Source organism: Pangasianodon hypophthalmus, chromosome 30, assembly GCF_027358585.1.
Source record: "Pangasianodon hypophthalmus isolate fPanHyp1 chromosome 30, fPanHyp1.pri, whole genome shotgun sequence".
NCBI classification, from domain to species: Eukaryota; Metazoa; Chordata; class Actinopteri; order Siluriformes; family Pangasiidae; genus Pangasianodon; species Pangasianodon hypophthalmus.
The window spans coordinates 6,025,670-6,147,565 of NC_069739.1; the positions used below are offsets into that span (position 1 = coordinate 6,025,670).

Here is a 121,896-nt window from a genome sequence, read left to right on the forward strand (position 1 = left end):
ATACTCTATGATTTCAGCATGTGTGTGTGTTTATGTGTGTTTGTGGTTTTTGGCACACTGTGCCGCCTTCCATCTCTGTCTGTACTTGTATTAAATTTCAGTTTCCTGTCTGCAATGTGATCTTTGGCCTGTTGTGATGAACAGCCATTCCTGATAACACTACAAACCAATGCATCTGCAAAGTATTGTAAATATTATTAAAATAGTATTAATTATGCCAGCAGATTGATGGCCAATAAAAATATCTGAAGGAAATAACACTGCTTGTGTGTGTGCGTGTGTGTGTGTGTGTGTGTGTGTGTGTGTGTGTGTTGTTGTCGGGTCACCTGTGGTGCTTTAGTCAGCAGCAGAGCTACTTCAGGGTTGTTGTTCTCTCTGGCCTGTTCCAATGCAGTTTGTCCCATCTATAATACAAAATAACACACACACACACACAGATATGATAGGTAAGCCTGTATATGTCATCCTAGCAGGTGTTTTTTTTTTTGGCTCACTGCATATTTCACAAAATCATTTGCATCATGAGCCGCAAACACACCACAGCCACTTATTATAAAATAAATATCAAGAATGTAAGGAACAGTTAAGTGAAAGTTGAATTAAAATCAACTTTTAAAGGGAAACAGTCCTTTTTAATGAGTAAGTACAGCATAAAGTGCTGTACTTATAAAGTGCAACACTTTCTGCCATTAAAGCTAATGACCAAGAATGTGTCTTATTATGTGCTGAATGCTATCTGGTAGCTTATCTCATTTAATGCAGTATTTATCCAAATCTCTGTCTGGTGCATGTGTAGGTTATGGCTGATTGCTAAGGATAAAGTTTAGAAACGACCAAAAATCAGTCAACAGAAACTTTATAACCTTAGAATAGAAGCTTAAGTGCAGTTGTTGAACTCCGTAAGAAATATGACATAACTTTTTTTTAGGTTTTGCTTATATTCATGAACTAATTTTAGAATGGAATGGTTAAAAAATAGCAATGTACATCAGTACATACCTCACCTGAGCAAAATGTAGGGAAAAAAATGGTTTATGCCCAAAACACTATATTACCCTTACTTTAAATTTGAATAATAACAACAATCTAACAATAATTGTCTGATATTTTATCATAGTTTACACTGTTATTATCATGACTACATCTAATAAATGCAACATACTGTATTTACTTGTATGTAGCCAAATGAACCTCAGTAGCATGACATTTGGGATTTAGCTTTGTCATATGTCATCATTTATAGTGTGATTTATATAGTTGTTTACTTGCAATAGGTCCATAGCACCCATAGTGTAACAATACTGTAACAATATTACTGATAATTATCAACTGTTATAATCTGCTGTGTGCCTGATTTTAACACAAATGCATAGCAATCAACCAAACTATGACCCAAATCAGCAAGGTTGTGAGTCGAGTCACACAAAGCAGCGAGCTGCGTAAGAGAGGAGTGAGCGAGTGTGTGTATATTTGAGATAGAAGAGAGCTCACATTGTTCTGGGTGTTGCTATCAGCTCCCGCTTCGAGCAGCAGACGCGCCGTCTTCTTATGATTGAGCATGGCTGCTACGTGCAGGGCCGTATCTCCTGCCTTCTCCGCCAGGAAAACACACACGTTTATTTAACATTTATGGAAGGAGTCTCCAGTGTCGGCATTTTGTAACAGAGAGAAGTAAAGCTGTTCCTTTAAGTTTTCCAAAATGGTAAATTCTTCAGTGAGCGCTTTGTGAGCGCTTATTAACATCAAGAGATAGTTAGGGAATGAATTTATACCTGTTATAACTATTATATAGTGTGCTAACCACAATATACAGCGTGATAAGCATAACATTACATGTAACTGTAAACGGATAAGAAGTATTGACACATTGCTGTGGTATATGAGGAATAAAACACTTATGACAGACATGCTGTTATAGGAAAATGACCCACTTCATGTCAGGTCACATCACACCACCCCGTCACTGATTATTTTCCTATAACAGCATGTTTTATTCCTTACTTAATGACTAACACCTGATATTCACAAAAGTATTATGGTTATCTGTGAGTTGTGTGTTACCAAGAATGCTGTTTTAAGTCGACAGGAACACATTCTTCTGATTAATATCCATATTAAATTACATAGTTAAGGAAATGTTAAGTTCAGAATAACGTTCTGCATTACAATTCAAACCTTTGTTTAAAAAACATAAAAGGACACCATAAAGGACACAGTGTTACATATTACATTTCATTATTACATTTTTTCCCCCTTTTCTATTCCCACCCACAGTCTTTAAAAGACCTACAGGGCTCTTCGGTTCGTACCTCTCTGAAACCCTTTAGGGCTCTATGTAGAAACCTACAACAGAGTGTTTCAGTATTTCAGGAACTTCTTTAGGAAGCTAAAAAAATAAAAAATAAAAAAGTTAAGGAAACTTACCTGATTCCTCTCAGCCACTGAACAGAAAGCGCCTAGTAGAATGCGGATAACACCCACGTGGTTGTAGCGGGCGGAGACATGCAGGCACGTGTCACCTACCTGAGGAAAACAAACACACACACACACACATAAGTACCATACCATACCCTTCAACCAGCACAGACAGGACCTGGCGCATCATGTCTCATTCAACACGACTATATGTGCAACCACAGGCACTTAAACTCACTGAATGAAGGAAAAGCCTATTACTGTGCACTCATTGTGCCACTCACACACAGTTTATGGTATTTTCCACTCTAGTACGCCTAAGCAACGCATCAAGTTAGTGCTTGAGTATGTTGTTAGGTTGTTACACTTTCTGTGAATGCGCTCAGGACAGTGAAAAGAGAGAGAAAGGGAAAGCGACGGGTAAAATGAGAGGCACTCACATTGTTTTTGCTGTCGGGACGAGCTCCGCCCAGTAGCAGAACTTTAGTGCTCTGAGCATGACCGTTCTGGCAGGCCAAGTGTAGAGCCGTGTTCCCTGCCTGAAAAACACACACACACACACACACAGAGAGAGAGAGAGAGAGGGAGAGAGAGACAGAAAATATAAGTATTATTACTATGGAACTATGTCCCAATGAATTTTTTTTTGGCAGTACATCAATAACTGGTATTCATAAAGAACATAAATAATACACTAGCTCAATAAACAATATTAATGGAAAGAGAAAGACAAATATCCTTCACGTGTTTAGTGAAAATGAGACCGTTTCATATTCACTTTTCAGAAGCTCTATCAAAATTTGAATCCATAATATAATATTTTTGGGGAAAAAAAATCCTTAATGGGTTCTTAAAGTATTCTTCGGATAGTTTTGGGTGCTTAGCTTTCTAATGTGGTTCTACACTCAACCATTTCTAAGAGAAAAAACTTATTGCAAAGAATGATTGCAAAGAAAATTGGTGAACCGATGTATATAGTGGGTAAACTTTACTAACGATTCTCTGAGTTTGACAACACAAGCACAGTAATGTGAGTTAAATATCTCACTACAACATTTATACTTTTATAGTATTTGGTATTAAGGCAAACATGGCATCTACATTTTTAAAAAATATGATAATACACCACTTCAATTACACAAACAGTACACCATTAAAGAAAAACTATAATTCAGTAATTGCATTTATAAGAATTACATTAGTGAAACCTGCGTGTTATGTAATTAAAACTTGTATAACCTGGGCATTTGGGTGTGTGTGTGTGTTGTGCTAAATGACTCTTATTAAATGCACATGGTTTATCACTTGCTTTAACATCCTTTCGCTGAGCTGTTGGTAAAGAAACAATAACATGTTAACATTAAACCTGTGAATTAATTAACAGCTTCTGACCAATCAGATTTGAGAATTCAACGGCACTGTGGTATAAATTATTATTTGTATAGACACCGCCCTGTATTCTGCACTTTTATTTAGAAACAATGTGTATGCTTAAGGAATATGTCAGTATGAAAGTCACGGCCCTTTATAGACTGTATTAGTAAATCACCTTGTATGTGTTTTTGTGGGTGATTTAACACACAAATTTTTAGTAAATCATGGCCCTAGTGTATTAATAACTATTAATTAATTCTGATATTTATATATTGTTCAGCAGAACTGGATGAAAGTAAAAGTACCTTGTTTTTAGCGTGGATGTTGGCCCCGGCTTTAACCAGCAGTTTGACAGACTGACTGAAGCCATGCCACGCAACCTCGTGCAGCGCCGTGTTTCCGTCCTGTCCATTCAAACGGAAGATAAGTGCTGTAAGAATTCTGTGTAATCATGTGTCTCAGGTAGAAAAAAAAGTGTAACATATCAATACAAATCCATGTCTCCACATTTGCTTATTAAACTTTGGTAATTTTTAAAAATTCATGTTATTTATTATGTAGTGTTTAATTTAAAGGAATTCTCTGTGTGTGTGTGTGTGTGTGTGTGTGTGTGTGTAGATAAGTGTACATGTGCGCATTTGTCGTCTATGGTTGTGGATCAATGCAGGCAAGTACCGTGCAGTTAGAAAGTATTCAGATGCCTGCACTGTATCCTGAATTTATGTCACAGCCTTTCTATACAATTTATTCAAGTTTTTTTCCTCATCAGTCTGCAAAATGTAGTCAACAATGTTAAATTAATCCAATGAAAAATTGAAATGTGTGTGTACGTGTGTGTTTCACCTTGTCTTGCCTGTCCAGTGCACACCCTTCCTGAGTGAGCGCTGTGATGACATCACTGTTTCCCACCACAGCTGCTCTGTGTAATGCTGTCTGATCGCCCTGGCAACAACAAGTCAATATTTCCATCAATTCAACTTAACTTGTTGAATAATGACACCAATCCAGCAACTTGTTACACGTCTTCGCTCTGTTCTTTAGCCAAATCTGTGCTTGTTTTTGGGGAATCTGTTCAGGCAATGAACTCAGAAAACAGCAGGGAGAGGTGAGGTATAGACCGTCCCATGGCTGATAAAACATTTGCTGCAGTAAAAAGACCAAAAATAGACAAAGCAGCATGGGGGTATGGCAGAAAGCTGAGACTTCTAGAGCTCTGATAGCATTGAATAATTAGTATTAACTGAAAATCTTCATCAGCATACTCCTGCTTCCTCTTTCATCCTTTCTCCTCTTTCTCCCAGCTGAGTGTGAGTGAGTGATGAGTGCCTGAGTGTGATTTCGTAGCTCCACAGCAATGTGGAGCTCATGGACTGGGTGGAATATGGATAAGGTGGGATATGCCTGAGCCAGGGGTTAAGTTATAGACAGTGCCCACTGGTTGTGGTTCTAGCTTTGACACTGGAAGTAGCTGAGAATCATGGGCAATTCTTTCACTGCCTACAGCGGTGTTACTCATACTGAGCTATGCATGCTTTAAGGCATGCTTCCAGAACTATTAAATCACCAGCGCTAAATTAACCCCTACCTGCAGGCATTAATTTAGCGTGTCACTGTTACCACCAAGCTTTCACCAAATAACATGTATAAACCAGCCAAGAAGACCACAGCCAGCCACATTTGCTATGGGCCAATGCAAAGCACAAAATGCAAAACCAGGTCATGCTTTCTGAATACAACAAAAACAAGCAAGGTTCGAGCCAGACTCTACAAGTGCAGGACAGTTTTTGAATCATAAACGATACAACAATTAAAAAAAAGCTATTACAGCAGATATAAGAAAATAGGAGACATGTAGAAACCAAAGCATTCATGTCATCGGTCTGTTTTATCTTTACATGGAACAAGTAATATAAATGAGAGTTGGAAGCCAATTTGTTACAAAAAATGGTTTTAAATCCAGAGTAATGAATTGCACCAAACGTAGTTTAGCTAACAGAGAGGAAAAACGATGTAAGACTTTAATTCAGTGGTGATAATTTCTCAAACATATTGAGTACTCACATCATCCTGAATGTCCAGATCGCAGCCGGCCTTCAACAGGATCCTCACCACCTCGATATGGTTTTTATAAGCGGCCAAATGCAGCGGAGTCCGGCCATACTGCAGACACACACACACACACACAGTCTTATTAATATATGTGTGGGGTGATTCCCATGAAATGTCTACACCTAACCCTAACCCTAAAAACTGTAATATCAGTGGTGGACAAATCAGTTAAGACAAGAAGTTAGTTAATAAATTTATAATTTGTCCACCTGATAATAAATAGGCTTCCAAACACCACAAATGTCTAAGTGTTCAGAAGCATCATTTACCCTCACAAAATGAGGCCATTATGTGATAGCAGGTGAGAACGCATTACGACTAAATTGAAAGAAAACTGGGTAAAATGTATTTCTATAATCAAGAGAATGAGTTCATGATAAAGTGGAGGAAAGCAGTCAGAAAGAATCAAGATGGTATTAGAAAGATGTGTGAAGCCTGTTACCATTATTATCCATCTTATGACAAAATCAAACCCTTCTCTGAAGTAAGATTAAGATTCATAGTTACATTTAGCAGCACACAAACAGCTCTGTGCTGTAATAATGTTGAGGTTGTTTTAAAAAACCCTTAGCATTAGGGATTTAAGGTATCAGTTTCAGTGTTATTTAATGTTTTAAAGAGCTTAAACAGGAGCTCTTAGCTATCTTCTCTCATGCTAACTGCTGAAGGCGATGTTTTAGCAGCATGTAGGCTACTGGACACTGTTTTTAGACTATTTAGGACAAACAACCTTCATTATTACTGCCCTTTCTTACTGTAAAATATGTTTTACACATTTCTTTACATTTTTTAAAATACACCTTTCTAAAAATGCTAACATTCTTGTGACATAATGAAAGCTAACAGGAGCAAGTTAGCATGGTATTGTTTACGGAATGCTAGTCAGTGCAACAAGAGGTACTTTGTTATTGTACTAAAGTTTGATTGTACTTGAGTTTTTTTGTTCTAATACTTTTGGCTTTTACGAACTACCTTACATTTCAAAAGAGGAATTTCTACTTTCTACTCAGATAGTTATAAACACTACTTCTACTCATATAGTTTCAAACACAACATCACTACATGTCTCTATAACCATAAATTTGTATTCATAAAGTGACTTTTTAGCGTCAGATAGCTTCAAGGCATCAATCCTAAAAAATTCCTAACAAATTGAACAGATGTGACAATGTGAATGGTACATAACACCTATCACTGTAATCGATCTGCTGCTATGTACACTACAGACAGCTAGCTAGCTATTGTCACAGTAGCTATGTTTAACAACAAATTTCCGATTAAAACAGGCATATTCCAGGGGTGGGAATCAGAATTTGGGGAATCAGAATAGTGTCTTAATCTGAATCAGGCACTCGGATTGCAGCGTTTACATGAATCGTGTTAATACTAATTAGAATATTGTCAAATTCTGATTAATATCGGAATATTGATATGCATGTATACATATAGCCGGTGTTATTATCATTCTAGCCAACAGTGCGATTAAGAATAAAGCTGTTGTTAGTCATCCTTAGTGTTGATTTCTTCGTGAAAGGGGGACTAGCTTACCATTCAATAATTCAAATCAGTATGTGATTTGAAGTGAGGTAAACTTTTTTTTTTGTTGAAATTTTCTTGTGATTTTACTGTAAAATTTACAGTGAGTTTATAATTTCCTACTTTAAATTGATTGCAGAGTTTGAAGCTGTACTTCAGCTTTTACAAGAGTATTTATTTTTACCTCAATATATTAAATTGCACTTTTACCTGCAGAATTTCAGAACTTTTGGCACCTCTGCTAGTCAATACCTATTAACTAGGATTTCCTATTAGAGAAACGCTGGTGAAATACACATCCTAGGTTTGCATTTGAATAGAAAAGCTATTTTTTTCACATTATAGGTCATACTGTGTGGAGTTTCAAGGTGTGGCAGGAGCAGTTTGGTCTCCTGGGTTTGGTTTTCCTTGACCTGGCTTTGGAGGGCTGCCATTTTCACCTGTCGTATTTCAGGTGGAGGCCCCGGCGGGTTCCAAGGACAATGGCACCATAGCTACAGCAATGTGACCTGACATGACCCCTAACACTGAGACACTGAACATTATCTCAGTCCATCCTGTATTCGCCCTGCAGCCACACACAGAGAGAGAGAGAGAGAGAGAGAGAGAAACCCTCAGCTTACAGTTTAGCTCTAGTTTTTCCTCACTTCACCTGCTTAGAGCAGGTGTATAATAAGTTTACCTGGAGTGCCTGGTGCTGAATAGATGAGCAGCAGTTCTTTGATGAACCGCTTTGCTTTATGCCTCATTGTTCATAACCCATAAAGACTAAAGCTGTTTAAGGTTATGGCTCTGATCTGATTCTGTCTTGTGCCTGCCTTTAGTCAGAGCTGTGAAATCTCCTGACCCATTTTCATTTTCTTTCTCTCTCATGTCTAACTTCACTCCTACTCACTACAGCAGGTTTGCTATATTATCACTCACACATTAAACCATTCTTTCTTAGCAGGATACAACTGAGATCTAAGACCCAGAAAAAAGCACTGAATAATACCGTTTCTCAGATGATGCTCCAGTGGTAAGCTACTGATAAAAGGAATCCAACAGCTTTTTTAAAGAGTGACATTTACTGTGTGAGGAAATCACACTTAGCTACAGCGTGTTGGTGAAATATATTTATGGTTTCTTAAAGTCGAGGTGTCAAAGTAGGCAGAAAAAAAACTAGAATAAAGGCAGAAAAGCAATTTTGGCCAAAAACTTGATTATTCATTTTTGGCTGTTACCAGACTTGAGCTATAGCAACATCCAATAGGTTTTTCCATGCTCTTGAAGATAGCAAAATCTGTTCCAGGAATCTACAAAATCCACTCAGCGTGCACACTGAGCAATGCCTGTTATAAAACCCATCTTTCAGAACAAAGTCCCCACTGAGCAAAGCTCTTTGTGGAAGCATACCAGAGCCCAGCTAGTCGACTCACCTTGGTGACGGCAACCTTGGCACCCTTGTTGATCAGCTGCACCACATTGTCGGCCTGGCCCTTGTGCGACGCTACCAGGAGACGCTCGGAGAGTGCACGCACCGATGCCGCATCCTGCTGGCTCATGAAGCAGAGGTGAGCCGCGACCAATCTAACTCATCTTCAAAGAGTCGAGATAGAACAGAGAGGCACTATAGACGTTAGAGCAATGGAAGCAGCATGTCCTCAACTGGGGCCTGCGGATGGACAGGAAACACATGGGGTGAAAATGTGAGAGTGTGTGAAACGAGGTGGAAAACAGGAAGAATGTATGAAGAGTGTGAGTGTAGCTCATGTGACGGAATACAGTGGTCGCCATGAGGTCAATATGTGGACTCCGTATCTTATAGTACGCATATACACATATACATATCTTAATAATATTCATAATAATCTTTTATTTGTTTGACCATAGTCTCAAAAATGGATAAATTCGCCTATATTCAATATAATTTCATTTGCCATGAAATAATTTTTTGCATTGTGTTCTTAACCCTTTAAACACAACAACATTTACACTAAAGCATCTTAAACACTGACGCTGAGCAGCCAGGGGCTAAATTCCTAAAGAGCAAAATAACACAGTGACATAATTTTAACCTGCTGAAACACAATATACCTGACCACAGACAACAGCTTGGAGCCACATAACTCTGTGTTCAAGGTGAAGGAGATTTGTTAGGATTCTAATGACAGGAGCTGTTTCTACACATCACCCACCTCCATTCATCTCTCAACACTGTCGCTCCAGATAGGAAACAAGAAAACAACCACTAACATATCTCACTAACCTAGTAATACCTAAAGCAAACACAATAACACCAAGCTGTATCTCCACCAGTTTAGTAGCTAGAAGCAGATTTCAAGTCGGTTTGATGAGTTACTCATCAACATTTCTAAAGATAAACGACACAGAACCAAGAAGAACATTCGAAGTATTAACATCTACCGTAACAACGCATGTAGCTTTCGACACTCCATGAGCTTCTCTAATGAGATGGTCAGAGCAGGGTGAATAAAGACACTAGGCATGATGAATTTAAGGAACCTTAGGAGATGGTATTCTGATCCATCAGGAGATCAGATCACGATTCAGACAGAAAAATAAGATTAAGGATATGTTGAACTTTTAGCTTCAGAGTTTGGTGTTACTATTACCAATGTGTCAGCAAAATTATCAGTGCAGAGAATATTGCTGTTTTGCTCACTGTTTTACAACTGACCTGTCACTAGCACTTACTGTACATATACACGCAAAGCACTTCGACTGTACATATTATTCCTGTAATATATCTGACATCATTTCACGTACTAGGGAATTTGCCCTCGTAGCACATAGCAAACTATTAGCACAAGGAGGAGTTACGGTCACCACCCCAAGGTTGATTATTTTCCTGCAACTGCTGTCCCAATGTGTTTTATTCATCTTATACCACAGCAATTGGTATAACGCTGTGGTATAACGTGGATCAAGACTACTTTGTAACCGTGATAAATAATTTGTAAGCAAAATAGCTGTAATTATCATTTTATAACATAGCTGTTAATACCACCCAGCTACATGGTGTTTTATGAGCATTTTAAAGAAATAAACGTACAAAGAAATTGCCAGAAGTCTTTACTGTCTTTCATGTGTAATTCATAACAGGCACCTCCCAAACCCCGGTGTGCTTAATCCCATAATTTTCTGTTTATGGAGTCTGAGCCAGCATGTAAAGAGCTGTAATTATGGCATATACTTTAGGCCTTAATATACTGCTGTTGATGTTGTATGGCTTCACTCGTAATTCGTAGTTTCTTGAACATTTCCATGCCAAGAGGAGGCACTAGTGCTACAAGTGAGCTGTGTTTTAGAGGCTCACCTACATATCTGATTTTGTCTCCCTTCCGTCATGCATGGAAGTAAATCACCTCTATGATGATAAGGCTTCCGAAGTGTTTAGAGCTTCACATACCTCCTTAATCTCCAGGCATAAATGTACTGCTATTGCTTGCTCTAAGGACGCCTGAACATTTATCTCTGATGAAAATTCTTCACATACTCCTACATAGTATAGCGTTTAACCCCAGAGGCCATGTTGCTCAGTCCCGCATTTTGCTCACAGTTTGGTGTTTCTTCCGCGCTAAACTCTCTGAAGTGTGAAAAGAAAGAGAAACACAGAAACGTGCAGTACCAAAGACAAAGTTCAGGATTTAGAAGAGGCCAATGCTCTTTAGTTAGTCTGTTGATCACTAGTGAATAGATCGTCATTCAAAGCTTTTACCTCATTGTTCTGAAAGAATCAGAAGAAAGAATCACACAATTCTGGCCCCATTTTAATGGAGCTTTGCTTAGATCAAGAGACCTGAGCAATAAACACCATAAATGGTAAGTCACGGCCATTTAGGGTTTCACCCCTGACCCTTGGAAAATCTATGTACGGTTGATTCTAGGTTTGTTTGGGACAGGCATCATTGAGGCCACTTTGTTTTCCCTGCAAACTGCTGTTGCATTTCTATATGTCACGTCCACTTTTTTGCCAACTGAAAGACACTGATGTTCATTTAGTCCTGTTGGGGCATTCTTGCATGAGATTTTTGCAGGATTTCACAATACGTGTGCTTATCTAATGCTCTCAGTGTGAACGCTCGCCAGGAAGGTGTACTGATTGCAATAACCCTGTGACAAGATGAACCAATCAGGTTATCTGACACCCAGTCCTGAAAGTGAATATCTTTCATATGTGGTGCATGGTGTTACCCCTGAGTTCACCTGAAGTGATCTGCAGATAAGATCCAAGTCACTGGCTGTCTTTGAACAAAGACTATATCTTCATCAAGCACTTGAATCAGCACTTATTTAACTATTTTGAAAAAAAAAAAAAATTATGAAAACTTGTGAGAAAGTGAGTGTGGGAGTGAGTAAGGGAGTGCATTGTGGTTTCTTTTCATGCTGTACTAACTTCCCCCAACAAGGTTTTAGGTTGATGGTATTCTTAGGCCCTGATCTAGTGAACTAGCATAAGGATATGGTTTTGATAAAGACTACAAAGCACTTCTGTAAGACACTCTGGATAAGGGCGTCTTCTTTTGCTGTAAATGTAAAAGCCTGGCTTTTCCTGGTGGATCTGGGATTTATTTCTGGCTTTCATACTTGACCACACATATCAAATTCTTGAGGCACACAATCTCAGGTCTGGGTAAAAGTTCAGGCGTGAAATTTTGAGTAACATATCAATGAGTTTCATGCAACTCTACACTCGGTCCTCAGTGGTTCTCTGGATGGTTCTCACTCTTTAAAGTAGAACCCTTTCAACATAGAACGTTGCCGTGGTGCAACAGAAAAGCATTCGCTCTATCATCCGGAGATTGTTGGATAGTTAGAATCCAGACGATGCTACAGTCATCTGTGATCATGAAAGTATCCCAGCAGCATACTTTTTTGTTTTTTTTTAAAATGACGGTTTCTGAAAGCTATTGAAAATACAGTACTGTGCAAAAGTCTTAGGCACAAGCAAACAAATGCTGTAGAGCAAAGATGCCTTCAAAAATAATGTTTCTACATTAAAAAAAACACTATAAGAGCAGTAATAAACAGTAAACAGTAATAAATGAAACAAAGTCAATATTTGGTATGACGACCCTTTGCTTTAAAAATAAAAATGCGTAGTTTTAGGTACAATTTGTTCAGTTTTATAAGGAAATGAGCTGGAAGTGTTACTGAGAATCTTGCAGAAGCAGCCACAGTTCTTCTGGAGACTTTGACTGTCGACTCGCTTCTTATTTTTGCAGCGAAATCCAGCAGCCTTCATTATGTTTTTTTTTATCTGAAAAGTGTCTCTTATGTAATCTGCTGCTTTCTTTATTGACCTACAAACATTTTTCTGTAATTTTTAATTTTGTGCTGGAAAACTAATGTTTGGAATTTAAAATGTTTTTGTACTGAATCAATAATATAGAAGTCATCAAATAAAAATCTATAACAAAGTTTGTACTAAAAAAATAGGATGCCTAAGACTTTTGCATAGTACTGTGTATTCTTTGAGTTTTCATGGTTTCCCTGCTCTAAAATGCAAGTAGCTTAACTAATTTATCAGGTCGTTTATTAGCTTATTTGAGTGTATTCCACTAGGAAAGACACTAGAGTCAGAGTTAGAGAACCAATCTTTAAGAAAGCGTTAAACTTTCTTGCCACCTTGACTTGCTCATTAAGGATCTAAATTTACATCCAGATTTCCGTAAAGCTGTTTACTGAACATATCTATTGTTAAAAGCACTAAACAAATAAAACTGAATTGAGATTTATTCCTAATAGCTTACTAGATCACCTACTGAATCCCTGTATAGTGTCAAAGCTTCCCTGAACATTTTCAGCAGCTTTGGACTTTGAACCTGTTTTGAGTGAAATCCCAGAAGAGGGCTCTCGTCTGTGCCAAGCAAGATTGCACAAGACACTCTCAGATTCCTAAACGTCCTGATAAAACAAAGACTAGCTGAGATGTTCGTTTCTGGGCAGGGATAAAATCTCTAAAACAAAACTGAGCCATCGGTTTACTCATCTAGACCACCCCAGCATTCAAAGAAGCTCAGAGACTCCTCTCTTTTATCACATCTGAGAAAGCATTTATATCAGACCAGAAAGCATTGCGCTAATACACTGAAAAGACCCCCTCCTGACCAGAAGAAAAATGAATAAGACTTAAGGAGGAGATGTTGTCCCTCCCTTGTCCCTCTGAACACAGATTCATACAATAGCAAACAGGCTCTTGGGTGCAGCTAGGCAACCAGGCTTTTCTCTAAAACTGCAAAAACTCCAGACAGCTCGAAAGCACAGAAATGCTGGTGTGTTGAGCCAGCTGTAGAGTCGGGCTGCACAATATAGCATTTGTTAATTGCAACATTGAAAGCTTTCTACAGTTACAGTTAACATGGGAACCTTCACGGCGAATGCGCTACATAAATGGATTAGGAAAAAAAAATGACGAATTTCTGATACGATGAAGTTCACTGGGAGCAGATGTTTATTTTCGCCTTTTTGGAAAAGTCTTCAACGTCAACAATAGTAACAATCAGAGCTAAAGCTGTAACTTTAAGTATTTCAACAATAGCAAGACTTTGCGGTTTCTCTGTAACATGACAAACTGCAATTTTTTTGGTGTTAACGCCAAAGACAGAGATAACAAAGAGAGCTGTGTTGGTGGTAATGTAAACAGGAACTAGCTTGATTTGCAATAAAAAAAACCCAAAAAAATTAACAAATAAAAGGGCACTAGACTTCACAAACACTGGAATTCCAGCATGCGAAATTTCTTCAGAGACCTCTGTGAATATGGGCGGCACCCGGATATGACATCACACACCAAGGCATTGGTTTTTTTTTTTAACCACACATCATGCATGCAGCGACACCACAATCCAGGCTGCTACTCTACTGCTAATTTTATATTCTTTTAAAGCTGTGTTGTATAATATAGGATGCTGCAACAACGCTATAATCAGTGCTTCCTCCATCTTGGATTTTCGGAAGAGGTCACGCTGTGACGTATGGATCTTCTATTGGTCACACGTCTTCACATGATACAAATTCGCAGGTCACCCAACTTGAACTGTGGAACGGAGCAAAATGCCAAACTTTCGCACTTTTGAAACATTCGCATGCATATGAATGGAAGTCAAGGGAACAAAAAGTGTAGTGTGACCGCCCCTTAAATTGTACAAGCTGGTGTACTTTTAGAAATTACAAAAAAATTTATGCAAATTGCTCCTATAACTACACATCGCTAATTTTTTTTTTTCTGCAAGTGTTTTATCACTTACTTAATTGTTGGTTGTTCTTTTCTGGAGAGTTTGTTTTAAGATAAACTAATTATTGGCTTAGTAAGTTTGCAAACAACCTGAACAACCACGTTATGTCAGAAGTTACACTTCAGAGTTGTTCTCTGAATGCAGGGAAGTAAACATGCCTTTCTGAACCCTCCTGTGAAGCAAAATGAGTGGCATGCCGTCCCTCCTCTAACAGATTTTGTGCTGCATCTCTGAAACAACTCTCGCCCTCCGGCAAGTAGAAGACACACCAATCAGCACAGTCATCTCGGTAACATGTACATGATGTGCTGTGGGACTGTAATGCGCCGTCTGCTCGTGTGTCCATTCCCACCCATCATGAAACCATTAGATGCCCTTTACACACCTGGTGCTCCTTGACCTCTAAACCTATTAATCAGGTCTCCAGTGAATAGAGCAAAGACTATAACACACAGACATGGACATAGTATATCCAGATGGATAAAGAGCATAGGCATATGGACACACACACACACACACACACACACAATGGCGAGAAAGGCTACATAAACAGCATTTTTACTCGATTATGGAAACTTGAGCGTGATGGAAACCAAAGCACAAATTGCACAAATTAGCGTTGATCTAATTCCCGTCTGTGTGACATCACCTCTTGAAAGCACAGGCCTGAAACAACTGAATCTGGTCCAAGAGCTCAAAAGAAAATGAAAATATGTGATCATTTACATTGTGGTATGCAGCTTGTGGCTTTAGATGTATATAAGATCAGATGTATATGCATGGAAAACTATAGCTATCTCATTCATTATCATTTGGGACAATAGAGTAAAAATACATACCAAGGCTGTCAGGACAGATTTCATTGTAGTTAAATATGTGAACGTTTATGCAAGCGCTACTTTTGTTTGTGTAGCACTTTTAACAATGGACATTGTCACAAAGCAGCTTTACAGAAATAAATGGATTCAAAAAATATATTGTAAATATGTGAATTTATCCCTAATAAGCAAGCCAGAGGCGACGGTGGCAAGGAAAAACTCCCTGAGACTTCATGAGGAAGAAACCTTGAGCGGTACCAGGCTCAAAAGGGAAGTGCGATTATAAATAAATCCCTTCTTATTATTGTGTACTATATGGACAAATAGTGCAAATGTGCAACCAGTAAATTCTTCACAAATTTTTTGCCTAATGGAAATCTACTGAAACCTTTTTTGGCCAAATGATGCAGGAAAATGACTGGAAAGAAATTCTGTATTTTATTTTCACCTAAAAAAATTGTATCACTTTTCATACTGAATAAAAAAAAAAAACGCATTCTAAAAGGGAAGAAGTCGCTGAATCAGAATGGCATTGTTTTGGTTATATAGTTCTACAATGCAGTTTTCTAAAGCATGTATATAATGAGGGGAAATCCTTTTTTTTTAAATTTAATATAGTTTATGTAGTAGTTTATGTGATACGAATGCATAGTGTAGCACTACTGCTAATGTTTGCTCTGTCTGTGAGAATATAAAAAATAGAAGATTGACTATAAATGGAATGCGTGCATATACTAAATACATAAGCAATGATGGTAATTTTTAATTAACTTAAAATACACTCTTTCTTTGCTTCACAGCTGTTGTCTCAGTCTCTCTCTCTCTGTCTCTGTCTCTCTCGCTGTCTCTCTCAGGGTCAAAATAAGCAATCAAACTGTGGCTTCAAGAATCCTCAAGGGATTTTCAGCCCACTGCCAGCTCTTACAGCGTCAATTAACCCTGAGCAGCTGACTTCTTCTCTTATACTCTTTCTCTCCTGTGGCAGAAGAAGGGATTCCCACAATCTGGTGCTTAACATCATGCACCATTAACACCTGTGCCGCTTTTTTGGGAAATGGAGACTCATGGACACTACCTTTTCAGTCATTCCTAGCAAGTTAGGTTAAGCAGAGGCTAGACAGACAGGAATGATACTTTCCTACCTGAAAAAACAGCTGGAGCTTAGCCAATGACTGAAGCCCAATCTTTCACAAGCGTATTCCTACTTCAAAAATGTAGTCCAATAAATCCAGCTCCGATTTAGGCTTGCTCACGGATCCACCAAATGTCTCTAAATCAGATCTGATGTGAGAAACGGAGTGTGTGTCCTCTCTGGTTGTGATGTGGTAATGAGGAGGGTGTGAGTGTTAGCCGGTTCCTCTCGTTCGTTCCCTGCCACGCAGCATTAGCATATCTACAGGCTGACTGGCAGCTCCTTACGGCCCAATGAATTAATGAGCCGTCTGTCAGCTCCCCCGCCTAGTCCCGACTTTACCATGGGGTCCCGGGGTCTCTTTCTCTGCTAGGGACACATAAATTCTGGCCCTCTCTTTTGATGCACTGACACACACACACACACAGACACACACATGCATGTACAGGCACAAATAAAACACATAGTAACATAAATTCCTATATTAAATACTGACATTTTACGCATCATCCACCACAGATCTCTCAGCGTGCATTTATAATAATTCTTCTATAGAAATTAAAAAAAAAAAACAATAACAAAACCTAAAAACGTAACTGAACGTTAATCACAATTACACGACCATGCTAAGATGTTCACAGGCCTTCTTTTAACACCTTTTCCCTGGTTGTACATCAGCTGCTCTAAAAGATGCCGCGATGCTGGAGGGCAGGGTGGAGGGAGTCTGTGTATAGTCATTAAGGGGGGTCAGATAGAGGTTAGGCCCTTAAGCAAGGCTCTCCTGAGAGTGCGTAAATGTTCTGGTAGGCTGAAAGGTTGAAAAAATTCCGCCACTCCAGCTCCGACCCTCTTCGTCTCCGGTGAGGCGGCTGCAGAATTTGCTGCTTAATCCCTATTCAGTTCAGGGCTTGGGGGTTTGTAGACTTTGCGAAGGGGCCTATCGATTCGAGAATAACAACACAACAACAACGTAGCTCTGAGTGGAATATATTTTTTTCATTAGAAAACAAATTCAATTTTGTAAACTGTACCAATTCAATTCAATTTTATTGGCCCAGTGCATTTAACAATAGATAAGATCACAAAGCAGCTTTACAGAAATGTGGCTGCAGATTTAGATGAATCTCTTGACTACATGGGGAAGAAGCCTTAAGTAAAAACAGACTCAAAAGGGAGAGTGGAATTATAAATCATTACAGGTGTAGAAAAGTAAAGGCAAACTTGGATACAAGTGTAAAGTCTCCATGTGAGAGTATCAGATTATGAAATAAGGGTGAGACTTGGGCATAAACTGGTTTTTGGGAAGTGAAAATTTTCGTCCATGTTGGACCATCGACAGTTGCAGAAGGTGAGTCGCAAGTGCAGAAGTAAATTATCAGGATGAATCAGGTGGATTGAGATTGATTGCATGATTGCTGAATATCTACATTATTATTATATCTTGATTATTATATATGATTGCTGAATATCTACATTATTATATCATTTTTTTAAATGATGCTTCTCAGGACTAATAAAAAGATTCTGGCTTTCTGCCACAAGCTGAGGGTGACCTCTTGAGTTCCCAGGTACATGGCAGAAAGTAGATAAAATGATACGTTTTTACAAGCAAACCTCAGAGATGCACATGAATCACTGCTGGAGCACTGACATACTTCTGCTGGTTTAGTAGCGGATTTTTTTCATACAGGAATATACTGGATCTCAGTAACAGCAACAGGACAGAAAAGATTTCAGTGACAGTTGCATAGCCAGGCTTCTTCACTATATAATACTTCATATCAACTAGCTATAGTATGGATGTAGCTATTTGATAGCTGTAATGGATAAATCACCCTTTAGGCATCCTAATTTTTTTAGTACAAACATTATTATAGATTTATATTTTATGACTTCTACATTATCGAATCAGTACAAAAACATTTTAGATTCCAAACATTAGTTTTCCAGCATAAAATTAAATGTTACAGAAAAATGTTTGTATGGCAGTAAAGAAAGCAGCAGATTACGTAAGAAAACGCTTTTCAGACAAAAAAAACATAACGAAGGCTGCTGGGTTTTGATGCAAAAATAAGAAGCAAGTGCGACAGTCAAAGTCTCCAGAAGAACTGTGGCTGGTTCTGCAAGATGCTCAGTAACACTACCAGCTCGTTTCCGTATAAAACTGAACAAATTTTTTTAAAAAAAGCGAAGGATTGTCACACCAAATATTGACTTTGTTTCATTTATTACTGTTTACTGCTCTTTATAGTATTTTTTTAAATGTAGAAACATTTAATTTCATTATTTTTGAAGGCATCTCTGCTCTACAGCATTTCTTTGCATATGTCTATGACGTTTAGAAGCTTTAATGTAAGTGATAACAGGAGCTAACTTGTTTCATGGATGTTGCACAACATGTACTATAAATAAGCATACTATAAAATGATATAATTATATAATTACACTTCCCGCAAGACCTGTTCCATGCATTTTAGAGTATTATGTATGTTTTGTAATATATTATAAATGCATGTTTAATCTGATTTAGTAGTGTAGAAACACAAAAATCTGATGCTTCCAAATCTGATTTGAACCACTTGCAAATATGGGCCTAGATGCATATCCGAAAGAAAGTTGCACAACCTTGATGACAGCAATCAAAATGGAATTTATGTGTTTTTTTTGTTTTTTTTTACCCATAATTTCGAGTAATTTTCTCATATCACTTCTGGAACATGTCAGGTCAGGGCAGAGGTGCGTTCACGGTAAGGACAAAAAAAAAAAAAGATCAAATTTAAGAAATAAAAAAAAAATAATCTAATGTTGAGCAATAAGGTAATATTTAAAAATACTATAAATTTCATGGTAATAAATTGCTGTAAATTTTACAGGAATTTACTGGTAATTTTGGTTGCCAAAAGTAAATTTTACAGAAAACAACTGTAAAATATATTTACAGTAAAGTACTGTAAATTTTACAGAAAACAACTGTAAAATATATTTACAGTAAAGTACTGTAAATTTTACAGAAAACAACTGTAAAATATATTTACAGTAAAGTACTGTATTATCATAATGTTGTATAAAATGATAATCTTTTGGCTGATGCAGGATACTAAGTCAAAGGTTACAGGTTTTGCCCAACCATGGCAGCTTGGCAGTACTGGGATTTGAACACTCAACCTTCTGAGGTGTGACGCAAAGCCTTAACCACTGAGCCACCACAACTACACCACAACACCACCACAACTAGCTTGCACTGATTCAACTACATCTAGCACTGAATTAACACCACAAAAAGATTGCAATGAATCAGTGCAAGCTCGTTGTGCTAGCTCTAGTAGCTCAGAGGCTTCGAGTTGTGGATAAGAAGGTCATGTGTTCAAATCCCAGCACCACCAAACTGCCTTGACTGGATCCTTGAGCAAGACCCTTCAGCTCAGCTGTATCCTGCATCACCATACTGGGTTATATGTTATTTTATACTATGTATGATACTGCAGTACTTTACTGTAACTATGTTTTACAGTTGTTTACTGTAAATTTTACAACACTACCCATTCTGCCAGTAAATTACTGTAAAATTTACAGTATTTTTTTTTTTTTTACAGTGTTTCCTTAATCGTATCACAGCACAGCAGTGATTGCTTGATATAAAAAGTGAAGTCAGAGAAGATCTTCAGCTTTTGGTTGGTTTTGACAGATCTTGATTCTGAACGTTCATGCGGCGTTGTGATTTGTGTTACACCTGATGACAAAAGCCATGTGATTGCGTCTCCATCTTTATAGACTGCATTGTGTAATTCTGTGGTTTGCTTTCATGCTTCAGGGCAGCTGATCTACACCTGAATTCAGTGTTTGAGGGGCTTAAGTTACATCCTGCTATGAGTCAGTAGTATGGTGCACTGTGGTTAGTACAGATAATGCAGCTAATGTAAGCACAGGTAGTCATATTTCCCGTAAGTGTACGATCAGTGATGTCAAACACAATTTGTGGATATGGGCTTGCTTTGTTCTGTAACACAGAACAACAAAAAAAACAGATAGTACAGAAATCCAGGGCAAACATTGCTGAGTTTAGCCATATTTCTACTTGTTGATATTGTTAGAAGTAAAAATTGATGAACCTTTATGAATACGGCTTAAAATCCTTTCAGAAACACTTTAGCTCAAGTTTGCTTGTTGGCTAGCATCAGCAGCGATTACGATATGAATACGATATGCTACGTTCAACTAAAGCTCGTAACTCAAATTTGACTACCTTCCACTATGAAAAAAAGAAAACATCCGCTCAACTTGGTATTCCTACACGAAAAGTTGGGAAGGTCTCCTCAACCCAGAGTTCAGCAATTAATGGCAAGTCAACATGGCTACTCATACCAACAATGTTAAATATCACTTTTTTACTCTAAATCAGTTTACAGTAGTATTTACTTTACATCAGTCGACATAGACAGATGGTTAAATCTATAACACTGGCCATAGTTCATATGTTTTGAGAAAGTAAATACATTATGAACTCACGATCGCTAATGTTAGCTAGCTAGCTCACTGCAAACAAAGCACACACTTTCATGGAGGCGTAAATTTTTTTCCTACTTTGTAGCTTGAATGCGCCAAACTCGAAAATGATCCGAGTCCGAATTCCCATTTCCAAGTTAAGTCAAATGTGGCATTATTAACGTTTATGAATATAGTTTAAAATTCCTCTCAGAAATCCTGACAGCGTCTATGTTTTTCCTGCTTTGTAGCCCGAATGTGCCAAATTACGTAAGTCCGAGTTCAGAATTATGTAAGTCAGAGTTCAGAATTATGTAAGTCCGAGTTCAGAATTCCCACTTTCAAGTTAGATCAAATGCCGCAGGGAGTTTTTCCTTGCCACCGTCGCCTCTGGCTTGCTCATTAGGGATAAATTCACAGGGATAAATTCACATATTTACAATATATCTTTTTTTTTTTTTTGTGTGTGAATCCATTTATTTCTGTAAAGCTGCTTTGTGACAATGTCCATTGTTAAAAGCGCTATACAAATAAAATTGAATTGAGTTGAATTGAATTAACATTTATTATTAATATTTATGTATATAATTTAAATTTCCTGTCAGTTGAGCTCAAGTTTGCCTGTTGATATGGTTAAAAGCGAAGATTCTATCCATGTATGCACATGATTTAAGGTTAGCTCAACTTATTAAATTATATTATTATATATTATAAAACATTAACATTTTTGCTTCTGAAGTGCTGCTCATTTACAAAAACTTATACTGTAAACTCATCTTCTGGTATTTGACTCTGCGGCCCGGGTCTTTGTATCTCTGCACACACACGCACACACACGCACACACACACACACACACACACACACACACCAGTCCTCTGCCCTTCCCGTCAGGAGATGTCACTTGATCCCACATTAAAGCCTGGAGTTACATCCACTGTTTGCCTGTTCTCTGGAACTGGCAGACTTGGTGACGTGGGTACACACACACACACACACACACACACACACACACACAGAACCATGAAGGAACAGTGAGGTCTCTGCTCTGCCCAGCTTTTCCTACAGCAGGTGAAAATCACTTGTGTACCACATCGCACTCATTTTTACTTCTGTAGCAACCAGGTTTGTCATCTGAACTTAGCAAAGGTTTGTGACGGATTCTTGGGGTCGTTCCTGCTTACAGCTTCACCTGCGTGTGAAAAAAGATATCTGTCTCATCTGCCTTCCTGGTGTACTTGGCATTCCAGATTTCAATGGAGAGAAAATAATAATAATAAAAAAAGGTGGACTGACCGGGTTAGTGGCAGGAAGGAAGCTCTGACGTGAGAGAGGGTGGAAAAGAGGAATATTACAGCGAAGTGATAAACAGCCTGGAGGCCCATGGATTAAAGACCAGATAGAAGGAGAGAAGAAGCGAAAGAAAAACAATACTAGCACCCATTATGAGTATAAAGCCTGTATTTATTGCTCTTTATAGCAGTGCTTATTTCTTTGTAATGTGGTAGCAATGCTTCATAAGTATATTATAAGCCATAATAATACTTCATAACGTTCCAACCAAAAATACTATAATTAATTCATTGATGACTTATAAACATGCTGTAACACATAGCTGAATTACGTTACTTTTTTTTTTTTAGGTGCGCAGGTTACATTAAAAAAGTGCTATTTGAATAGCTAGAGCAGTGTTATCATTAAAACATTATTAAAACAGACACATCTGTAAATACTTTAATACTTCAATAAAGAAACAAACAAACGAATATGGCGATAACGTTAATCTAGATAAATTTGAAAACGTATCTTGGTCTGTACGGTTGGTGTTCCGTCCACGCTGAGATGGTGTTTTTCGTCCAGCGAAAACGGAGCTTTTTAAAACGTTCTCCCAAGTGGACAAATTTGAAATCGCTGTTTTTGTGAACTGCGAAAACGGAGATATTCAAAAACAATGATGTATTTGTAGTCATGTGACACAATCCCAATCAGTGACCCATTCATCTCAAACTTTATAGTCTTGGGTCATCCGCAGCAACAACTCCACCTCTTCGTCTGTCCATTTAAAAACCTTGCTGCTTTTCCTCGACACGTTAATCTGGATAAATTTGAAAATGTATCATTGGTGCATCAATTCAAAGCGACGGAAAGTAAATATATGCCTGACGGAAATGACGCAGGCCAAAGCATCTTATGTTTTTGCGCATGTGCAGTATAGGGAAGTGAGCGTTTTCAGATGTTTCAGTGTTGAAGAGCAATTTTTGGAAAACGTTTGAAATCGCCAGTGTAGATGAAAAGCGTTTTTAAAACAAAAATGCAGTTTTCTGATCTATATGGATTAATGTGGATGTAGCCTAAATAACTGCTGCAGAACCTGCATGCTAAGTGATAGACAAGATGTTGTTTCCAAATTCCAATTTCCAAAAATTGCAAATTCAAATTAGCTGTAACTTGTCACAATTTTAATACTTTAATACAAGGTTTAATTTTTTTCAGTATATATTTCGTACGCTACTTGACTGACTCAGTGATAGCATTTTATTAGTTAACCCTTATGAACAAGTAACTGCTCAAGCGTTAACATGATTTCTTTTGATACAGGCTGATCAGATTTAGCTTTTTTTTTCATGTGTGTGTATGTGTGTGTGTGTGTGTCCTTATAGAAATCTCAGTTGCTCTTTACCCTACAGAGATCCGTAACATGAACCAGCTACCTCACATCTAATACAAACCGAAACACTTGAGCTTGTTGTGTTTCCTTTCACACATACACTCACACACACACACACACACACACACACACACACACACCAGGTGCTATTTGCATTGTTTTGACTGTGGTCAAAAGCCTTCTTGAACAGGAAAACCCCAATCATCCCACACATAAAAGCCACCTAAAAGCCATCACACACTAAACACTTCCACTAAACACTTTGTGAAGTGGGTTAACACTCGTCTCATCCATCACATCCTTTCTTCTGAATTAAAGACCAGCGTTATACAATGTCATGTAAGTAATTTCCCACTGAAGGTCTCCTTACAAGTGCAAAAGCTCAAGTTAAGGCTCAGATTAACATTTATAATGTTAAACTGGTCTCTATTATGCTCCTGACTGTTAAGTATTCCACACATTGGTGTTGCAGTATTTTTGTATGACATCACATCTGTTGTGTGTTGTTCCTCAAACAACAGCAGTCCTTCCAGCTGCAAGACAATTCACAAGTTTATATTAATTAGTATCACATTAATATTCATTACTTATTCTATAGTAACAATTGTTTCTTCCTCTTGGCATCGGGTCGCATCACACCACAACGCTGGAGATGATTTTCCTATAACAGCATGCCTTCTTCAAGAAGGGTCTGTCTGCGTCCTGCAAGACTACAAACCACGCCCATTGCAAACCACGCCCATTACAAGGAACGCCTACTAGCAAATCACACTAAACAACATTTCCACACACACTAGAAGACAAGCGTGAAAATTTCCCTAATCAATTTCCCTAACCCTAACCCTAAACTTAACCGTATTTGTTGTGGGCGTAACTTGCAATAGTGGGCGTGCTTTGTTCATGTAAAAGCTATGATGAATTTTCTGGTTACACAATTGCACTTTTTGACCACATAGTACACAGTTATAGAAAGAGAAATTATTTATAATCGCACTATCCCGTGTCAGCCAGATGATTTGAGTTCCCTTTTGAGGTCTCAGGGAGTTTTTCCTTGCCACCGTCACCTCTGGCTCGCTCATTAGGGATAAATTTAAAATGTATATCCTGAATTTATGTATTTCTTTAAAGCTGCTTTCTGACAATGTCTATTGTTAAAAGCACTATACAAATAAAATTGAATTGAATTAAATCCAGTGTTTAACATATTCATTGTGGGTGGAGATTGTAATAGTGTGCGCACCTTGAAAGGGGGGTGGTTTGTAATCCCGACAAACATTTAACGTATTTGCTGTGGGTGGAACTTGTAACAGTGGGCGTGCTTTGTAAAGGGCGTGGTTTGTAATCGTGCAATACACAGACGGATATAGCTTCTTCTGCAAGATGATCATGATCATGACGAAATATGAATATGCACAGTGTTCAGTGACGTCATCTGGCGACTTCTAGTGGCTTCTTGAGCATGCATTAGCTACTTTCCCCTGAAAATAGTTGCCAACACTTGTTGTGAAATAGATAACTTGCCTAACGTTTACAGTAGACCACACACACACACACACACACACACACACCATTTGCAACTCAAGCTGTCACAGCTCCTTTTGTGTGTCAAGCTAATTTTCTATTTTCTATCAACACATTTAAGAACTAAAACAATAAAAACAAATGTTGATTAATAGCTATAGGCATTGACCTGTTACTGGATCACGTGCGCTCATGTTCATGTCCCAAATGTGGCGCGTGATCTATCTGTTGCTTCTTTATCCCTTGCATAATATGTCAGAATAATACAAAATCATCAGTTATCAGTGTTTCCAGCTGTAAACTTTGATAGACCCATATACGCGTTGCCATGACAACAAAGCTGCACACCAAAAAATGTAAAAGAAAAGCAAATCCCTGCCTTGCACGCGCGCCTGCACAGATAACTAAATGCGCAATACGCAACTTGGACTAAAAGTCTTTGGAAAATGACATAAATGAGACTTTACTCCTGACTGGAAAGCTGGTACAAGTAAAAATGCATCCTACCTTAGAAGAGAAATTGAAAATGGTGTGTTTGTATCCAAGTAAATAATGTCCAGAGCTTGGATCTTCAAGCAGCTCGCGCCGACTCTGAGGATTTCTCCTGCTTCCTAATGTTGTGAAGTGGGAAGGGTGAAGAGAAGCCACTGCGCCATCAAGTGTCCAATATGCATAAAACAGGCCACCTCCATGCTATTCATCTGCAAGATAATTTGATCCAAACATCCAAAGAGAAAATATACTAATCTAATCCCAGAGCTGAGCATTTTAAAGGTTTAAAGGAAAGATCCACCCTGAGCATTGACCATTAACACATGAGCTTTTCTATCCTCCAAGATGCATTTTGTAAATAAAAAATTCTGTGTTGACTTTTTTTAAGGTTTAAACCTCTTTCACAGATCTCCACAGATTTCCACTTTGGCTAAGTGTTTCCTACATTACCCACAATGCCATTCGACAACCTGCTGATCGTGGTGCCAGTGAGATCAATGCTGCGTTCGAATGACCTCGTTGCAGGTTGGAATGACGTCTTTTTTGACCTCTGTGAATTCAATAAACATGGACGCCTCCAGGTTCGTCTTTTGTTACAAGCGAGCCAGCTAACTGTGATGATTTTTTTTTTTTTCTGGTTGGAGGTTGTGAATTGCAAGTTGTGACTGAGTCGATGCAGCGGCGCTTTAGTCTTTTATTCTGTCCAGCTCTCTCACCTCCTTATCTGTACACTCAGCTACCAAAGCATCGCTCTTATCATCTCGTAGATGATAACCAGCTGAACCAACACTCTCTCTTTCTCTTTCTCTCTCTCTCCCTCTATCTCTCTCTCTCTCTCAGCATATCATATATATCATATCTTAGAGCTGTACTGCATTCTGCATCTTTGAGTCCAACATTTGTTGTCTAAACTACTTCTACTTTAGATTCCTCACTAATATGATGTTGGACATCGCTGGAAAATGAGTGAAAAATGAAGCTCTTGCGCTTTTGTTTTTAAGGAGCTAAAAGTGAACTTGATAGTCATCCCTTAATGCTTGAGATTATGAAATTTGAACTTAGCACCAGGGTGAAGAAGAAGAAACCTTTATTTGTCACATATACCTTATAGCATAGTAAAATTCTCTTCTTCGCATATCCCAGCTTGTTAGGAAGCTGGGGTCAGCCATGATACAGTGCCCCTGGAGCCGAGAGAGTTAAGGGCCTTGCTCAAGGGACCAACAGTGCCAACCCCTGACCTTCTGATCAGTAACCCAGAGCCTTAACCATTGAGCCACCATTGAGGCACCACTGCCCACTAGGTGTTTCAGGTTGGAGTTTTCCTTTAACTACCTTAGACATGAAAAAAAAAATCACATACATTTCACGCATGATCATATGTTCATCCCATTGACTATGTGAGTAATATGATCAGTGGTATAGGCTTTGATCAGAAGGCTTTAAGGCTTTGACCATCAAACTGCTGCCACTGTTGAGCCTGCAAGCGCTCAGTTATATCCTGTCTCAGAAGTAAGTTGCTTTGGATAAAAGCATCATCCAAATGATGTACATGTCAGCAGTGGCACGTGGGTAAGATAACAGCCTTGGTCAAAATGAAGTTGAGCGTCTATCACGCTGACTTTTGCAATAGGCTACTATCTAGTGATTTTTTTTTTTTTTAGAGGAACCCATTAATAGGCAGATGAGAGCTAACACCATACAGTCATCCAGCATACAGACAAGCAGCTCGTTCAGAGTGGTTTTAGACATTCCTTTGTTTCGATGCTGCAGGTGTGTTTGCCAAGTTTCAGCAAAATTTTCCAGCCTATCTACACCTCAGAACCATATTGAAAGACTTTAAACTATCCCCTATCCCAGGAACACTGGGAGAATTCACCCTGGATGGGACACCAGGACTCATCGCAAGGCAATAAGCACACACACACACACACACACACACACACACATGCTCCTTGGGGCAGTTTAGCATAGCCAATCCATCTACCAAAGGAAACCCACATAGATGCAGAGAGAACATGCACAGACAGTAACAGAAGCTTAGGATCCAACCCTGGAGCTGTGAGGCAGCAAAGTTAAACGCTGCACCGTCCTACACATATGCGTAAAAAACATCACGTGGAAGTAAATGAATCATTGGAAAAATCACATATGCAAGACATAATATGTGAAGGGTCTGAAAACCACATATAAAATGAATGTGAGCATAAAAAATACACACTACACACCTGGATTAGGAAACACAGCACCCATAGTGCGTCTGCACGATCATATTTCACTATATATTCTGAATGTAATTCAAATATCAGTAAAAATACAGTAGTTTTCATGGTGTACAGTTATTAGGTAGCTGATGCTGGTGTAGTAGCTGACCTCAGACCAAATCAGTTGGATTCTTGAGTTGAGTTGATGTTGAAAAATTGAAACATATGACCTGGTGGTGGCGTTGTAGTTTAAGAAACCATTTCCATCTCTCTCTCTCTCTCTCTCTCTCTCTCTCTCTCTTTCTCCAGTTATAGAAACAGGGCCACTTGCACACACGTTATTTGCGATTTCCTTTTTGCTTACTGTTAATACTATGTTATTGCAATGAAAGCCTAACCACACATGACACTACTAATGATATATTTTATTTGATTGCGTCAGCACGCTCATCTAAATTTGGTTGATGATTCCAAATGCAAAATCCAAGGCTGTAATATCATGACGCAGCATTGTGCACAAAGAACCTGGCAGTTATCCTGTAATTACTCGAGCAGAAAATAAGTATGCAGAGCCCTCGAGAGGTTCACACTACCTGTGGAAGATGACGCAGATAACGGTTCAGTTTCCTCGCTCAGATCATCCCTAGAAAAAAAGATCATCAAACTAATCAATCTGAACATCTAATTGTTGTAGGACACTGATACACTAATACAGGACACTGTATAACCTGCGAGACCTTCTCGGTTCTTTCTGATGATTGAGGCTAGACCATAATTCCTGTTTGAGTATTAATGAACTGGTGTGAGGTTTATTCTAAGCAAAATCTGCAGGAAAAAATAAAGTGCTGCTCCATCAAGAAACTCACTAACTACTTAGTGAGTTTTCAGCAATCCCTGAAACATCACTCCAGACATTTGTAATCAATGAGAAAGTGCATCATTCCTTATCATCTTTGGGAAGTTTGACCAAATTAGGCCACAGGAGAAGGTAAACATCTGGAAATTAGGCTTTATCGTTGGTTGTCTAAAGCCCTTGCATGGTGAAATGGAACTTTTCTTCTGTATCGAAATGTATTTCCAAGTGAAAGAGACAAAAACAAAGAGAAAATTTTGTTTAGCTTAGCGGTTAACACATTTACCTTGCACCTCTAGGGTTGCGGGTTCAAATCCCGCCTCCGCCCCGTGTGGGCGGAGTTCGCACGCTATCCCTGTGCTTGGAGGGGGGGTTTCCTCCGGGTACTCCAGTTTCCTCCCCAGTCCAAAGACATTTGTTGTAGGCTGATTGGCATTTCCAAATCGTGTGTCCAGAGTTTCCCCTGCCTTGTGCCCCAAGTCCCCTGGGATAGGCTCCAGACTACCCCATGACCCTGTCTAGGATTAGCATTATGGATGATTTCCGTGATATAAATATCACCAGGGATATAAACTGACGAGGTAAATAATAAATTTTATTGGAATTATCACAAAACTTGTTCAGAAAAATTCAAATATATCTTTAGATTCCTAATGAGCAAGCCAGAGTTGACAGTGGTAAGGAAAATCTTCCTGAGATGACACGGGGAAGTACAAGATGCACTTCTGTAAGGAAGAAACCATGAGAGGAACCAGACTCATAAAGGAAACCATCCTCTTCTGGATGATGCTGTTCACTTGTAAATAGTATGAAGTACTTGATAGGATGTTTAGTTTAAGCCGTGAATGACAGTCTAGAGCTGAGCACAAGACAGTCTTTATGATTACAGCAGCAGTTCTTAAGAAATCTGTGATATTCGGATGAATTGATAGGCATAAACAGATTGTACTTTCCATTTTTAATGGAAGGTATATTCTGATGGCTGGTATATAGGGATTTGATAATTCCAACTGAAAAATGAAATAATTACAACTGAAAAATGGAAAGAATAGGGAAAAAAGGTCTAGGGATGAAAGGGTTTAGTGGATTCATTTTTCTGATATGACCTTTTTGATAGAATCTTTAATATTTTGTGAATGTTCCAGCAGTATCTGGTTGTTTATATGTGTTTGTTGAGGTGTCTGAAAGGTTGTGTTTTCACTGACATATTTCTGTAAGCTGCTCAAAAATGAATGTTGCATCAAAACCCGAACAATGAACTTCTGATGGTCAGGCAGTAAGCTGGAAATCCAGTGTGATAGCCCATTGAAGTTTTAGAGGGTATATGTGGAGGTTAATTTGTCAAGATAACATAAAATCCATTCTTGCTGCTTGCTTAAATCTGCCTCTGCTGAGCAGTATACCAGTGTCACTCTTTTCACTTCCAGAACTACGCTGCTTTGATCAAATACTCACTCTTTCACCTTCTCTGTCTCTCGGTCTCGGCCTGATTAATAAGTTGTGCATTTCATTTGCTTGAAACTTTCAAACACCAACATTAATACCTGCTTTCTTTTCATCTTAATACCGTAGCTCAGGGGACAAGACATCAGCTTGAATATACTGCCAGTGAAGCTAAAGTTCTTAAATCACAGCAGGGGGCGGCATGGTGACGCCTTACAGCTCCAGGGTTCCTGGTTTGATCCTGAACTCGGGGTTACTGTCTGCGTGGAGTTACTGCGCACGTTCTCCCTGTGTCCATGTGGGTTTCCTCAGGGTTCTCTGGTTTCCTCCCAGCTCCCAAAAACATGCAAGTAGGTGGATTGGCTAAGATAAATTACGCCTAGATGTCCATGGTTTATGAAATTTATGAATGATTAAAGCATAAAAATAGGACTGCAGTTATAAAGCTTATTAGTTTATTAAAGCAGCACTTGACTTTTGCCTTAGAATGTAACTCCATATAACTCAGCATACAGTTGTACAATGTGTATATCAGGCAATATAATAGTATAGCTCTTACACGTAATATAACATAACGTAATTTAACGTAACATAACGTAATGTAACGTAACATAATATAACATAATGTAATATAACATAATATAATGTTACCTAACGTAACAATATAATGTAATGTTACGTAACATAATGTAATATAACATAACATAATGTAATGCAACGTAATGTAACATGACATAACGTAACATAATATAACATAACGTATCATAATGTAACATAACATAATGTGATGTGATGTTACCTCCCTCACCCCAAATATGATTATTTTCCTATAACAGCATATTTACAGCATATTTACATTTACAATCATTTATGCGGTTGTCACCAGTCATCAGTCCCAAAGAATAATAAAGAAGCTTAGAATTAGAGCTGGTATGCAGAAGTGCTACCAATAATCATCATAAAACAGTTACACAAACAATAAGGGATAGAATTGTACTACATACACTTGTACTAAATATAATAGCCTTCCAAGTAAGTAATGACAGAGGTAATGACATATTCCTCTTATACTACAGCAAGTTGCCAAAGATTACAAATTTTTGATTTATTGATGAATGACATGTCATAAATTATGGCACGGTGGCTTCGCGCGTTTGCCTCTCACCTTCGGCAATGGGGGTTTGAATCCTGCCTCCACCCTGTGTGGGCGGAGCTTGCATATTGTCCTCGTGCCTCAGGATTTCGTCAGGGTACCCCGGTTTCTTCCCCGAGTCCAAAGACATGCAGTGTAGGCTGATTGACATTTCCAAATTGTCCATAGTGTGTGAGTGTGTGTGTGTGATTGTGCCCTGTGATGGGTTGGCACCCGGTCCAGGGTGTCCCCTGCTTTGTGCCCTGAGTCCCCCCCCTGGATAGGCTCCAGGCTCCCTGTGACCCTGCGTAGGATAAGCAGGATGGAAAATGGATGGATTCTACTTTATTTACTTTACTTTATATCCATTCATAGTTAGGAATGTCTCACAATTAAAAATAGCTGAGAATAAAAGTGCGCAGGTACAGTAACAAGCTTTTTTCTTCATTAGAGAATGTGTACGTTCATGAATCTACTTTAGACAGTAAAAAATTTAAACACACACGTGTTCTCCCCATATGTGCATGGGCAAGTTCTCCAGTTTCCTCCAACCTTGCAAAAACATGTTGGGAGGTGAATTGGCTATGCTAAATTGCTCCTAGGTGTGGAAGAGAGTGGGAATTGTGTGCGTGTATGTGTGTGTGTGTGTGTGTGTGTGTGTGTGTAGTTCCCTGTGATGGTCTGGTGTCCCCTCCAGGGTGTATTCCTGCTCCACGCACAGGATAGGCTCCAGACTCACCATGACCCTGATGGATAAAGCAGTTAATAAAGATAGACAGATTACCCGACCCTTTCCATTTTCGAGGTGGTGTTGTCGGGCATTTTTGATGGTGAGAAATGTTAGAAGTGTTTGTAATTAAATTAGTGTGGAAAAAGCAGTAATAATGATAATTATAGTATAAATGATAGTAATAATGATAATAAAAACAAGTATACTCTATAACCAACGGCAGTGTCTTGAATCTTCTGGGAAATAACAGCGGGAAAGGAAAAGCGCATGTGTGGATCGGATACTTACAACAACTATACATGTATACAGGAATATTCCGATGCGTATAAACATCGTCTTCGGAATATGGCTGCAACCTGAATATAGACCTTAAAGGGAATTTGATGTGCATGTAAAACGTAGTCCATGTTGATTTGACGTCATGCAGTAAACAGAAGAAACTGGTGGTTGAAAAGGCGAGTTGAGGAGGTGTTTCCATTCACAGGTAACATGCTGCTATTGGAGAGCAAAACCCAGCCCCCAGGGGCGGGACATACACATCCTAGAAAGCATTTAATTGGATGAAAACAAGACAAGTACAGGATGAGTCATCTAAATGATCAAATTAAATGGACAATGTCTCCAAAGCTGATTTTTTAAATGTATTTATTATTTTTTTTCCTAGATATATTATCTTACTGATGTCCATAACACTAAGGAACATGTCCAAAAAGCTCTGAAACGCTAATGTTTATTTCTAGGGTGCTTTAAAAGTTGTTTAAATAAAGTTTTCGCCATTCAAAATGGCTAGGTTTGTTCCTGCTTTCGCTTTTTCAGTGCTTGTTGTAGGAGTAGGAAGCGTTTGAGTTTGTCAGCGCGGATGAACCTCTGCCACGTCAGATTGTTCACACCGCCGGGGCGAAGCCGCAGCTCGGCGTTCAGACTCACTGACAGCGCGGCTGTGGAGCTAACAGGCTAATCAGCGCAGAAACACAAGCCGTGGGGCGCAGGGAAGCAAAGCTAGCTGGCTAACAGGAAGAAGCTAGCTGCCTGGTCCGAGTGTTCTTGGAGAACCACGTCGGGTTTTTTTCTTTATTTTTTAAATTCATTTTTCTTTAATTTTGTGCTTTTTTTTGTGCGTGTCAGGATGGAGGGGAAATACAACCTGAAAAGCCCGGGTAAGATAACTCACTGAGCATTGTTTACAAAATGTTTCAGGTTAGCAAGCTAGCTAACGGGGCAATATGTTTACTTTAAACCCAGGATTTTACATTAGGTTTTAACTGAATCCTGAACATTTCACTTTGTTTATATGTTTATTTATTTATTTTTAGATAGATAGCTAGAATAAGGAAAGCATTAGCTTCTATCTGTGTTTAAACACCAGAGGTGAAGAGGAAGGATACTATAATGACAATAATGAGTTGATAAATGAGAGCTTGTCATTTTTAAACAGCAGTGTTAACTATCTGTGAGTTGGCTTTAAGATATTACTAGCCTTGATTTTGTCCCGGGACAGAATTTGGCACGAATTTCGTGTCATATCCGGGTTTAATATTTAGTTACAGGTGGAGCATTTAAAGGCCTAATGTAGAGTTTTCTTTTAGACTTCCTTTAAGCTGCAGAGTAAAGATTTCATTTTTATTACATGCTTTATTTCTACTTTTAGGAATTATTCAATATAATTATATTATGACATAATATAATGTAACATAATATAACATAACATAACATAACATAATGTAACAAAACACAACATAACATAATATAATGTAATATAACGTAATATAATATAACATAATATAATGTAATATAATGTAACGTAACATAATATAACGTAATATAATATAACGTAGTGTAATATAACGTAACATAACATAATGTAACATAATATAACGTAATATAACATAATGTAACGTAACACAATATAACATAATATAATGTAATATAATGTAACATAATATAACGTAATATAACATAACTTAATGTAATATAGCATAATATAATGTAACATAACGTAACAATATAATGTAACGTAATGTTACGTAACATAATATATCATAATATAACATAACGTAATTTAACGTAACATAATGTAATGTTACGTAACGTAATATAACATAGCGTAATGTAACGTAACATAATATAACATAACATAATGTAATATAACATAATATAATGTAATATAACATAATATAATGTTACCTAACGTAACAATATAATGTAATGTTACGTAACATAATGTAATATAACATAACATAATGTAATGCAACGTAATGTAACATGACATAACATAACGTAACATAATATAACATAACGTAACATAATGTAATGCAACGTAATGTAACATGACATAACGTATCATAATGTAACATAACATAATAGAATGTGATGTGATGTTACCTCCCTCACCCCAAATATGATTATTTTCCTATAACAGCATATCTCAAAATGTTTCGTTCCTCTTAAACAACAGTAATTTGTCAACCATTACATGCCTTATTGATTAAAGACCGACTCGTCATATTTTTATCCGTTTATAGTTACATTTCAAGTTATGGAACATTAATGCAGTTAACACTACTGTCTGAGCTGCTGTTATAGAAAATTAATCAACACATTGATCACCTGATCCAATCTGAATGGAGAATTCAGCCGTGCTGTAGAGTATGGTATGATAGAGTTTAACAAATAATTGAATTCAAATGTCAAAGAAAAAAAACATATACTATATGAACTATAGGATAATTTTATTTGCTTATTATTTGCTTTCTTTCCATTTTCTTATTGTTGTTTTGTTCCTTCGTGCATTTTGCATGAGCGTTAGAGTTAATCCTGAATCCAAACCAGTTACAGTGTTAAAATATAGATTTGAAATATTATTTTTCTCATAGATGGAATAAAAGCATTATTATTATTATGATTATTATTACTAGAGGAGGCTTCAAGGTCATACGAGTTATTCAGAAGAGAACCGAGCACCTGTTGAACGTGCGTTCCAGTACACAACAGCTGCGTCACTTCTCAGGCTGTTACATAAACCACGATAGACCTTACGTTTGTTCAAAACCATTTTCATTTAGAAAACCAAAACTAAACTAAAACTAAAAAGATCCTAAATGTCTTAAATATCTTTTTGTCCATTGGAATTCACACATCTCATATTCGCTAATAGCCTGAAAAGCGAAAGATGTACTCGTATAGGTTGTATATTTGTGTGTGTGCATATATACATACATACATACATACATATGTGTGTGTGTGTGTGTGTGTTTGTAATCTCACTCTGTAGGTCACGAAGTTTAACAGAGATGGTTTATATGTACTTAATCCTGCTGCATACACAGGCCGTCTGTTGACATGTTGACCTGGTTTTAGACATATTTTTTAAATATCCTGTTTAGTTTAGGAACTAGGCCTGCCTCATTATTATTATTATTATTATTATTATTGTTATTATTAAACAGATAATTGGTCTTAAGCTTGGTTTAATTTTGACCTAGACACTGTACTCCTCATTGTTATGCTGAATCTCTGTGATTCAACTTGATGTGCCGAATCACACAGTAGGAATGTCTGAGCTCAGCCAGCATGCACGCAGCACTCTCTAGCAGGAAGATCTGTGCTTTTCCAGAGAGCTCATTTGCTTAGCCATGTTGCTTTTAACTACCGAAACTCTTTCTATATCACGTTTCAGGATTGTAAAAGGGTATTTCCTTTCTGAATTTTGCAGGCAATAAATAAAAGCATCATCAGCGCAGTGCTACTGTTGCTGTAGTTTTTACAGTACGCGGCCACGCTGTTTATCGTAGAACTATATATTATTCCATTTTTGTCATATCGTCCACCCCTTGTATAGTTTCCCTTGTATAGTTCACACAGTGAAGTGCGTAACTCCTTTCTGAATCCCGTGACTTCTGTAGTCTGTATTTATACACATAATTTGTTTGTCATACTTCTGAGTTTTGTGTAAGGGGATGTTTATTTAACATTTATGGAAGGAGTCTCCAGTGTCAGTGCTTTGTAAAAGTCAGTAAATATGATGCCATGGTAAAGTCTTCTGGTTACTCGGTCAAGACAAGCTGTGGGTTTTTTCTTATAACTGTAAAAAGAGAGGATGATGAGGGGACGATGTTTATGACTGTAATAATGTACGTGAGAACAGGAGCTAGCTTGTTTCCTGGCCGTTGCATGTTGTTCGTTCTTTGAAGAGTCGAAGATGACCATGATTGGGATAGCGTGTGCGGAGGTGGCTGGAGAGGCCAGTCTCCAGGGGGGGTATTTATTTATTTATTTTTAACAACATAATTGCATCTCACAGCACTATGGGTAGCCTTTGTAGTCCATAGTGTTTGAAGGGCAGTCAGTTGCATGAGCTGTTTTTGTGCAGTTTCCCATGTTAGGGGTCCAAGCACCTCTGCCCTCTGCTGGACTTGTCAGCTGTGATTCTTATCAGTTAGCTGATAAAGAGATGTAGTGATTCTTATATAGTTTTATGCTGGCGTTCTTTGCATTTGGACATCTTGCAGAGCATTCCCTTAGTTCCCTTCAAATTGGGCTGGAGACGTACCTTCAGAGAGGGATGGAGGCAGCAGGTTAGGTTAGGCAACGACCTTGCTGTCATAGTATATCACAGCATTTGCAGGGACAGCATTGCGCCTCCAAGGAATGGGTCGAGAGTTCACACACTTCTCTTCATAACCCGCAGCGACTGCACTTGTCTCTTCCTGTCATCTCCTGCAACAGGCCAAGCGATGCCTGCTACATCCACCGCTTGGTTTTCTGTGTCTTTTATCGCCCGTTTATGAGTGATTACACCCAAAGATCACTTGGCACAGCAGGAACAAAACAAGCTTCAGATAAATTGTGAGTGACAAGAGGATTGGCTTCAACTAACCTAGCAGCTTTTAAGGCCTGGTGCAAGTGCTTAGGGATTTAGCGTGTATGATGGCCATAAAAACTAGCAAGCAAATGCTGTTTGTAATGTGCTGAGCTGCATTAACCCTGGGCCACTGGACCATTAGCAAGTGCTCAGGCTGAAACTAAGAGCAGGAGATGCTAATTTGGACCAGCTGCATAATGCAGAAGGACAGCTGTGCTGCTGTTTCATGTCCTGTTTTGAGCCTCGTGATCTGCAAACACACATGCATGGATGCATAATGTGGTGCTTTCATACGTATTAGTCCGCTCGCTGACTGAAATATGTAATCACTGGCAAGTTGTTGTGGTGTAAGAGTTGTTGTGGGTTATTTTTTATAACCGTGAAAAGAGAGGATGATGAGGGAACGACTGTTTATAACCGTAAAAAGAGAGGATGATGAGGGAACGACTGTTTATAACCGTGAAAAGAGAGGATGATGAGGGAACGACTGTTTATAACCGTAAAAAAGAGAGGATGATGAGGGAACGACTGTTTATAACCGTAAAAAGAGAGGATGATGAGGGAACGACTGTTTATAACAGTAAAAGTGAGGATGAGGGAACGACTGTTTATAACCGTAAAAAGAGAGGATGATGAGGGAACGACTGTTTATAACCGTAAAAAGAGAGGATGATGAGGGTACGACTGTTTATAACAGTAAAAAGAGAGGATGATGAGGGAACGACTGTTTATAACAGTAAAAAGAGAGGATGATGAGGGAACGACTGTTTATAACCGTGAAAAGAGAGGATGATGAGGGAACGACTGTTTATAACCGTAAAAAGAGAGGATGATGAGGGAACGACTGTTTATAACCGTAAAAAAGAGAGGATGATGAGGGTACGACTGTTTATAACCGTAAAAAGAGAGGATGATGAGGGTACGACTGTTTATAACAGTAAAAAGAGAGGATGATGAGGGAACGACTGTTTATAACCGTAAAAAAGAGAGGATGATGAGGGAACGACTGTTTATAACCGTAAAAAAGAGAGGATGATGAGGGAACGACTGTTTATAACAGTACTAATGTACGTGAGAACAGGAACTCACTTGTTCTTTGAAGAGTCGAAGATGATCATGACGGGGATGGCGTGTGCGGAGGTGGCTGGAGAGGCCAATCCAGGCTCTTCCACATGTAGGGCGCACGTGGGATTGTGACGTGTTAGTGTCACGTTGTCTCTGCTGCAGTGATGGGTCTGACTTTATGTGTATATAAACTGATAAAAGCTATGATGTATTATTCTTTAATGAGTAAAAAATGTAATCGTTGGCAAATTGCTGTGGTAAAAGAGGAATAAAGCATTGTTTTATTCTTTACTTAAAGTTTGTTTATCATGGTGTACTAGTATGTTGACACACCTGAATTCTGTGGAGTTGTTGTAGTGTAAGAGGAATAAAATAATATTGCTGTTAACCATTTTACAAAATTGCACAAACCTGATGATGGTGATGATGATGATGATGATGTAACATCTTCAGAACAATCCGCAGATCCTTCTGTTTGCGTGAAAACCCACGTTCCCTCTATATTTCCTCTGTATCTTTTGCTTTATTGTTAAGTTGTTGCTGTAACTTTCAGGACACGCGTATTACACTTCCCTTCAGCTTATTACACCTCCACGTGTCAGCTCTCAGTGGGAGGCCGAGTGGGATTCAGAGGTGACGTGAGCTCTTTATAGACACCTTTGTGTCAGTCCATCACCGCTTTCTTGACTCTTCTGCCGCTGCAGTGGCGTTTCAGTGGCAGTCAATCCCGCTCAATCTATTTCCAATCCTCTTGGTCCTTCTCTCTATCTCTCTCTCTCTTTTTTTCTTTTTTTTTTTTTTTTTTGTTCTCCCATTCTCTTTCTGTCTCACTTGTTGCCTGCTGATCAAAGCCTGTCAAACTTGTCTCTAGGCGCTCATTACCCAGCATGCCTCGCACATGTAGCGGCATCCATAATGGGTTCCTGCTGCGCGAGAACCCGAACAGGTTCAGTTTTTCTGTCTCTCTCCATCTTGCTGTCCCTTTTCATCAGCAGTGTAGGGAATGTATAAGATGTGTAGCTGGAGGAGGATGGTGTAGACCACAGCGCCAAGTGACCCACAGTGCTGGAGCAGGGAATGTTCTCTCTGTAATGAGGTACAGGGTTACACACACACACACACACACACGCACGCACACACACACACGCATACACACGCATACACTCTTAGTGTCCATGCATCACAGAGGTGCCTGAAAAGTTTTGGGACTAAGTTATTTACTTGGGGTAAAAATTTCTTTCTTTCCCTCACTTTCGTTATTCATTATTTGTTTTGTTTTTTCTTTCGTTCTTTTTTCTCCCTCATTTCTTTTCTTCCATCTTTCTTCGTCTTTCATTTCTTTCCTTCTGTCTCAGCTGTCTCTCTCTTCTTTCTCTTTTTCTTTTTCTTTCCTTCTGTCTTTCTCTCATTTTCTTCCTTCCTTCCTTCCTTCACTTTGTCTTTCTTTCTTTCTTTCTTTCTTTCTTTTTTCGTTCCTTCTGTCTTTCTCTCTCATTTCCTTCCTTCCTACATTCTTTCTTTCTCCCTTCCTTCCTTCCTTCCTTCCTTCACTTTGTCTTTCTTTGTTTCTTTCTTTTTTATTTCTTTATTTCTTTTTTCGTTCCTTCTGTCTTTCTCTCTCATTTCCTTCCTTCCTTCCTTGCTTCCTTCACTCTTTCTTTCTTTCTTTCTTTCTTTCGCATGTTATTCATTATTTCTTTTTTCCTTTTCTCATTTCCTTGCTTCCTTCTCTGTCTGTCTGTCTGTCTGTCTGTCTGTCTGTCTGTCTCTCTCTCTCTCTCTTTCCCTCTCTCCTCCATGTTTGTTGGATTAATGGAACAGACTGAAAGGCAGTGTTTGTTCAGGAGAGATCACTCTGTGTGTAAGTCTCATTCAGAAGTGTGTGTTATGAAGTAGCACTGCAGTGTGCAGTTATGTCACTTCTAATGGTGTGTATTTCACGCTGAAACTTTAATGAGTAGTTTGGAAAGCTTTTGCCTTAATCTGAAGAAGCTGAGGTCCTTCGCCCCCCTGACATCAGTCTAATCAGATACAGCATGTAAGACTGTCTCTGCGCACCCACTGCAGCAGCCCGAAACTGTGCTGTGAACGTGATTAAATTTGATTCCACTCTGCCGTGCTGCTCTCATTTCAGCTCATACGACCCACTGATAATGTCCTTCAGCCGCTGTGACTAAAGCTGAATAAATATGTTGCTCTGCTGAAGCTGAAGCTGGAGAAGGGCAGTTAAAGTCCATGAGCTCCTCTGAGCTACAGACTCGACAGCATGCAACTCAAAGCACACACACATCCATCTCCATCCTGCTTCTCTTCCACAGTAAACTGATGTGGCTGAAGAACAGGAAGACTTTTTTTTTTTTTTTTATCACTTTTATAGAGAAATGATTGCATCATCGTGGCAGGAAAAAGACATCTTTCCTAATCAGTTGTGACTGAAGTCAAGAAGCGGTACAGCAGCAGACTTCACTTCTTTGTGTTAGCAGTGTTTATGCAGCTTCAAACGCCACTCCGGCGTCTACGCGCCCTCGATCGCTGCTCCGGCGTCTCCGGCCGCGTCTGCGCAGCCTCCAACACCTCTCCGGTGTCTGCGTGCCCTCGAACGAACTTTCAGAACGATAGTCATCTGAGTCACACATCATCAAGGTATTTCTTTCCAATTCCTTTCCTTTCTCCCGTCCTCCCTCCTTCCCCTATGTGAATTTATCCCTAATGAGCGAGCCAGAGGCGACGGTGGCAAGGAAAAACTCCCTGAGACTTCATGAGGAAGAAACCTTGAGAGGAACCAGGCTCAAAAGGGAACTCATCCTCATCTGGGTGCAACGGATAGTGAAATAAATCCCTTCTATTATTGTGTACTATATGGACAAATAGTGCAATTGTGCAACCAGTAAATTCATCACAGTGTTCGCAAGAAGTCCGGTTGGTTAAAATCTATCCACTGTCCACTGATGGAGTCCTGAGTACGAAGCTGCTCGTGGCAACTGCAGCCCCAAAGCCACCACAGCAATCGCAGTCCTAAGCCATTACAGTACAGCTCCCCATATGTGATCCCCAAGCCATCTCCACGGCCCCCAGGTGGCACCATCCCCAGCAATCCAAACGGTTCTTCAGGCCATCCATATGGGGCCACCCCCAGCAGCAGCGAGCGAACTCAACCGACCAGAACTCCAGTTAGAAGTAGGGCATCAGGATTTGAACCCGCTTTGAATGCTTTTTATGAAATTTGGCACAGAGATAGAGGACAGTCGTTGCCACCTTTAGAGCAGTTTTGGTGTAACACTCAACCCCACTAACGCCACCAACAGGATTAATTTTGACATACATTTGCAATAATCACTCCACAACACAGTGACATAGAAATATGATTCCACTTTTGTCTGATCCTCCCATGCCGAGTTCTGGTGATGTTCCACCATTTTGGATTTTTTTTTTCAAAAGCAGTGTTTTCACTACTTCTCCTACAAATTGTGTACACTCATCACCCAATTTGGATTATAGCTGAGAATTGAGAGACCAACACAAACAAAAACTGTATCTTGGGTTTTTGATAGATGAGGCGGTTTGTCCATAACCTGGGAAGTTTAGTCTAAATGAGACCAGTCTGGACGAAACTTGTTTTAAGGTTTTAAAGTCTCCCAGTAGGAACGCTGTGACATTGACGCCAATCTTTTCCCCTCATATTTAGCAACACGGCCCATGCTTAAGAAATAAGACTAGACTTTCTTTGCAACTTGGCAGAGCCTCTGAGAGCAGGAAGTGAGGCAATATCACAGCAACAGCCTGATGGTTTGAAATTTAGTGTATCTCCTTGGTAACAAATGCTGATAGTATCAGTGGCTTCTGGTCTTCCTGTGTCACTAATGGGTGGAGCCAGAAAGTGCTTGGCCCCCTGAATTGCTGCTGCAAGCAGCAATTCAGGGGGCCAAGCACTTTCTGGCTCCACTAGACTAAAATCTCTCTTTTTCTTTTGTCCCACCTTTTCTTTCTTTCTTTCTTTCTTTCTTTCTTTCTTACATTATCATTTCTTTCTTTCTTTCTCTTTTTCTTTTTTCTTTTTTCTTTCTTTCTGTCTTTCTCTCTCATTTCCTTCCTTCTATTTCTTTCTTTCTTTCCCTCTTCTTCCTTCCTTCCATTTCTTTCTTTTTTCTTATATTATCATTTCTTTATGTCTTTTTCTGTCTTTACTTGTTTGTTTCTCTCTTTGCTGCTTTCTTGCTTTCTTACTCTTCTTTTCTTCACTCCTTTCTTTTTCTCTTTCTTTCATTCTCTCTGTCTCTCTCTCTCTCTCTCTCTCCCCCTCTCTCTCAGTCCCCTTTTTCTCTCAGAAACCACAACTTTGCAGGAGTTTGTACGGCTGGCAGCAGCTGGGTATCGCTTCTATTTTAAGTTCTTGTTTTTCATTACTGTTCTATAAGCACACGAATTAGGGCGCGATTTTCCTCCTTCATTAACACGTGCGTGCCTCGACTCGACTTTGGCAGAGCAATCAATCACGTTTCGCAATTTCACGATTAACATATGTGAAGCATAGTCCCTGGAGAACAAGATGTTGAGTGTGGTGTTCCCTTTAATTGCCGAGAAAAGCTCTCACTGTGAGAAGGATGAGAAGAGCAGAGTGAGAAAGCACTGCAACAGGGACGCAGCTGGGAATCATCTGGCCTGAGACGGAACCGGTGTAGCTGGGCTTCCCCGAATCTGATCTCAGCTTATGGTTAGTCCCGGCTTCAGTTTCCGCCTCACTCAGCGACTCGAGAGTCATTTTCAACATTCAAACCAAGAAAATATGGCCATTAGCCATTCAACAACATCTTTTACACTGACTTTAGCACAGTGAAGCGTCTATAGGAGGCACATTGGGCTTTAAATCCTCACCTCTATAGCAATAAACTCATTTTCACGAGTCAAACCTGCTCTTCATTATCAGTATGACTCCAGGATCTGTGATGGTGATTCTGTATTTAGAAAGGTTGCTCACTGAGTCTCTCTCTCTCTCTCTCTCTCTCTCTCTCTCTCTCTCTCTCTCTCTCTAATTTCCCTTTCATCTTTGGTTTCTGGCTAGTTCTCTCTGTGTGTGTTCTACATCCTCAGTTTACTGTCTCCATTTTCATTTTGGATTTTTGTTCTTATTCTGTTTGCTGTGAGACTTATCTTGGCATTCAATCTCTCTCTCTCTCTCTCTCTCTCTCTCTCTCTCGCACTTAATACTCACTCATTTCCCTTTTGTCTTTGGTTTCTGGCTAGTTCTCTCTGTGTGTCTTCCACATCCTCTGTTTACAGTCTCCATTTTCATTTAGTATTTTTATTCTTTTTTTTTTTTTTCTGGTTGCTGTGAGACTTTTACCTTGGCATTCCATTCAATGTCTCTCTCTCTCTCTCTCTCTCTCTCTCTCTCTCTCTCTCTCTTTTTCTCTCTCTCTTTCTGTCTTTCAAGTGTGGAGACACACATGTGCACTTGCTGTCTTATCTGTATTCTTTCTTTCTTTATTCTTTTTCTTTCTTGCTTTCTTTATATCTTGCCATCTTTCTCTCGTTCTGTTCCTTATCTCTTTCCTTCTCTCTCTCTCGCTCTCTTTCTTTTGCTCTCTTGCTCTCACTCTCTCTCTTACCCTTTCTTTCTTTCTATCTTGCCATCTTTCTCTCGTTCTGTTCCTTATCTCTTTCCTTCTCTCTCTCTCTCTCTCTCTCTCGCTCTCTTGCTCTCTCTCTTTTCCTTTCTTTCTTTTTGTCTTGCCATCATTCTTTCTCTTTTTTCTCTTTCTTTCTTTCTTTCTCTCAGTCCTTCTTTCCTTCTCTCAGTTCTTCTTTCTCTCAGTCTTTCTTTCCTTCTCTCAGACTTTCTTTCCTTCTCTCAGTCCTTCTTTCTCTCAGACTTTCTTTCGTTCTCTCTCTCTTTTTCTCTCTCGCTCTCTTGCTCTCTCATTCTCTATCTTTTCCTTTCTTTCTTTTTGTCTTGCCATCATTCTTTCTCTTTTTTCTCTCTTTCCTTCTCTCAGTCCTTCTTTCCTTCTCTCAGACTTTCTTTCCTTCTCTCAGTCCTTCTTTCTCTCAGTCTTTCTTTCCTTCTCTCAGACTTTCTTTCCTTCTCTCAGTCCTTCTTTCTCTCAGTCTTTCTTTCTTTCCTTCTCTCAGTTCTTCTTTCTCTCAGTCTTTCTTTCCTTCTCTCAGTCCTTCTTTCTCTCAGTCTTTCTTTCTTTCCTTCTCTCAGTCCTTCTTTCTCTCAGTCTTTCTTTCCTTCTTTCAGACTTTCTTTCCTTCTCTCAGTCCTTCTTTCTCTCAGTCTTTCTTTCTTTCCTTCTCTCAGTCCTTCTTTCTCTCAGTCTTTCTTTCCTTCTTTCAGACTTTCTTTCCTTCTCTCAGTCCTTCTTTCTTTCTTTCCTTCTCTCAGTCCTTCTTTCTCTCAGTCTTTCTTTCCTTCTCTCAGACTTTCTTTCCTTCTCTCAGTCTTTCTTTCTCTCTTTCTTTCTTTTGCAGTTTTTTTCCTCTTTTTCTCTTCCCTTTGTTCTGATCCGGTTTCAGCCCAGAAGCATGACCACGTTTGCTGCACTTGTTGAGTTATTTTTCGGTGTTGGACAGTAATGATTAGAGCAGCGGGGTGATGTGGACACGCTGCTGTGGGACTCCTCCTGCTCTGAGCCGCCGCAGGCGCTTTCCTGTGGAGAGCGAGAGCGAGGAGAACCCTGTAATGGATTCTGTGAGCAGGATCTGATGTTTATTAACTGCTGCTTCCTTCATGAGCGACCAGCAGAGAATGGAGTCTGGCGTGAGTGATTTCTGTGAATAGGCAACGTTCTGCTGCAGTTTTACAGAAATTACAGGAAAGGTGAATTATGAGTGAGGTGCAGTTTGTGGAAAATATAAAAGCCAGCTTTCATGCTCAGAAAAAAAAAAACAAACAGTCTTTAAACATCCTTTCCTTCACTAAATCTTCCATCTGCTGAGGCGTCTGCTTGTTTTACAGACTACGGCTATGTGCAGTCAGACAGACCGGCGCGTCCTCCGTTTACACGCTGCTGATCATGGCTTTGTGTTAATTCTTTAATTAATGCCAATAATATAAAACCAAAACCAACACCAGATGTTCTTGATGGTCGATCCTTAGTCCCTGACCTAGTGAGCTAGCATGAGGATGTGTATTTTTATTTTTTATTTTTTAATAGAGACTCCAAAGCTCTTCTGTAAGTCGCTCTGGATAAGGGCGTCTGCTGAATGCTGTAAACGTAATAAAATAAAAATAAAAAGCAATTTCAATCTGACAGTGTATTCCAGATATCAAAGTGCAGTATTCCATGCGAATTGTATCATGTGAAGTTGATCAAGTTGAGGTTTACATTCGTTAGTCTTTTTATGCTTGAATTCTCTCTCTCTCTCACACACACACACACACACACGCACACACACTCAGAAGCATGAGTAGGATACAAACATTTTTTCTGAAGTTAAAGGATTTTCATGACTACAAAATTTCTTGTGTAAAAGCTCGTACAAACAATTTACGAATGAATCAGTTCATATAGAGATTATAAATCTATATGTAAATGAGCCTGTGTGTGTGTGTGTGTGTGTGTGTGTGTGTGTGTGTGTGAGTATACTCCGTCAGTCTGGTGTTACTCTTGACTGAATGCAGCTCTTTGCCTCAGTAAATACTTTTGGCATGAACATATTGAAAATGGAACAGTTTACAAGCAGAAGAATCCAACTGTCAAAACTTTGAGCACGGACGTAAATCTGCGGATGTTTTTGAGAATAGATTTCGTTTTTTGAGTAAGCAGTCTGCCTCTGTGACTGAAGTGTTTTTGAGATAATAACCCTGTTTTGTCGTATCTTTTGCCAGCGGTGAAGAGGCTGATGAAGGAAGCGGCTGAACTCCGAGATCCCACTGAGCACTATCACGCCCAGCCTCTGGAGGTGAGCTTCGGGGGGAAACTCAATCAGGGCTTTTGTTAGCAGTAGCACTTCTGAGCTTCAGAGCATTGTGAACAAAATAAACAGCCTAACTGACAAACACTCCTTATTGTGAATAGATAATAATGCTTACGGCTTCGTAATCAAATCGTGCAGCGAGACAGATTTCCACATCGTATCTGTTCCGCCAATCTTGTCTCAGAAGTGGAATAGTGAAGGAATAGAGATCCTTTGTGTCGAAACGTCAAAAACGTGTCAAAACCGTTGTCGTTTTTGTAGACGTTTCTAGTGTACTGCCATTCGTGGCAACCGCAAAACACTCTGAGTGCGAAACTGTGCTTTGGCAAGGCACATGAGGTTTAAAAATCGTGGTATAAGAGGAATAATTCATGTTGGGATGCACTCTTATTGGAAATTAATCAACTTTGTGGTGGTAACATTTCTCTGTGTCGGTGTTGTGGATTACTTTCCTATAACAGCATGCCCCGTTGTGTTATATTCCTGACATATTGAGTACAGTCATGTTGTGATGTCTTTTGGTCGATGTCCCTCTCAGGATAACCTCTTTGAGTGGCACTTCTCAGTGCGCGGGCCTCCAGATTCGGACTTCGACGGAGGGATCTACCACGGCCGCATCGTCCTTCCTCCTGAGTATCCAATGAAGCCACCAAGCATCATCCTCCTCACCGTAAGTCATTTCACTCTCCTGAAATCACTTTCCCAAAGTCTCCAAATGGTAAGATTGCTAATAAAGTGGGCAGGCTAGTGGGCAGCGCTCTGTAGGCACCACTGAATACACCAGGTCTAGATTATATATATACTTTATAGCTCAAATATAATACACTATAGCAAAGTCTGTTCGATTTATAATGTTCTTGAAAAACATTCCATGGCTCGTCACGTCTTATCACAGCTGTGTTCACTCAGTTCTTCTTCTTTTCATGCCATTGTCAGTTCAGCACGATTCCCTCCAAACCAACAAGTCAGAAAATCAATATCATCCGATCCAGTTAGATGTTCATATTAGGAAACTACTAGTGCTGTTATATAACAGCTTTAAATAACTTAAGGCAAGTTTCTAAATCCTGCTCGCACATTTTCTTTTTTTTTTTTTTTGTAAAGAGCAACTTTCTCTTTGAGCTCACTTCTCATCTCTGCATCTCAGTTTTTTTTTTTTTCCTCTCTGGAGCAATAGACGGAGTTAGTGGCAAAAGAAGGGATGCGATCAAAGGCTCTTACTGACAGCCTGATACAATGGCAGATGTAAAGCTGCTCTTTGCATTGCTACCAAGGCTCGCTCTCGTACGCTGCTGAAACGCTCTGGTTTGTTTATGAGTGGTTGTTGATTTATTATTCCCTCACTAAAAATGTAGACAGTTGTCATAGGATGTGCTCGTCATCCCGTTCCTCCCCCACTCTGCTTTTCCTTCTCCTCTTGATCTTCAGAGATCAATATGTGTCATTCCCCCCATCGCTCTGATTTCCATCTTTATCTTTCCAGCTTGTAATCATACTGCTATATTTTCTTATTCATTCCTTGATTATTTTAATTAGAGCTGAAATCCTCTTTCTGCAGCCCAATGGGAGGTTTGAAGTCGGGAAGAAGATCTGCCTGAGCATATCTGGGCATCACCCCGAGACCTGGCAACCCTCCTGGAGCAGTGGGTACCACAGAGACCACGAACCCCACACACACACACACACACACGCACACACACATGCATAAAACACGCTTGACTAAACATAGCGCCAGTCCTCTGTGCCCACCGGGTACATGGAGCAAATGAGGGATTAAAGGGTTCATTTGAATGTAAATGAAGTCGTTACGCTAATGTCCTTGTAGGACTGGTGTCTTCCAGATTGTTCTATCAGCATGCTTTCAGTTTGCTCCTAATTGAACAAAAATGTAACTTTGAATGGTTTGGATGAAATAAAGGATCAGGGTGATGTAGAGGATTCTGTTTCAGCTACTAAAACATCCTGCTTTAAACTGTTTTCCTGAAATGGACACCATAATCCAATCAAAAACAGCGTTCGCCCTATTATCAAGAGTGCAAGCTCAAATCCGGACGATGTCGCAGCCATCCGTGTCCGGGAGAGCAAATTTGGCCGCGGGAGGGATGTTATACACCGTTGTTACGCTGCACTGTGACACAGCATGAGCAGCAGTTTGAATAAATGCGGTCGGCTGGCTTGACATGGTTTAGAGGAAGCATGTGTTAGCCTTCGCCCTCGCCGGTTGTTAGCTGTCGTGTGACAGGAGAGAGCGAAATGGTGGGCGGGAATTGGCTAAGACTAAAATTAGGGGGAAAACGTCTTCAGATGATAAGACCTTCATATTGCAGATATTACTGCAGAATTATGACGAGCACTAACTAGCTCACAGCTGCCCTGAAAACCCTGTTCCTGTATAAGGCTATTTAAAATAGAAACCATATCATACCAGAAAGTGGAGAAATAAACTGTAATGGATGTGGAACTAAATATTAACAATAGCAAAGGTGGATCAGCTCACAGACACTGATGCCTTAAAGTCTGTAGAGTCCTTTTTTTTTTTTTTTTTTTTTTTAAAGAAATCTTGTATAAACAGATTTCACGTTGTGCAAATTGTGCTGACACGAGCCTTCAGGATCCACACGGTGTACTGGAGGATATTAAATGCAGATTTATTTTTAGAAAATATGGACCTCCAAACTAGATTAAAAGACTTCTGAAGCAATTTGAGTACCACGCATGGAATTGCAGCTTTAATTTCATCATGTTCGAACTTTCTATCTGTCTGCATTACAGATTTGGCTTCAGCTAGCTTGATTTTTATTGTTAGATTTATGCAATAGTCTTGTTTTTCAGTGTGACTCAACGAGACTTCCAACTTTTCTTTCTTCACATTCCTGCGTTCTGGGTTTACAGCAGTGAGTAGAAATGAGGAAGGAGATTCGCCTCAGTTAGGATGCAGGTTCTCTCAGAGCTAGAAACGTTCTACAAGGAAGAGTGGGTGAAAATTAAACAAGAATAGAAAGATTCCTAGCTGGCTATAAAAGTGCTTTCAAGCTGCGATATCTGCTGAAGTGGTGTTACCGAGTGCTTATTAAGGTGTCCAAACTTTTGCACAAGCCACAATTTATATTTTTTTTCCAAATATAAAGTAACTGTGCAATTAGTATTTGCAGAACAATATTTTAAAAACAATAGTTTGCCTCTTTTTAACTTAAAAAAAGGTAATTTGGCCAGGGGTGCCCAAACATTTGCATACAACTGTACATATCATATTGCAGTTTACATGGAAATCAGGGTGGATTTCTACAGGATTCCAGCTGATAGGAAGCCAGTTGCTGCCCTCAGTGACAAGCTGATAGTGTTTTTCCCCCTTATCTAACACTCACCGGCTCTTTTCCAAGCCCTTAGTGGGTTTTATTAGGTGCATTAAAGCAGGGAAAATGCTGTGCAGTTGAGAAATCTAGCTTGAGTTAACTAACCAGAGCAGCTTCACTTTCAGCACTAAAGGTGTTGTAGCTCAGGGATTCTTAAACATTTTTTAGTCAACTGTAGTTTCACAGACCACGGAACAGATTTATTTCATGAGTATTATTTACATATTTACAATAATATTTTCTCTGTTACAGCCATAGCACTTTTTGTGACAGAACACAGAGGCGTGCTGGGTTTTGAGTTCTTGACGTTTGGATTAAACCCATTCACTTCATTGAACATTGATATGGTGAAGTTTTCTGTTCGGAGGCCATATATGATTGCTTTAAGACTTACATGGGAAGCATGTAGAAAGCTCACTGCAGTATCGTGCTCTGTAGAGATGCAATTTAATGCAAACTGTTGTTGGTGGACTTCACAAGCCCGTGTGAAATTATCCATAGAAGGCAGTAGAGGCACCGCCAATAAAATTCCATTGATGTATGACTTCAGTAGTACATTTTGATTTAATGGGAACAGAGATTACTATTTATTGGACAACTGGCTTTTAATACGTGATTTTGGGTACTGTCTGTACACACGGCTTCACTGGAAGGCAGTGAGCGTTTCCCAGGTGGCTTTTGCATACTTTCTCGGACAGTAAATACATAAATTTTGACGCAGTAAATTTCGATACATAAATTTTTCTCCGTATGATGAGTGCAATACCTCTCGAAGGAGCTGAACCTCGTAAACAACTTAAATCATTGAAACAGTAATGAACATGATTGACAGCATTTCAAACCTGAACCCATCAGTGTCGGTCAGACCCACACAGTGCTCAGAGCTACAGTAGTCAGGCAGTCAAGTAGCCTAATCCATAACAGTTTTATCCAACTAGTACATCTCGTTATTTTATCTTTCTGGCAGTTTGTTGTTTATTTATAGTTCTAGCTAGCTAGATGTCACTGCGTTCTTCAGTGAAGTGTAGCTAGCGAGTGTAGGAGATGTCTATGTAATATTTATGGAAGGATTCTCCAGTGTCAGCTCTTTGTAACAGTCAGTAAATTCTCAGGACAGACGAGGTTACGCTTTCCAGTTTCTCAGTAACATGTCAAGATGGATGTTTTTGTCGTATACGCTTTAACAAAGAAAAAAGTGAGGCTGATTAGGGACTGTTGTAAGCAGCAACAGTCTGAACAGTAAGCGGCAACAGGAACTTGTCTCACGGACGTTCCTTAACATTAAATGTAACCATAAAAGGTTAAAATGCATGATGTGTCATTCATTAATAAATAAAACATTGTAGTCATTGGTAAATAACTGTGGTATAAGCAGAATAACATGCTGCTGTTAGATAAAAAATACTTCAGGGTGAATCCGCTTCACATCAGGCTGTAATGCACCGACCCCTACATGGATTATTTTTAATATAACAACATGGTGGTTGTGTGTTATTCCTTACATAATGGTGGGGTGTGATTTCCACCGCTGTAACTAAAAAAAAAAAAAAAGAAAAACCACACAAACACACACACACACACAACCCCTTGGCTCTGCTTCACCCCACTTTGAGAGCCAGGGTTATAACTCGTCCAGACACGAGGCTGTCTTCAGAATCGTGTTTGAGACAGAAAGCGCAGCATTATAAGCCGTTATGTAACACCACATGCAGCGTTGTGCGTTGTCCTCTGGGAGCCATCGTCCTGTTATGTCCTCATCTAATACAGTGTGACAGATTTTCAGTCCTTGTGTCGTGACTTTTACTTTGTGTGTGTGTGTGTGTGTGTGTGTGTGTGTGTTTCAGTCCGGACAGCTTTAATAGCGATTATAGGCTTCATGCCGACTAAAGGAGAGGGGGCCATTGGATCACTGGATTACACTCCAGAAGAAAGGAAAGCCCTGGCCAAGAAGTAAGAAACCATTTCTCTCTCTCTCTCTCTCTCTCTCTCTTCCCCAACCCACCACCGATTGTCCATCGTTGCTTCATTCTGAACACACAATTTTTGAAATGATCATACTCTCGAGCCCTGTTCGTTCAACGTAAGCACAAAAAAAAAAAAAATTCTACTACCATATCTACAAGCATCTTCAAGTGTGAAGTACTGATTAAGGCAATGTGGAATGAGGGTTGAAGCAGATTACTGGAGGCTTAAAGGCATCTTATTGCACAAGGTTCTTGGGTGTGAGTGGGTGTCGTTTAATTTTCTGGGCTCTTTTTTTTAATCTAAGATGTACACGTCTTTCACGGTACAATCTCGTCCCTGTGTCAATGAGCAGATCTAGTCAATATCATTTAAAATCTCACCCAGTTTTATTAGATCTGCATATGGCACATCTCAGCGTTACCCATGAAGTGGTGCAGTTAGAATGAATTGTACTGAAATGCCATACATGGAGCTTTACTGATTTTTTTTTTTTTAATACATAAAAATATATCCCCTTTATGTCAGTTTTAGGGCAAAGCAAATGAAAGTTTCCTTCTCTCACAGCCACATAGCATATGGGTGCATTGTACAAACATCTTACATTATTAAAGGAATGGTTCCTGTTGTCTGAAGTGGTTTGAACTCGAGTTCTTTGGCAGCTTTGTAGCTCTAGAGCTAAGCTAAAGAAACTGACTTTGGACTCCAAATATGTGTTTGGGGTAAGGAAAAGATTTTTTAGTGCATTTTCATGTTTGGTTAGTGTACTCTTTTAAGATAAATTGCTCTTTGGGGATGCAGCTGAAAAGCATTGGTCCTATTGTTGGGAGCCAAGGGAGCAAAATTGACCATGTTCTCTAGGTGGGAGAGATGCCATAGTCTCTCTCTCCTGTCAATCACAGCAATGCTAGCCAATCATGGGCATCTGTAAGCTCATGTATGCGGAAGAGGGCAGATAGCGCTTTCGTCAGAGTGCAACATGAGAAGCAGTTTGTAAAAAGATACAGTTAGCTGGTGTCTTAGTGGAAGCACGTGACAGGGAGGTGACACTGATCTCAGACAGGGAAATTGTGTAATAATTAGCATACAATAATGCAACATCAGTAAAATATAAGAATAAAATCATTAAGATAAAGGTTCAAAGAATATAAAGAAAGAGCTATCCATTGCATCAAGGTTTGTAAGTGAAACAAATCCAGCAGAATAATCTCTGAATACTGAAGCAGAACACGTTCGAGGTTATTAAAACATTGTTGCATGACACACAAGTGCACCACGCAGTGTGTGTGTGTGTGTGTGTGTGTGTGTTTGTGTATGTTTTATTAAACAGCCTCCATCTTGGCTTTTCCCTTTCTTAGTGGGCAGCACATATGTTATGGATCTGTACTGAACCTCGAGAGATTCAAGTCATTATCAGAGAGCCTCTGAATCCAGCATGTGTGGGCATGTAGTGTTTATATATTTTTCCAAAGGAGCTAGAGTTAAAATAAAAGTTTGAACCAAAGTAAGTAGATGAAGATAGATCAGCTATTAACACATAAAGATGAAGGTCTTCAGCAAAAAGCCGTCCAATTAACACCTAGAGATTGGATGAGTTCTGATGATGAGAAAGCACCTAGATGAAACGCGTGCACGTTTTGAGCCATAACATCTATACATTTTAACATTCCTTATCTGTCCTAATGTTGCCTTTTTACATTTTGGCTTCCAGCCATCTCCTTAAAGCTTCCGATTAACCAGGACACTGAGTTTATATTTCAGTTTCTTTCAGCCAGTTTTTGTCTTGGACTGCAGTCACAATCGTGGAATGAGCCGATGAGCATGTTGTCGAATGTACCAGTTAAATCCAAAACATGATTTACATGTGATCTTTAATTCTCTGCTTCATGACATTTAGTTAATGAAAGCTGTTTAAATGTTGGAAACATTAATTATGTAAGTAATAAAACGCTTGGGGGCGTGCTGTTATAGGAAAATTATACCTTACCTCTGACCTCTGAAATTGTTTTTCATATCAGATTAATATTCACCCCGGTCCTTTGAGAAGCTTGACCTTTTGGTTCATTGTGTCAGCAACTTCGGAGCTTTTGGGTTGATTGAACTGAGCTTTGTGGTCCAGTGGAACCAGGCGATATCATGGATTTCTTCAAAGCTTTTTGTTATTATATTTCCATCCACCTATTTCACCTTAAACAAATCACGTATAAATAGTATGTCTGAGCTGTAAAAAATTCGGCATGCAGATAAAAAGAGATGTGATGATCTTGATGACCAACATCCACCTTAAATAACCTTTCTTTTTTTTCTTTTCTTCTATATAACCTGATTTAGAGAAGTGCGGTGCTTTGTTTTTGTTAATGACTTCATTTGTTCATAGATGGAACCACTAATCCATCCACATTTTCAGTTGATGGAAATGTGCCTTACGTGCTTTCAGGTCTCAGGACTTCTGTTGTGAGATGTGTGGCTGCTCCATGCGCACAGCTCTGCTGGCACTGACGCCCAACAGCGAGCGCCAACCCTTGGACCCTCAGGCTCAGCAACTAGCACAGCAGATCAGCTTTAAGGTACATTCACCTGTATATACCCTATTGCTGTTTTTCCTGGAATGGAACAGACTTTCATGCCATCTTAATTGTAGCAGAATTGTAAGACAGATATACACGCACATGTCTGTTAAGAAGGAGGAAAAGAAAACCTAAGAAAAAAAAAAAACAGCACGCTTATACAGCAGAGAAATTTGTCTTTACTAAGTTCAAAGGAAGTGAGTTTTTTTTTTCTTCTTGTATTTACTGAAGCAGAAATGGCCTGAAATTGCATATTAAGCTATTCACATTAATTAAATGGCTCTGCACTTAATGGAGCATCTTATTTTTTTTCTTTTAAATTCTTACCCAGCATGTGACCTCTGACTCAGTATTGTTTTCTCCATCAGGTAGCAGATAAATTGTTAAGATACCCTTGCTATGGGACGAAGACAAACTTCTATCACTGCATTTTCTTTACGCGCAATTATAACCTCTTCGACTTGGCTAAGAAATGGCTCTAGAATTGCATGCAAACTCTGTTACATTTACAGATATGATAATGACTTGCCACACCACTATCCACACAGAAGTGTGCACACAGACACACTGATAAGAGAAATGGTGGTGGGTGTGTTGAATTTCAGGGTTTTGTTTGGGTTTTTGCATAGGCTGAGTCCAGCACATCGTCCAGCGCCAGTGGGAGTAAAGAGACAGCGAGTGTTAGCCAAACCAGCCAGCAGGAGACGAGTTCCACCCCAGAGGACAGTGAAGGGACAGCTCAGGCCGAACAGGTGGGTGAAAACACACAGTCTGCAATCTGATCTCGCACGTGGCACACAAACGAGTCTCCGAATGCAAAATTCTGCCAAATGCCGGCTGCCTGAGCGCTCTTGCATCACTCCTGTTTCGTTCCCACTCACCCCTGAGGCCCATCGCACATGCTTTTATCACACACTCCTCACAACAGAAACATGGAGGCTGTTACACATTCTGCAACGGGCTCCTGGCTGTGTTTCACTCCACTTCGTGTAACCGTTTCCTCTGCAGTGTTTCCATCTCAGGATTAGTCAGTTCCTGTTCAGTGCAGAAGAACATACACACTCTGGGGCCACACAATTACAGCCAATTTACTCTCTTCTGATCCCCCCGGCGTTTTCACAGACCCATTAAATTAAAAGGGCGATTGCGGGGCCTGGCTGCTTTAGAGACGATATGAGAGAGAGAATGCAGCACGTCTGCTAACGTTAGCTGTTTCTCTTAGTGCTTTATGTAACAGACAGCCCAACTGCCCGGTTATACATAAGAGAGAGAGAGACTCTTTGTACTCTTTGTGTAGTATTGTCATTGCAATTTACATAGGCGTTTCTGCATAATGCAGCATCACAACTATCACACCAAAGCCCTGATTTACTAGGATTTTGCAGAAGGGTTCTCTAATTGTGCAGACGGTTGATCCTATTGAAACCACAAATTAGTTCTTGTTATTTGAGAACGTAGTAAATTAGACTTTGTCTCACAATATTGAACTAACTGGTTGATAAAATAGTAATTCCTTCCATACTGGTTGATTTAATAAGAAATGATGTTACTACTTCTCTAAGAGCCTGCCTTTTCACACCTTCATCTCGACATAGAAGCCAATCCCCACTTTCTCCATACACCACTACACAATCACACCAACAGACTCGCACATCCAGTGTGAAATACCCCAGAAGCACTGCATGTAGTTGCTCACTGGTGCTAGTGATTACAGCAGCCATATGCAGAACTGCTTTTCTCTTCCCTCTTTTCTTTCAGTCATAGCAGATGGCGTGAACTTTTCTGACTTTCCTCCTCTCTCGCCTCTCATCTTTTCATCAGGAAGTCAGATCGGATCCCGGTTGAATCCATCCACACCAAAGTCTCTGTCACTAGACATGGCGGAGTGTCTGAATCAGTCAAAGGCATCTAAGCAGGGGGCCACATTTAAGCCTCTGAAACACACAGCATGCTTTAAAAAGCATGGCAGCAATGAATGCTAATTGCTTCGGAGGCTGTTTTTACGCTCCGTGTCCCAATAAGCTGCGTTTTCAAATGTGTAATACAGCTATGTTCATTTTATTAGGAATTTCTCAGTAGGGAGCTAAATCATCACTTCGAGGGTTTGTGAGGTTTATTATAAAGTTGATGCCATAATCTACTTACTGTCTGCATTTATATAGCTGATTAAACAGGTTTCTCAGGGTACTAGTGTTACCTGTTATGAAACCGATAAGAAGGTCTTTCATGAGGGCTGGCTGTCCCTGTATGGATAATTTTGCAGTTTTATGTGCTAAAATTTCACACGGATATGATAAGCAGAAGTGTATGGACACCGTCACCACTGGTTCGTTTGTGATACTTCCATTACCTAAGTGATTTTGTGATATAAATATGGTTACCAAGGAAGCACACCATTCTGATGATAGCAATGTCACAGATGGACATCAAGGCATCTGATGTCTATATTGGATTGTGATACTACTGACACTACATGGCGTCCAGTGGATCAATCGCATTTATCAAGTATTTTTACAATAAAATTGTAAATGGTTCCAAAATCGTACCCATCTTTAATCAGTATAGATTTTCCCCATCTTGCTACCTCAGATTCATTAGTTTACCTAGAGACTAGCAGGAAAGCATGTTTGGGTCTTCTTAGCTGAAACCGATCCAATCAGCCAATCATGTGACAGAAGCACAATGCGTAATATCAACCAAGAGCATCAGATCATTTTCACATCAAACATCAGCACGAGGAAAATGTGATCTGTGGCATGGTTGTTGGTGCCAGACGAGCTGTTTAATTTCAGAAACTGCTGATCTCATGGGATTCTCACATACAGCAGTCTCCAGAGTTTACACAGAATGGTGTGACAAACAAAAAACATCCTGTGACTGTAAATTCTGACCGTTGTGTTTGGAAATGTCTAGTTGACGTGAGAGCTCAGAGGAGAATAGTCAAACTGGTTTGAGCTGACAGAATGGCTTTGGTAACTCGAATAACCACTCTTTACAACCATGGTGAGCAGAAAAGCATCTCAGAAAGCACAACATGTCGAATCTTGAAGTGGATAAGCTACAACAGCAGAAGACCACATCGGTTTCCACTCCTGTCAGTCAAGAGCAGGAATCTGAGGCTACAGTGGGCACAAGCTCACAAAACTGGATTATAGATCACCCAGATTATGTCCACTTCCTATCAACAGTTTACATAGAACAGTTAACAGTTACATCTGGGTTTCTGTAAAGCTGCTTTGAGACGATATCTGTTGTTAAATGCACACCAATTGTTAAATTGGTGGATTTGTTATCATCCTCTTGTCTGAAGTGCTGCCTACACACTAAAGCTTTAAAATTATACCACTCTTTTAGGGGAAAAAAACACCTTCAACTGGTATCTTATATACTGATCACAGTCATGTGTGTTGCACTCTACAGATGAAGCACTTCTGCCCAAGTATAAACCAGACTCTATGATTGAGTGTGTTTATTTATAGAGGTTGGCGATATGCTCCAGGCCCCGTTTCCATTTTTTCATTTTTACAGCTGCTCAAGCTCAAGTTAGCGTGACGCTGTTAGTATTTCACATGTGAAATCCATCCATCACCCAAAAGTAAGCTTTGCACTTCACAGGTAGATTAAACCTGAAGGTTAATGGGGTGTTTAATATTCTGTCTATGTGAGGTCAGCAAGACAATGCAATGTTTTTAACTTTTTACTGTTAACTTGTGATCCATTCAACAATCCTGTGCATGATGTCTTTAGCTCGATGTGGATCAACCACTTTCCCCAAATAATATGGCACTTTCTGGTTTCAGTGTATCTGCTTAATGTGAGAATGAAAAGTCACCATCTTTTCAAATTATATTGCAGATTGGTTAAAGACTTTCTCAGAACCAATATCTGGCCTCATAGTCTGATTCTGAAAATGAACCTTATGTTATACCTTGTAATGAAAGTGTCTCCTAAACAAAGTGGGATTAGTGTGATGAGGCACTAGAATACTGTCATATTATATTGGTCTGTTTCTAATATTTTTAGTATTTTGTGGAATGCCTTTAAACATGACCACATCGGTGAAGTGTCGTACACTACACAGTCACCACATCTCAACCCAGTTTAAGACTTTTGAACCAAGTGCCAGTGCAGGGAATACCTTTTGGAAGTATGGTGTTCACCCCTCCAGTGCAGTTCCTGAGACTTGTAGATCAATGATAAGCCACACTGAAGATGTTTTGTTGGCCCAACAGCTTACTAAGCCTTTATTTTGTTTGTTTTTTTGTTCTTTAATTTGTCCCTATGTATATATTGGTCTCTCACACCATCTTCTTTCCCTCCAGGCTGATTCGGTGTCTGAATCCGCTTCCACTCCTGCAGCTCCCACCTCTCGGTCCCTGAGCCCTCGACAGCGCCGCGCTCAGAACCGGAACCAGAACCAGCCACAACGCCGGCCCACTTACCCAGCATTCCCTGCAGCAGCACAGCAAGACGGCAGCCACGCGGGCTCGGCCGTGCTCATCGTGCTACTCACGCTGGCTCTCGCCGCCCTCGTCTTCCGCAGGATCTACCTGGCCCAGGACTACAAGTTTGACTACGAGCTCTGACCACAGAGTTTAAAAATAAACTCCCACTAAAACTAAACTGCCACCAACCTTCACCACCTTCCAGCTGCCACCATCTCCTCAGTGATGCCTGATGGTGTTTAATCGTGCATACCACAGGAGGAGGGCAGCGCATACTGTACTTACTTAGAAAAGAATCACATCTCTACTATATTTAGAAAAAAAAAATGACTGACTTGTGTTGGAAATACACACTTTCCTGATTTTAAAGGACTGACACCTGTCCAGGAAATGTGGGATACACTTTATCAATGGGATATCACTGTTTTTCCTCGTATACTGATATGTTAGTTGACTAGGTTATATCTATTGCAAGCCATTTTATTTGAGTTCAAATTTTATTTATGAAGCCGGATATGAAACAGTTTATTCTTAATCATTCTTAGGAGCAGAACATTTAAACAAGAAATGTGGTATTAAACCCTAAACCCTAAACCCTCCTTAGTTCATGCCCCATCGTTTGTGTAAATTATGTATAAGGAGACTCACTAATCTGAACATTGATTGATTTTAAAATCACGTAATCATCAATGAGTTACTGTAGCAAATTACTGCAATGTTTTTAAATCTGGTGCGAATTTTTAGTTTGGTTTGGCCTGCAAAAAAACATTTACACAAACTATGATGGATACATGAGGCCCAATACTTGCCATTCACTGAATCTGGCTAGGCTTCTGTTTACATTTTTATGGCCCTACTTGTCTTTAAAAATGCTTTAAAAAACAAATGGGATTGTCACTGTTTTCGCTGCAGTTGTATGTAGTAGACTACTCTAAAAAATTATATATTGTTCTTATTAATATTAATGGTTGACACATAAGCACTCAGTTTTTTTGGGACTACATGAAAGTTGGGCAACTATTTACTTAAAAGCAGATATCTGATTCTAATATCTCAAAGGAAATATCAAAACTAAAAGTGCTTAGTAAATATAATGTAAGCATTAGGCTTGTTCTATATTGCTTGTTCTATAATTCAAGGTGAATGAATGAATCACTCAAATAATAATAAAAAAAAAACGAGCATTTTTACCAGTTCAGGTTTAAGAGTATGGGAGTGCGTAATGTTATTAACTGTGAAGTCGGGAACTGCTTGCTGGCAGTGGCAATCATGAAAACTCGGCTGCCTATTTTTCAGTGATTATGTAGTAATGCACAGTAAAAAGCCACTTTGATGCAGTCCTGTTTAATCTTTTTTGGGGTAAACAAAAAAAAAAAGTTTCTTTTTTTCTCTTTTGGCAAAAAAACAAAGGCCATATATGCCTGATTTTTTTTTTTTTTTTTTGTGGCATCCCTTATAACGACAGTTACGTGATGTTGACTGTATACTTGTCTGATGTTAGCTAGGTCAAACATACATTAATAGATTTTATTTCACCTTCATGTACTCAAAAATATTCTCCTTCTTCATCTAGCTCGACAGAAAGCAAGGCTGCCGCACAAGTCCAGTCGAGAGAATGTGAGACTGGGTGAGGGGGCGGGGCTTCCAGGTGATGTCAGTTAATACTGGAGAGTTCAAAACACATTGGGAAATCCTTCCAGATTCATATATCTGTTGACTCATCTCCTGTTTTCCTGCTTTTATGGTACTTTTTGATTGACATCTCCACTGTTTTTGTATCTTCAGTTGCAGAGCTGCTACACAAAATGTTTGCGGGTCTGTTAACATAATATAATATAATATAATATAATATAACTGGATATCATGGCAGTGTAATATCATGTAGGGACGATTAAACTGTTATAGCGCACAAGTCTAATAAGTGTGACTAGGATGATATGACTAGGATTGTGAAATACTAGTCTTGATTTCTAGACCTGGACTGAAGGGGGTGTGGGTGTTTTCTAATGCAAGCCAGTCACTTTCTACTAACGAATATAATAATAGATATGAGACAAGCTGGGAAATGTGTTCTCCAGCCAAAGCTTTCTTCATTGGTTGCCAAGCTGAGAGAGCTGTACCCTCTGTTACAGGGCACACACACGATCAGCAGACCTTCAAGAAGGACAAAATTACAAACCTTGGAAACAAAGGAATACTGATGACTGATCAGCAATATTGCATTCCTATAGACAGGGATTTTTTTTTTTTTATAAATCCGGTTTAGAAAAGCTAATATATGTTATTATGACCTGTAAACATGATAAAAAGACTTTTAAGCCTCACAAGGCTATTGATGCATGTGCTTTTGGTCGGGTAAAAATATTGTCGCATTGAATTACACCCCATCTAACGTCCACCAAAGTTACCATGAAGTTCATTAAAGTGTATTAGGTTTAGACAAGCTCATGCGGAACTCTACGCTCATAAATATTGAACAGCACATACACATACGGTTGCTGAAGTACCCCTTAGTGAGGGTTTAGCCAGAATAAGTTCAGACAGACTGCGTGAATCTTTTCAGCCTGTCAGTTTACGTGTAGTGCTTTTAATTGTGACCAAGTTTTACGCTAGTGACCCTGCAATTAAAATGGCTCGGTTTGAATCTGAGCTGTGTGCTGTCAAAGCTGTTCTATGATTTTTAACAAGAGGCTGATTAAAATTGAGAAAATTAATTGTGTTAGTCTTTTTTTTTTTTTTTTTTTAACTGAATATAACTTTGGAACATTGGGTGCTGTTCTGAAAAGCACTTAACCCTGAGTTGCTCCATGAAGAATCTCTATAATTTTGCTTGCTTTAGTGATTTCTTGGAATCAATCAAATTTCCCTGTGGAATTAAAGTCTTCTGGGTATTGTGCACTGCAGGAAGAAGAAGGCGGCCCGTCCTGCCTTGTTACATCCCGGTGCTCATTTCAATGCGAGAGTAAACTAATCACTTCCTCATAAACTCATAATTCAGAAAGTCTGATTACATTCTGGTTGTAGAGAAAATACCATTTTCTGTAGCATACTGCATACTGTGTATGCTAAATACTGTAGCAGTGGGTGAGATGCTAATCATGAACCTTGATATTTTGGCAAAACACAGTCTCACAATATTAGAACCTCATCATCACATTTAAATGTGTATAATTCATATTTATACCACAATTCGAATCTAATCACTGAGAGAACAATAACTTTCTGATTATCCTCCCCATGAACAATGGGCCTTGTTTATCAAGCTGGATACGAACGGATGTATTTGTAAATCGTTCATACGAGCTTTTAAACAAGAAATTTGGTATGAAATGAAAATCCAGTAAATTCGGAAAAACGTTCGTATCCTACTCGAGCTCCTGAATGTGTGTAAATTTACGCATAAGAGACTTCAAATAATGTCATTTGCAAAGGAGTTACTGCATTCTAATATGCTAAATTTACAACTCTCAAGCAACTTTACTGTCACATTTAAATGTCTTTAATTTATATTTATATCACAGCACTGCTGAATTCTTGAATCTGATTGGTCAGAAGGTGTTGATTTCATTTTTCTTTCTATAACAGCAGCTCTGATGTTATACTTTTTATCTGTATATAGTTACATTTAATGTTGTTGAACGTCCACCAAACATTTTAGTTTTTCCTCATTTTTTAATATTAAAAAAATGCAGCTTGCTGAAAAACTGCAAAGTACAAATTTCTCAGTCCTGGAGTCTTTCCCATGTCTGAAATCTTAAAGGAACAGCTTTATGTTTATGTCTATTACAAAGTGCTAAGACTGATTCCATAAATTTTAATAAGCGTCTCCTTACAGAAAACTTCTCCTTAGCAATAAATCTACGGCTGAAACTATTCTTAGAGAAACTCAACAACTTCTGACCAATCAGATTGGAGAATTCAGCAGCACTTTGGTATGCAGTGGTTTAGCTGCTGCTTGGGGGCAGTTGTGTGGTGATGTGTGGTGTGTGGCACTGCCCCTAATATTAATATAAGTGATAACTAAGAAGTGATAGTTTCCTTAAGTTCATCCAAAAACTTGTACTGAAGACCAATAAATTGCTTTATTCTGTAATAAAATGCATAACTGGACACAGGAATGCCATTAGACAGCAGTAAACGTAACACACCTACACTTTTACCCTCATCAAGAAATCGGCGATTTTTAATTATCCAAATCATAAACTAAGATTAATTATGGTTTTACTCTTTCATAAGCAAGTGACAGATTGGTGTCCCATCGAGGGTGTATTCTCACCTTGCACACAGTGTTGCTGGGATAGATCCCAAGATGAATGAATGAATGAAGCAGTGACAATAAAATGTCCTGCCCACTGAGTTTGAGTTGACTTTTGTGTGGAAAAAAAACTGGAAAGGAAAAAATACAGACAATCAGTCAATCAATCAATCAATCAATCAATCAAACACCACTTAGAAGTGTTTTTGTTTTTGTGTGGTAAAATTGGGTTACGCTGTGTCCTCATGCCCTGTGTCCTCCACACACACATCACTGAGGGACCGGGGAGCTTGAGCCGCACTCTCTCTCCCTCTCTCTCTCTCCCTCTCTCTCTCTCTCTCTCTCTCTCTCTCGCTCTCTCTCTCTACGGTTCAGCGGCGCAGGGAGCCAATCAGAGCGCAGGACCGGAAACAGCGGGAAGCAACTCACTTGCACACACACACACACACACACACACACACTCTGCCTCTTATGGACAGAGAGATGCGTGTTAGTACAGAGTGCGGAATGGGAACATTACCATGCTGAGGACGGAGAGTTCACACACAGAGGCGGATTCCTCATCTAACCCACATCATGCCTTACATTACCAACCTGCTGTTTCTCATTTTCTGTCTGATTCTGATTGTCGAATGTGGGAAGCAGAAGAGCAGGAAACGCAGGTGGTCTGCAAACCTGGAAACTCATAAACACGGACCGTACGTACTGTTTATGATTATTATTATTTTTAAAAATATTTATTTAATTTTTTCAAAATTTCATTAAACACTTCTTAACCTGATGTTTAACCTGCTGTTAAGGAGGAAACTTTTGTGATCTTTATGTATGTACTAATTATACTATATATTCTAAAGAAGAGAAAAAATACTTATTTTCTACTTGATAATATCTGTATTTTGCATTTTTTGGGCTATGTCATATATATATATATATATATATATATATATATATATATATATATATATATATATATATATATATATATATATTTTTTTTTTTAATTTTGTTTTTCCATGTGAAACAGCCCAAATTTGTCATCTCATTATTATTATTATTATTATTATTATTATTTATTTATTTTTTTTTACAAATGATACCATGTAATATCATGATATTTAACATAGTATGAGGGATTATACAAAATTATACATATCCCTCATAATAACTAGTATTTTTATCATTCTGATAAACAGAGAAATAGTAAACCAAGCGCCACTTGCTTAAGGGACCATGGAGATCAGGACACTGTGTTGACAGTAAAGCTTAGTATTATTCATTCATTCATTCATTCATAATTCCCTAATAATGTTACATTTTGCTCAATAGTTTCATGCTATGTGCTATCCATAGTAGCGAAAATGCCAAGATGTGTTAAAAAATCTGCAGAAAATGACCTTAACTGGACTGATGTGATACATTTTCTTATACCACAGTGCTCATGCATGGTGAATTCTCCTTAGTGTTGATTAATTTTCTATAACAGCAGCTCATAGGTTTATATTTATTTATTTCTATATTAGTAGCTAATTCAGAGATACTTGTATGGTGGACGCTCCACGTAATCTAAGCCTAATAATAAACAGATTAAAACACTTCTTATCATTGATATGGTGACGTTTTCAGTAAGGAGATGTTTGTTGAACATTTATGGAAGGAGTCTCCAGTGTCAGTGCTTCGCAACGGTCAGTACGTTTTCCAATGCAGGGGAGTCTTAAGAACAAAGAACTGCATTTTTTTGGCTTATTTTACTTTTTTGTCGTGAAGGAACGAGTGTTTATAGCTGATATAACGTAAGTGATACCAGGAACTAACTTGTTTCTATGACATTCAGTGTAGCGTCAAAGTAACCGTAAATGGTTCAAAGCATTGAAAATGTACACACATTGCTGTAGAATAAAAAGAATAAAACACATGCTGTTACAGGAAAATCAACTTGGCTTCACGCTGCATCACACCACCCCGTCATTGATTGTTTTCCTGTAACTGCATGCTGCATTGTGATTTATTCCTTACATAAAGATTTAGGATATTTATCCTGTCATTAAGGGTTTGGATTATGTGTGTAAAAAGGCATACAGGATGCATGCGTCGTCACAATATGCTCAAAAAATATTATTACTCCAGCATTTTGTGAGATGGGAGTGTATCTGTGGTGTGTCATGACAGTTTAAGAGTGACCTAAGTACATCATCAGCAGAGTTAATTTACACAGCCATAGGGGTTAAACTTAGATTTAGGAGGTGGTTGAAATCTGTGTACCAACAATGTGCAAATTATCTGTGTGCTTTTCTTACTATATTACCTCCCCAACAGAGTTGTTAGACTGATAGTACTCTTAGTCCATGACCTAGTGAACCAGCATCAGGATGAATTTATTGGTAGAGACTTCAAAGCACTTCTGTAAGTTGCTCTGGATAAGGCCGTCTGCCAAATGCCATAAATGTAAATGTAGTACAGCTGGATTAATGTGCTACATAGACTTTTCAGCATTGGTGTGGAAATATGTTTAAAAGTTTTCTATATCAATTTCTGTACTATAAGAGATTAAATTAATTAATTTCTGTTGGGCATTTTACTTGCTATCAAAATACTTGCTTTTTTAAACTGCTAGCAAAATAGCATTTGGTTAGGGGCATGGTGTCTTTGTGGTTAGCACGTTTACCTCGAACCTCCAGGAACCATTGTCCATAGTGTGTGTGATTTTCTCCGTATTTGCATGCAGATGTTGATCACCCATAAAGTGCAAAATGTGTTTCCACACAGCTCATTTGCATTTATTGACAGCCACAAAACTCCCTAAAAGTGCAGAGACAGCTGGGAGCACCAATAGGCAGAAGTGGACTTTATTTTGACTCGAAATGATTAATTAGGGTAAACCCTGAAAGGCAGAAGTGGAAATTATATTGACTCACTACTATGCAAAAAATATATATGCTCTGATCAGCCATAACACTAAAACCACTGACAGGCAAAGTGAATAACATTGATTATCTTGTTACATTAGCACCTGTCAAGAGGTGGGATATATTAGGCAGCAAGTGAACAGTTGGTTCTCAATGTTGATGTGTTGGAAGCAGGAAAAATGGGCAAGCGTAAGGATCTGGGTGACTTTGGCTAGATGACTGGGTCGGTGCATCTCTACAACAGCAGGTCTTGTGGGATGTTCCTGGTATGCAGTGGTTAGTACCTACCAAACATGGTCCAAGGAAGGACAACCGGTGAACTGGTGGCAGGGTCATGGGCGCCCAAGGCTCACTGATGCGTGTGGGGAGTGAAGGCAAGCTCGTCTGGTCTGATCCCACAGAAGAGTCACTGTATTACAGATTGCTGAAAAAGTTAACGCTGGCTATGACAGAAAGGTGTCAGAACACACACTGTATCGCAGCTTGCTGTGTATGGGTCGCTGCGTAGCTGCAGACCAGTCAGAGTGCCCATGCTGACTCCTGTCCACCGCCGAAAGCACCTACAACGGGCACATGAGCATCAGAACTGGACCATGGAACAATGGAAGAAGGTGGCCTGGTCTGATGAATCATGTTTTCTTTTACATCTTGTGGAAGGCCGGGTGTGTGTTCATCACTTACCTGGGGAAGAGATGGCACCAGGATACACTATGGGAAGAAGGCAAGCTGGCAGAGGCAGTGTGATGCTCTGGGTAATGTTTTGCTGGGAATCCTTGGCTCCTGGCATTCATGTGGATGTTACTTTGACACATACCACGTACTTAAACATTGTTGCAGACCAAGTACATTCCTTCATGGCAACAGTATTCCCTAATGGCAGTGGCAGTGCGCCCTGCCACACTGCAAAAATCATTCAGGAATGGTTTGAGGAACATGACAAAAAGTTCAAGGTGTTGATATGGCCTTCAAATTCCCCAGATCTTACTCCAATTGAGCATCTGTGTGATGTGCTGGACAAACAAATCCGATCCACGGAGGCCTCACCTCGCAACTTACAGGACTTAAAGGATCTGCTGCTAACGTCTTGGTGCCAGAGACCACAGCACACCTTCAGAGGTCTTGTGGAGTCCATGCCTTGACGAGTCAGAGCTGTTTTGGTGGCACAAGGGGGACCTACACAATATTAGGAAGGTGCTTTTAATGTTACAGCTGATGAGTGTATATTACAAATGTGTACATGGTGCTTGAATTGCATACACACAGAGGTATTCATGAGTGTGGAGCAGTGAACGTGTGTGAAGCATCAGTGAAGAGCAGTGAAGATCCTGTTGTGTGTGAGAGCACTTCAGTTCTGTGAGCAATGTTCCGGTATAAATGTAAATATAAAAAGGCATATTCATAGTTTCCATTTGATAAATGGTTTGCATTTCCACTAATCTCTAAACCTTTGAAGGATCTATGTAGAACACTACATTTGGGTGTTTCTCTACCAGATAGAAGCTAAGAAACTATCCAATCAACTCTTGAGTTGGCAGTTTCAGTTAACTGTTAACTAACAATCTTACTTGTGTATTGTTTATTCTAGGATAAGTCAATCACTGCCATTAAGCTCAGTGTGTGATGTAATTAACGGCAGATAATGTCTTACAGCCCGCTGTCCAAAAAGGTGGTCGATGGAACCAAGACAAGAAAAGTGAAAACAAACCATTTGCTCCGGGTGGAAGATCATGATTTTACCATGAGGCCAGCATTTGCAGGTAAGTTCGTTATTTGTTATTTTGCGGTTCAGTTTGATTGTTAAGTTTGTTAGTCAGTAATAGTGTCCACTAGGACTGCAGTAATTAGTGGACAAAAAAACTAAAAACTAGATTTGTATTATTCTAATTTCATCATGATTCTGCTTCATTGGAATGAAATGTAAATGTAGTTACACTGGCTGTTTGTGAATAAGACTAGATTTAGGCTACAGGCTAGAATAGAATAGAATAGAATAGAATAGAATAGAATAGAATAGAATAGAAGTGTTGCTGGCAATTCACCTTCATTCATGACAGAAAAGACTTAATGGCCAAACACTTACTGTCCACTTTCTTTGGAATACCTGTACACCTGCACATTCATGCAGTTATCCAATCAGCCAATCATGTTGCAGCAGCGCAATTGAAGATTGGAAAAATGTTGTCTATCTTCAATGGCCCAGTTTCACTGAGCTTCAGATGTCGCCCGCTGTCGCCTCAGATTCCTGTTCTTGGCTGAGTGGAACCCATTCCTGTGTTAGAAATGCTTTCCTGAGTTAGAAACACTTTGATGAGGTACAAACACATTCCTGAGGTAGAAACACTTCAATGAGGTAGAGATGCTGTGTTCAAGTAGCAACACATGGATGAGGTAGGAGTGCTTTAATAAGGTAGAAATCCTTTGCTGAAGTAGAAACTCTTTGAATAGGTAGTAGCTCTTTGATGAGGTAGAAATGCTTTAATAAGGCAGAAACACTTTCCTGAGGTAGAAACACTTTGATAAGGTAGAAACTATTTCCTGAGTTCAAAACACTTTGATGAGGTAGAAGCTTTTTGACAAGGCAATAATGCTTTGATGAGGTAGAAGCTCTTTGATGAGGTAGAAACGCTTTAATAAGGCAGAAACACTTTCCTGAGGTAGAAACGCTTTGATGAGGTAGAAACTATTTCCTGAGTTCAAAACACTTTGATGAGGTAGAAGCTTTTTGACAAGGCAGAAATGCTTTGATGAGGTAGAAGCTCTTTGATGAGGTAGAAATGCTTTGATGAGGTAGAAGCTCTTTGATGAGGTAGAAACACTTTGATGAGGTAGAAGCTCTTTGATGAGGTAGAAACACTTTGATGAGGTAGAAGCTCTTTGATGAGGTAGAAACGCTTTGATGAGGTAGAAACACTCTGATGAGGTAGAAACACTTTGATGAGGTAGAAGCTCTTTGATGATGTAGAAACACATTGATGAGGTAGAAGCTCTTTGATGAGGTAGAAACACTTTGATGAGGTAGAAGCTCTTTGATGAGGTAGAAATGCTTTGATGAGGTAGAAGCTCTTTGATGATGTAGAAACATTTTGATGAGGTAGATGCTCTTTGATGAGATAGAAACACTTTGATGAGGTAGAAGCTCTTTGATGATGTAGAAACACTTTGATGAGGTAGAAGCTCTTTGATGATGTAGAAACACTTTGATGAGGTAGATGCTCTTTGATGAGATAGAAACACTTTGATGAGGTAGAAGCTCTTTGATGATGTAGAAACACTTTGATGAGGTAGAAGCTCTTTGATGATGTAGAAACACTTTGATGAGGTAGAAGCTCTTTGATGAGGTAGAAATGCTTTAATAAGGCAGAAACACTTTCCTGAGGTAGAAACGCTTTGATGAGGTAGAAACTATTTCCTGAGTTCAAAACACTTTGATGAGGTAGAAGCTTTTTGACAAGGCAGAAATGCTTTGATGAGGTAGAAGCTCTTTGATGAGGTAGAAACGCTTTGATGAGGTAGAAGCTCTTTGATGAGGTAGAAACACTTTGATGAGGTAGAAGCTCTTTGATGAGGTAGAAACACTTTGATGAGGTAGAAGCTCTTTGATGAGGTAGAAACGCTTTGATGAGGTAGAAACACTCTGATGAGGTAGAAACACTTTGATGAGGTAGAAGCTCTTTGATGAGGTAGAAACACTTTGATGAGGTAGAAACACTCTGATGAGGTAGAAGCTCTTTGATGAGGTAGAAACACTTTGATGAGGTAGAAGCTCTTTGATGAGGTAGAAATGCTTTGATGAGGTAGAAGCTCTTTGATGATGTAGAAACATTTTGATGAGGTAGAAGCTCTGTGATGAGATAGAAATGCTTTGATGAGGTAGAAGCTCTTTGATGATGTAGAAACACTTTGATGAGGTAGAAGCTCTTTGGTGAGGTAGAAACACTTTGATGAGGTAGAAGCTCTTTGATGATGTAGAAATGCTTTGATGAAGTAGAAGCTCTTTGATGATGTAGAAACATTTTGATGATGTAGATGCTCTTTGATGAGATAGAAACACTTTGATGAGGTAGAAGCTCTTTGATGATGTAGAAACACTTTGATGAGGTAGAAGCTCTTTGATGATGTAGAAATGCTTTGATGAGGTAGAAGCTCTTTGATGAGGTAGAAACACTTTGATGAGGTAGAAGCTCTTTGATGATGTAGAGACACTTTGATGAGGTAGAAGCTCTTTGATGAGGTAGAAGCTCTTTGATGAGGTAGAAACACTTTGATGAGGTAGAAGCTCTTTGATGAGGTAGAAATGCTTTAATAAGGCAGAAACACTTTCCTGAGGTAGAAACGCTTTGATGAGGTAGAAACTATTTCCTGAGTTCAAAACACTTTGATGAGGTAGAAGCTTTTTGACAAGGCAGAAATGCTTTGATGAGGTAGAAGCTCTTTGATGAGGTAGAAATGCTTTGATGAGGTAGAAGCTCTTTGATGAGGTAGAAACACTTTGATGAGGTAGAAGCTCTTTGATGAGGTAGAAACACTTTGATGAGGTAGAAGCTCTTTGATGATGTAGAAATGCTTTGATGAGGTAGAAGCTCTTTGATGAGGTAGAAATGCTTTGATGAGGTAGAAGCTCTTTGATGAGGTAGAAGCTCTTTGATGAGGTAGAAATGCTTTGATGAGGTAGAAGCTCTTTGATGAGGTAGAAACACTTTGATGAGGTAGAAACACTTTGATGAGGTAGAAATGCTTTGATGAGGTAGAAACACTTTGATGAGGTAGAAGCTCTTTGATGAGGTAGAAAGGCTTTCATGATGTAGAGAAGCTTTGATGAGGTAGAAACAGTTTCCAGAGGTAGAGACACTTTGATGAGGTAGAAATGCTTTGATGAGGTAGAAGCTCTTTGATGAGGTAGAAACACTTTGATGAGGTAGAAGCTCTTTGATGATGTAGAAATGCTTTGATGAGGTAGAAGCTCTTTGATGAGGTAGAAACACTTTGATGAGGTAGAAGCTCTTTGATGATGTAGAGACACTTTGATGAGGTAGAAGCTCTTTGATGAGGTAGAAATGCTTTGATGAGGTAGAAGCTCTTTGATGAGGTAGAAGCTCTTTGATGATGTAGAGACACTTTGATGAGGTAGAAGCTCTTTGATGAGGTAGAAACACTTTGATGAGGTAGAAGCTCTTTGATGAGGTAGAAACACTTTGATGAGGTAGAAACACTTTGATGAGGTAGAAGCTCTTTGATGATGTAGAAACACTTTGATGATGTAGAAACACTTTGATGAGGTAGAAGCTCTTTGATGAGGTAGAGACACTTTGATGAGGTAGAAACACTTTGATGAGGTAGAAGCTCTTTGATGAGGTAGAAACACTTTGATGAGGTAGAAACACTTTGATGAGGTAGAAGCTCTTTGATGATGTAGAAACACTTTGATGATGTAGAAACACTTTGATGAGGTAGAAGCTCTTTGATGAGGTAGAAACACTTTGATGAGGTAGAAACACTTTGATGAGGTAGAAGCTCTTTGATGATGTAGAAACACTTTGATGATGTAGAAACACTTTGATGAGGTAGAAGCTCTTTGATGAGGTAGAGACACTTTGATGAGGTAGAAACACTTTGATGAGGTAGAAACACTTTGATGAGGTAGAAAGGCTTTCATGATGTAGAGAAGCTTTGATGAGGTAGAAACAGTTTCCTGAGGTAGAAACTCTTTGATGATGTAGAGAAGCTTTGATGAGGTAGAAACTCTTTGATGATGTAGAAATGCTTTTGCTGGGTGAAAAGCTGACAAATAAATAAAGAGAAAATGCTGTATAAGATGATGGAAGCATAAATGATGAGATGCGTGTATTTTTTTTCGCATTTCTCCATCACTATGCTTTTTGTGTTTTTTCCAAACACATTATAGCATTGAGCCTCTTCAGAATATTCGCATTAGTGTAGCCAGTGGAAACAATCATGTTCTTTCACCAACCTTCTTGGGAAATTGTATACTATAATACAGTCCATTATGATGCAGATTGAATGTGCCTGCTATAGATAGCTGTGAACAGACATTTTTTAATGCAAACTCTGTCAACAACATTAGTAAATTTACACTGTTGGCAATTTAATCGCACTTTAATCAGACTCTGTAGATTTCTATTTATTGCCACATCACAGTTTACACAGTTTTTCACATACTGGCAAGAGAAATGCACGTGAAAAGTGACAGGAAAAATTAGATATTTTGTGTTGAATATATTATATATAATAACTATACATTAAACCTTTCAGGTATGATACTGGAGTTTTTGTTCCAGTGTATAATTCTGGTATATAGCAATGAGTAGTCATAAGATAACATTCATTCCTTCACATTTCTTCAGTAAGAGTGCGAGGTGGGACCCTGAAGAGAGGCTAGGTCTCCTCATGGCACCATGAACACACACATTCACACGGTGGGCCAATTTAGCACAGCTAATCCACCTACTGTCATGTTTTTTGTTAGTTGTAAGGAAACACACTCCTCACAGACAGTAGCCTGAGCTCAGGATTGAGACAGTGACCTTGGCGCTATGAGGCGACAATGCTATAGAGTAGTATAGTAGAATATATATATGCATAGTAGTAATAGGTAGGCATCTAGATGTGTAAGTATAGTGTAGAGTGCAGTAGTGTTGTTCCTGCAAGAATTTAATATGCAATTGAGTGTGACTGGTGAAGTCATTGTGTAACTCATTCGTATGGAGCTGTGCATACACTGAATAAATGTACGTCTTCTGGGAAGACAGGCAAATGTTTAACATCAGTGACAGATAAATTGAGGAATGAAGGATCCAGTGCATTCAAATCCCCTCTCTCTCTCGTTCTCTTGCTCTCTCTCTCTCTCTCTCTCTTGCTCACTCTCCCAGTATTTGACATCCATATGCAGATAGCAAAGTGTGTGGCTCTTGACTGTCTCTTAGTCTTCTTACATTATGAAACAAAAAAACCCTCTTGGTGACAGAATGACTTTTGAAAGTGTGTCTTGAGCTTTGGTTACAGCTTTCACAAATGGCTCGTTTCCTGTCTTTTTTAAAAAAAGGACTGCAGAGATGCTCAGACCTAGCAGAAGAAGCTGATCTCCCAGCAAGGGTTCTTGCCATAAGGAAGAGAAAACACTAGAAGCCTCCTAAATTCCTCTGGAGTGAAAGCGCTATTGTCATGTGCCTAAAGCATGTGCCAAAATGCTATCACAAAGAGTACGTTTGGTTAAAATTAAACCACGCTACAGTGCGTAGCGTTGATGTTGCTGTGTGTGATAGATGCAGAGTTGTGAATGATTTATGTGTGGGTTTTAGGTAAGTGCAAATGAGCACAAATGGAGGCAGATGTACATAGCCAGAGAGACAACAACAAATGTGTTCTTTCAAATGTTTTACTCTTGTACTAAAATGTGCACTGAGGCTGAGCAAATAAAACCACTCTGCATAGATAAGGTGCAATTATATTCAATAGGGCCAGAATATCCAGTTCAGCTTTACTCAAATGATTGGGATATGAAACTGGTAGAAACTTGGCTTAATCCCATCCCACAGGAAAAAGCAAATAATAAATGTATATTTCTGTACAGCTTCTAAAAATGTCTTCTGGCAGCGTGCTGCCTCTCAGCCACTAAGCAACCTTCCTCTTATACAGTAGCCATGAAGTAGCCCAGGCTTCTTATATTATAATATTCTATTACATTATCTGTTTTAACAAACCTAATCCAACAATCAGCTTATTATCATTCTCTGAGTATGATATCACACACTCCAGGGATACTCCAGGATCAGGGCTGGGAATCGTTGGTATAATGCATATGATTAACCTTAATCTGAGCAGAGATTAAGTGTGGATGATCAACAGGGAAGAAGCACTCTGCAGCTATTGCATGTAATAGATACCTAAGGCTTTTTTTAAATAGAGTAGAGCAGAGTAGGAGTCTCTTAAGCACACAGCACTGCGTTTAAACAGTATTCAGAAGCACTGTCACGAGCACTGTCGGTGTATTCTGAATCCCCTGCTGGCGTCGGATTCTGCAAAAACTGACATCTTACCAAGTGAAAATATCTTGAATAAAGTCATATTTATATAGGATTTCCTATTATAAGATTGCAGTAAACCAAATAGATTATTAAACCTATTTTGGGACCTTTTTACTCATTTGAAGCTTTACATTTTCTTAATATATTGGCAGGTAATTTTGCGTCTTTCTAGAAATTAATGCTTAAAATGAGCAAAATTATCCACCAATAGAACAAGACTATTCTTGTTATATATATATAAAATCTTATATTTGGTTTATGGTAATTTTATAATAGGAAATTCTAGATAAATTTGACTATACTCAATATATTTTCACCTCATTGTCATTTTGTGCATTTTGGAATACAGAGAGGAGAATGAATTATACAGACACTTTGGTTTTATTATTTAATAAACATCCAGTGCATATACAGTATCCACTTCAAATTTACATGCATAATGTCTTTTGACTTTGTCCTTCTAAATATGAGCAAAAAAGTATGCTTATGTGTTCATAAGCATAAATAAACATATGTTTAAAAAGAAAATTGATAGGGAAGAAAGTATTCAGAGATTATATTAAAAATGTGTAAATGTTACAGTAAAATAAGTCAAGTTCTAGATTTAAATGCTGCATTTATATCTAGAACCATATTAAAAACTCCATATCGCACAGGCCTAGCTACCACAGTCTGTTCAAAAGACTGTCCTTGACGGTTTTCTGGGCTATAAAAATTTATGCAACTCATATTACTGGTTATGTGCAGACAAATTATAGGAAAACCTGAGGCTCGATGATGGTGTAGGAGCCATTTATTTTTGCTGACATGGTTTGGATTCACTTATCCTCTTAGAGTGAGGCATCACTGCAAATCAGAAACCTCAAAAGTGTTCTCTTCCAGGCTTGCTGAATTCTTTTGATGGGGATGAAAATGATGTATATAATCATATACTACGGACTTTACACTCACTAGTTCTCAACCCTATTGAAGAGTTATGGGAGATTTTGGAGTGCCTTGTTAGACAGCACTCTCCACCACCATCATCAAAACACCAACTAATGGAATGTCTTTTGGAAGAATGACATTCGTCCTTCCAGTACAATTCCAGAGATGTGTATCAATGCAGTGAATCAATGCAGTGGAGCTGTTCTGGCAGCTTGGAGTGGCCAAATATGATACTAAGACACTTAAATTTGTCATATAATTCTTCAGATTAGGTGATGTGATATTAACACATTTCTTATCGGGAAGACCAACTTGAAAAAATGTGTAAGAGTTTCAGCTAGAATGTTGTCCTGAGCAACTACCTGCTTGGGCAAGGCCTTAAAAAGTCTAAATATGAACTATATTTAAATTAGTCTTATATTTGAGTCTTATAAGTGCCTGCCAGGGTCTGTTTGCATACATTTTCCTTTACTGAAGCTGACAGTTTTAGTTTGGTTTTATCTTATTTCAACAGTAAAATGTCCGTTTCTCTGTGTGTTTTTATTGCCTTGAGTAAACTTCTATCAGTGTGTTGACCATCCTGTCAGTCTGCGAAGGGAAGGTCGTTCTCTCATTATCTGTTTTCCCAGCTCGGTTTTCCATCACCACCAATACTCTCATACTCACAGAGATTAGAGTGGTGGAGGTTTCTGATGACCGTCTGGATTAACACATGACAATCACTTGACCGCTGACCCGTGTTCACAGCTGTTAACTGAGCCTGAACTGCAGAGTGGACCAGAAAACTGACAGGAAGTGCAGCTTGTGCTTGTCCACAGAATGGGTCTGTTATGTCTAGGACAGTCCAGGATTTTCTGGAATGCCTGATGGATACATCTTCGATTATGTAATTAGGCTAGTAATTATTTTCACCCTGGTCATTGTTATATATTCAGCCTGAAATTTCCACAATAGCAAACTAACATCTGTTGTAATAGCTTCATGCATTGTTAATAAAATGTAAATCGCAATCAGACTTCATATAAAATCAATTAGAATGCTCTAGACTGATCTCAAACCACAGAACACTTAGTTCTCGAACTTCTCAAGCTGAAAAATATAAAAATGGAAAGCTGTTGGAAGTTGACGCAATGTTAGCCTATACTGTATAAGAACAACACAAGAGTGGCCCATGGATACGTCCTTGTGGTATACCACAGAAAATGTGATATGTTCCAGGTACAAATTCGCAGCATGGTAACAGAATACTGTTGCATATGTTTAAATCAGGCAGCATAATCCAGTTTTCAAGTCTGTCTGCAGCACTGAAGTCCAAAAGGACACGGACTGATGATTTGTTCTCATCTGTATTCAGTCTGAGGTCATTGATATGCCTTTGCCAGTGTTTTTTTTTTTTCTGTTCTAAAGCCTGACTTTCATCAAGTACATCCAGATTGGAAATTGGTCTGAGTTACTGATCACAGAATGGTGTTCCTTGAGTAATGGTTTTAAGACAGCAACTTTAAGTGCATCTGAAAAGCAGCCTCATTTTAAGGAGATATTTATAATCCGAAAACTGTGCTGCTGAGACAACCAAATTATGGATTTTATCTGTGATACCACTTCTATAACTTTACCTAAAGTGTTTAAAGTATCCTGTTCAGAGTTCCTGGGTAATCCTGCTGTCTCTCAGAGTGCTCTGCCTTGTTGTAGATCATCTGCCATGTTGTAGATATGTCAAACTCTAGCCCGAAGGTCAAATACAGCTCACTGCTTCATTTCGTTTCATCCTTGCTTCATTTGAACTTGAAAAAATATAATATTGTCGGCGTGTAGTATCTACTACTCGACATCCACACTAACTTTTTCAAAGCATAACCAATAAAATGAGCCCTCATATGTGATGATGATAGAAAGGCTGCGTGGTTTCTCCTGTCTTCTCTTAAAGAACAAGCAAAGCCAGAAACTTTTTTTGGTTCGAGATTTAGTAAAAGGCTGGATTAGGAAAAATGCAGACTGATTCATGTTCTGTATTTTGAATGGAAATGATTTCTGTTTTCAGACACAGTTTGATACGTAGAGACGTATCACTACTTCTACTTCATTTGTATGGCACACCTACCTTAGCGGTGAGTGAATTGCAAAAAAAAACAAAAAAAACCTATGATTATTAGAAATATGAACAGAAATGATGGCCAGGATTTGGGATCCTCGACAAGTAGTTCGTTGCCTCTAATGTGATACCCACAGAAACGTTTTTGGAATATTTACTTTTATGGAATGAAGTGCAACAGGGCCACCAGTAGTTGTAAGAAAAATACTCAGAATGTTATGAAGCGACGCTGGTGCTGATATGTTTCTGTAGATTCATGCAGGCTCTCTGTGACAGTTGAAACAGGTGATTATACAGTGACATGCCCCCTAGATTTGATCTGTATTTGGGCTGATATTTTTCAGCCCACTTCACTGACACGTCAGTAACACGTCATCAGCAGTGATTGAGAGGGTGCACATATTTGAATTTATTTGCATTTGTTCTGGTGTTAATATGATATTCATTTTCATTTGGTTAGGTATTAAAAAGTATTTAAATATTTGCGTGTGTGTGTGTGTAATAATTTGTCTCATGTCAGGTCTTAGCCCTTCCAACTAATATTACAATGAGCTGCCACTGCTCCTTCCTGAAATCCCCCTTCGACAGAAGCAGCAGATGGATTTCCGGTGTAATTACTGTGGAGTGAAATTAATCTTCTCATGAATAACAAACCCAATCCTCTGCTCTAATCCAGATTTTGCACTTCAGGCAGTGATTCAAGATCAAACCAGACGTGGTTGGTCCACTTCTCTTATCAGGCGGCATGTCTGACCCAAGAATGAATTGTTCTTTTGAACTGATTCCTTTTGACAAATGACGCAGTCGACTCAGTGAACTGAACAGCATAATTGTCAGCCATACTAAAAGCTGACTCAAGGGGCGGAATAACAAATATTTACAAGATCCCCTGTGATTGTCGTTGATAAACTCTCTAAGTGAAACACCGTCACGTAGTTCTCTCACTCTGATCTGTTGGGCGAATCGATTTCTGTCATGTTTGGCTCCCACCGAAAACACGTACTCAAGATCCCATTAAAAACTGCAATGATAGGTTGGTACAAACATTTATAAAAGTGCAAGGTTAGTAGTCTATAGCAGCTTGACAATATAAAAAAATAAACATGTAGTTACATTTCACAAACTATGATTTTGTTGTTGTTGTTGTTGTATATCACAGTTCATGAATATTGACCAAAGTGGGAAAGCTTGTTGCACTTGATAAAGATATTACACAGCAAAAATGGAAGGATTGTACAATAGGGTGTTAGCTAGAATGTTGATAGATGCTTGGAAAATTATTAGCATAATGGCATTATTAGCATAAGGACATAAAAATGATAGGTACGAAATGAATGGAAGTGAGCTGTGCATACTGTAAAAGTTTAAACATGTGTTAATGTGGTACAGTTTGGAGGTTTTATATGCCCTCGGGGAGGAAGTGAATAGAATAGAAAGTGAATTGGAGGTTTGTTTCATTGAACGAGACAGTCTGAAAGAATGGGGTCTGTAAATTGATTCAAATTTCTCATTAGTGGCAGGTGGTGTATTACACTGATTAGAGAATCATCCAGCTCCTGACCTTAACAATTAGGAGAGAGACGACTAGATGATCTCTGAGCAGGAGAGACAAGCAAATCATGCCAGTGTGGAGAGCTGACAGGTGACATATGGTGTCAGCGTGGGATGTGTAAGCACACAGCTGGGACAGGGCAGAGAGTTAATGGTATTGCTTCCAGGTAACAGACAGACTAATGATAAGCTTTGCAACGCATTGTATAATACTTTCAGAAAGCTGCCACAATGGCATGAGGGATGAGGGATCAATAGCCCATGTACTAATACACTGTAAGCAAGCATATGTTCACCAAAAGAACAAATTTAAACCTGAATCAATTAGAAGAAATTCAGTAGGCTGTAATGTTAGTGAGTAGCTACTACTTCCTTAGTAACTTTGTCAGAAACCTGGACCAACCATTTTCTGTAGCTGAGGATCTGTCCAGAGGTAAATCAAAATATTGCTTGTCTTCTTGAATAGATTCCTACATGTTACCCCACAGCATTTCAATGAGATTGTAAAAAAAAAATACAGTATGTGGTTGATTTTCAGCCATGTTTTGAACCATTGCATAATCCAAATTCTTTGGAGTTTTAGATGATAGACGGACATCCTGATATCCTGCTGTAGAATTTCAACATATGACTTCATTGATCCTACAAGGATTAAAAGCCGTCAAGTCTTTGAAGCAAGAAAGTGGTCATTGTACTTTGTCCATCAATTGAACTATGCCATATGTTCAATTTAGGTCCATTTACTATATGTCCCATCTCTCCAAGGACTGGGCATTCTTAACCAAAATTAAGATCATTTGTGCAGGGCAGTTTCCCCTGTGGCAGCCTCCAGTGAACACCAGTCTTGTTCAGTCTTGTTTATGAAAAAATGGCTCTTGAAGGGTTCTTGTTTCTCGATTTCTCAAATAGTTCTACTTTTTCGAAACAGGAACACCCTCTGTTGTGTGGTTATACATAGAAATTCCTTTATGCATTTCTGCATAAGGACAAAAGAACCCTTTAGGTTGCCATATCGAACGTTAATACCTGCTCATTCAGGTTCAATAATTCATATCTATGGTTGCTTCTTTTGGTCTCCAGGTCCAGCAGTTCCTGTGGGTGTGGATGTGCAGGTGGAGAGTTTGGACAGCATCTCAGAAGTGGACATGGTGAGATGACAGCACTCAAGCTCAAATAAGGAAAAAAAATTATTAAGGCGATCTGTGTGCCATTAGTTAGAATGCAAAAGGTTTCATTATCGTGGTATAATCAGGGTTGGGCTAAACTACTTTTACAAAACTCTTAAACCACTCTTAGTAAGAAACAGTTAATGTTACTTCTAAACTGTAAAACAACTATCACGAAAAAAGTAACAGACACAGAAAAGATGCTCTCCACTCTTGGTTCAGTTCATTTCTGAAAATATCTAGCTAGCATATTTTGTCGCTCTACACCTCTACTTGATGAAAAAATAGTTACTGGAAATACTACATTCATTTGAAAACAGCTCAATTACTGCCACATTACTAAAAATGTAGCATTGCTTCTCCTCACAGTAAAACAGACAGTTGCTGTTGCTAGACATTTATAAAATAGTGTTCCTAGGGCATGTCATTATAGCGTAGCCTAACCTAGTTTAGCAGTTCTGCACATTTGTATTTGTTCCTGGAAGCTATTTTTGTCATACGTAGAATCCAGAATACACTTGGTTAGTCAACTGAATTGGTGCCACTGTTTGAGTGGTCAGGGGGGATTTGCTGTTATGTAATATAGTCAGGAGGAAGAAAAGAAGAATGAGTCATCCAAGCAGATAGCATATAGGGTTTGCCCAGTGATGGAGGAAGGAATTAACCAGAATCCCCCATCTGCCCATGGCCAGAGATTCTCTAATCTCAGATATACTACACTGATGCCAACTGTTCCACAGTTGTAGGAATGCAGTAGCTTTGTGTTGCATGCCAAATCCAGTGTACAGAAGAAATAATTTAAAATTGTTCCACATTCCCATAGATTGGCCAGGGTCACTTTAATAATTATGTTCCCAGTAACGAAAGGGAATTGTTGCGAGATGTTAGGATCTGATGAAGTGGACATTATGTGGAAACTAAATGGCAGCAGGGTATTAAAGTGTCAAATTCCTGTTTGTTTTGAGGGTGTATCCTGGTTTAACCCAGGGTTTCAGTCAAGGGGACTAACAGGACTAACAGGAATCATGCATGAAACAGAGAAAAATTGAAACAGTTTTAGGCTGTGCATCCTCTGGAATGGATTAATGGATTATTCAGGGATTTTAAGAGATCTGTCTTTCTTCTGAGCTCTCTCTCCTTCAGTGACTTTCACTTGACTGAATTTTGCTCAGCCAAAGCCCTAACGTAACCCTAAATTCTAAAGGCAAATAGCTAAATGGTGATCAAGTGGCAGAATAACAGTAGTGCTCTGACCTCTGCCTCCCACATCTATATAAAATTCACCACAATTCTAGATCTAGCATTTTTGCTGTGATAAGCATGATCAGTAAAATCTATTACTCCTGTCCCAGGACTTCACTATGACCCTATACCTGAGGCATTACTGGAAGGACGAGCGCCTGTCCTTCCCCAGCACCACCAATAAGAGCATGACTTTTGATGGTCGTTTGGTGAAAAAGATCTGGGTTCCCGATGTTTTTTTCGTCCACTCCAAACGCTCCTTCATCCATGACACCACCACGGACAACATCATGCTCAGGGTCTATCCTGATGGACACGTTTTGTACAGCCTCAGGTGAGGAGATGTTCAGCCGACCAAGAAAGTGTTGATGGTTCTTCTCTAAAAGTAAATTACCAATGTTCAGTTCATCTCCATGGTCATTGTTAGGATAATCTCAAGTGTTGGAGGAAACATTGCTGTTTGAGGCCAGTCCTGGAGAGCCACAGTCCTGCACACTTGGGCAATTTAACCATTCTAACATAAGTTGAGTAAGATATCTGAAGTAATCACCAAACTATAGTGGAATCTGACCTTCCAGACTAATGACCTATAATGCAGTGTGAGCAGATGTTTTTCCAGAATTATTCAGTAACTGCTATGAATATATTATCATACTGGAACTATTATGGTAAACAACTAAAAAATGTAGTTTTATAAAATGGTAGTTACAAGAATAAGGAAATCTGGACATACCAACAGCTCCTGGGAGTCATTTGCATGGCAGTGGTATTACTGCGGTGAAGGCATTGGGCTACTGATCAGAAGGTTGTGAGTTTAAATCCCAGCATGTCCAAGATGCCACTGAGCAAGACCCTTAACCTTCAAGTGAGCATCACTTGTATCCTGTCTCAGCTGTCATTTGCTTTGGCATCATCAAATGTCAATTTTTGTATTTCACCTCTGATTACGCTTTAAATAGAGCTGAGTTTTGTGTTTGTGATTTTATTATGCAGAGTGACAGTAACTGCAGCGTGTAACATGGACTTCAGTCGCTTCCCTCTTGACACACAAACCTGCACACTGGAGTTGGAAAGTTGTATGTTACAAATTTGTAATTACATATTCAGATACTGACCATATACTTTTCTCATACAATCTGAATAAGCCTTATGGATTATAGGATTTCTTATAGGATTATGCTGTACATACATATGTTAATATAACTGACTCATGTTTTCTGTGTGCAGATGCCTACACAGATGAGGATCTCATGCTTTACTGGAAGAGTGGAGATGAATCTCTCAGCATAGACGATAAGATTTCGCTCTCTCAGTTCCTCATTCAGAAGTTCCACACCACCTCCAGACTGGCCTTCTATAGTAGTACAGGTACTGTTTATGCCTGGGCTTTATTAGAGAATAATCAGGCTAACATTGGGGCTGTTTTATGTGGGGCATAAAAAATTTAAGCCTCAAGTCCTTTAATCTGCTCAGAGTTCACGGTCTTTGGACTATGACTTAAGCCATAATTGACTGTCTTGTGTGAATACACTGATAAATAATCATAGCAAAGATGGAGAAACGTTTGCCGACTCCATAGTGGACTAAAGTCATGTTTGTTCATGAGAAATTCTGTGAGATCCCAGGTTCCTAGAGTCAAGCTCATTGGTTGAGGCTGTGATTTAGGAACTTAATCAGAAAGTGTGTGGTGTTTTATTCTATTCTATAAACTTGCCTATCGAGGAAAAATCCTGAACCCTTCAAATCTGGCTGGAGTCTTTATTTTCTGTTGACTTGTTTAACCGTCAGGTGACAGTGTGCTGTGTTAGCATGATGTCATATACTAGCTTTGAGCCTCACTTTATTTTGCTCAGGTTTGTCAGGGTTTCTACGTATCTGTATTCCTGATTCTGAAAAAAAATCATCTCTCATCCCTGCATGTTGATTAATTTATCTAGTAAATTAATCTAGATAAATTTAGATAGATTATCTAGTAGATTATCTAGTAAACGAAACACATTCTGTTTAAATGTAGCAAATAAAACCTTTTGCTATCCTAAAGTCAGTTTATAGTTTATTTTTCCATTTCTGGTGGTTGAACCTAATTATCGTCCAGGCAACGATGTAATAAAAGCTAATAGTCCAGGCAGCAGACCTGCTTTTTTACAGGGTCGTGATTTGTCCATCCCTGCTACTTTGTCAGCACACTTCAAAATGAGTTCTCAGACTTTCCCTAAGGTTTATTTTATGTTATACTTTAAAAATGCTGAATGATTTATTCTAGAAGAATGATCTTTGTCCTATATCTGTCAGTATGTAAGCTTCAAACGCCACATTAAAGACGTAATTCAATTAAACTTTGATTTGCTTGACTGTAAGCTGATCTGTCACTGCTAGGGACTTCAGTTCAATATCATTTTCTTCACTGGGATAAAGAGATGGAAATGTAATGTTAGCAGGATTCTTAAAGCTAGAGACTCTTTCTCTGGACAGATATTGGAAAAGCTTATGCTTTATGGTTATGATCTTCAAAATTCTTGATAATGGTACAGGTTCAAATCGAGTCTTAATTGTTACTGTAAGTCCCAGTGAATACAATGTAAATAAAATGACTAATATGTTGCTCTTTGGGTTGATCATTCTTCTCCAGGTTGGTACAACCGCCTGTACATCAACTTCACCCTGAGACGTCACATTTTCTTCTTCCTGCTGCAGACCTACTTTCCTGCTACTCTGATGGTCATGCTGTCCTGGGTGTCCTTCTGGATCGACCGCCGCGCTGTCCCTGCCAGAGTGTCCTTAGGTACAGGATAATTTGGTGCAGAAGTCCTAGTTTGTATAAGAGCTTATGGCATGTTTTCTCATAATGATGTTTTCTTGAAAGTTGTTTCTTACCATTAAGTTTACGTGCAACGTTCCAGTGACCAGGTGTCCACAAAATTATAGCAAAATCTACTTGACACATAATGCAAACTATCGTTCAGTCATCATTTATTCATCTTCAACCTTGGCCAATCTGGTGATGTTTTTTTCCCTCTTGATATTCTCCCTAATTTAGTCATGCCCAAATCCAACCCTCTCCAATTCAGTCTCCCACAATGCTTTTCTGTTGCGCCACTCGGGATGCCATCTGTGTCAGTGTTAATGTGGAATGTTTGAAACTTCACACAGACAGTCAGGATCAAAGGTACAAAATATCTGAAATGTAAATGTGTTTAAATAAATGACACTATAACTGAAAAATGTATTAAAATCACACTTTTAGATGTTGGATGCCCTGAGATTAGTGTTATCACTTATTATGCGTACTATTAGCACTCTGGTGGACAATCACTAACACTAATAATAGGAATTTAAAAAAAAAAACACACTGATTATCTGCACTAAATCGTGGAGGTTGATTCAGTCATACTGTCTGTTTGGTTTCTAAAGTGTGTTGGTGAAGCATTTGCATAGATACAAGATCATAGCAGCTTTACCCACTAGCCTCCAGCTTTCTAGTTAGCATTCCGCTGAATAACAGGCACAAAATATGATTAATTCAAAAAATAAATAAAAAGACATCTCCGACTGTGTATCTTTTTTACACTTCTTAATCATGGATCATTTTAGGAACATGATGGGTAGAAACGTGGCAGACAACACTGTTGCTATATCTTTATTGTCTCTTTTTAATTTACTACATCTTTATTTTCCCCACCATGAACTGGTCTTAAACAGAAACGGAATAAATACAATTCTGTGTTTGCTGAGATGAAAATGATTTTTTTCATTAGAGATGAGTGTAGTACCTAAAAACAAGTTACTAAAGGAATTTCTATTTATTACTTGAAACAGCGTGATAAATAGCAGCTATTCCACATACAAATTTAGTTTATCGAAATTAGTAATTTAACACTTTAAAATGTAAAAGATGAAAAAAATGAAGATGCACATGTGAATAATGGAATGCTCCTTCTAAGATTGTTGTTTGAAGCTTAAGGTTTTATTGTGATTGCCATATGGTCAGTGGTGTAGTAACGTTGCTAACAAAACATAACGTTAGCATTGTGTTAACACTGGTTTTGCACGGGTTGGTATTGTATTTATTTTGGAGTTACTGCTAATGATAGCAGGGTAAAAATGGAACTGAGAGCCGCTAATGTGAGCCGTAATTCATAAAGACGACAACATTTCAAAAATGACTGTGGCAGAAACTGTAGTTTGTTATTACAGTGCCTCTGTTTTGGCTAAACTGTGATATATTGCCTTATTATATTATATTATATTATATTACATTACATTACATTACATTACATTACATTACATTACATTACATTATATTATATTATATTATATTACATATTGTGATATGTATTAATGCCCACAACAAGTTTTATAGCTAGCATTCAAAAATGACACTTGTAGTCAGTGCAATGATGAATTTGCCTTGCCAGTATAGGCTATGTAATGTTTCTTTTGCTTATTAAAGCTATATAGACTGTACAGTTGTCCCAGAATCCATTTCCACTCACTCATCTTTTTAATTCAGTTAAATTTTATTTGTATTCCATATTTAGCAATAGACATTGTCGCAATGTCTATGGCTTTACAGAAATGCAGTTATAGATTTAGATCCATAATGAAAAAGCAGGTTTGACGGTGGTATGAACCAACATGACTTTTGATCAGGTATGATGCAGACCTACAGCAATGCATTGTGGGCAATATGACTTCTATACAGATGTAGAAAGAAAAAACCAGATCAGGAATATTAGGGTGGAGCATGCCATAATGGACATCATTGATTTTTCGTTTCAATGTCCTCTATGTTCTCTCTGTGTTAGATGGGTAGAGCAGTCTTCTGAATGTAGACTCTATTCAGCTCTGCATTTAGAAAGTGTTTATACAGTATTAAAGTTATGTAGAAGGTTCACTCAAGTACTTCTATGAAGAATTGTCATAAAAAGATTCCACACCTTGTAGCAAAATAGATTACCTAATGCTGTCCTAATCTTTCTAAGTCTCACCTTACAAATTGCCTTGTCTCTGCACCACACCTCAGCTGCAATAAATAAGCACGCAGAACACTTGGTACGAATGCAGCTGTGGTCTGTGAACCGTGAATAACTGCCAGGGGTGGTATTTAACACCTGGATATTCTCTTGTGTGCACACAAATAGCCCTTTACCACAAAGCCATATTACGACAGTGACACAGTACCCACTATGAGTACACAAAGTAACGTCACTCCTGCAAACTACTCACCAAGTGCCTACTGGGTGAGTGGCAGTACTGAATCACAGGGATCTTTGGCAGTGTTCATAAAACCACAGTTACATTCATAACTAGCATTCTGTTTCACCCTTCCTAACCACCAACGGTGGTGTTTAGGTGTTAAACCTATGCCACAAGATCAAGAGGAACCTGTTTGTAGGCCACAGTGATGACTTCCAGTGACAGATCCACCGACATGAACCAGTATCCTGGCTGCACAGCATGAACAATGTCTCAGAATGTTAACATACGAAAGGGACGGACTGTTAGAACCCAAATCAGTCCTTTCAAATCCAGAATGGGATGAAAACTATCATCTTTTTTTCGAAAAGAAAATACTACGAATAGAGTCCCTTGTCCTGAACAGTGGGGTCTACTTTCTAGATGTCCAGAAGGGAGCAAAATTAGTGTTCAGTGTTCAGATCAGTATAGCAACTTTTTGGGGTCTGAGATTGAAAGGCCTAAGAAGGTTGTGGGCTGATGGTGGAACTGGAGTTTGTACCTTTGCAACAAGGTCATCAATACCAGGGACACTTGTGTGCTCATTGGGGCTCCGGGAACGTGGTTCTAAGTCCCTGTATCTCTGATGTGACCTGTTGGCCTCTGGTGAACACCAAAGCATTGGCTTGATCCAATGCAGGCTAGTAGGTTCATTTGGTTGGTCTGTGTTGCTTTCTTTGGTTTGCGATTCCAAAGCCTGGGCTCTCCTCTAGGGCCTCTTTTGCCTTGGGCCCAAAGAGCAATCCAGGAACGCAGTGAAAACTGTATAGGGCTATGTTGCATGATTCAGGCAGACAATATCCTGTGTTTCCACTGATGGAAAACTTACCATTTAAAAGTCGACTCTGGAGACTCCTTCCATAAATGTTAAATGACCATCTCCTTCTCCTTACAGAAACCTTCACTGTATCAATTATACATTTTTTGTTAAATAGCAAAACATTTTTGATCCATTTATTATTAGGCTAAGATTAAAAGTCTCTGGATAAGATGTTCCTATAGAAACAGTAGTATATTACACTGAGCACATTAATATAAACCCATAGCTGGACTTATTGTCAGAGCTGTGGTATAATTACCATTCTAAAATCATACTGTGGGTTTTTTTGTTTCCTCAGGCATCACCACGGTGCTCACCATGTCCACCATCATCACAGGTGTAAATGCCTCCATGCCCCGAGTGTCCTACATCAAAGCTGTAGACATCTACCTGTGGGTCAGCTTCGTCTTCGTCTTCCTCTCTGTCCTCGAGTACGCAGCTGTGAACTACCTGACTACTGTAAAAGACGGAAAAGAACGCAAATTCAGGGAAAAGGCCAGACATCAGGTCTCCATTTATTCTCGCAAAGAACATTTCTATATCATTTAAGGGAAATAGTTTTTAAGGGAAGTTTTATTTAAGTAGTGTGTGTGCTCAGGTGGGAGTATAAATATGAGTAACAGCAACGAACATCACCTTTTTATTTCAGATTTGCAAAGTCCTTTAGTCCTATAGTACTTTAATTAATCCCTAATATATACATATAAAAAAATCAATCCAAACAGAACAAAAGACTCATAATAAAATCAAACTGACTAAGCCCCTCATCTTTGTTGTTTGTGATTTAGCAGTCTTTGCCTTGTACATGTGGCCTGCCTCATGGCAAGAGCATGATGGTGGACGGGACGTACAGCGAGGCAGACAGCAACAGCCTTGCCGGTTACAGCCGTGCACCCAACGGTCCTGAGGAGCTGAATGATAAACATGAGCGCATGGTGGTGCACCTCGCCGTCGACAATGAGTCCACAGGCGCCAAGAAGAAAGGCCTCCGCGGCTTCCGCATCATCCACAGCACTCATGCCATTGATACATACTCACGCATGATATTTCCTGGAGCCTACATCTTTTTCAACCTCATCTACTGGTCCGTCTACTGGTGAATCCTCATGGCTAGGGAGTACAGGGTTTTGAACATTAAACCATTACAGCACATCTTAATGGAGTCTAAAGACAGTTAGTTGTCTATTAGATGTAAATGAATGAAGCAAGTAACAAGACTCAATTTGCCAAAATTTGCCAAACCCACGGCAAATTCGCAGACTTGTGCTATTCATTCTGAAATCTCAAATAAATGGATGTACGGTGTATAATGGAGGAGCAATCTAATATATAGCAGAACCTTTTTAATCTCTTGACATGGCAATAGGATGTTTCACTGCTCAGATGGCAAACGCTGCACCATAAAGTCTGACTGACTTTCGAAAAGCTCCGATTTTTCCACTCGATTTTTGATAAACTGCCGAGGGAGATCAAATCAACTTTCTTCATGTTCTTCAACTTCCTTTCTAATTTAAAGCACAGATCTTATGCCACTCTCATGGCTGAGTTGTTGATGTTCAGACTCAAATTGTGAACTTATGGTTTCTATACATTGAGCATTGGTTTCACATCTAGCCAACAACCCATAATTTAAATGGGGAACACAATATTTACCTCCATTCCACTATACCAGCATCTAATGTATAAAGTGAGGCAGATTCATAGATCATTATGAAGCAGGAGGTTACTGATATAGCTACAGTTTCATCAGCTGTCCTATTTACAGTGCACATTTTCAAAGACACTATAATTACAGTCCCCTCCGAAACTATTGGAACGGCAAGGCCAATTCATTTGTTTTTGCTGTAGACTGAAAACATTTGGGTTTGAGAACAAGAGATGAATATGAGAACATAGTTTAAAATTTCAGCTTTTATTTCTGGTGTTCAACAACATAGAACATAGCACATTTTGTATCAGACCACCCAATTTGTAAGCAAGCAAAAATATTGGAACATGTGACTGACAGGTGTTTCTTGTTACCAAGGTATGTCCTGTTAGATGGATTGTTTAAATAATAAATAGCTCTGAACATCTACTCTTGGTTTTAGCCTTCAGTTTCACCTGTGAAGACTGCATTTGTTGTTAAAAAAAAAAAGGATAAGCCAACATGAAGATCAGAGAGCTGTCTATGGGAGAAAAGTAAGCCATCTTGAAAGAAAATGGGGAAAATCAAACCAAGGCATTACACAAACATTGGGCTTAGCCAATACAACAATTTGGAATGTCCTGAAAAAGAAAGAAACCACTGGTGTACTGAGCAACAACAGCAGCTAATGACAGATATATTGTGAAAGCTGTGAAGAAAAACCCATAAACAACAGTCAGTGACAACAACCAAGAAGACTTCGAGAGCAGAAATCTAGAGGTCATACCACATGAGTGCAAAACACTCATCAACAGTAAGAATCAGAAGGCCAAAGAAATTCGCAGAGAAATACAGAGATGAATCACAAAAGTTCTGGAAGATTAACCTCTACCAAAGTGATGGAAAGGCCAAAGTGTGAAGGAAGAAAAGATCTGCTCATGAGCCAAAACCTACAAGCTCATCTTTGAAACATGGTGGAGGCAGTGTCATGGCTTGGGCTTGCAGGGCTTGCACGGCTGCTTCTGGAATGGGCTCACTGATCTTTGCTGATGATGTATCTCATGATGGTAGCAGCAGAATGAAGGCAGAAGTCTACAGGAACATTTTGTCTGCCAATTTACAGAGAAATGCATCCAAATTAATCAGGAGGAACTTCATCATGCAGCAAGACAATGATCCAAAACACACTGCCAACACAACAAAGGACTTAAACCAATCGAGCAGAATTTCACCTCCTGAAGAAGAGACTGAAGGGAGAAATCCACCAAAACGATACAACAACTGAAAGAGGCTGCAGTAAAAGCCTGGAAATGCATCACAAAAGAAGAAACCAACAATTTGATGATGTCAGTGAGTCACAGGATTGATGGAGTCATTGCAAGCAAGGGATATTCAACCAAATATCAAGTGTTATTTACTTTAATTTACTTCAAGCCTTATCTGTTCCTATACTTTTGCTCAGCTAAAAATTGGGTGGTCTTATACCAAAGGTTCTATGTTTTATGTTGTTTAACACCTCTAGATGTAAATACCGTGAAATAAAAGCTGAAATCCTAAACTCTCATCTCATATCAATCTTTTGATCTCAAACCCAAATGTCTTGTCTTGGTGTACAGGACAAACGAATGAATTGGCCTTGTCGTTCCAATAGTTTCCGAGGGGACTGCTTATATGGAATAACACATGATGGGGGGCATGTAGCCCATGACGGGGTGATGTGATGCTGAAGTTATTGGTTTTCCTAAAACAGCACGTCCTGTAGTATTTTATTCTGCTTATATTACAACAATTTGCCAGCAATTACAGTTTATGTAATGAATGACACATTTATTAATACGCATATTTAAAGTAATTATGAAAATGAAACATCATGCACCCTCTGGACGAGGACAGGTTTTATTCCGCTAGAGGTGTTGTCTCTTATCAAGCGGCTGGAGCTGAAGTGGCAGCTTAGAGGAAATACAGCAAGTGAGAAACATCAATCCTTGCAATACAACAATTCTTGCACTTATCCAATCAGCCAATCATGTGTCAGCAGCACAATGTCATGTGATGAAAAAATGTGATTTCAGTGACTTTGACTGTGGCATGTTTGTTAAGGCCGGATGGGCTGGTTTGTATATTTCAGAAACTGTTCGTCTACTGCAATTTTCACACAGAACAGTCTAGAGTTTACACAGAATGGTGCGAAAAACAAAAAACATCCGGTGAGCAATAGTTCTCTGGGTGGAAACACCTTGTTGATGAGAGAGGTCAGTGGAAAATGGCCAGAATGGTTCAGTTTGCGTTATAAGAATTTTGTCTTGGGACCCGCTGGTGGCTCAGAGTCCCTAATCATCCAACTGTTTATGCCGCTTATAGCTAGAAATGGCCCTGCGTTTAGCCATAATTTGAAAATTGTACCTTATATGATGCATGTGAGAATTTATTATCATTTAGGACATTTAGTGAGCTGATTCTAACTAGTGCACCTTAAAGTTTGAGAGATGTTGCAAACAGCTATGTATTTCTTTAGTGTTTAGGTGCTGCCTGTTGGCTGGGTTATATGTTATCTCATGTGGGTGGCATTTTACTTGAAGAATATATTTATTTATTTATTTTTTATTTAGTTTTTATTTTTTTGCTTCATTGAGCCTTCTGAAATATGCCTCTCTATTTGCTAAATTCTTTTAGCGGAGTTTGTTATGGCAGAAAATTAAGGTATTAAGGTAATGCTTCTCAAAATGGGGATTGAGAAGCACAGCCAGGGGATCTGTGATTTTTTTTTTTAAATTTAGTTATAGTGGTGGAAACCTCTACCCTCCATGAATGATCAAAGTTATTATATTTAATATTACGTTTTTATAGTTATTAGCCAGATTGACTGGTCACTTGAATTGAATGGCTGTAATCCAAACCTTGATAACTCATAAACAAGTAGGCCTATAAATAATGTCAACTTGGATCTATTGTGTTCTGATTTCTGAAATTTCAGAAATAAAAAAGCTCTATGCTTGTAATAAACAGCCACAGTACTATTGTGTACATTTACATAATAAGCTGAATATTTGAATAAATGGATTATGCTCAGATTGAGTCTGACTGCAGGAAGTTGAAGAACCCCTGAATCTAGTGCGTGAGTGAGATTTTGATGACATTGGCTAGGTTGTCAGTTCGTTAAATTAGAGACAGAATTATTACAGGAAACCATGGAACGAGGGGAAATATTAATTTCTTTTCCAATGAAAAGACATATGATTTTTTTTTATAATATGGCAATACATCAGCCTACACATGATCTGCTTTAATTATAATGTTATACACTGTATTATTTGTTCCTTTGTCATCGATTTTGTTTGCACATACATATACATAAAACTTTGTTCAGTTCTGTGATCATCTTTAACCCTTAACTCTATAACCCAATTAGCTGATTTTGCTTAAATGGGTATGGAAAATGAATTAACTTGATTAATTTAGGTTTCACTATTGACTCAAAGTTTTAGGGCAAACCTGAGCTAAATGAACCAAGATTTTGAAATAACATCCAACAAATCTAGATTTAGGTTTGTCATATACGTTTAAGTTACTTTTATCTCTGTAATTAAACGACTATCTGCCCAAAGTCTTAATACAGGTATGTGCATGTAACTCACCTGTACGACAAGATGGTCATTCAGGTCAACAGAGCAGTTTTACCCCATGATGCCCAGGGCATGTCTTCTGCCTGGTTAGCCAGCACACTCAACACACTCAACACACAGCCAATCCTCAGATCAGTGTCTAATACTGACTGCTGTACCCTTACTGCATAACGAATGTATGCTTCTTTTTTATTTCTAGATATTCCAAAAGGTTGCATAAGACTTAACTACAGTGAAAGTGAAATGCATGAGATTGTGTTGTGAGTTTCTTTCCATGATGTTTCTGTAAGCATTTGTCTGTTTTTTTAACAGCACTTTAACAGTTCTAAATAAAGGTTTTACTTCTCTTTTGGTTGCACTGACCCACATTTAGATTTCCTGGACTGTAGCTGATTGCACATATCCACAATAATGTCTACTATAATGTCTATAAAAGACGTTACCAGACATTTAAAAAAAATGTTTAAAATGCAAATTGGGGAAAAAGGTATTCAGACACCACAAATTAAATATTAGCACTTTGCTGCAAAGCTATCATTGGCAAGTAAAGCTTCAAGGCGTCTACAGTTAGAAGTAATAATAAGTTTTTTGGCAGCATTATGGTTCAGTTTTGGCTCTTCTTCTTGGCAAATAATTTTCAGTTCACCAAAGTTACAAGGATCCTCTGACGGTCATGCAATTTCAAAATCCTTCATAAATTTTCAACAAGATTCAGGTCAGGAGATTGGCTAGGCCATGCAAGGGCTTCTCGAGTTGTTTTGGCTGCATGCTTGGCGTCTTGAACTCCTTCGATGAGGTTGGGAAAAGTAAGGACTCAGGAGGCAGGTGTGAGAGTATGGTGTTGATTTATTTGGGTTTTATTCCTCGGAGACTTTTAAACTGAAATATAAATACTAATCCAAAACAAAACGAAAATCCTCCACATTGGAAAAGCGATTAACTTGAATGAATGGTGACAACACTTACATTTTTAATGCTAAACCATTAATGATTATTTATTGGCCATCAATAAGACAAGTGATTGTATTTTGTGATTATATTTTGTTCTGTAGTGGCGTTATCATTGGAGTTACCATTTTTGACTCTACGCTGACCAGATGAAATTAATTTTTTTAATTAATGGGAATAAACTCATGCTTCTCTCAACATTCTTTCAAAATTGTTTTTGTTGATGGATGACTTAAAAAAAATTCACTAATCAGACCAGAGATGGTAAATAAAATGACAAACCTGTGAAAGTCTGTGAAAACTCTCCTCTTTCTGACCTAATGTCTTCATCTACATAATTTACATAAATTCATCAGACTGGAGAAGTCACACCAGAGGCTCTGCTAAAGAAGTCGCATTGGTTCATGTTTAGAGTCACTGAACTATGGCCATTATGGCTATCATATGTTTATCGGCTCTGTTACAGTATTTTTCAAGTGCTCAGTTTGGTCTGCTGAAATACTTTGCTGAGACTGAATCTGGTTCTTGGTGCTCCAGTTAATGATCCCTGGTCTAAAAGGTTACTGTGTATGTGTATCATGTAAATACAAACCACGACAAAAGCATTATAATCGACAAGGTGTCACACTAGATAAATCTATCTCTCTCTCTCTTTTTTTTTTTTTACCTCATTGCAATTCAGAGACCTTTATTGCTAAACTGAACAAATCTCACTAGCATAACGTCGACCTTCTCTTGACATTTCTTTCTGAGAAGTGCCAGAGAACAGAGGTGTTTGTTATTCGATGAGATTTTCTAAATCCTTTGAGGATCTTGCTTTCTCAGACATGCATGCATGCATGTGTGTAAGCCAGTAATCCATGTTTGAGACTGCATTCTGAGGAGAGTTAATCCCTCATACAAACAAATAATATGTTGCTCTCAAAGGAGTCGTCGAGGTTCAGTGTTTACAGAATGGGAATCGTCTCTTGGCAGCCAGGGGTCTGTAGCACGACTGAATGTTAAATCAGTAGGCGGAAGAAAAAAGATTGCAGGAACAAGTAAGAAAAAAAAAGAAAAAAAAAATGCACACAATTTAGTATTATCTAAGGTAGACAATTTGAACTTTTACAGAGTTTCTAAATCAAAATAGATAAAAAAGACACTGGGTTTACATTGTTTACGGCAGGTGTTACGGTAATGTGGCTGAGTTTGTCCTTGAATTACTTCATATTAATGTTTTCCCTGCATATTTTAACCTCAGAAAGGACTTTACCCATTGCTTAACCATTAATGTTAATGACCATAGATAATTGATTATATTTTGTTTCGTATTGGTGCTTCACATTACCGTTTTTGACGTAATGAACAGATGAGACGTCTATTTTGAATTGGACACGGGAAGAATAAATGCATACTTCTCTGTCCAATTGACAGTTTTTTTTTTTTAAACAAGTAATGCTGTCAATTGCAGTCTGGAGATCTATCCATCCCTCCATTTTCCATACTGCCTGGAGCCTATCCCAGGGGACACGGGGCACAAGGCAGGGGACACACTGGACAGGGTGCCAACCCATCACAGGGCACAATCACACACCCAATCACATACTACAGACAATTTGGAAATGCCACTCAGCCTACAACTGGACTGGGGGAGGAAACTGGAGTACCCAGAGGAAACTCCTGAAGCCTGGGGAGAACAAACTCTGTGCACACAGGGTGGAGGCAGGGTTCGAGATCCCAACTCTGGAGGTTGGGGGGCAACAGTGATAACCACTAAGCCACTGTGCCTCCCACCCCAGACTGGAGATGGCAAATAATATGAAAAATCTCTGCAGAAAACAGCCTCTGTAGTCTCATCCTCCCTCAAATTCTATTAGCGGCAACACATGTTGTAAAGCTCCAACCAGGATTCACTTTTGGATAATTACAGTGCACTCAGCTAGAGCTATGTGGGCACATAAACCCAAATGATGCACTGTGATGAAGTGTGTTTTTTTCTTAGAAAGGTAAATGTGAGACCTCATCATTCCACTATACAAAATAAGCAAAATGTGTGGAAACTGTGCGACTGAATTTATTAATCTTTTAATAATTTATTATTTATCATGCCAAGATCCTGTTGAATTCTCAAATCTGATTGGTCAGAATGTTTTGATTCATTTTCTAGAACAGCAGTTCTGGCTGCGAGGCAAATCACAGGGTTATATTAATGCTCTTTTTCTTATACATTATCATTTATATAGTGACGACTTACACAGAGGCTTAAAAACCCAAGGAAATGTATAATTGTTGATCTGGTGAAGCTTTCTATAACAAGATGTTTATTTTTCATCTATGGAAGGAGTCTCCAGTCTCAGAAAAGAGCGTGGTGAGGGAACAAGTGATAAAACATACGTGAATAATCCACAACATTAAAAGTAACTATAATTGGATAAATAGAACAACATTTTGATTTTTATTTTAAAAACATTGTTATCATTTGCAAATTGTGAATGCTTTTTATAGGTAAAGCTTTATCTTTTCACTCTTCAGGACAGAGGAAACTTAATGGTTTCTCAGACAACTTGTGTTTTTTTTTTTTTTGTTTTGTTTTTTTTTTTTTTTTGTAAAAACGCGAACTGAAATGAAATGATTTCTTTAATAAAAGCATTTTAATCAGGCTTTTTGTTAGGATTTTCACTCAAAGTTGTCTAAGATTAATACATTTGGCAATAAAAGAGTGAAAACAAAAGGGTAGCTAAAGGGTAACTAATAGTTTTAGACAAGCATTAAAATTAGCAAAGAGCTTATATCATATGTAATTAAAGACATCTCATTTACTTAGTATGGTTTAAAAATAGGGGAAGCATCTGATGTATATTTAACAGTGATGCACATCTCTCTCTGTCTCTGTAGAATACCTCTGTGATCATTTTGAACAAAGCTTTAGTTATCCATTCATATGCTGGCAACAAATTGTTCTGCAGTTGCTAAAGACAACTGAGTACAACCCAGCCTTGAGCAGTGGTTTATGATCTTCAGTTTGTGCATTAGCTATATGAATAGATGTTTGAACTGTGAGCCCTGTTCTGTCAGTCAGCTGACAGCTGCTTAGCACAGATTAAGCACTAATGAAGTGATACAAACGGGGGAAGATAAAGGGTTATGTAATACACAGAGGCTGGCTCAGAATTGAACACTACCCACCAAATCCAGATTAATTCTGTGTAGGGGGAGTGAGACAGATGGGGGTGTTTAAAGGCAGGAGAAAGAATAAGGGGAAAATGATATTTCTGAACATTTGCAACATTTTATCTCTTGGATAAGGATATGGATTTTATTAAAATCATGCCACAAACTGTCTTAGGGAAAGAATTGCTGGATGAAAATGTCGCAATGCCAAAAGTGACAGGAAAGGTTACAAGGCGTTGGCGAGAGTCATGGGATGACAACGCGTCAGAGCTGCTGAGATGATTCAGACATGAAGAGCTAAACAGGGGATTCAGAAAGGATGGGAAGACAATAACTGCTGCTTAAAGGAGCGGTTTGCAAATTTTATAGCCCTCTGCTGCTTGAGAGGCGATTCGTAATTGCAATAAAAACACAGACTGCGCCACCTTCTGTGTTGACACTGCCTTCTAAAAGTAGCTATTTAAGGAAATGTATCAGAGCTGGGGGTGGAGCTAGTTTCTGGGCCAGAAATATGTAAGCAGGAACGTAAAATGAAGAAAGTAGGAAGCTCTGTTACATATCGACACTGCAAATCACAGTTTTCTAGAGTATATTTAAAGATATGTAATTATTACAGGTGTAGAATCACTTCTGAATGTTTCAAAGTGCATCTTTAAGGCACTAGTGACCAGCTAGATATGAGTGTGTAATTAGCTTACTAGTAGACTTACAGTAGGCCTCCAGTAAATCGGTGGTCCTCAAAGTGGGCTCTGTGAAGAATAGCCAGTGGCGTTTGTTTTATTTTGTTAGAGTGGTGAAATTCACAACTGGACACTTGAATTAAATGAGTTTAATCCAGAGCTTCCCGACAGAAAAATAATTCTATTATGTATGAGTAATGTCAACTCTGTAGATGGAAAGCAGGAACAAAAAGCTCCAATAAATATCCAGAATATTACTGTGGACTGTAGAATGTGTGCTGAGGAAATTCCATGGAATTTTCCTTTAGAGCTAAAGAGGTCTGCAAGAAGTTTCAGAACCTTTGGTCTAAATCAGTAGAAAAGTTAAAACTCTAGAGGTTTCCAGAGGTTTTTCTTTGGAGAGATGGCCTTGTCAGTCAAATGGTGCCATCTAATGGACATGTATACGTAGGTGAAGGTGACGAAGGTCCACTGATGCAGAGCACTGAAACTTGAAGTTGAAACTTATAATAAATGTTATTTATATTGAGATCTTTATGTATTTTATTTGTGCTGATTTATACTGTTAGAAGCATGTTTGTGCCGGTTTGGTTTATGAGATCTTTTAGCCTTGTATGTCTTTTTTTTAATTGAGTAACAATACATACATATGCACTAAAAAGCCAAAAGTTTGTGGAAACCTGACCATCACACCCATATGTGCTGCTGAACATCCCATTCCAGATTTAGTCCTCCTTTAGTGCTATAATAAGCTCCATTCTTCTGGGAAGGCTTTCCACTAGATTTTGGAGCGTGGCTGTGGGGATTTATGTTCATTCAGCTACAAGAGCATTAGTGAGGTCAGGCACTGGGGTGTGTGAGGAGGTCTGGGGTTCAGTCGGTGTTCCAGTTCATCCCAAAGGTGTTCAGTGGGGTTGAGGTCAGGGCTCTGTGCAGGACACTCGAGTTCTTTCACTCCAACCTTCACACACCATGTCTTCACGGAGCTCGCTTTGTGCACAGGCGCATTGTCATGCTGGAACAGGTTTCAGCCTCTTAGCTTCAGTGAAGGGAAATTGTAATGCTACAGCATACGAAGATATTCTGTACAATTGTGTGCTTCAGACAGTTTGGGGAAGATATATATATATGGGAGTGATGTTCAAGTGTGCACAAACTTTTTTGGTCATACAGTGTACATACAAATTGCTTCATGATAAGAATCTACGTGTACTCTCATTACTGTACTTGAGTACATGGTTCACTGTAACAATACTGTTTTGAGTATAATTAACTCCGTTTTATAATTAACTCATCAAAATTAAGCAGTTTCCTGACAAAACTCTACACTTCAGGTGCCAAATTCTTAAGTCAGCATCAGCAATGTCTGAGACAGTGGAGACAAGCGAGCAATTTATCAGATATCTTCAATTTTAATTGCTCCAAAGAGAAAAGTATGATAATATGATGATCTTCAAATTATGCAAGTCATAGAGATATTGGCCTTTCACAGCTCAATAACCAACCTGCGGAAACATGTACGGTTAGCCATGAATTAACATGAGCTAGCTAACAAACCTAGCAAGCTACTGAAACTCCAGCAGGCAGCTAACGTTACTTTTCTTTATATCCCCTTGATAATGGAGATGGTGTTCACTTCAGCATAGCTTATTTAGCTAGTTAACATAACTGTTTGAAAATTTGATTCCTTAGATATAGAATATTTTCAGATTAGTTTTAGACATTTAAAAAAAAAGTCATTTGTAAAGTAATTACTCAAGCAGTTTTTCACCACATGACTTATTTGCTCTTACTTGAGTAGTTTTCCTGATGATTTGCTATTCTTTATTACTACAGTAGCAGTACTTTGAATAAAGTCAGTGTGTGTGTGTGTGTGCTTCATGCTGTACTGTCTCACACACTCTCCCATACATATGAAAAGGTTGTTTTGTGTGTGTGTGTGTGTGTGTGTGTGTGCTTCATGCTGTACTGTCTCACACACTGTCCCATACATATTAATTTTTTTTTTGTGAGTGTGTGTGTGTGTGTGTGTGTGTGCTTCATGCTTTACTGGCTCACACTCTCCCATACATATTAATTTTTTTTTTTTTTTTTGCGAGTGTGTGTGTGTGTGTGCTTCATGCTGTACTGGCTCATACTCTCCCATACATAATAATTTTTTTCTTTTTTTTTTTTTTGCAAGTTTGTGTGTGCGCGTGTGTGTGTGTGTGTGTGTGTGTGTCTGCTTTTGGGTACAATGTGTTTTAGGTGATACACAGTAACTGCTATAGAGCCACTACTGGCCCTAAACCATCAGCTACACATGATAGAATGGATATGGTCCCAATTTTCTTCTAAACTGGGACACATGACCAAAAAATATTTGTTCTATTATACATATGATAATGACAATTATCCTTCATTCATCTTCAGTAATCAAGTTCAGGATTGAACCGAGGATGCTGTAGCAGTAATTCAGCCATGCTAATTCAGCCCAGCTAAAATAAAAATAAAAAAAAAACAAGGCACAAACAGACAAAAAAATAAAGAGTAGTTTTTCTGACTACACTCTGAATGTTGCAGGGTTGGCGCAGAAGGCCCAGAGAGCTCTCTGTTCTTTATGTTAAATTCAGCACAGAATTTATGTCTAGCCTCGGGTGTAACACACTAAGTTCAGGCTGAGCAGCCAAGGCAGAAATGTAGAATGATTTTACAGAGAGTTGTACAGACTGCATTTCCTGAGGATTGCAGTCTAACCATCATGTAGACAGATAAAAACGTCGTTTGTTTTCTAAAATGCAGGAGATCTCAAGTGCAGCACTCGAGAGTCACTTGAGAAGAGAACTCCTGCAAAACAATGCTTCAAGACAAACAAATTACATAAATGCCATGATATAACCTGACAAATAACACCTGTATTAAGAACAGTCCAGGAAAAACAGCTTTCAATACCGAAAACTTGACATAAACCCCACTAATCTTACACACAAGGGAAAGAAAACACTTTCAGTCTTGAAATCAGCACTGGAGAGCACTATACTATAACAAAGCGAACACTGTTGATAGTATGCTGCTCACTTGGGCTCTGATTTACTAAGCATGCATACACAGTTACCTGAAGTGCAAACACAAATAATGATCATGTTGTGGGTGATTTATGAAGAATAACTGCATAAGTTACATCAAAGTAGAAGGAAGAAACAATATTCAAAAACATTTTTGCAAACTTATGTGGCTAATCGCTTGCTCCAAACTATGAAAGTGTGTATAATTGTATTATCCAGTGGTTAAATTATGCCATATATCCATTCTACTTCATTCCTTACACCTTTTATTTAGGGAATAAACATGACTGGGCATGCTTTTATAGGAAAATAATCAAGGACAGGGTGGTGCAATGTGGGCCACTGTGTGTGAGGAGTTCCTCATGTTCTGCTAGTGTTGGTTTGGGATTCCTCTGGGTTGTCTGGTTACTATCCACTGCTCAAAAACATGCAGGTAGACGGATTCACTACACTAACTTGCCCCTAGGTGTGAATGAGTGTGTGAATGTGTGTGTGCATGGTGCCTTGAGACGGACTGGAGTCTGATCCAGAGTAAATTCTCCAGCGTTGCGCCCAGTGTTGCTGTTGGCTCTGGATACACAGCAACCCTGACCAGGATAAAGGGAAGCTGAAGATGAATGAATGAATGATGCTTTGTGAAAAAGTAGAGTGTGTGTTAATAGCTGTATAAAAATCAAATTGAACTGAATTTACTCTAACCATGTCAAATTCATCGGTCATTTCATAGGAGTGTGTTGTACTTGGCTAACAAAGCTGATTTCTGATTCTTTTCCAGAATCTAATATTCAGAACTTGATTTCTATAGGCTATTAAATGGCTTATTTGTAGTGCTTTCAATATACACACTATATGGTCAAAAGTTAGTGAACCCCTGGCCATCACACCCATATGTGGTTCTTTCTCAAACTGTTGCCACAAAGTTGGAAGCACCAATTATATACAATGTCTTTATATGCTGTAGCATTACAATTTCCCTTCACTGGAACTAAGAGGCTCAAACCTGTTCCAGCATGACGATGCTCCTGTGCACAAAGCGAGCTCCGTGAAGACATGGTGTGTGAAGGTTGGAGTGGAAGAACTCGAGTGTCCTGCACAGAGCCCTGACCTCAACCCCACTGAACACCTTTGGGATGAACTGGAACACCGACTGCACCCCAGACCTCCTCACACACCCCAGTGCCTGACCTCACTAATGCTCTTGTAGCTGAATGAACACAAATCCCCACAGCCACACTCCAAAATGTAGTGCAAAGCCTTCCCAGAAGAGTGGAGCTCATTATAACAGGGAATAAATCTGAAATGGGATCCACAAGCACATATGGGTGTGATGATCAGGTGTGCACAAACTTTTGGCCATATAGTGTATGTTAGTGTTAGTGTTAGTGTTTACATTTTATTAGATCCTGATGGTTACAGACTGAAAACTCTCTTATCAGCAGTGATATTATTACATAATATGCTGTAAGATACATAGCTGATTCATGGGCTCGATCCAAAATGGCTCCCTTCTGGACTTAGGGAGCCTACTGTGTACATTAGTTCATGCCCTACTCTGTGCACTTCTGCAGGGAACAGGAGGGGGTTTGAGACTGAGCCGGGGTATTAATATCTGCACTGAGCTTGGGGCGGGTGATATCTGCTTGTACGTGTAGCATGGGAGTGTAACACATGCAGCAGGGAAGAGCAAACTTTCAATGAGTTTTAATATTCTTATTAATTAATAATTACAGCTGTGCACTTGTTTACAACCCGGATCAGTTCTCGCGCTTGGATGAAGGCGCCATGCGCGCGGACCTGCTCGCGCTAATGTGTGTCCAGCTGCTGGGCGCGTGCAGCACAGAGGCAGCAGTCAGGGGGAGAAATCTTCACACCTGCAGCCAGCACAGGTAAGAAGCCCATCACACACACACACACACACACACACACACACACACACACACACACACACACACAGATTTCATTCAGTTCAGAAATGTGTCCTGGTTAAAATATCCCAATGCATTTTTAATGCTTCCATTCTTCCACACACACTGCTCTGACTCCTCTTAAACTGGTATACAGTACAGTCTAAGTTACCTAGATTTTTTTTTTTCTCAAGTGTGTGTGTTCATATATCTTTAAAATGACAGTGAATTGGCTTCATGCATCATATCCACACTTATGGACAGTCAGTTTTTTTTTTTTTTTTTTTTTTAGTTGACATTCAAAATCAAATAAACATTTCCATCAGATGTATTTCAGATACTGTATGTATATATCATATATCTGTGTTTACCATATATCTCAAAAAATATGCACATAAGAAAGAAAGAACAAAAGAAAGAAAAACTACGTACAAGTAGGGAGTGATCGCTGTACATCTGTACATCATTAATCACTGACTTGTGAAAATAAAATCAGGCCTGTATTTCCCCATATAAAGCAAATGGTTCCAGTTTATGATTGACAGATGCTGTTATCGTTCCCATTTTGTAAAAATCCATTATAATTTGCATCCATGTATTTAGAGTTGAGCTCTCCTGTGACAACCGTTTGTCTTTTTACCAGCCCCCAGCAGTATATTCATTAAATATTTGTCTCTTTCCACCCATTCTTGAGGTATATATCCAAAATATATGGCTTTATTTCTAGAGCCATTACACATTTAGAAATATCTTGTAGTGCAACGTGTATCCCTCCCCAATAATCATTGAGAACATGGCAGTTTCAGAAGATGTGGTAATGATTTGCATCATTTCGGTTTCCACAGCTTCTCTAGCAAACACTGAGGTTACTATTATAGTGGGATTTCTGAGAAGGTGTAAAAAAATATAATATCAGGTTTTTCCAGCCAAACTCCCTCCATTTCTGTGAACTGGTGCACTTCCACTGATATCTCCATATTGTTGTCTATTCTTCCTCAGATATAATTATCCCACCTTCCTTCTCCCGTTTTGTTTTAATGTAAGATTTCGAATGTGTTTTAAGATTTAACAGACCTTTATATATACATGTAATAATTCTACTACTTATCTGAGGTGTATGCTTTTCTAGACATTTCTCATACACGTGCTTGTTAAATTTTTTCATCTTCATAGTCACATAACGTCGCAGCTGCAGATAAGTCAGGTTGTTTTTATTAAAATATAAGATGTAAGTGACCTCCGAATCACGTGAGACCATGACATAACTCATATTATGACTCTTATGATCCTGATTTCTGCTGCTCTCAAAAAAGATTAAGTAAAAAGAAAAAAAAAAAATTGTGCCAGACCCCTATGAGCACCTTGATTATTTTTTTTAAATGAAGTTTTTTTTTTTATTGTTGTTGTTTTAATCAGCTGCATCATGTACATATTTTGTACTTGTCAGTAATATTGCTATATTTTATTTACAGAATGATATTTTCTAGCATTTTGGTAATTGATATTATATATTTTAGACCTGAATGTTAACCGCTTTTGTTTATGAACAAAATTCATGTAAAAGTTTTAATCCTTTTTATGCATGGTATACCTAAACATGGACAATTCACTTACTTTTTAATATAAGTGATATTTTGAAAAAATAAAAATGCAGTTAGAAGTTAAAAATGGAAAGAATCTGTTATAGGATATGTTTTAAAATAATTTATGTATGAAAGGGTTAAAGGAGCACATATTATAAAGAGTGTCCTGTGCAAAGGAAATACTGTCAGCTTTAAAACTGAAATCTTACCACTATTCCTTACAGAGCTTTTTCTTTCATTTTCTTGCATATTTTTCACAGCGAGCTTATTATAGAACAGTAGAGGTCTTAATATTACCAAATCATCTATTCATCCAGTTATTCTAAATGATAGAACTGAGATGCTCATTATTTTGTTTTTATTGAACAAACTTATGCAATATGAACATTTCATTCCAAGACAAAGATGTTACACACTTACGTACAGTAATTAATAATAACAAATAAACTCTGCATGTAGCTTTTACTAGTGTTTTACTAAAACAGACGAGTGGCAGCTTTTTCCCCCCCAAGAACCTGTTGGTTACTTTAAATCTACCTTCCTTTTTTCATTCCTCGTTCATTCTTTCTTTTCTTATTTCTTTGTCCATCTATGAGAAATGTCTTTTATGTGGCAGAGTCATACAACTGAGGGTTGTACTTTAGTAGCTTTAGAAAGTTAGAAGCATTAATCATTCAGTAAATGTTTGCGGGAACCCTGCTTCTAAAAGTGCATGCAATTTGGTGTGTGTGTGTGTGTGAGTGTGTGTGTGTATTTTTACTTCAAACGTCTTCTGATTGGACCCGTGGTACACTGCGTGTGGATGCCGTTATTGCAATAGCCGCTGCAGTAATAATAAAAGTTCTTGGTCCAACGCTGTAGGTTTTGTGAAATGAGCTTATGAAAATGTGAGTTTAGTGACAGCTGAGGGTGAAGGTTAATCTGGGCCGATGTATTATTGTTATTGATCAGAGAGACAAGAAGGATGAAGGTTACAAACGATGCGTGCTGCACAATTTTAATCAACCGAATGTTGAAAGTGTGCTGTTTTAGTCATGCTTTTAATTAATTGATTAATTAACTGAATACTTAATACACACACACATTACATGTGATAGTTGCAATCTCTAGGGATTGTGTATGTCTGTGTGTGTGTGTGTGTGTGTGTGTGTGTGTATAACATCCAAAGCGCTTTACCCACACAAGAAGCCAAACCAATCAGCCAAATGAATGTCACCTGAAGGAGAGAAATGATGAGCAAAACACTTTTCTGATTAAACATGAACACTCATTCCTGTACATCCAGAATAACGTCTCCCTCTGACATTTTATATGAAAATTTTATATTTAAACCTGCTTAAAGTGTAGACGCTCTGCTTAAGTCTTGTTAAATGTCTTATTTAAAGAAAGCCTCGCTGCTGATCACAGAGCATATTAAATTAACGTGTGATGTTGGTTTAATTCCAATGTGACACCACTTACCTGAATCTTCTTTTTGAGATAAAAAAGAAATTATCCCACAGCACTGTTGAATTCTTGAATCTGATTGGTCAGTAGGTGTTGATTAATTTCCTGTGACAGCAGCTCTGACAGTAGTTCTGGCAGAAACTCACAGGTTCACAGGTTTATATCGATGCGCATTTTATAATTTCTGTAGTAACAGGGACTTGTATGATGGACGTTCCATATATTCTAAGCCTAATAATAAACAGGTCATAAAATGTGCTGTTTACCAACAACAAACAGATCATTTTTGAAATGCAAAGGCTTTCTGTAATGGGACATTTTAATTTACATTTATGGAAGGAGTCTCCAGTGTCAACGCTTTGTAACGGTCAGTACGTTTTCTGCTATGGGAAAGAATTCAGGACAGAGGAGTTTGCGCTTTCTGGTTTCTCGGTTACATGACAAGCTGCAGGGAGGCTGATGAGGGAACAGCTGTTTATAGCTATTCTAACGTAAGTGATAACAGGAAGTAACTTTTAGTGTGGATTTGCCACAAGGTTAAATGTTCTAGGGCTCATCAGTTATGTAATCTGGGGTCCTTGGGTGTTTTGTGTCTTTCACCATCAGACACCCTCGTCCAGGTGACCCAACTGAGGTGGATCAAGCCACAGCTTGTGTCCTAGCAGCAGACCATGGATCTGCTCTCTTGATCCAGAACCAGCTTGCTGCTTTTGTGTTGTTACAGATAGCTCTCCTTCTGCTCTCTTCTGTGATGCAGAGTTCAGAATATCCTGTACCAAGGGACAGGGACCGCCCTGCAAAACCTGTTCAGGCAAGCAGCTTGTCCTCCAGCGCCCTCTTCATTGACCAGACCCTCATATTTCTCTCTCTCTTTTGCTCAAAAGCTTCACGCTTGCGCTATTCCCATGGTACTCTATGCTCAAGCATTAATGATAGCCTGTGTTGACTCTGACAGCAGAAAAATATCAGGTCACATGGTGGTCTTAGCAATGTGCTGAAGAATCTTTAGTTGTCTGCCAATGTCCACCATCTTGAGCCAGTCCTGTGCCCTGTTCAGAAGCACAGGATCTGCCTCTCCATGACTCTGGCGAAGCTGATGTAAGGCTTCAAGGGTTCGGCTGTGCAACATTAAGAAAGACGGTTGTGTCACCAGTACTACCAACCTTCTCCAAGAGCCTTTGATCAGCGGCTCTGGATGTGCTCGAGGGTTCTTCTTGTCTGTCAGAGAAGGCAGTCTAGTGTTTCCACCAAACCCTGGCAATGCAGGTTAGATGGGTTGAGGAGGATGTCATATACTGCTGGGATTAAGGATTTGATGCCATTAGGTTCTGCCCACCAAAGGTCAGCCCACAAGATCTTCCTCACCTCAATTTGTACCCATCTTGTCCACTAACCTATTGCTCATAAATAAATAAAACATTGTAATTCTTGTCAAGTTGCACAATCCAGAACAGTGTTCCTCAGTATCTTAGGAAGTAAGAGTTTTCTGCTTTCACTGATAAAAAAGTAAGAGCTTTGTCTTTAACAGAAGTCGTCCAGTTTATTGTCCACGGTGTAATCTGATGCAAGATACGCAAACACTGGCTATGTTTCCATGCAAAGATTTTTGCCAATCATTATGAATTCATTCCCAATTGACTGTTTTTATGTGTCCTAAATTGTGAATGGTCTCTGTTCATATGCACGTTGTATAATCCAGTGCATGATTTTCACTCACTGGCCACTTTATAAGGAACCTCAATAAATCTGCTTATTTATGCAATTATCCAATCAGCCAATCATGTGGCAGCAGTACAATGCATTACATCATGCAGATCCAGGTCAAGAGCTTCAGTTATTGTTCACATCAAACATCAGAATGGGGGAAATCACACGATTCAATGAATACATCCAAATATTACACTGTCAAATTCAAAGGTTTCATATACAACAACACAGATAGTGATTTTCAAAATTCACTCGCATGAAGTTTTTGTTTTGCACAAACCCCTCACATTTGTCATGACCCCTCGCATCAAAAAGTGATGTGGAAATACAGTCTGACAGAATGAGAGAGTCTCTGCAGAGCTGTGTGAGACAGAAAAGATGAGATGAGATCTGGAGTGACAGCCTCTTAGAGAGCAACGTGCTGAGGGCACCAAAGTGCTTAAAGCAGTGTCACTCACGAGCAACAAAGAATGCATGCATGCGTGAGAGTGGGAGAGTGTGTTCATGCGTGTGTGTGTGTGTGTGTGTGTGGGTGACATTATATAACACTTCTTTTTATTCAGAATCTTAGTTTAGTGGAGTTTCCATCCACTTGTTTTATTTGCATTTTGCATCTGTGCATATATATTAAAAAACATATGTGGTAATGATATTTTTTATCATAATAAGACCTTATCTTTAATACGATTAGACTGCAGCCCATTCAGAGGTGACTCAAGTCTTCAGATCACAGATTTAATCTAGCGTTAGGAAATGAGGACTCATCTGATTTTCATTAACCTGACCATATTCTCTTCTTGCATAATACCTTTGGCCTGTTCACATTTTTTTTTCCTCACTCATTTCTGTAAATGTTGGATTCTGGTGGATTTGAAAAGGTCACAAGCCTCGTAATCACCCATGACATCTTTAGAGACAACTTCAATATCTTTCATTTATTATGACCTTCAGGGGTGAATTGCATCTCTGTAGGGGTGGAAGAGTCTGAAATTTCAAAATATGATGATTGCACTATGACTGCATATGATGATTTCTCAGTATACCATGGTATCACTTTTCAATGAAGATTTCTCTGTCATGGTATGTTGGAAGGGACAAATGTTTTTAAGTGCTAAAAGTGGAAAAATACACTCACTGGCCACTTTAATAGAAACACCCATATCCCTGCTCATTTATGCAATTGTACACACACAGCAAATGTGCTGTGTGTGGAAGCCCAATGCATAAAATCATGCAAGTACAGGTCAGTTAAAACATAAGAATGGAGATCTCAGTGGCTTTAACCGTGGCACGCTTGCTGGTGCCAGATGTGCTGGTTTGATTATTTCAGAAACTGATTATTTCATATTTCATTATTTCATTATTATTGATTATTTCAGAAATGTTCACACATAACAGTCTCTAGAGTTTACACAGAATGGTGCAAAAACAAAACAAAACAAAAAACGTCCAGTAAGAGATAATTCTGTGCCTTGTTGATGAGAGAGGACAGAGGAGATCAGCCAAAGTTATTCGAGCTGACAGGAAGGCTACGGAAACGCAAATAACCACTCTACAACTGTGGTGAGCAGAAAAGCATCTCAGAACTGGATGGGCTACAACAGACGTAGACCACGTTGGGTTCCAGTTCTGTTAGCCAAGTACAGGACTCCGAGGTTACATTGAACAAAGGATCAGTGAAACTGGACAGTTGAAAATTGGGAAAACATTGCCTGGTCTTTCTCCAATCCTCAGATTGAAATGATATTCAAATAAATTAGATTAGATGAATTTAACAGTGCATTGATTTCCAAAAATCAAACCCAATTTGATACACCAAAGACATTATTTCATGAAAACCAATCTTTAATATCCTTTACATATGTAGCATGTAAAAAAAAAAGGCAATATACTGTTGCAGTGAACTTACTTTATGCTTGTTGTAGATCCCGGAGAGATGCTACAAGAACAGTGGGAGGAATTCACAAGTCTGGAAGGTAATCAAATGCCTTGTTATTTCTTACAAGTTTTACAGCAGTTAGTTTACCATAGGGTGTAAATTTGCATTTGTAATTTTAAACTAGATTTAAAAAAAGACCCAGAATGGTCCTTTGTAACTTCTTATGCCAGGCTGCTCTGAGTTTCCTAACAGCATTGTAAAGTTAAATTAATGTTAACACATAGAGAGAGAGAGAGTTCAATGCAATGCTCGCTCTACCACTTGTCGATGATGTTTGTGCTGTGATGCTTTTGACAAATTGTGCCTTGTTCATTTCTAACTATTTGTGATTTAATCCTGGTTGAAGTCCCATTCTAAAAAGGAGCCCCGACATCACCAAGGGCTCAGCGCCGAAATCTGAGCACCTCCTCAGGATAGATGACCATGATTTCACAATGCGGCCTGGCTTTGGAGGTAAAATAGCAACTGAAAATACCACACATAAGTACATAACCAAGCAAAAGTTCTGTAAAAGCTGTGTACAAGAGATGTGGAATTGTGCTTATAAAGTATTGTGAAGAATTTGCACTGCTTATCAACACAGCATACTTGTAAATGGCAGACTGAACAAAAGAGCCAAACATTTCTCAAAAATAATCACAAATAATAAACAGGGGGTCATGTTCACCACAATTTTAGTGCTAAAAGTAGCTCCTAACAGGTTGCTGTGTTTAATTCCTTCCACAATTGCTGCTTTTTTGAGTTTGAGTTTGAATTAACGTTTACACTTTTAGAAAAAGGTCAAATCTAGAACCTGTAAAGGTTCTTCAGTTGTTCCTCGGGTTGTTTCCTCTGTAGAAAGTTCTATGTAAAGCCCAATCATCCAAACTAGAACGCTTTTAGTAATCTAAGAACCCATAACTTTCCAAAGAACCCATAAAAATCCCTCAATTTTCTTTCCAGGCCCAGCTATTCCTGTGGGCGTGGATGTGCAAGTTGAAAGCCTGGACACTATCTCTGAAGTGGATATGGTAAAAGAATCTGTTCTTTTTTAATAATACACTTTTTTGCAGACTTTTGCACATATAAGTGGGATTTTTTAAAATTTATATTTATTATTAGGAATTATTCAATAATATGCAGGTCTATAATGAAGGTAAAAATAGACAAGCTAAGTTTAAAACCAGAAAACTCAAAAAAAATAAATAAATTTAATGCCTTATCTTTGGCAACAATTCAAAACATACTATCAGACACTAAGCCTGGATTGATTAAAAATGTACTGCAACAGTTGTTGTTGTGTGTCAGGACTTCACCATGACTCTGTACCTGAGGCATTATTGGAAAGACGAGCGCCTGTCCTTCCCAGGAAAGACCAACCAGAGCATGACTTTTGATAGCCGGTTAGTAAAGAAGATCTGGGTCCCTGACATGTTCTTCGTCCACTCCAAACGCTCCTTCATCCACGATACAACAACGGACAACGTCATGCTCAGGGTCCATCCGGATGGCAAAGTACTCTATAGCGTCAGGTAAACAAATGATGCCCAACGTTACATTTAAAGCATTTCGCAGATGTCTTTATACAGAGCGACGTACAGAAGGAACTTGTAGTCTCTCTGGAAAACATTCTCACGCTACTACAAATAGGCCAGGGTCTGAGAATAACATCGGACTGTATTTAGATTCGAGGTAAATGTATGTAATGAGGAGTGGATCAGATTGTTCACATTGGTATTTAAACGTCAGACTTGTGCACTAGTTATACAGTTGAGTGTGAGATGCATGTGAAAGGCTGATTTTGCAGAAAACAATGGTGTATCAGTTATGTGCAATTCTGCCCTTGATCTAAAGTTCATTTTACTTGTGAGATATCAACCATCTGACAACCGGTTTTGGACACCAAAGTACATATAACAGAACTTGGAATGAAATGCCATCCAAGGACAGTATTGATTATTAGATATATATGACATTAGGAATTAATACATTTTAGGAACCTTGTAGATGCCACATTTTTGGAGGCCCTTGTTGGAGGAAGCATTTTAAATAATACTTATCTTAACAATGTTATATTTTTTAGTGTATCTTGCTTTTTTATTTGATTGTGACAAGCGTTTTACATTGACTGATTCTTTTGGGCTCTAAAAGCAAGTACCTGATTTAAAGGTTGTGGTCTATTCAGACAGCTGAAAAACTCCTGGCCCAGCAGCTCCACACAAGATAAATCTGGCAACCTCAGAGGCATGAACTCTACATATATCCTTTTAATAATTTGACCGGGCCACTCAGAAAGTTAAGGAAAAGTTCTTAGTATTCAGCCAAGGATTATGCAGGTACTTGAGTTGATTTCCTGAGGGGCCCATTTAGATTATGCATGTAGTTCATGTGTTAGAGGCTTCCAGATTTTTCTTGAGTAAATGTGTCTGAGACAGGGTTTTTAATAATGTATAGTCCACAACCTTTAAACACAAACACTTCCCTTAAAGCCCAGAACAATTGTAGCAAATTAGAACCTGAAACATAAAAGCAAGAGATCATTTAAAAATATATGATGATACGATATGGTAAGAGTGTAGTATTGCAGTATATATTGCATGAAGAGTTCTTGTTATCCATGATATAATTCATATAATGAATCTGCTATCATGAGTCGGCATTCATGAACAGACTTGCATGTCCAAGAGGAAGTGTTGCATAAACTAAATAAGAATATATAGTTAAAGAAGAGGAAATGTAGGGTAGAAGGGAAATATTAGATGTGAGGATTCATTGAGACATTGAGACCTTGCAGTTTTAATAGACTTGATTAGTTGTCAAAAAATACATTTTTATGTATATTTACGTTCCTCAGCCAATCTGTCCTCAAATGACTCTATTTTCAAGTGAGCACTTTGTCTTCGTGTGTGTTTAGTTCTGTTTTTTGGCCTCTTGACTCTTGTCTTATAACACCACAGATACTTGATTGGTTTCAAAACCCATTTAAAAGCTTTTTGATTAACTATCAGAGTGCTAAAATCGTGGTCCATACGATAATCAGAAGACCATAATCACCACAGGAAGAACCATGGCATGTTAAAGCTCTCATAATCTCCTAGGCAATGGATTGTCAGTGGGTTTAGTGCTTCCCTTAGAATATGATGTCACCCTTTAACTCCGGTATTATTTGAGTCTCCACAGCTCATATTAGTTAAATCTCCAGCATACAGGACATGCATGGTGGTAATTCTGCTTCTGTTCTGGGATTCGTGGGATGTGCTGATGTGAGGCCATGTGACTAGCCTGTGGGAAACACGAATCTAGCTCACAGATGAGGGGTTAATCTCCAGCCTGCTACTGCAGCTGTGCCGCGTTCACTCACGCCAAACACAGCTGGTCGTTTCATAATATTTGCCTAACCTCCATATAAAAGAAAATTAAGTAGCTACTAAATTGTGGCTTGTTAAGCGGGGATAAGTCTGAAACAAAATGACCCATATGTGCTCTGAAACATCTCTGTAATTGCTTTAATTTGTCAATAACAAAGTGAGGGTTATGGTATTATTATAATAATTCTAGGAAAGTGCTCCTATCTTTATTATAGAAGTGTACATTTCCTACTGTCTTTGGATGAGAGGGAAAAAAATATAATAATTTTTAAAATGTGCCACATGGATTATGTTGTACTTGTCAAAACGTTGATGTTGGACCAAATCTTCTGAATGACAGTTCTTGAAATTTAGAAGTTTTTGCCTTTACCGTAACGTGTATTTTTCTCTGTAAATGGCTTAAAATGGTAAAAGTCATAAGAGTGGAGTGATGTGTATGTATATTAATAATTTTCTACAAAGCAGACTTTGGTTCTAAAAAAAAGCTCACTTTTGACCTTTTTTGGTTTGATCTAAAAATCGTAAAATATATTGTCGGAAGAGTTTCGGCAGTCAGTTGAAGTTTTGTCGCGTGTTTTGGTGGAAACTTCAGGTTCCACCAAGGGTGTTTGAGTTCACTGTAGGAAGCATATTTACACACTAGAAAAAAACTATTTTCCACAAAGTCTGTATTCAGCAATCAGCAGTACTTGTGATAATTTGTATTTGATAACTTAATACATTACTTAATTATTATTATAATTATTAATTATAATTAATAATTATTATTGATTAAATAATCAGTGTATATAATTATTTCAATAATCATTGTTATCACTTACATTATAGCAGCTATAAACAGGTGCTCTCTCACGATTAACCTCTCTTTTTTCTCTCTCTTGAAGTTAATAAGACAAAAAAAAAAAAAAAACGCAGCTTATCATCTTGCCAAGAAACCACAAAGTGCAAAGCTCTCTGTCCTAAAGACTTGGCCATGCTGGCAAACTTTAAGTTTCAGCTTCACAGCTGATCAGTACAAAGAGCTAATGTTGGAAACTCCTTCCATAAAGGCTAAACAAACGTCTCCTCCGAAACCATCACCATATTAACAATTACACGTTTTTAAGATCCATTTATGTGGCCTGTCTGGCATACAAGTCCCTGTAAGTTGATACTTTAGAAATGATAAAACTAGAACGCTTGCAGTAATATAAACCTGTGGTTTGCTGTTGCAGTTGTAACTACTCTCAGAGCTCTGTTATACTAAATTAATCAACACCTTCGGACCAATCAGAATTGAGAATACAACAGCGCTGTGTTGTAAAGTATAGTTTTAAAAGGCATTATTAGAGATTAGAAAAATGCTTACAAATAATTAAATACAGCCACAAAGCTTTATAAATACTTGCTTCATAGAATGTTGCCAATTATTATGTCTAAAGTCATGAATGGTGTGTGTATAACATTTTCAGGGTCACAGTTACAGCTATGTGTAACATGGACCTCAGCCACTTTCCTCTTGACACTCAAACATGCTCGCTGGAGATCGAAAGCTGTGAGTATCTATTTCTTTATGCAGTAATTCAAACTAATCAAGAATTTCTTATCCAGCTATTGTATCTATTGTATTTAATGATGGCATTATACTTTGATTAAGTCTTTCCATTGGTCTCTTTCTTGAGCAATGTGATGACCTGGCCATATTTTCAGAAACTCAGTCCTTCGGATTGTAAATACATGATATTTATTAACCTGGAAAAACATCTGAAGTTGCTTTCTTTTCAAGGCTAGCTTTTGCTCATCTCAAACACTTAGTGGTCAACTTAATGAAGTGATAAGCTTTTCTTTCTGGATGATTCTGGCTTCTTTATAGATGCGTACACTGACGATGATCTGATGCTGTACTGGAAGAAAGGGAACGACTCTCTGAAGACAGATGACAAGATCTCACTCTCTCAGTTCCTCATTCAGGAGTTTCACACCACCACAAAACTGGCCTTCTACAGTAGCACAGGTACTGCTTAATGTGTTAATGTGGAACAAGATTAATCCAAAAGGTACTGAGGAATAAAGCAGTTGCAACTAGGGGAAAAAGAAAAACAAGGCAATGTGTAAAAAGTGTAATAAAATGTTATTAATATTAATAACCCTAGTTCTTTATAATAATCATGTCCTACTTCCTTTCATTATGTACCACCAGTGCAGTTTCCTTTAGAACTACCGGTCATTTCTTTGACAAGTGCTAATAGCAGAGTGACATCATTGTGACCATGATATCTACAGCTGATAAATCACCTCCGCTACATCCATGCTTGTCCTTGTCGAGGAGTTGTAGAAGTGGATCTAATCCTTTGACTTTCACTAATCTTATTATTGTCAAATAAGGCTTCCAGGAATAGCAGATAGAAGAAGAAGGGAAAAAATCCTTTTTTGGTCACGTATACATTTATTATACACCACAGAAAATTCTTTTCTTTGCGTATTCCAGTAAGTTGGGGTCACAGGGTCAGCCATGATACGGCACCCCAGGAGCAGAAAGGGTTAAAGCTCTTGCACCATCAGATTGCATTCAGGGTCATTTTATACGCTGCCATGAAAAATTTTGAAAAATTAATACTTGCCAAAGAGACGAGCACATGGGAATGCTCCACTAGCTCTCACCCTGGTGATCCTCCACTTACGTTAAACACGGCCTGACGCCATTACATCATCAGACCATGTTGTCTTTATAGGTATTGTAGTGTTATTTTGGTGTCTTGTTTTTAAATTTTTTTTTTTGTATGCACTAACAAGACCTTTTTACTGTAATATTTACATTTTTCCTTTCAATCACCTTTTCCAGGTTGGTACAACCGTCTGTACATCACGTTCACCCTGAGACGTCACATTTTCTTCTTCCTGCTGCAGACCTACTTTCCTGCTACGCTGATGGTCATGCTGTCCTGGGTGTCCTTCTGGATCGACCGGCGCGCTGTCCCTGCCAGAGTTCCTCTTGGTGTGACACACTTTGAGATTTGATGTCCTTTTTTACAACACTTATGTTGTGAATGAGTGACTTCCTGTGTTTGCAGTTGCAATCATCATACAATCTACAATCTACAATCGTGTTACAATATCAGGCTCTTACCTAAACATTTGCCCATTTTACCACCAATCTGTTTAACATGCGCTAAATATGGCTAGAATACATTACGTCCATAGTTCACCAAGTATATTTTCAAAAAATATATTTCACCCAATACCTTTGTTTTATTTATTTATTTCCTCAGGCATCACCACGGTGCTCACCATGTCCACCATCATCACGGGTGTAAATGCCTCCATGCCCCGAGTGTCCTACATCAAAGCCGTAGACATCTACCTGTGGGTCAGCTTCGTCTTCGTCTTCCTCTCTGTCCTCGAGTACGCAGCTGTGAACTACCTGTCCACTCTGCAGGAACGCAAAGAGAGGAAGCTCAGAGAGAGGGTAAGATAAAGCCATGGGCTCTTCTACATTCAAAAGGTTAAAGGTGATTTGAAAACATGCATGAGGGATAAATGATTTAATTTTGGTTTGGTTTACTAAGTCATAGAATTATTTTAATTTACACAGTGTCACATTTTGTTACATGGAATTGACCTTCATACTTCCCTAAAGGGCTAAACGCTATAGTGATAGTTACAGTCTAACATTTAGCACATGCAGAAGTGTCTAGGCAATAAAATCACCGTATGGATATATATTTAGATGATTGAGATGTTTCGATAAATGCGTGTCGAACTGTCCTCCACGACCTCTGAAAACTTTTCCTTTTATCTAAAAACCCACTCAGAAATATTTATGTAGTCTATGTTTTTATTTTTGTCTTTTCTAATCATCATCTTTTTAAATTTATGCCTGTTCATTAAATGTTCTAGTTTTTTATGAGTGCAATTTCTGTAATGCACATTATTAGGATGGATAATAAAAACGTATTAAAAGTGTTATTTATGTAACATTTTTTGCATTTAATTTGTATTTTATAAGATTTTTTCCGCATTATTAAATAATTGTAATATTTATTAATTTATTAATTGTACTATTTTATTAATATATTATGTAAGTATTTTTATCCATGTTTCTTATTAACATTTATTATTATTATTATTATTATTATTATTATTATTATTATTACTACAAATATTATGAGTATTGATTTATTTTATCAAAATTTTCACTAATAAATATCTTTGATTTCTGTAAAATTAAAACCATTCTGAAATGTTTATATACTTAACATTAGAGCTTCCTAAAAAAAATGATCTTAATATGCAGTAACTATGAAGAAAAGTAAACTCTGAAACATTTTACCGCCTCCAGCTGCCCTGCACATGTGGGATGTCTCATGTGGGCCACATGATGATGAGCAGCAGCTACAGCGAGATGGACACCATGACCACAGGTCATTACGGCATGTCTGAGGTGAACGGAGACAAGCGGGAGCACATGCTGGTGCAGTTGGCCATGGACAAAGAGCAGGGCACTCCCGGCCGAGCTGGAAAGACTCGCTCCTACAGCAGCCTCTGGATCGACACCCACGCCATAGACAAGTACTCGCGTGTGATCTTCCCCGGAGCTTACGCAGTCTTCAACATCATATACTGGTCCATTTATTCCTAACACCAGCTGCTGCTCATACCAGAGATGACAATTTTCATCCAGACAGTGTTATCACAATGAAGATACTCTTCAATGTCATACATTTTGGGAAATAGAGCCAACTAAATGTGTTGTAAATGATGCAGGCAGATAGAAACAAACAAAGAAAACAAACACTTCTGGTTTAGGTCACACCCACGTTGGATTTAAATCCGAATACAGATACAGATATGAATATTTGGAGCAATAAACACATACAGATAGTCGCATTGTGTTGTACCCCTGTTCTGGAAGCACCAGGCTTAGCAGACTGAAGAAGAAAAAGAAGAAAGACTTTATTAGTTGCAGTACAGAGAAATATTTTCTTCGCATATTCCTGGAAGTTGGGGTCCGAACATAGGCTCAGCCGTGATACAGTGCCCCTGGAGCAGATAGGATTAAGGGCCTTGCTCATGGGTCCAACAGTGGCAGCTTGGCATTGCTGGGGCTTGATCCCCCAACTTGTGTGTCCATTTCACAGAAGGGCAGAAAGAAAGATGTCAGGCTCTCACATTTAGTGCATCCTCATTGTATTCTAATATTATTGCTGGCTTTGTGGACATTCCCTTAACATTTCCCCTATGAGGGGATCCCATCGCCATGTTAGCAGCCAATAATTTACTTCCTCTGGTGAAGATACCTGTAGATGAACTCTTAGAAGGCAGAGTTGTAATATGTTGTGAATAAATTCATAATAATTTGAGAAAAAATACATACATGCAACCCACATGCGCGCACACACACACACACACACAAGACACATACAACAAATACGTGCAACAAACACACACACCATACACACAAGAGACTGATGGTATGAAGTGCATGGGTATTGTGTGTCATCATGCACTTGTTGTATTCATGCATATGTGCACTGAATTGGACACATCTAGACATTTGTGTAAATACCTTCAAATGTAGTGTCCATGGAAATGTTCATTTTGCACAGTTTGTGGAAGAACTTCATGTAGACGAGCTGCATGTAAACCTTTCTGCCATGAAGGAACTCTATAGTGATGCTTATGTTTATTCTTCACCAGAATGCATCACTAGAAATGTTATCTTGTAAAGAAAATACGGTTAACTATTGTAGGAAAAATACATATTTTTGGAAAATAGGTATTCTTATTCTGATGTCCTAGATATATATAAACGTGTTTGGATCTGTGAATGTGAAAATGAAATGTATGCCTGAATACATGGGTCATCCTACAAGACATCGATTTGTTGTAGTGTAGAAAACATGGCTACACTTGGTGTATTCGCTGCATAAAGTGAGGGGAAATAAGTATTTGGATGCCTTCGTTTTGATATTTAATAAACTTCCAGTGTATACATCAACTTCAAATTTACACAGATCATGTTTTTGAGTTTGTATGTATGAATATAAGCCATAAAGTATGTATTCATAAGCATAAAGAAGATATGTTTAAAAAATTGATAGGGAAAAAGTATTCAGACTCTATTCGAACAGTCCTGTCCAAGTTACTTCCAAATTGCACCTGGTGTCATTATAAAAGACATCAGTTTTTGGGAAGATTTCCCACCACCATTAGCAATCATGGTGAAGGAGCTTCCTGAAGTTGTCAGGTACAACTGGTTTGATAAGATGCAGGTGGAAAGTTCATGGAACGACAGCTCGTCTTCTTCGGATAGCAAGATTTCTTAACACGCTATCAAACTAATGATAAGGAAAGTAAGAAAGCAGCAGGAACAACAGATATGAATGTCTAAAAGAATTTAGACAAATCAGAACTCTTTTGGAACAATATACTCTGGTCTGCTTTGGAAATAATTCAGCTCATCATGTTTGGAGAAAGAAGGGTTGTGCATATGATCCTAAGAACACTATACTCACAGTGAAGCATGGTGGTGGGAGCATCATGATACATGGCTACTTCTCTGCAAACGGTACTGGGGCATTACATGTCATCAAAGGAATCATGAATGGAGTAGGATTAGAGGAGAATTGAATCTCTTCAGCCAAGAAACTGAATCTGGGGTGAAGATGGATGTTTCAACAAGAAAACTACCCCAAACATACAGACAAAATAACACAAGAAGGCCTTGCACGGCCTAGCCAATCAATCTGAATCCTAATCTGACTTGAATGCCATTTTTATTGGGGACTTTGAAATTGTGAGTCCATCAGAGGGCACCTTGTAACCTTGGTGAACTGAATGAACCACAATGCTGCAAAAAGCTGAGTACTTCTTAACATAGATGTCTCAAAGCTGTAACTGCTAACAGCGGCTTTGCACCGAAGTGCTAATGTTGGTCATTTGTGGTGTCTGAATAATTTTCCCCTATCAATTTAATTTTTGTTTTTTTAAACTCATCTTTGTTTATAGCTATGAATACATCCTTTTGTTTATCTTCATTAAAACGTAGTCAAGACAGTAAGTGTGTACATTTAAAGTGAATATGTGCACTAGAAGTATATTAAAATAACAAAAACAAAAGTGTCTTAATACATATTTCCAGTTATTGATTTAGTGAATAAAAGAAAAAAATAATTTCTGTATGGTTATGCTTCATTGAGAAACGTTGCACTTACATTCCTCGTCGTGCAGTAATCGTTCTGGCCATCTGCCATGCACATATGAGATGTCTCATACGAGCCACATGACGATTAAATTATGTAGGAATTCTGGTATAAAAACAAATAAATCAGGCAAAAGTGCCTCTTCAGATTTAAAGACAAAAGCAAAAAAAAAAAAAAAAACTAAAAGAGACAATTCAGAAATCAGTCACTTTAACTGTGAGTATTAGTACATTATCCTGACTATATGACTATATATATATATATTTATATAAATATTTTTTTCCCCCCTATAAATGTTGCACTTATGATAAGTGTGTTGGTATTCTTTCTCCCTGCATTAATGTCTTTTCTAACTAGTTTTGATGAACTACTAAAAGCAAAGAGAGATCCTCCTAAAAATAAGTCAGAAAATAAAAAATTCAATACTTGGGTCACTGCAGGGTTACATGGCATTTAATATCATCTTCTTTGAAAATGGGAAATTGTAAGCAGATACTTAATGTACCCGAGACTGCAATATTAAGTAGTACTGTTTGAATTTATTGCTTTATTATTTTACCTGAAAAGCCCTCTGTGGTAAACTTCATGCCAAGAGCTTTCCCATTCTCCTCATACATGGTCTTCTAGAGTGTTCCCTTTGCAAACAGGAGCTCAACCTGTAAGATGCAAGTTGTTTCAGCATTAAAGGTGATTGGCTTAAAATTGCTTTGTGTGTTATTTCTGCCGCAATCTGTTTACTTACATTATTCTTCCACAGAGCAGAAAGTGCAAAATGACTACTAAACTGTGAAAAAAAAAGAGAAAAACTTCTCAGAGGCAGTAGTGGGAGTACTTTTAATTCTGCCACAGCACCTGAAAAGGACAAAATATGGAGAGAAACCAAGAGTCCTTGCCAGTACTGCCCTGGAAAAGCAGGACGCTATGCTCAGAGTGGTGGAGGACATTGCAGCAACTCTATGAGAAATGAGTTCATTTTTAAAGCAAACTGAGGTCAGGGCTCTGTGCAGGCCACTTGAGTTCTTCCTCTCCAACCTTAGCAAACCATGTCTTTACAGACCTCATTTTGCAAGCAGGGGCATTGTTATGCTGGAACAGGTTTAGGTTGGAACTTAGTTCCAGTGAAGGGAAACTGCAATGCTATGGCATACAAAGATATTCTAGACAATTGTGTGCTTGCATCTTTGTGGAAACAGTTTGGGGGAAGTACCACATATGGGTGTGATGGTCAGGTGTTCACAAACCTTTGGCCATATAGTGTAAGATTCCAAGTTGCTTCCCTGAAGTCAGCGAGTACTTTGTTTAGGAAAGACGGTGACAATTCCAGGTGATATACAGTATGTGCCATCCTGGAGTGCTCGATGTGTGAGCAAGTGTTGCTACATCTCATGGATTTGTATCAGCACCAGGATAAAACAGTTACTGCAAGTCATATTCTATTCCTGTGGTTTCCATAGATACTTGCTGTTAAAAGTGTACTCAGAAAGAAACATGGCACACATGTAGACTTTGTTAGCACATCTTGGCTGGTGTTGTCCGTGATCCCATTTAGAGGACCTGATTATAATCAGTGTATATACCTTTCCAGACTGACTCACCATTAGATAGGTAATGTCTAAACCATATTTGCTCTAGTACAAGCCATAACTCAGTCAGGTTTTCTTTTCTGTTCTTTTAAATGTGTTTAATCACTATATTACCCACAATCCTTGAGGGCACCACTAATCAGATGCCATCTCCACATACTTGAGTCAAAATTATAATAGAATACAAAAATTGTTTATAAATTATGCCACGGTGGTTAGCATGTTTGCCTCGCACCTCCAGGGTTGGGGGTTCAATTCCCGCCTCCGCCCTGTGTACGTGGAGTTTGCATGTTCTCCTTGTGCTTCCAGGGTTTCCTCCAGGTACTCTGGTTTCCTCCCCCAGTCCAAAGACATGCGTTGTAGGATGACTGGCATCTCTAAATTGTCTGTAGTGAATGAACGGGACACAACTGGCAGAAGATGGCGGCTCCTTTTCTCTGAAGCATGGCAAGGAGCATAAGAGCATAAAAGATAGCATTCACAGAGAGAGGTGAGGAGACTCTGGTCACACACTAAGTCTGTCTTCTCTTCCTCTGTGATCTTTAGTCTTGAGCCCAGACAAGCTGTTTCTGCCGCCATGCTGCTGAGCTGTGGACTTACAGGTCTCTCAGGGCTGCTGTGTCGACACTGACTTCTTGACCCACGTCATCGCCAACACTGACCCTGCGCAGCCTAACCTCCTAACATCTGTGTCATCTGTGTGAGTGTGTTTGTGTTCTGCCTCGCTCCGGGGCTCGAGGCCATATTCGACACCATTTATTAGTCACTGTCACTTTTATTTTCACAGCTTTTATTCAAGGTGTTTTTCTGTTTCACACTTTCTGACAGCCAGGGGTGGTGTCGAACACCTGGATATCCTCTAATGCCGAGACCTCCAAAAAAGTCACAAAATCTTTCCCTTTCTCTAATTTACTTTGTGCTGCGCAGTATGTCCACCCATTATTACCCTTGTGCCACTATCCACCGCCCCACCCTCACTTTCCCTCACATCCACTGAAGCGATCGGCTTTAACAGGCCCTGTAATTCACGGGCACTGTCAGTATTCACAGAGCCGGAATGTGTGTGTTCATCCATTCACTCCTGGTGTACAGACTGCAGGCTTGCGGCTGGACGGTCATTACAGCTCACGCCCTTCAGCGGAGCTCTCCTGATAGCTCAGGGTCCAAACCTCCTAACTACGTCCCCTCCATTCCTCAGCCCCCCAACACAGGCGTGTCCGTATCCACAGAGCTGGACCGTATGTGTCCCTACATTCGCTCTCAGTTTACAGACTGCAGGCTTGAGCCTGGACGGTCATTACAGCTCACACCTTTCAGCGGAGCACTCCTGATACCTCAGGCTCCAAACCTCCTAACTACGTCCCCTCCATTCCTCAGCCCCCCAACACAGGCGTGTCCGTATCCACAGAGCTGGAGCGTATGTGTCCCTACATTCGCTCTCAGTGTACAGACTAAAACCACCCTTGGCTCACAGGCTTGAGCCTGGACGGTCATTACGGCTCACACCTTTCAGCGGAGCACTCCTGATAGCTCGGGGTCCAAGACTCCCAACTACATCCCCTCCATTCCCACCCCCGACA

General features: G+C 38.8%; 4 protein-coding genes and 1 long non-coding RNA gene across 6 annotated transcripts in view; 3 read left to right on the forward strand and 2 right to left on the reverse strand.

The window, feature by feature from the left end:
- ankrd6b (ankyrin repeat domain 6b) overlaps positions 1 to 25,926 on the reverse strand; it is a 35,224-nt gene extending 9,298 nt beyond the window's left edge. Inside the window, exons 1-9 of one of the 2 annotated variants that reach the window (XM_026918401.3) lie at positions 25,802 to 25,926; positions 8,853 to 9,088; positions 5,851 to 5,949; positions 4,633 to 4,731; positions 4,095 to 4,193; positions 2,856 to 2,954; positions 2,425 to 2,523; positions 1,492 to 1,590; positions 327 to 404 (exon numbers count right to left, since the gene is read on the reverse strand). In XM_026918401.3, the coding sequence (XP_026774202.3) occupies positions 327 to 404; positions 1,492 to 1,590; positions 2,425 to 2,523; positions 2,856 to 2,954; positions 4,095 to 4,193; positions 4,633 to 4,731; positions 5,851 to 5,949; positions 8,853 to 8,978 (798 nt within the window). In that variant the 5' untranslated portion in view covers positions 8,979 to 9,088; positions 25,802 to 25,926. Of the gene's footprint in view, positions 1 to 326; positions 405 to 1,491; positions 1,591 to 2,424; positions 2,524 to 2,855; positions 2,955 to 4,094; positions 4,194 to 4,632; positions 4,732 to 5,850; positions 5,950 to 8,852; positions 9,089 to 16,635; positions 17,216 to 25,801 lie in introns of those variants that run through there. The other variant, XM_026918402.3, reaches the window with a different exon arrangement.
- Positions 25,927 to 32,762: 6,836 nt separating this feature from the next.
- On the forward strand, positions 32,763 to 61,032 carry ube2j1 (ubiquitin-conjugating enzyme E2, J1). The gene is made up of 8 exons (XM_026918143.3): positions 32,763 to 33,302; positions 45,903 to 45,976; positions 46,530 to 46,661; positions 47,550 to 47,634; positions 51,189 to 51,294; positions 53,744 to 53,873; positions 54,503 to 54,625; positions 58,196 to 61,032. Exons 1-8 carry the CDS (start codon positions 33,272 to 33,274, stop codon positions 58,457 to 58,459), a joined length of 945 nt encoding a protein of 314 aa, XP_026773944.1. The 5' UTR covers positions 32,763 to 33,271; the 3' UTR covers positions 58,460 to 61,032.
- A 108-nt stretch (positions 61,033 to 61,140) lies between these two features.
- Positions 61,141 to 92,789, forward strand: LOC113529180 (gamma-aminobutyric acid receptor subunit rho-2). The gene is made up of 9 exons (XM_026918197.3): positions 61,141 to 63,271; positions 67,127 to 67,233; positions 79,169 to 79,236; positions 80,607 to 80,830; positions 81,490 to 81,572; positions 81,724 to 81,864; positions 83,126 to 83,278; positions 86,850 to 87,058; positions 87,340 to 92,789. The coding sequence occupies exons 1-9, from the start codon at positions 63,150 to 63,152 to the stop codon at positions 87,649 to 87,651; spliced, it is 1,419 nt and encodes a 472-aa protein (XP_026773998.3). The 5' UTR covers positions 61,141 to 63,149; the 3' UTR covers positions 87,652 to 92,789.
- An 8,524-nt stretch (positions 92,790 to 101,313) lies between these two features.
- On the forward strand, positions 101,314 to 116,847 carry LOC113529187 (gamma-aminobutyric acid receptor subunit rho-1). Its single transcript, XM_026918214.3, has 10 exons — positions 101,314 to 101,512; positions 108,192 to 108,242; positions 108,552 to 108,658; positions 109,148 to 109,215; positions 109,493 to 109,716; positions 113,004 to 113,086; positions 113,405 to 113,545; positions 114,374 to 114,526; positions 114,801 to 114,997; positions 115,871 to 116,847. Exons 1-10 carry the CDS (start codon positions 101,409 to 101,411, stop codon positions 116,168 to 116,170), a joined length of 1,428 nt encoding a protein of 475 aa, XP_026774015.2. The 5' UTR covers positions 101,314 to 101,408; the 3' UTR covers positions 116,171 to 116,847.
- LOC128317798 (uncharacterized) lies at positions 113,346 to 115,978 on the reverse strand. Its single transcript, XR_008301282.1, has 3 exons — positions 115,862 to 115,978; positions 114,365 to 114,961; positions 113,346 to 113,613 (listed from the first exon to the last, which is right to left on the reverse strand). It is a non-coding gene; the product is annotated as an uncharacterized LOC128317798 (long non-coding RNA).
- Positions 116,848 to 121,896: the final 5,049 nt, after the last annotated feature.

Bases quoted from the DNA above. Each gene is read 5' to 3' on its own strand.
- ube2j1 (XM_026918143.3), top strand. From the start codon at position 33,272: ATGGAGGGGAAATACAACCTGAAAAGCCCGG. The intron at 47,635-51,188 runs GTGGGTACCACA...TGTGTGTTTCAG, and splicing joins CTGGCAACCCTCCTGGAGCA to TCCGGACAGCTTTAATAGCG. The intron at 54,626-58,195 runs GTGGGTGAAAAC...CTTTCCCTCCAG, and splicing joins GGACAGCTCAGGCCGAACAG to GCTGATTCGGTGTCTGAATC.
- LOC113529180 (XM_026918197.3), top strand. From the start codon at position 63,150: ATGCCTTACATTACCAACCTGCTGTTTCTCATTTTCTGTCTGATTCTG. The intron at 67,234-79,168 runs GTAAGTTCGTTA...TTTGGTCTCCAG, and splicing joins CATGAGGCCAGCATTTGCAG to GTCCAGCAGTTCCTGTGGGT. The intron at 79,237-80,606 runs GTGAGATGACAG...CTCCTGTCCCAG, and splicing joins GCATCTCAGAAGTGGACATG to GACTTCACTATGACCCTATA.
- LOC113529187 (XM_026918214.3), top strand. From the start codon at position 101,409: ATGCGCGCGGACCTGCTCGCGCTAATGTGTGTCCAGCTGCTGGGCGCG. The intron at 101,513-108,191 runs GTAAGAAGCCCA...TGCTTGTTGTAG, and splicing joins CACACCTGCAGCCAGCACAG to ATCCCGGAGAGATGCTACAA. The intron at 108,243-108,551 runs GTAATCAAATGC...TCCTGGTTGAAG, and splicing joins GGAATTCACAAGTCTGGAAG to TCCCATTCTAAAAAGGAGCC.